Here is a 144,179-nt window from a genome sequence, read left to right as displayed (position 1 = left end):
ACCTTCGACAAAGGAGTCAAGAACATAAAATAGAGAAAGGAAAGTCTCTTCAATAAATGGTGTTGGGAAAACAAGACAGCCATACGAAAAAGAATGAAAGTAGCCCATTGTCTTTCACCATACACAAAAATTAAGTTGAAACAGATTAAAGATTTGAAGGTAAGACGTGAAACCATAAAACTCCTAGAAGAATATATATACGGTACACTCTTTGACATCAGTCTTAGAAGGATCATTTTGAATACTATGTCTACTCAGGGAAGGAAAACAAAAGAAAAAATGCGACAAAATATGTTTTAAGTAGCTTGGTCTACATTTAAATCACTCAGAGATTATTTTATATTTCGAGGTTATCTCAACCAAAAGTATTAATCCATTCAAATTTCTATTATTCCTCAGTTTGGGTAAAATGCTTATATTTGGATTAATTAATTAAACTCCATAGGGTCTTATCTTATTTTGTTGTTCTGCCTCTTTACAGGAAGGTCAATTTCACTGATTGAAGTAAGAGAGTATAAAACACTCAAGTGCCCATTCATAAAAATCCTTTAGAGAACAAATGACTATGTTACCTTTGCATGGTCAGGATACTCCAGCCATTAAACATATGTCACTGAGTAGGCAATGCCTGTAATACTAGAAATGCTGGAGGTGATGTTTTTGGTAAACAGGTGGGGTTTATGCTTGCTGAGTTTCTTTTACTTTTTAAAATCTTAGGTGCATGCCTTTTGGATTAACAACCAACAAGGTTGTTGTTTAATGTAATCTAATGATTATTATTAGATTATTAGATTAAATTTATGTAATCTAATAAACTAGATTAAGTTTATTAGATTAAATTTTTCTAGCATTAGATGAGATTAGTCTATTAATTAGATTAATCACTAGATTAAACTTATCTAATCTAAATTTATTAGATTAAATTTATTTAATTGTTAACTATCAGTGGTTATCTAATCTGACGTATTCTTACAATAGAAGATAATTCTTGTTACCAGTATGGACAGTATTTCTTCTGTTAATTAATAGATTAATCCACTATTTTATTGAGCTAATTTTTATTATTTGAATTAAAATAAAGTTGTTGAGGTTGAATGCTTTCTTAACTCATGGTTGCTTTTAAGCCAACTATGGATTTATTAATATTTACTCTCCCAGGAAGGTTTTTTCCCTATGTCTGAAGAGTCATACCTTTTTAGATTAACATTTAAATTCACATAGGACTTACTATCTTTTTAGGTAAATTTAAAGTTGAACTAAGATTCTGTCCTGGATAGCCGGTTATCACCAGGCTTGGCACGCTTTTCACCTATATTTATAGATCTTCTCACTATTTGCCACATAGACGAGTTTGTCCCTTAAATTGTCTGTAGCTTGTCTGGTTTTGGGGTATTTGACTTAGGTTCTCTTTGTGAAATTATTCTAGTTAATTCATTATGCAAAAGGTAAAAGGAGTAAACTCTGCTTTATTTATTTATTTGGTGAGGAAGATTGGGCCTCAGCTAACGTTTGTGCCAATCTTCTTCTGTTTCATATGTGGGATGCCACCTCAGCATGGCTGACAAATGGTGTAGGTCTGCAACCAGGATCCAAACTCGTGAACCCAGGCTGCTGAAGCAGAGTGTGCAGAACTTAACCAATATGTCATGGGGCTGGGCCCGTGTTCTTTTTAAATACTTATTTCATCATTTCCTTATGGCACTTTCTCTATAACACCCAATAGAATTTCTATCCCCTATACTTTTATTAGTAAATAGATGTTTTATTTAATTTAGACATAATTATTAAGCTTAGCTAAGTTTGGGCTAGCTTTAGTGCAAAGTGGTCACTTTAATGTAAACTAGGTGCTTTATTTAAGCTACACTTTGATTTGTCCAAGCACACTTTCTCTTGAGTTCCCGTCAGTTGCACAGATAACTTCGAGTCACTAGAAAAATCTGCCAGAGCCTTCCTTCCAGAACAGGAGACCTAGGGAATAAGGAAGATCACTTGCATGGCTCGTTAGGAGGAGATTCTTTATTTTGGTGGCTTTCACAATATTTTTGAGCAGAGAGATAAGACAGCCTTTTGGCCCCATTGCATTTCCCTAGATCTTAACCGCTGGAACTGGATTGGTGTACAAGGGTAAAGACAGATTTCCCAGGCTAGTTTTGGATCCAGGAGGAACCGGGACAGGAGTTCAGAGTTCACACCAGAAAAGCTGACCATTTCATTCTTATAGTCCACATACTGCACCTGACAGCAATATGCCAGCTGGAAACATACCTAACAGCAAATAGGAAGAAAAACAGGAATCTTCTTAGCTGATGTTAGCTTGATGCTCATGTCTTTACTTTAAAGCAATAATTTTCAAAGTTTAATTTCCACTTAGAATCACAGAATTTTGAAACTTGAGAGGACTTTAAGGATTAAAATTCTGAATGGCCTTACTATGACATTTTGGGCAAGGCAATTCTTCAATGTGTGGGACTATCCCTTAGGTTGCGGCATATTTAGCTTGCCTGGTACTGAGTCAATGAATGCCAGTGATATCTTGCCACTGACAGCCACTGATAGATCAACCCACTTCTTTTATTATTAGACAACAAAATGTGAAGGATGTCAATTGACTCATTCAAATTGTAGCTGACTAGTTCAACAAATATTTATAACTCTTACCATGTGTCAGGACCTGAGCTAGATGCCGAGGATATTAAGATTTATAAGATGCAGATTTGGTTCAGAGTCTAGCAGAGGAGGCAGACATGTAAATAGTTATCTTCATTATTTATACACATACACACACACCGTCTACTGTGCCAGCGTGGGTGACACAGTAAATAGGCAAAATAGCAAATACATAAGGTTCGTGGAGCTGGTTGGAATTTATAACCAAGGAGAATGCACATGACCCCTTTAATTTGCATCTTAAACTACATTCACGTGTACTTTTCATTCATTAATCTAGCCAATGGGTGCCTGCTGTGATCCAGGTAGTGTTCTAAGCATGGGGATACATTCCCTCCTGTAGTTTACATTTGAGCCATTTTCTTTCTTGCTACTTTTCCAGTTCTACTCCTAAATGACTCACACGATGGTATATCTTTAAAATTTAGGATACCATCAGTAAGTTTTAAAGTGAGCATTCTTCCCTTTCACTATTCCTTCCCGCCCCAGAATTTCAAGAGGAGATGCATCACTTATTGGCCCATAAGTAACAGAGAAGCCACTAGAAACAAGTTCTTACTTAAAAAAAAAGTTTTGAAATTGCTTTAGTAAAAGGTGAAAGATTTATACAATTTGAAGAGAAACCAGGGTATGAAATTGCTTTAGAAAGTTTAAAGTTTATTAGAATGTTATATGATTACTGCTGATTTTATCTTTGGATTAATCAGGTTGATTTGAAGCTTAGCATGCATTGGTTATATGAAACCTAGTATGTTTGTGAACCAGTTTTGTTGGCTTGACTTCTGAAGTTGTGGGAACAAATTCAAATCTTTCTTTTATCTTTTCATCAGACAACAAAAAGAACCTTGTTTAAGCACCTAACTTAGCATTTTCTGGTGTAATAAAAGTTAAAGTTGTTATATGATCGCGATTTTATAGTTGTTAACCTCAAAAATAAAATAGCCAGTTTTTTTTTTTTTTAACCAGCAAAATGAGTTTATTTGGGATACCAGAGAATTGTAATTTCAGACAAGCAAGCTATGGTGAACCACAGGCAAGTCTGAAGCAACAAAAGTGTGAAAACAAACAGAAACCTCATTAAAAACGGAGTGGACAGGCCAGAAGAGGGAGCTCCGCAAGGATGGCGGACCCAACAGGAAGAAGAAAGACTTCCTCTTCTTGCCCAGCTACAGCTCAGCCAATGAGAGACTGTCACAACTTAGCCAATAAAAAGCCGCTATACTTCCAACTTGCGATTCCTCCAATGCGCTACAATGGCCCTCCCAACTATAAAAGAATTTTTCCTCCCCTGGCGGCCAGGGCTCCGATGTGGCTGGTCATGGCTGCAGACTTTGAATTGGAGTCTATTGCTAATCCCAAATAAAGCCATTTTTTGCTGGAGGGATAACCGCCTCTCCGTGGATGTTCCTGTCCTTTATAGAAAATGGTATAGTGTTTACATAGAACCTACACAATCCTCCCATGTACTTTAAATAATCTCTAGATTACTTATAATACCTAATATAATGTAAATGCAGTGTAAACAGTTGTTACACTGACTTGTTTAGGGAATGACAAGGAAAAAAAGTCTACACATGTTCAGTGCAGACTCAGCCATGGTAGGCCTTTTGATTTGAGATTGGTTGAATCTGTGGATGCCGAACCTGAGGATACGAGGGCCGACTGTACTGTTGCACTGTTCTCCTTCCTCCTCTTGATGATATCAACCATCAGCACATCATTGCTAGGGAGTTTGATCAGACCTGGGAAAAAAAGAGTCCAATAACAGAAATATTTTCTTTTCACTTGGAGACCTTATATACCTAGCAAATAAATCAATCTTGACAATAAAAGGCAAGCATTATAATTTATAATAAGAAATATATATATATATATACATTTTTTTTTTATTTTGCAAAGAAAAATTCATCTTGAGCTAACATTTGTTGCCAATCTTCCTTCTTTTTTTTTCTTCCCAAAGCCCCAGGGCATGGTTGTGTATCCTAGTTGTAAGTCCTTCTATGTGAGCCACCACCACAACTTGGCAACTGACAGACGGGTGGTGTGGTTCCATGACCGTGGAATGAACCTGAGCAGCCGAAGCAGAGAGAGCACTGACGTTTAACCACTAGACCATCAGGGCTGGCTCAAGAAATGTATATTTGATCTTCATCCCCATTTCTGGCACAGAGCTCCCAAAACTATTTGAAATTCCAAAGTGATGAGAATGGTAAAGATGTCTTATGTTGTGTTAATGAAGTGTTTTGGAATGCTCCTAGGTCACCTAAGGATGGAGGCTGGTTGCCAGAGGAACCAACCCCGTTATTAGGGGGTTGGAACTTTCAGAGGAGAAGAAAGGGGGCTGGAGATGGAATCTATTTCCAATGGCCAATGATTTAATCAATCATGCCTATGTAATGAAGCCTCCATTAAAACCTAAAAGGACAGGGTTCAGAGAGCTTCTGAGTTGGTGACCATGGAGGTGGTGGGAGAGTGGTGTGCTCTGAGAGGGCATGGAAGCTCCACACCCCTTCTCCATACCTTGCCCTATGTATCTCTTCCATTTGGGTGTTCCTGAGTTATATCCTTTCATAATACACTGGTAATTTAATAAGTAGAATGTTTCTCTGAGCTTCTCTAGCAAATTAATCAAACCCGAGGAAGGAGTCTTGGGAACCTCCAATATGTAGCCAGTCAAACAGAAGCACAGGTAACACTCTGGACTTGTGAGTGGCAACTGAAGTGAGGCGGGGGGGTGGCAGTGTTGTGGGACAGAACTCTTAACCTGTGGGGCCTGATGCTATCTCCAGGAAGTTAGTGTCAGAACTGAGCTGAATTGTGGGACATGCAGCTGGCATCCAGAGAATTGCTTGGTGGTGTTAGGGAACCCCCTGACACACACGTGGCAATTGGTCTCAGAACTGTAATATTAGATAAGAATGAGGTGAATGAATAAGGAGTAGACAAAATTTATGTATAACCTCCATAATGAAACTTGAGGTCACCAAACAATAATCTTGTTGGTCTTTTTAGTATACATCAAACCAATGAATTATCCAAAAGACTCATATATACGCAGAAGGTCTAGTTAGAAATCTACCTAGCACCAAGGTCGACAACTTCCTCAGTCCTAAAAGCCAGGAATAAGACTAAGATACACTTGTGGGTAATAGTATAGGGCTCAAGACATGGGCAGAGAATATGGCATGAAATAAAATGAAGAAAAAGAGTGAAAGATTGAAGGATGGTGATTTAGAATCAGACAGACCTGGTTTGAAACTCAGCTCCAGGAAGTGTTAACTGCATGACCTTGAGAAAGTTATTTCATTTCTGAATCTTTTTTTTTTTTTAAATCAGTAAAATAGGGATGGGAGACTACTGCAAAGGTATCCACAGGGATAAATTAGCTGATGTACATGAAACAATGGCATATGCTACTTAGTAGGGAGCGTTTTTGCACACATAACTCATTTAGCAGCAAAGTATGATCTTCCTGGAAGAAAGCATAGCTGGTAAGGAAAATAGAAGCACAATAAGTATACTCTTCCGTTTAAGAGAACCTTTCTTAGATTAAGGCAGTGCATTTTCTAGGTCTTAGTAGAAGTAAGCAAACAGCTCTAGAATTCATGTGATGAATCACTAAATGTGCCCTTATTTAATCACTTAAGCCTAAACTAAACATAATCTATTTTGCCCCGAAACATGCATTAGAGTAATGGTTCTTAAACATCAGTGAATATCAAGATAACTTGAATAGATTACAAATCACAATAAAAAAAATTACCATGACCAGACTTTATTCCAAGCCTACTGGATCAGAAAAGAAGGGTGAAGCCCAGAAATTAATCACTTTCCCTGTAATACCTCACCTCATCCACTGGCCCTAAAGGAAAAGAAAGCAAAAAGCTTCCCCAGGCATGAACACTGCTGAGTTTAAGGATCAGGAAAGTCCAGTGTATAAACTAGACCAGACCACACTAGATTTGGTACCCCTGGTCACACAGGCTAGGGGTTCTGGCTACCTTGGCCAGCTCCTTAGTAAGGAGTGTCAGCATCCTGCTTCATGTCTTTTACGTAATGCTACTTATATTTATGCTTAACTTAACAACGGGGAAGGTCATCTGGTTCTTAAACCCAAGTGTGGGTTTGAGATACTCTTAAATTCTTGTGTGACTTGCGTAAAGTCTAGAATTAAGAAAGAATGTTTGACCTTGTATAAATTACTTAATGTTTCTGAGTTTCAATTTTCTTTCATAAAATGGGGTTATTAATAGTAGCAACTTGATAGGATTGTGTTGTAGTGGTAAATTCCGACAATAAATGACTATTTGTATTTTCTATTACAATCAAGATCCTGAAGTCTCAAATAGTCGAAACTCAGGGAAACGCATTAGTTATATAATACTGATTAGCAAAGTTTGTTGCCATCTAGAAATGCGTTAAACTATAAAACCACCCAGTAAAGAACAAGGCATAAGGTACAGTTTTCTTTCTGACTCCCTCTCCCTAACTCCTGGCAACTTTTGATGTTCTGTCTTCTTTGTTATTTTGCACTGTTACTATTATCTCTTGCATTATTATTTAATTTCTTATGCTTGTCTTGTCTTTCCAATTACCCTTTAAACTCTCCGAGGGAAGGGAATACATATCACACTCATGGTAGTATTTCAGGGCCTAGCACAGAACCTTGAAACAGAAAGTGTTCAGTAGAAGATTCAATTGATGTAGGGTAAAGATGCTAAAAAGAGTGATAGGGAGGAGAGACAGGAGTCTGTGGTGAGCAGAGTTAAGTGTGTCAGATGCAGAGCAGCATGGGTGTTAAGGATGCTTAATCTCTCCCAACAGCTGGATTCTGGCTTCTGTAGAGTCCCATCTTCATTACTTAAACTTTGTGTATATGATTATTTAAACTGAATACATATTTGAAAAGCATTTAAACAATGCAAATATTTCCAAAAGGTACATATTTTAAGCTAGAATTACGATGTCATTTTAAATTAAATATAACTAATATGGCTAAACATGATAGATTGGACCCGAGGTGTGTAGACTGGCAGACACACCTACACTTGATATCTCCCCAGCAATTGAGTGGCATGAAAATATTATACGAGGGAGCTGACCAAATGTCTTTTCAGAGAAGAGGAAGAGCAGAGCATGATTCTGATAAAATTTGTTTGTGAAGTTGGATTATGAAGAGTCGGTAGGCTTACTATTAAGAATTTTAATTTCTGAAATGTTCTTTCATTTTCAGTCAGATCACCAAAACAGAGGAAAATTGAAAAGTGAAAGGAGTGTCTTTGAAGGAAAAAAATATTATTTATTCAGTTGTGTTGAAGATCTCTCTTTCATCTCCATTTGAAGAATAAAGAATCTCTTCTATTAAAGTGCCTTTGTGTCAATGCAAATCAGAGTGATGGGAGGTAATTTTAGGACTACACGTTTAGAAAAGACCTACAGAGATAGTGCCATCAAAACCTTCCCGTAGACAGGGAATATGGTGAAACGGCTGTCAACAGGGAGTGAGGGCTGAAATGATAAGGAGGTGAAGGTCCCTAGATGCAAAGAGAGCAAAGCACACAATATAAAGGTAAATAATTTAAAACCAACTTTATGATGTTGCAAGAGACCGAAATTTAACATTGGTGGCAATTGAGGGATCATTTTACAATATGCCTTGTAAATATCTTTTGTAACAAAAATAGTTGTGAGCTAATAAATGTGAAAGTGCGTTTTTATTTCAAGCCATAAAATAAATCTCTGAAGCCAAGTACGCATAAATATAGGCCTCTTAAGAAATAAAAGTTTTCTAGTGCATGCTCTGATTTATCTGCCCTGCAAAAATACTATCTTCTTATAACTTTTCCTCTTCTATAAATTCAATTTAATATGGCAACTAGATTATATGGGTGGAAAGTGCCCAGGGACAGCACAGAGGCAGGCATGCAGCCTGGTGTTTGTTGAACTGGTAGATGGCTCTGGAAAGGGCGAGTCATCCAATTCCTCCTCCTGATGGTGGGCCTCCCAAATTATCTGGACCTCCCAAGATAAACAACCTTAGCAATAACAGGACATTTCCAATCCATGTAGGAGAAGCCTCCAACCTTGCACTTCCCAGTCCCTCTTTGTCACCACTTTCTCAAAGCAGGCAGGCTCAAGTGCTTCTAATTCCAGGAAGAGTAGCTCTCGTAGCCATGATCTCCTGTGGTAGGGAAAAAGTATAGGGCCCCTGTTGTCATTCATCTAGCACCTCGATGTCCTTTTCTGTTTTTGGCCCCTAAGCATGTGCAGACAGAAGAGGCTACGTGGAGCAGCTTGCTCTTGTCCACCTTTCTCCCCCTTCCTGACTTTACTTTTCCCCACAATACCTCCCACCAGCCAAGATGATCTTTTATTTACTTACTTTATTTACTGTCTGTTCCCCTACTGTCTGCTGGGATACAAACTCCATAAAGGCAAGGGTTCCTTTTGATTTTATTCACTGCTGCATCCCCAGCACTTAGCATAGTGCCTGAGACACAGCAGACGCTCAGTAGTAATGTGAAATGAAGACTCTACTAAAATGTGTTCTATTTGCCCCCAACTCTGCCTGAGTCCAGTTTTGACCCATTTACCAGAAGGTTGATTTGGGAGCTGGTTTTTGGATATCTCTGGGGCCTGAGGAAGAGTTACGCCAAGTGAAGCCTTTTGAAATTTTTATAGGGTGACGAGATGCTTGACCCTGCTTGCGTTGAAGCCACAATGCTACTCAAAACTGTTTTCATTTGTGTAGCGTGTTTCCCTACGGTTACCCAAGGACACGTCAGAGCATGTAGCAGGGAATTATAAGGGTCTGTGACAGTGGGTGCGCCACTGCAGTCTGAGTGTTAGTTTCCTCCAATGCAAAATATCAATAATAATACCTATATCCCAGTGATGTCCTGAGAATTAAATGAGGTATATGTGACATTACCTGGTACACTGAAGGCATTTAGCACGGAGCAACAACTTTTGATCCTCCACCATGTGTCAGTGACCATTTTAAATTGTGTACATGCATGGCCTCTAATCCTCACCACAAACCTACAAGATAGATGTCATCTTTTCCATTTTATAGATGAGCGATATAGCTCAAAGGAGGTTAAGTGACTTTGCAAGCCATACAGTTGCTGTTAAATCTCAGCACATTGGGCAGATATTTTACATTAACCAGACTAACCCTATGGGTGCACGAAATACTACTAACCTACAGCTAGGTTATGGATCATTTAAAACCCATTTATTTAAAATGGATCATAGGCTATGCCAGCATATGCATGGTGGATCTGTGGATTCTATGGCTCCCTCCCATAGTCTGATCATTCTAAGCATGATATCCCTTCATCTTCCTCAGGAGAGCATGGCTGAGTTTAAAGAATTTTTCTCCATTGCCTGGTAACTGGTGGCAAGATTATCCAAAAATTCTAGAATTCCTTGGTGAAAGAGCAGAGAATGAATCTCATTATTTTAGCACAGGCTTAGTATCCCTTTGGCCGCCTGGAGCTGTGAACCATGAACGAATGCTGGGCAGCCGTCAGAACCGTTTTTCCTCTCTCAGTTTATTTCTATGTTTGTCTTCCTCCACTAGACTGTGCGGACCATAAAATGCCAAGTATGCCCCCCGGTTTCTGGGGCAGTGCCCAGTGCTAGTAGAAATCTACTTAAATGAATAAAAATGGAATGAGTGAATAAATGAAGATAAGGAGTCTTTCCAAAGTGTGTTTAGTTAAATAGTTGTAAATCTGTGTTCCATACCTGACTTTAACGCTGGTCAGGGTAGAGATTTCCATCCCATCTTATAGAGTCATACAGATCATTTTCTTCTGGGAGTGACACAGTGGTTTGTTTCCTCTCAATAGTTATAGAACCAATTCCCATATGTGCAATGATCAAGCTCTTGCCAAATGTTAGGAGAAGAGCGTGACAAGTTTAGTAGTCATAGTAGCAAACACTCATATTGCATTTACCATCTGCGCTGTTCTGAACACTTTACCTTCATTATCTCATTCAACACAAAAAGCAACCCTGTGAGGAATGTACTATGATCATCTCCATGACCCAAATGAGGAAATCAAGGCACTAAAAACGTAGGCAATCACCCAAGCTCATACAGCTAGTAAGTGGTAGAGCCGGGATTTGAACCCAAGCCATCTGGCTCCAGAGTCTACGTGTTCAGTTACTACTTTGTAAAGCCTCCTTAAATCAAGGAATATACAGTAAATATAAACAACTGTAATAACTATATAGTGGGACAATATCTTGATATATTAACTAATTTTCTTGTTGTTTTCAGTACTTCCTGAACTTTATGATCCTTTCTCTCCTTCAAAGCAGCGCCTTAGTACCCTGAGGGAAGGCATGACAGAATAGAACACAGAACACAGAAAAGATTAAATTGTGAGCTCTGGGCATAAACAAAAGATTTGAAAAATACGATTTTCTCTCATCCTCCAGGCCAGGTGGGCTTGTCTACTCAGTGGACTGGAGAGAACTGGAATATACGATTCTAACCACCCCTCTGGTAAGTTCCATTGATGGGAGGGGGGATAAATGCACTCCAGGGATTTGCATATCTCTGGCAGAGAGGCCCTGAGCCTCCTGCCCATCCTTACAGACTTGAGGAAGCATGTAGAAGCTGGTTGGGCCCCAGAGCTTCCTGGGGCTTGAGTGCGGAGGGTAGAATTAAAGGGCAACAGGCCTTAGGCAGCCCCATCTAGTTTCCCACAGTTGGCGTTTAGCAAAAGGAACTGATGCGTTGTCATGTATCGGGGGGCCTGAGTGATTGGGAGAGCTGAGTGTCATGAGATCTCGAGGTGGGGATGAACGGGGTCCAGTGGTGACTTAATGGATGAATGACGCAACGTCTGACAAACGACAAACATGAAGCAGTCTCAGGGGATGTCATTGTGGTGATGATGACTGAGGACCAACTTCATCATGTGTCTGTCCCCCTCAAGCACCTGACCGTTTGGTGCTGTGTGAGCGACCTCAGGATCCTACCCACAGATGGAAGTGGGACAACAAGCTGAATTAACTGAGTATAAGTTTCTGTCACCAGATAGAAAAAGAGCTTGTGACAAAAATTAAGTTGTTATAGAAAAATGCAGATAATATAGATAATATAGAAAACTAAATGTCTTACATATTAAAATTTGTGCTTGTGAAAAACCTTCAGTACAGTAGGTAACATTTATTGTTTAATGTATACTAAGAACTATGCCAAGTACTTTAAAATAGTCATCTCATTTAGTCTTCATAATAAATTTAGGACGGGGGTTCCATTCATGTTTCCCCATTTTACACATGTGGGAATTGAGGCTTGAGGTAGGTAAGTAAATAGGTAAGTAAATTGCCCAAAGTCACAACTGAATCACTGAGTGAGGAGTCAATTCCCGTCTCACTAGATCCAAAGCTTCTGCTCTTAAACATTCCGTCACTTCCTCAGGCTTTATCTCCATGGAGTTGAAATAATATAATAGAAATTTGGGACTAAAGTTTATTGTCTTGTTTCTCTTATCCCTGATATTCCATTTTCAAGATCTCTGGCATATACACCCAAAATCCACACGGACTCCATCTACTTGTTTTTCTTGTCCCTGGTACCACCAAATTTTACTGTCAAAGCTGCCACGTACAAAGACCAGAGGGAAGCCTGCAGACCATGAAAAGCTGCAAGAACACTGCCTTGACAATCTTCTCAGTGTCTTAAAAGAGGGGACTAGGGAAAGGTACTTACGTGTTTTGGGAGCTGGAGTTATCAAAGGGAGGTTTTAAGACAGAAGAAAGAAAGCAAGGTCCTGGTCAGAATGTGTGAACTTGGCCGAAGATACTGGTTTTTCCTTGGGAATGCCTAAGTCTGTGCAGAGTTCTCTTAGGTCGGTTAGTCTGTGGTCTTCTCTTGGAGCATATGGATCTGAGGGAGCTGGTGGTAAAGCTCTCTGAGCTTAGTTCATGCTACACATCACCTTTTGGTGTGGTTTATCCGTCTTGTGAGTCACCGCACATTTCACCACCACCGCTTCTCTCTTGGCCTCATGCAACAGCCCAACTATTCTGTCATCGTCTTGCTCTTCAATGGCTGCCTTGGACTTGAAATAAAACCCAAAATTCTTGGCACAGCCTACACTTCTGTTAACAATTCCAGTGTCATCCTGTGCCACTCCCCACACACACACTGGTCCGCCAACCCTGGCTGCTTTCATTTCTTCAACACATCAACTTGTTATGGCCTCTGTCCCTTCACACATAATGTTCCTTCTGCCTGAATGATCTTCTCCACTCTTCCACTGCTACATTCTGGTATAACTGCCACATATTAGCTTAAAGAAACCTCTCAAATCCTCATTTTATGCTAGGTGTCTTGAGGACATGATCTCAAAGTGTATTGTATTTCCTTTCATAGCATACATAGAAATTTACAATTGTACAGTTGTTTGTATGCTTCTTTGTTTAATATTGCCTCCCCAGCAGATAGTGAACTCCCTGGGCTTAGTATCACATCCTCAGTACTGCTTGGCAGACAGCACTTGAGAAATATTAACTCAATCACAAATGAAGAATTGTGGGGAGTATACCTGGGGTTGGTTTTGGAAAAGATGCTGGGTGTCCTTCTGATGGCTCAGGCTCACCACTTCATGTATGAACCTGTGGCTAGCTCGGTCTGTAACCAGCTCTTGATTAAGGAAGGTAATAAACCTAAAGTTTTTTTTTGAAAAAACTTAATTAGGAATATATCCTCCTACAATAAGTAAAGTTGTGAAGGTAACAGATGTAAAAGGTTTCTGTAATCAGGATCTTCGTATGAATGGAAGGTCCTGTAACCACAAAGCGCAATGACCTCATGTTATGAGCCTAGTAAGACTGGAAGCCGCAGAGCTTAACAACGAGTGTTGGGCAGGGTATAGTCAAGAAGTCTGGGTTCCAACCCTTGCACCTCCACTTACTAGATGTGTGTCCTTGGCAAATTACTCTCTATCTCTGTGCCTTGGTTTTTTTATCTATAAAAAGGGAATAAAGCGATTGCTTACTTTCAGAGGGTGGTTACGTGGATGAAATCACACAATGTAGATAAAGTGCTTGGCTCTTAGGAAGAGCTTGATGAAAGTTTACTATGCTCAGTTTAGACATGGAAACATGCTTTTGGGAGGAAAGTGGGAAAGCTGTGGGACCTGCAGAGCCAAGCAAGTGTTTGTTATTTTGTAATGTGGCTGAACAAATTAAAAAACTGTGAAGAACTTTCAGAAGTCAACATTAAATCTGTGAAAGGATAGTATTTTAAAAAAATATTTCTTCGTTTAGTAAAGACTTAACCAGTGTTTGAAATACTTTAATATCCTCTGAACGCATGGATTCTGCTTATTTAAACTTTTCTGAAGTAGTTAGAGAACTCTTCATGGTTGGGAATTTTTGCTAGAAAACACATCTGTAAATTGGTAGACATTTTGAGAGCAAGGAATGAACTAAAATACTCCAAAATTCCAAGATGTTATGCAATGATTTATGAAATTCATATTGCATGTATATTAGGCCTTCTTGCTTTCTACCTTCTGTGTCTTCCTGAGGAACACCGTGGAGTACCCTTTCCTAGCTTATTTGTTGCAATGGTCATCATGTTCATTTTAGCCACTGTTGGCCCAAACAACTCCTATTTCTTGGGGGTTTTCCTCCATCCACTCATTCTTCTCTATTAAAATGTCAATTTTTTTTTTTTTTTGCTGTTCTTGGCTACAGTTATAACCCCTTCCTCTGTAGCCGATACTTTGTGAAAGAAAATTTTATCTTGGAACATATTTCATATCTACAGCTGGTGAAAAGAGAGACTAAAAGGAAGGGAGAAAGGCATTAACTGAAATCAAGCTGTAAAGAAACGGGACCCTAAAGTACCAGGAATTAAATTCCCTGCCATTGTGGGATAGTTTAGTGCTTCTGGCCTCATAAATGTATTTCTAAGTAACGATATAATTCCAATCAACATATTATTATAGAATTCTAGTTCCCATGTTCTTTGACAAAGGACCTCCAAAAAGAATGTTTCTTACCATTGTCCTTCTCAGCTGTGGATTCTTGGTTCTACTGGATTTTCTCTCAATGTCACAGTGAGGTGGTGAGGGAAGAGGGCAGGAGAGAAGGTTTCCTTGAAGAGGAATCAGCAGAGTCTGGTGAAACCAGAGCATTAGGAGCAAAACTGCTGACTTCAACTCTTATTCTGCTGGAGCATCTGGTGGCCCGTGGAGGCTGGGTTAACTTTCAGAGGATTCGCGTTTTGCATCTTACCCTATCCTTACTGGGTTTGGAGGATAAAGTGGGATATTGCCTTTCATAAGTGTAATCTTGTATTTTGAAATATTCCAAGTGCAACAAAACCACAAGGTTCCCCATCTCATTCCCCTGGCAGTCTTGACGGAAGCCCTCCTATGACCTCACCTGCAGTACCTTAGTGGCAGCTTGGCTGGATTTCCCAGCTGTACTCTTTCTGCTTCAATCTCTGGCAGATTGCTCAACAAACCAATTTTTCCTGATATTCTACTTTAATTAAATTACAGCCCTGCTGCAAATCACGTTCATGTTCAACGCATCTAGCTTAAATTCCTCTGCAGGACGTGGTTTTATTGTTCCCCGAGTATTTATCTAGTTCCCAATGTGGGCCAGGCATTGCGCAATGTGCTGGGGATTCAATAACAAATATGACATGGCCCTTATCACAATGGAGCTTGTAGATTAATGGTGAGACAGCAGATGACTTCTGTCTTAGTCCATTCGGGCTGTTATAACAAAGTACCACAGCCTGGGCGGCTTATAAACAACAGAAATGTATTTCTCACAGTTTTGGAGGCTGGAAGAGTGGGATCAGGGTGCCAGCATGGTCAGGAAAGGGCCCTCTTCTGGGTCACAACTTCTGGGTATATCTTCACATGGTGGAAGGGGCTAGGGAGCTCTGTGGCATCTCTTTCATAAGGGCAAAAATCCCATTCATGAGGGCTCTGCCCTCATGGCCTAATCAACCTCAAAGACCCCACCTCCTAATACTGTCACATTGGGCATTAGGATTTCAACATACGAATTTTGGGGGGACGCTAACATTCATACCATAGCAATTTCTTTATTTCCTTTTCAATGATATTCACTTATTTAAAAATCATTCATTTGATCAACATATATTTGAGTGCCTGCCAAATGACAGGCACTGTTCTGGTATTTGAGATTATAGTGGTGAATAATATTAAATTTTCCATCCTCATAGTGCTTACATTTTGGCTTAGATTACTCATAAAAGTCATACATCTTTATAATTAAAGAAAACAAAATGTAAAAATCTGCTTTGCTATACTATATCCTTCATTTCTACTTCTCAGAGATAATCAGCATTAATGTCTTTTTGGGTACTTTTCCAGCAATTTCTATGTATATGCCAATAGGTATGAGTATTTTATATTTTAAGCAAATGGATCAAACTCTAACTCTACATAATGTATTTAATTGAGTCACCTTTTAACATCTCTGCAATGGTGACTTGTCTTACAATCAATGCCATCTTATAATTTTAATCTGCAGAATGTTTTCTTTTTTCTTTGTGGTACGCAAAATAATGGTGAGTCTTAGAATTGAGCCAACAAAATATGGTATTCAAATAGTAAACAACTTGGTTACAAGTAAAGAAAACAATACTGTACCAGTCAGAAATTACGTTAGACTGCGAGTAACAGAAATTAAAACCAATAGCGTAAAAAAGGAGTGTAATTTTTCTCTTCTAACAAGGAGTCAGGAGTTGGGAAGGCAGGGTTAAGGCTTGACTTTCATGTACCACTAGCGCTCAGGCTCCTTTTATCTCGCTACTCCTCCTGTGGTCCACAAGATGGCTCCTTTTCTTCCCAGTGGTATGACCACATTCCAAGCAAGAAGAAAGGGTGTTATCCACCTTTAACCATTCAAAATATGATACTGGAGAAGGAACATGGTAAATGCAATAAAAACTAGTGTTCAGAAAATGGGAGGATGGGAAACAGTCCACACATACCATCAAATCCTGCTGGACAGAGACAGTGAGGACTCCGGGCCCTAGCATGGGAGTAAGCTCATTGGTTGGACATTTTGGCAACTCCTGGTCCTGCTTTCTGAGAGAATCTCCCTTGTCCATTGTCCTCTGTGACCTGGATCTTTCCTCTTCAAGGTGGAGATTATGATGGATGCATTTCTAGGAGTTTGTCTGGCTTTTGAAGCTCAGGTTTTTTTGGTGTGACTTTGGGTGCACTGAGATTATTCTAGTAATCAAAAACTGTTGTAATCCAGGCTTGGGGTTTCTTTGACCAATCTATTCCATCAAAATAAGCAGGCTTGCTGTCTGTTTGCTTGCAGTCATTTTCACACACAAGAAACAACAGCCAAGGAGCTTGTAAAGACGTACTTTTTATATATGAAAATTCTGATCTTTTACTTACTGGCTTCTGTGCTGCCTCTTTAGATGGCTCCTGCTGTGAGAAAATTTGAGAAAATGGAAAATGACAATACCCTTAATCCCATTTACAATAGAGACTTTTGCATAATAAAATTTTACAAATTTATATTTTTGCAAATACAAATTTTGCAGTCACACTAATTTTACCGCCTAAACTTCTGCTTGTAATGTCTTCCGCTTGGAGTTGGCTTTCTTAACTCTGTACATCTACAGGCTATGGGACTGTGGCAGATAGTATTCCCCCTAAATGTGTGCAACTTTATTTCCAATCCTCCACACTCTTCTTACAATCTTACTGTGACATTCCTCCTATTGGATGATGGGGTCTATGTTCCTTTCTCAAGCATCTTGGCAGACTTGTGGCTACAGCAGAAGTGACACAATGTGACTTCCAAGCATAGGTCATAAAAAGCAATACAGGTTCCTTTGGGTTCTTTTGGGATGCTCGCTCTTGGAGCTCTAGGAAGCCCAGGTCACATGGAGAGGCCACGGGTTCTGGCCGACAGACCCAGGTGAGTTCCAGTAACTGCCCCCTCAACCTCCATTCACGTGAATGTTTGGGACCATTCCATCAAACAAAATAAAAGTAAAAAGGGTCATTTTCACATAATGCTGAAAGTAGACACGCTGATGACATGCGAGATGATATAGAGACACTAGTCTGGACGATGATTAAATAAAAATGCTTTAATTGCAGATTGATGCATTAAAGACATAAATAATTGCCATCAGTTAGAACCTCTGAAGAGAGATACTTGGAGGACTATTATTTACTCTGTAAAACACGGAAGTTTTTCTTTGCTCAAAGCAAGAGTTTTATCAAGATAACTGACAAGCAATTTTTTTTAAGTTTGAGAATTCTCACTTTGCACACTTTTTTGAAAGATAGTTACTGATTTCTTAAAGGGGATTAAATATTCAAAATGGTAAATGAATAATTTGAAAGACATGAGACTTTAAGGAAACACAGTGAGTGAGTATATTGAAGGTACAATGCAATGATAGGGAAATATAAAAATTTTATATCAAAAAGTTCATTTTGAAAAGCCTATCTCTCAAATAATTCATTGTTTGACTCATAGAGAAGCTATTATATGTATATATTTGCCAATATGTCTGAATTCCACATAAGACATTATATTAGCCAAGATATTTAAGCTACGCTTTGGGAATACAAAGAAGCTGAAATCCAACGGCTTAACATTAAAAGTGTATTTTTTGCTCATATGACAGTCTAACATGGGTTGGGCACCTTTTCTGGGAAATTGTCCTTCAAGTAATAACTCAGAGATTCAAGCACCTGTCATCTTGTGAAGCCATCCTCTTTAACAAATGGCCTCTGATACAGAAGAGAAAGAGCGAGTTTAATACTTAACCACTCAGAGACAGAAGTGACACCCATCACTGTCACTCACATGTGACTGGCCAGAACTAGTCACTCGGCCAACCTAACTGCAAGGGAGTCTGGGAAATCTCCTCTTCCTATGTACTAGAAGGGGAAAAAATAGCAAAGGATCTAGCTACTCTGTGTCACAAATTCTGTCATTAAACTGATTATACCAATAAAATCCAAGCACTATAGAGTCGTCCATTTTCACTGCTGTACAAAAACACTGGCTCTGACTACAACTCTACTCTTGTCAGTCCAATGGAAGAATTTTGCCGTTGTATACCAGGCCAGACCTAGGGAAGCCACACCTGGCTAAGGAGCCAGCGTGTTACCCAGAGGACACAGCACTGGAGCTGAAAGCAGGAACTAAGTGAGAGTATTGTCTTCTTCTGGGAAGGGGGACGTTTTGGTGGTATGAAGAGTTGTGTTATGTTCTTCATTCTCCTCCAGAAAGGATCCTTTAGACTCATTTATTTGAAGACACAATTGATGAATACTTCTCCATTATGCTAATCCTTCCTGAGATACAGTGTTTGCATTTTAACAGAGGTGTTTTTATGGCAAAGGGTAAACAATTAAAACTGTAACTTCAGGCTTTGGGGAGGCTGGGTGCTTGGAGAGGGGCTGTATTAGTGAGTGAAGACTCAATCACTGCAATAAAGAGATCTGTAAATGAAAGGTTAAAACAGACAATTCTTTATGTTTCTTTAATGTAAAAGCCCAGAATGGATCAGGCTTGCTCTGAGAAGCCATCTGGATATCCAGGCTGGTGGGGGCTCTGCCATATTCCAAAGGGAATATTATTGTCTGCAAGGTTGAAGCTGAGTTCCACATCCGCATTCATACAGCAGGAAGGATAGAGCAGATGTTTAGGGTATAAGATTTCCTCCTTAAGCAGCTAAAGTGATACACTTTGCTTTGTGTACAAAGTTGGTGAGAACTCTGGCCTCCCCTAGTCCCAAAGGGGCTGGTCTCTGGCTGAGGAGCCATGTGCCCACGTGGGGGCAATCAGCAGACTCCACCGTGGAGTGCTTTCCTTTGCCTTGAATTCGCTTCTTCAGACCTGCCTCATATGCTCCACTGCCATGGAACTCCACGTTCAGAAGTTATACTTTCTTTCTCTTATTTGAAAAAGAGGGACCGGCCCCGTGGCCGAGTGGTTAAGTTTGCATACTCTGCTTCAGTGGCCCAGGGTTTCACTGGTTTGGATCCTGGGTGCAGACATGGCACTGGTCCTCAGGCCACGCTGAGACGGCATCCCACATGGCACAACTAGAAGGACTCACAACTAAAATATACAACTATGTACTCGGGGGATTTGGGGAGAAAACGCAGAAAAAACAAAGGAAAAATAAAGGAGATTGGCAACAGCTGTTAGCTCAGATGCCAATCTTTAAAAGGAAAAAAAAAAAATTAAAAAAAAAGAAAAGGAAAGAAGATATCTCAGTTGTTATGATGGTCGCAGCTTGACTAGGCAAACCGTTCCTTACAGTGTGTTGACAACCCTGGCAAGTAGCTTGTCCATGGGTTTGGACTATAATACCTTCACTGACTTACAGACTGATGCTATTCACCAAATACATTCGCTGGCTGATCTTCGGGCCTCATAAGGATACACTGAGCAGACAGGCCCTGATGACCGAACCTTGCCCTTTAGTCTAAGTGCACCTGAGGTTGTGTAACAGGAGCTCAAGGGAGATTCCCCTGGGGTCATGCTGTCTCAGGCAGGGTGGGAGTGACGCACGTTCCAGCAGAGGCTAAAGCCATCACCACTCCCCAGGATCCTGGTACAGGGAGGGTAGTGGGTTTGCTCAGGAAGTCAAGTCAGTGTGCTCAAGGAGAGTGGGACTGTTTCCTATCATTCTTTCTTTTTCTTTTTTTTTTTAAATTGAGGTATCACAGAAATAAAAGAAATAAACCTAAAATTTGCATGGAATTGCAAAAGACCCCAAATAACCAAATCAATTTTGAGAAAGAAGAACAAAACTGGAGGCATCGTGCTCCCTAATTTCAAACTATATTACAAAACTATAGCAACCAAAACAATATGGTACTGGCATAAAAACAGATAGATCAATGGAACAGATAAACCCATGCATATACGGTCAATTAATTTATGACAAGGGAGCCAAGAATATACGATGGGGAAAGGACAGTCTCTTAAATAAATGGTTTTGGAAAAACTGGACAGCCACATGCAAAAGAATGAAACTGGACCACTATCTTACACCATACACAAAAATTAACTCAAAATGAATTAAAGACTTGAACATAAGACCTGAAACCATAAAATTCCTAGAAGAAAACATAGGCGGTAAGCTCCTTGATACTGCTCTTGGCAATGATTGTTTTGAATCCGGCACCAAAAATGAAAGCAACAAAAGTGAAAATAAACAAATGAGACTACATCAAACTAAAAAGCTTCTGCACAGCAATGGAAATCATCAACAAAATAAAAAGGCAACCTACTGAATGGCAGAAAATATTTGCAAATCATATATCTGATAAGGGGTTAATATCAAAAATATATGAAGAGCTCATATAACTCAATAAGAAAAAACCAAAAAATCTGGTTAAAAAATGGGCAGAAGATCTGAATAGACATTTTGCCAAAGAAGACATACAAAAGGCCAGCAGATACATGAAAAGATGCTCAACATCACTAATCATCAGGGAAATGCAAATCAAAACTACAATGAGATGTCACCTCACACCTATTAGAATGGCTATCATCAAAAAGACAAGTAATCACAAGTGTTATTACTTGTGATGTGTGAGGATGTGGCGAGGATAGGTGAGGATGTGGAGACACGGGAACTCTTGGGCACCGTTGGTGGTAATGTAAATTGCTGCAGCCACTGTGGAAAACAGTGTGGAGGTTCCTCAGGAAATTGGAAATAGAGCTACCATATGATCCAGAAGTTCCACTTGTGGGTATTCATCTGAAGAAAATGAAAACACTAACTCAAAGAGGTATCTGCGCCCCACGTTCATTGCAGCATTATTTATAACAGCCAAGACATAGAAACAGCCTAAGTGTCCATCAGTGCATGAACAGATAAAGAAGATATATATATATACACACACAATGAAATATTAGTCAGCCATAAAAACGATGAAGTGTTGCCATTTGCTACAACATGGACAGAACTTGAGGGTATTATGCTAAGTGAAATAAGTCAGAGAAAGACAAATATTGTATGATCTCTCTTATATGTGGAATCTAAAAAGCAAAAAAAAAACGAAAACAAAACAACACAAAACCAAAGTCTCAGATACAGAGAACAGATTGGCGGCTGCCAGATGTGGGGCAACGGGGGTGGAAGAAATGGGTAAAAAAGAAAAAAAGTTGAACTTCTGAATGGAAATAAGCATCTCTAACAAAAGTAAACAGCAAATGAATGAGAAAATGAAGGCAAGTGTGCCCCCGACCTTGGCGCTGGCACCAAGGGTTCCATTTCAAATGCTGCTCAACCATTTCCCGGAGAAGCCACCCAGGAAAGTCACTTTACCTTTCTCATCCGATGGTTTCCTCATCGGTGAAACAGGGAGGGTACCGCCATGGCTCAGATGAGATGCTGCCCGGGGTCTTTATTTCTGTCTGACTGCCAACATCCTCTGAGTCCGAGGAGCCCTTCCCCAGAGAGCCAGTGAGCTGCCAACTCCATCCTCCTGCCTTTGCTGCACAATCTGGGCTGTGGTCCAGTCTGCCACTGCCCTCTCTTGTTCTTGCCCCTTCCCAAGGTGCTGCTTCATCACTTCCAAACTCTGTAAGTTGCCCCGTTAAAAAAAATTGAGGTAAAATTCATATAACCTAATAGCAATCATTTAAAAGTAATTTAGTGACATTTAGTACATTCATAATGTTGTGCAGCCATCATCTCTGTCTAATTCTAGAACATTTTCATCACCCCACAAGGAAATCCCATATCTCTTAAGTAGTTACTCCCCATTGCTCCCTGGTCCAAGCGCCTGGAAACTGCTAATCTCCTTTCTGTCTCTGTGGATTTACCTATTCCAGATATTTCATATAAATGGAACCATATAGTATGCGGACTTTTTGTCTGGCTATTTTCACTTAGCACAATGTTTTAAAGATTCATCCATGTTGTAACATGTATCAGTACTTCATTCTTTTTTATGGCTGGATAATATTCTACTGTGTAGATATACTGCATATTGTTTATCCATCCACGTGTTGATGGGCATTTGGTTTATTTCCGCCTTTTTTTCTATCACTTTTGACATAGACACTGTTAGGTAATTTTGTTCCTGAGAAGTTCGGTGTTCAGCTATCATTGACTTGGTAATTTAACACACTAGATACTTTTGCATTTTAGGTCTTGGCTAAAATACATCACACTGCTGGAGGAAGAGGCTAGAGAGAGCCCAGCCACGTTCTGGGAGGAGCTGGCTCTGTGGCTCCTGCAGAGCTGTGTGTCAATCCCGTGCTCCTGGCAGTACCTCCCTAACCTTAGGCACTTAGAGAGCCTTTCTTCATCTGCAAGTCTGGGATGGTAAGGTTTGCCTTAAAGTGTTACCGTGAAGATTGCAGGAGGTAACATTTATGCAGGGTAACTTGCACGGTGACTAGAGTACCTTGCACTTGTCAGTTTCCCTTCAAACGTATAAAGCCTTTAGGGTATGTTTCAGAGAAGACTGGCTGCCAAGATGGAAGATGTGTTGGGATTACCCCAATATGCCTTTCTGATCCTAGGTGTCAATTGCAAGCTCCAAGGCTTAGCCCAGTTGGGTCTGGTTGGCAAGCTACAAATTCCTTTTGATTTCAGGGTGGCACCAACTACTTAAAATTTCCTATTCCTTTAATTGCACCCTTTCCTCAGACCTGTTAGTTCACTCTTTCATTGGACCAAACCCAAAAAACTCCACTTGGAGCAAAAAAAAATGAATGGGAAAGAATGCTTTTCTCAAATAACTCTCATCAGTTGGAGAAAACAGACCTGAAAACAGGCATTTAAAATCTGCTGTAATAAATATTCTGACTCTGTATGGAATCATAAAAGGAGGACACTCCAGCTAGTCTTAAGAAGCCAGGGAAGAGTGCCAGGAAGAGATGAAGAACTGGCTGAATCTCCAAATCAAGTGCGAATTGGTGATTCACTATTTATCAACCTGGCATCAATGTCTATTTAGATATTGCAAAAAAAAAAAAAAAGCAAGCTATACTGGAAAGTAGACTAATACAAGTGTATTAAAATTCTAATTTTTAATTTGCCAGATGCTTAGAATCCTGACTGTGCCTGTCTAAAGAGCAACTCTTTTAGAATTTAGATATCTTTATTTAGATCTTGAAAAAAATATTTTTTTAAAATAGTGAAACAGTCTCTCTTCCCCTGCTGCCTCACTCTATTGTGGAAGAACTCAGTGGTAATATCTTCTCAGAATCAGGCATCTGGAAATGCTTAATTTGTATCCTTATTTCCCAGTACAGTGCCTTGCTTACATTAGACACTACATAAATGTTTATGTGTACATGATTGCTTCCTAATTGGTTCCTATTAGCAGGCAAATCATATATACATTTTATGGAGTTTTTCTCCACACGTCAGACACAGCGCTGAATGCTGGGGATACAGAAATATCTAGATCCCACCTCAAGGAGCAACTAACACATTGACTCAGAATACTGTCTTTCCTCTAGACTCACCAGGACTCTTAACAAACGCTGATGCCCAGGCCTCAGGCCTAAAGATTCTGATGAAAATGGTCTGGATTGAAGTCTGCTTATTGGTATTTTTTTTTAAACTGTCCAAGTGATTACAAGGCACAACCTGGGTTTATACCCGGCAGGAAAAACACATCCATAAAAAGGCAAAAACATGGTATAATGATGAAGAGCCCTGGGTCTGGAGTCCTTGAGTTCAGATGTACTGCTCTCCTCTCCCTAAGTTGCGTGATGATTTACCCAATCTCTCTAAGACTCAGATTCCTTATCCATAAATGAAAGCGGTAATAACACTCAACTGCTAAGATTTTTGGGAAGAATAAATTAGATAATGCAAGTAAAGCACTTTGTACAGTATCTGTCATATAGTAGCCATTCAGATTTTATCAATTATTATTGTTCTTTTGTTTGAGGGTGTAGGCAGAGTGTGCTACGGGAATACATTGAGGACTAGAGAAGGTCTCTCGGTGGGAGGGTATTTTCTTCTCTGCCAGGTGCCACCATAATTTTGTTGCACAAAATGGAGGCCAACTGTCATTCCTGAAATAGTGACTTCATCAGGGACCACTTGCATCCCCTCCGCCTACATGGATATCAAAGGCAATGGAGTGTATGCCAGTGCCTCATCTGAACAACGGGGCAAAAATATCTCTTTTTCAGGGTTATGGTGAAGATGAAATAAAGCAATTACATGAAAAGTGCCTATCACATAGTAGGTCTGTAGCAAATGTCAGCCCCTTTCCCTATACCAGGGCCACAGCAATGTGTCCAATCAAGCTCAGGATTATTCTTCCCTTAAGCATAGTTACTGACACATCTGACCACCCAATATCAGAAAACCTGGTCATGGGTTTGTTCATTCATTCATTCATCCATCCATCCATCCATGTGAAAAATATATATTAAATACTACTACATGTATGGCACTGTGACAGCCCCCGTGGATACAGGTGTGACCAAACAGACACAATTTATGATATTATGTTTTAGCAATGGGATCAGAGTACAGGCAACTACTTGTAAAATGCATTACTTTTTTCATTTAATTTGTTCCATAACTAATTATCCTAGTTATTTTTATTGCGGTAAGGCTACAAAAGTATATAGGGGTTCAGAGAAGCTTCCTGTTGGAATAACTTGTGGATTGGAATTTGAAAGATGGGTAGGAACTGACTGGGTAGTAAGAAAGGAAGAGTGTCTCAGGTATAAGAAGAGCATGAGTGAGGGCCCTAATGCATGGGTGACATGAGGAGCTGAGAAGGCTGGTACCTGTAGAGCAGAGTAAGGAGGTGGGTGTTGCATGGAGTTGGCAAATCATGCAGGGCCAGATCCCACAGGGCATCAAAGGTCATATTAACTATTTCCATCTTACCTCTACAAACAATGGGGAAGCTTGCAAGGATTATTATAATTTTTAAAAAATGAGAGTGGCATCATCATGTGCTAAGGGGAAATGTGTAATTCAAAAACCACAACTGTCTACTCAAGAAAGTAGAATCTATGGAAGAGATGCATTTATGTCTTCAGAGCAAGTGGAAGATCTGGGTATCCAGGTTGGAGTTGGAACCTGTGGAGAGCCAAGTGTTTTAGAAAATAAAGTGAAAATATCTCAGAGTTCCTGGGGGAATCAGGAAATTATGGGGTGAAGAGAAGTGATGGGAGGGAGAAAGAGAAGAGCACTAGGAGAAGACAAAATAGGTTACTGTGTAGGTTGAGAGTGAAGGAGAAATCCCTGGTGGTGTGGTGGTCTGACAGACGTTGAAGAACATGTCCACTATAAACATCACAGACCATCAAACCTTTTATATAAACCTTAAAATTTGTATACGGTCCACTATACTCATTTTTTTTGTCAGGGGGAAGAGACAGTTATGATCTGGTTTGATTTGTTTTGTAGAAATCTAGGCATATTAGTTTCCTATTACAGCTCTAACAAATTACCACAAATGTAGTGTCTTAAAACAGCACAGATTTATTATTTTACAGTTCTGAAGGCCAGACATCCAAAATAGGTTTCAATGGGCCGAAATCAAGGTGTTGGCAGGACCATAGTCACTCTGGAGACTGTAGAGAAGAATCCATTTTCTTGCCTTCTTTCAGCTTCTAGAATTGCATTTCTTTCATTTCTTGGCTTATGGCTCCTATCTTCATCTTCAAAGCTAGCATTATAGCATCTTTTAAAAAAATCACCTCCCACCTTCCTCTTGTAAAGACTGTTGTGATTACATTGGGCCCACCTGGATAATCCAGGATAATCTCCCCATTTTGAGGTTCTTAATTTAATCAAATCTGTAAAGACCCTTTTGCCATGTAAGGTAACATATTTGCAGATTCTGGCGATTAGGCATTGGATACCTTCGGGGGGTCATTATTCAGCCCACCACAGCAGACATCCTGCTAGTGTAGAAAATGGGAAAGGAATTTGCCCTGACTTTGAAAAGTGAGGTCTTGGACATCTAAGTAATATGAAATAATACAGATTAAGGAGAAAATAAAGTCATCCATTCTTTCATTATTTCTAATATTAAGTAACACTCATAAATATCTGAAAATTTTTGTTGAAGCACTAGGGCAATATGTCCTGTTCGCGTTTCATTCACTTGGCAAGTGTTCATTGAGTATACATCAGGTACCAGGCACTGTGGGTGACAGAGGACTCAACCAAGTGTAAGATACAACATTTGCTTTCAAGAAGCTTCAATTTTATGGGACAGAAAAAGGAAATTAGTAACTGCACTACAGTCTGATGAATGCAGTGAAAGGTATACAGAGCATTACAACAGTCACCTGCTTGACCCAAGGGGCCTGGAAATTGCATCTCAGTTGTATCAGTCAGGGTTCAATTAGAGATGCAGAACCAGGGATTTGATTGTAAGCAATTGCGGGAGTGCGTTAAGTAGTCTCTGCAAGGCTGCCATCTTCACATTGGATGCTGGAGTTTAAAGTCTGCAGGGTAGACAGTTGGGAAGGGAAGAGAGGATGGGTGTAAAGTGGGAGAGCAAGGTCAAGGTAGAACCCACAAGCTGGGGACTTTGTCAGTCTCTTACTGCCGCCAACATCGATGATGATGATGATGATGCAGGTGTCCTGCAGGAGAAGCTGTTGTCCTTTGTCAACAGAACTAAACCCATCTGGCCCCGAAGTCAGAGAAGCTGGAGGAGGACCCAAGGAAAAGTGGAGCTGCTGGTGCCCCACACCAGCGAGGTGAGCCAGCAGAGAAATGAAAACCTGTGCAAACTGCAAGTCGACACATTACAAGGCCACAGTATGTGCATCAACAGAGGAAAAGGGGCTTTCATCTAACAGCAAGTAGTTTATTGTGGCTGGAATGGTTTATGCTAGGGTGGAAATACAGGATTGGGAGGAGGCTGAGGTGAGAAGAATGAAAGATGAGCCTTCAGTCAAAACAGATCACTGAGGATCAACATTCATACATCAACTCTCTTATAAACCAGGACAAAGTGTCTGGCTGGATCCTGATGGCAGTGGAGAACCACTGACTATGATGGACTATCTCATTTTCATTTTAAAGTGTTTGAGCCAATTAGCACAGCATAATCTTCCCCCGAGTCTCACTTCTCCCCATTTTTCTTTCCTTCTCAGTTGAGAAGTGACAGTTGTATCCACCACAAACTCTCCAGCTTCCCCCAACACTCTTCTTGCCTCAGTGTCTCTACCTGGAATACCTTTCCCTGCTCTCTTTCCCCTTCCCCTGCAAGTTCCATTTCCTGCTTTGTGGACATGGCCCCAGGCAGCATTCATCCAGGCAGGATGGAAATGACCATATTGTCTGTCACTAGACTGTGACCTTCCCGAGCATGGGAACGTTGTCTATATTATCCAAATATGTATGTGTGTGTATATATATATATATATATGTATGTATATATCCTTGTATGTGTTGTCCCCATTGCCTAGCACAGTGTCTGGCACTTTGAAGGTGTTCAGTAGATGCTTATTGATTGAATCAAGTTCCAGGAGCTTCTCATCAAACACTTTGTTTATATGATTTTTCAATTTTATTAGTGGATTTGATGAATTAGGGCTTCTGATTACTGTCAGAAAGAGAGGGCAACAAATTCTCAGCTTTCTGTATTTAAAAAGAGAATTAAGAAGAGACAGTCAAGGCTTCCAGAACCCTTTGAAAAAGCATCTACAAACAGACTTAAGTTATCAAGAGGGAAAGGAGAATCATTCCTCTTCAGAGGCACGAGTGAACCTCTCATCCTTTTCCAAAATCTCTTCAAAATTCTCATCCATAAGGCCTTCTTTGTCATTCTTGGTTTCCTTAATCCCCTCAGGACTGCCTGTCAGGTTGTTGTGCTGTTTATAATTATAAAGAGGCTTCAATTTTTTGGTGTAGATGAACTTAAACAATCTTTGGAGGCTTTGTTTAACATTTGAAGTGTTCAATCCATTGGCTACTTCCTTAAAAATGTTGTGGGTTATTTTCGCCAACTCCCTAATCACAGGGTCTTCATCCCAAAGCACTCGGTCAACAGCTATAACAGCAGAAGGGTCTTTTAGTTCAAGGCATCTCTCTGAGAGTCTGCAAGTCCTAAACTTGAATAGCCCCACCACCTTTCACAGAGTCCTCCTCCTTCCCTCCCCACTCTTAGTTTTCATTACTTTGACAAATAGCACCCAGGAAGTTTTATCTGCTATCACACCAGATTTTATTAACAGGAAAACAGAAATATTCACTAAACATTGACTGAGTGGCTATCATGTGCTGGGTATTTCTGATAGATGAGCAAAAATATATATTCATGAAGAGGTTCAATATTGCTCATAATAATGAAAAAAGTTGGAGTCAGTCAAATGTTCATCAATAGGGAACTACTTAAAAATTAGGAATATCAGAGGCTGGCCCAGTGGCATAGTGATTTAGTTCATGCTCTCTGCTTTGGTGGTCCAGGGTTTGCGGGTTTGGATCCTGGGTGTGGACCTACATACTGCTCATCAAGCCATGCTGTGGCAGCATCCCACATATAAAGTAGAGGAAGATTGGCAAGGATATTAGCTCAGGGACAATCTTCCTCACCATAAAATGAACTAGCACATACATGGACATGATGATGTAGATCCATATGTCTTGGCATGAAAAGATGTTTATGATACATGAATAAGTGAAAAATGTTATAAACAGTTATGATAGTCTTAAAAATAAATATGTAATAGTTTATATTCTTAAAAATATCTGGAATAATATATATACTAAAATGTTAATATCATTATACCAAGACACTGGGCTTGTGGGAAACTATTATTTTCTTTCCTAATGAAAAGAAATAGAGAGGGAAAAACAGGATAGATTTATAAAAGAGAGAGAGGGGAAAGAGCAGGAGGAAGAAGAGAGAAAGAAGAAAAGGATTCTGAGAGACATGGAGGGAGAATTACAGTGCTTAGCATTTCGAAGGCAGTAAGTAAATAGACGTCGAATAAACAAGTGAATGAATGAATAAATGCATGAAGAAGGAAGGAAGATAAAGATGTGTAAATGTAAGTTCATCACCTGTAACAAACGAATCCTTCTGGTGGGGGATGCAGGTAATGGGGGAGGTCACACATGTGTAGGGGCAGAGAGTACATGGGAAATCTCTGTAACTTCCTTTTAATTTTGCTGTAAATCTAAAACTGCTCTAAAAAATAAAGTCTATTACAACACCCCCTCCAAAACAGAAGGAAGGCAGCCACCCTATTGTCTACCTCGACTGTTATAATTCTGATCCTGATGGGGAAATAGACGGAGGCTAAGAGAGAGATGCCGAAGATGCAAACATTTTGATAGAATAAACATTACCTTTCTTAAATTCCCTTTGGGGCAAATGTACATTGCGTTCCTCTAAAGTGTAAATTCTTGGAGGAAAGGGACTTTGCTTTGTTTGCTGAAGATACACCTCAGCAGCTAGAATAGTGCTGTCACATAGTAGATGCTGGAAAAATATTTGTTGGATGAATGAGTGAATAAATCCTCAACTCTCTGTAGTTCCCAAGAGCTCTAGGATGATAGCTAGGTCTCAGGTAATGAGTGGGATAGATGGAGAAGTTGAAACAGATTGAGAGAGACAGAGAAAGGAAGAATGGAAAAGAAAAAAAGATGTCCCTTAACCCAGTCCGTCAATTGATTCCCTCAACTACCACCCACCACTCCCACTCTCCTCCCATCATCCCTGGCACCATTATAGAACTCAGATGTTAATCAAATCACAATGGTGAATTTATTTAGACCTATGCATAAAGATTTCACTATAGCCTCAACACTTACCCTCAAGCATGACTTCAATTTCATCTCTGAGTAGCAAATGGCCACCCAATTTTGCCAAGTACCCTATGCACAAAGTAAAATTAAAGTTACCCCAAAACACATCATGAAAATACATTCTCCCATATTATCTGGCTACCTTTATTGCTTTCTTCAAAGCAAAGCATCTCTAGATTATCCTTGAATCACCTTTTAGTGCTTTCAAGTAATTAGTATTTAGTAAAACTTGTATTGAGTTATATGTATGTGTATAAATGTGCACAAATCGTAATGGCACGGTTCAGTGAATGACCACAAAGTGAACACTTCTAGCTACCACCTGGGTCATTAAATAGTATATTACTAGCATCCCAGAAGCCTCCCTCATGCCCTTCCCAATCTGCAACTCCACCCTTCAGAATACATTATTTCTTGTCTGCCTCCTTTTGTTCAACATTATGTTGTAAGATTAATCCATGTTCTCTAATATAGCAATAGTTCATATATTTCTATTTGCTACATGGCAGAGGTTGGCAAACAGTTTTCTTGAGCCATAACCATACTCATTGGCTCATTTGTTTACATATTATCTCTGGCTACTTTCACCCTACAATAGCAGAGTTGAGTAGTTGTGACAGAAACCATATAGTACTTGAAGCCTAAAATATTTGCTATTATTCCTTTTACAGAAAGAGTTTGCTGAACGCTGCTATATGATATTCCATGCTATGAATGAAGCATTTTTTTATTCATTCTGTTGATGAGGGGCAATGTGTTGTTTCCAATTGGTGGCTATTATGGATATGATGTTATTATGGGCATTCTTGCACATAAATTTTGGTATGCATTTGTATGCACTGATGTTTGGTATATAGCTAGGAGTGGATTTATTGGCTAATAGATATGCTTTTATTCACCTTTAATTGTTACTGTCAAACAGCTTCCAAAGTGGTTGTACCAACTTTTACTCCCACCAGTAGTGCACGAACATTTTCATTGCTCTACATCCTCTCTAACACCTGATTTTATTAGTCTTTTTCCTTTTAGTCCTTCTCATGGGTTTGGTGGTAGTATCACACAGTGATTTTAATTTGCTTCATTTGTGCAGATTCATAAGAGTTTTGTATATTTATTGGCCATTTGGACATGTTTTTTGTGAAATGCCTATTCAAGTGACCTTCCTGTTTTCATATTGAGTTGTCTGGCCTTTTCTTATTTATTTGTAGGCATTTTATATTCTGGATACTGATCTTTTTAAATGTTACCCACCTTACAAATATCTTCCTACTCCAAGGCTAAACTTTTCCATTTGTATTGTTTTTTTGATGAACAGAAGTCCCCAGTTTTAATGTAAGCCAATCCATCATCTTTTTATTTATGGTTATTGATGGTTGGCATTTTTTTAACTCAATTGTTTAGTTGTTTATTGATAGTGTGTAGAAACCCAGCTGATCTTTGTCTATTGATGTTGGACCTAGAAAACTTGATAAATTAACTGATTCAAATAGCTTTTCTGAATTCTTTGCATTGTTTTAAATATGCAATTATTTGTCTGCAAATTTTGAAAGTTTTACTTTCTTTTATCCAAACTTATACATTTTATTTCTTGTTATTACTTTATTTCAGTTTTGGAAAATTTTTGTTTCCAAAATTCAGTTTTGTTCCTCCAGCTCAGTGAGATAGTTAAAATTTCTGCACAGTTTCTCAGCCTCCCAATTACCATTTTTGCATTTAGAATTGGCAAAATCTAAAAAGCAAAATAATCCAAATATCAGGCCTATTTCTTTTGTTTTTTCTATGCTTCTGTTCTGGATCACTGCCTTTAGAAGGCCCTCCAATGTCTTCAGATAGGTTTTAAAAGTCTTTTTGAGGATGTTTTTATTATCCTCATTTTACAGACAATAAAACCAAAGCTCATAGAGATTAAAAGTAACTTGGCAAAGGGGCTGGCCCCGCGGCCAAGTGGTTAAGTTCGCGCGCTCCACTGCAGGCGGCCCAGTGTTTCGTTGGTTCGAATCCTGGGTGCGGACATGGCACTGCTCATCAAACCACGCTGAGGCAGCGTCCCACATGCCACAACTAGAAGGACCCACAACGAAGAATATACAACTATGTACTGGGAGGCTTTGGGGAGAAAAAGGAAAAAAATTTAAAAAAAAATCTAAAAAAAAAAAGATTTCTTAAAAAAAAAAAGTAACTTGGCAAAGGTCACATAGCTAGGGGTGTTCATTCTGAGATTTGAATGCAAGCTTATCTGACTCATACTAATATTTGGTATTGTTTCTGCTTCAGTCAAAATACTGACCACAAAAATCACAACAATCAATCGATCATTTTTATAATACAATCTACGGTCAAGTTCAAGATACTCGGGGGGTGGAGCATGGGCTTAAAAGTTTCAAAATAATACTTGAAACACAAACCTGTGTTGTAAAGGTATCCTTAATTGGCATGCTCTTCTATCTGTTTAATTTTGTAATGCAATGCAATTCCTTTTAGAATTAGATTGAAGATACGAATAAATGAACGAAAATTTCCTATGTTGGAGAGTATTAATTTCCCCTACTATCAAATTACCTTTTTTTCCCTTTAGTTCTCTTACTAAAACTATTGAGTTTTGACTGGACACATGGCCACCCAACAGATGACTAGATTTTCAAAACTTCTTTGCTGCTAGGAGTGGCAACACACCTATCTTCTGGGCTAATGATCATTTAGCAGAAGTGATATTTGCTCTTTAAAGAGATGGCTGTGTGGGGGCCAGCCCCATGGCCTATTAGTTAAGTTCAGCACACTCTACTTGGCAGCCCAGGCCCGGTTCCCGGACATGGACCTACAGCACTTGTTCGCCATTTGTCGAGGCCATGCTGTGATGGCATCCCACATACAAAACAGAGGAAGATTGGCACAGATGTCAGCTCAGGGTGAATCTTCCCCAGCAAAATGAGGAGGACTGGCAACAGATGTTAGCTCAAGGCCAATCTTCCTGAAGAAAGAAAAAAGATAGAGAAAGAGATGGATGTGACTGAAGTGGTTGCAGGAGCTGGAGCATTTTGGACCTGATGTAGGAAACTGTTTGATGGGAATTCTAGAGCAACAAAAAGCTGGCACTAGTCTAATCAGACTGTTAGATGAGAGAGAAATAAACTATTATGTTGTTTAAGCCTTAGTTATATTTGGGTCTTTCTTATACCGCAGGAACTTATTTCATAAATACAATATTACCACCAAAGGAACAAAACAGGTGGCAAAATTAAGCAAAAACACCTAAAAATTAAATGGCCCTATTGAAAGTCACAAATAACGTTCAAACAGAATTTGATGTATTGAAGAACTTGGCAGATTAACTAAAATGCAGACCAGGCTCACCCGGCTGTGATCGCAGCTGGGTGGAGAGAGCAATGGGTGGTGGTGTGCAGGCGGGCGAACAGGAAGCACACCTCCGTCCACAAGTGGGGTTGACAGCTCCGCTCAGTTGCTACCACGCAGAAACGTGGTTCAGGGTAGCCTTATCTTCCCTTTCTCCCCCCAAAATAATTAGAAATCCAGATACTTATGTAAAAACTCAAATTTTAAATGTTGACAGTTGTGACACACTTCTAGCTGCCAATCCAATTTCATTGTCCCCTTCTTGCCTATTTAAAAACTCATAATTCCAAGCATCTCGTGGAATTAATGGTGGCACTGTGACAGTTATGATCCTAGGGGAGTCTAAGATAAATCACTGGCTGGGACTTTGAAGAAAGCTTTTTAAAATTGGGTTGACCTAGCTACACCTTCTGCCCTTTACTTTCTTGTTTTTCCCCTTGGTGTAACACTTGAAATGCTGAAGGTAATCAGAAAACACAAATGAGAATAGAAGCCACATGCTAATGATAGATGGCATTGTAAGGCCAATGATGCTGTGAATGTCTGTGTACACACATCATTTCTCACGTGTGAGTATATCAGAGGATAAATTTTCTTAAGAGGAGATTACAGAGTCAAAAGAATATGCATTTCACATTTTGATGGATGTTACCACACTGTTCTTCTTAGAAATTGTAGCAATTCACACTCTCACCAGTAATGGGATTGCCTACTTCCTGTAACCCGGCCAAAACCGTGTAGTATGAAACTTTTTGATCTTTGTCAGTTTGATGGATGGAAACATTTCGTCATTTCAATTTGCATCACTTTTTGGATGAAGTTGTGAAAATTTTATTTTATGAGCCAAATAATTTTTTTTCATGTTCTTTGTCCGGTTTTCTAGTGGGTTGTCTTTTCCTATGGATTTCTAAGGATTCTTTAGACAGTAAGAACTCACCCTTTCTATGTGATAAATGTCAAAAGTATTTTATCCCAATTTGGCTTTTGACTCTGTTTATAGTCATTTTTCCTGGCAGAAATATGTACTTTTTATATAGTCTATCAGTCTTTTCTTTATGGTTTCTGGATTTTGACTTTTACTTAGAAAGATACTACTCACCTCATGATTGTAAAACAAATTCTTCCATACTATTTTATCTAATTTTATTTATTATTATGGTTTCATTTTTCTTATTTGAGCTTTTGACCATCTGGAACTTATTTAGTGTAAGAAATGAGATAGGAACAAAATAATTTTTAAAATTCCAGATGGCTCACCAGGTGTCCCTAAATCATTTAAGGAATATTCTATATTTTCATCACTGTTAGTTAAAGCTAATGATTCACTTTCTAAAATACCACATGCTTTGGGGCTTATTTCTGGATCACATTTTGTTCCACTTGTCTGTGTATTCGTTCCACGTGATTTTGATTACTGTAGCTATATTAATATCTGATAGAGCTAGTCCTCTCTCTCTCTCTCTTTTTTTGGGTTAGAATTTCCTGGAGGTTCTTGCATGCTAACTTTTCCACATTAATTTTTTTCTACATTAATTTTAGAATCAGCATGTCAATTCTCTTAAAAAAGAGCCCTGTTGATATTTTAATTGGTATCTCATTCTGTGTACAGATTCATTTCGGAAAGAATTGGCACATTTTAAATTTTGACTCTTTCCTTTCCAAAATATGGTTTATACCTTTCTATTTACTCAAATCTTCTTTGTGTCTTTCAGTAAGGTTTGCAAGTTTTCTTCAAAGAAACATTGCACACGTTTTAAAATTTCTTTTTAGATCTCCCTTCCGCCTCCCGTCTGTCCATTTTTCCTTCCTTCCTTCCTCCCTCCTCTGCTCCCCGTCTCGTCTCCCTCCTTCCCTCTGGGACTCTCCCCACCTTCCTCCCTCCCTCTTTCCTTTCTTCCTTCTTCCTGGCTTCTCCTCTTCCTCATTCTTTCCTTCCTTCTTTATTTTTCACCTATTGTAAATGAAATCTTTTCTTCCACTGTATTTTCCAACAAGTTAGTTGTTTTTGTACAGGAAAGTTATTGATTTTTAAGATGAGCATAATTTAAAAGCATATATTTTTAAATTAAAAATATAATACATACAAAAAGGTATATATAATGGATGTACTATTAAAGAATTATAATAAATTGAACATTCACGTGCCCTGCTACAGGCTTAAGAAATAGAAAATACCAGTGCTTTTCAAGCGTCCTCTAAGTCCTTCCACAAATAGATTTCCTTCCCTCTCCTTCCTAGTAAACCATTATGCCGAATTTTGCATGGACTATTTCTTTGGTTTTCCATACAGTTTTCTAGCAAATTAGTATGGATTCCCAAATAATGTACTTCTACTTGTGTGTGCTTTGCCCTTTATACAAATGGTATATATTCTTTTTTTTCCATGCAATGTTAGGTTTTTGGCGTTCTTCTATTTTGGTGAGTGGAATTATGTTTTTTTTTTTTAAATTTCCTTGTTATCTAATGTTTCATTTATTATTATACAACAATTATTTACCTACCCTACTTGTCATGGACGTTTGGATCATTTCCAGCTTTTCTGCTATTACAAATAGTACTGCAGTGAACTTTCGTTCATCTGTCTCCGAGTACACTTATGCAAGAGTTTCTCTAAGGCGTACAATACCTAAGATTGGTATTTGTGGCTCATAGGGACATTATGTTCAACTTCAGCTTGCAAGACAATGTCTAATTATTTTCCAAGTGTTTGTATCAATTACTACTCCCAGTATTGCCAACAAAAATTCCCATTGCTCCACATCTTTTTCAACCCCATGATATATGTGTGTGTGTATAATTCTAATTTTTTCATTTAAGTATAACATACATATCAAAAACTGCATATGTCATAAATGTACAGCATGTGGAATATTCACATGCTAATCATATGTAAGGTCAAGACACAGGACATTATCAGTAACCCAGAAATCCCCTCTTAGGCTTCCTTTCACTGTCCACAGCATAAACATTATCCCAATTGCTAATACCACTGGTTACTTCTAGCTGTTTTTGTATTTTACACCAATGGAATCATACAGTATGTACTCTTTTTGTGACTGGCTCTTCTTTCTCAACCCTGTAAAGTTTATCCACATCGCTGTGTGTAGTTGGAGATTTTTTATTTTTCTTTGCTGTGTAGCATTTCATTGTGTGAATCTACCACAATTTATTCATCTAAATATTGACTCATAGGATTGAGTTATAACTAATAGTGCTTCTTTGAATATTCTAGTGAATATTTTTTTGTGAAAACATGTATGTATTTCTGTTAGTATTTACAGAATTCCTGAGTTATAGGATATGGGTGTGTTCAGTTTTAACAGGTACAACTGAACAGTTCTCCAAAGCAGTTTGTAAATTTTCACTTCCAACAGCATGTGAGAGAGTTCCGATTGTTCCATATCCTTAACAACACTTGGTATCATCAGTCTTTTCCGTTTTAGACATTCCACTGGATGTATAATGGTATCTTATTGTGGTTATAATTTGCATTTTCCTGATGACTAATGATGTCAAATATCTTTTCACATGTTTGTTGGTCATTCGCTATCCTTTTCTAAGAAATTTCAGTGAAGTCATCATCCATTTTTCTATTAGGTGGTCTTTTTCTTATTGATTTATATAAGTCCTTTATATATTCTGATATTATTTTTTTGTTAGATATCCATATTGTAAACATCTCCTTACATTTGCCTTTCCTTTCTGATAATGGTGTCTTTTGATGAAGAGAAACTCTCAATTTTAACATCCATTTTTCTTTTCCTATATTTAAAAAAATTTTTGCCACTCTGTTGATTGTGAATTGGAATGTTATTGTTGTTTTAGTCTGCATGCCTCTAATTATTAATATCATTGAGCATATCTCACAAGGTTATTTGTATTCATGTTTTCCCTTCTGTGAAATTTCTCTTTTCATGGTCTTTATTTTAATTTATTCGTTGTCCTTTTTATTTTTTCTTCTATTGAATGTTTGTATTTTGCTTAATAGGTTATTATACTTAATATATTTGGGATATTAACATGTTTTGTTACATGTATTGCAAATATTTTCTCCCCATATGTTGCTTGATTTTCATTTTTTTGTCTTTAGAAATATTTTGATTACTTTTGGTTATAAGGATATTTTCCTACATTTTCTTCTAAAAAAATTTAAAGATTTGTGCTTCACATTTACATGGCTTGATACACCTGGAATTAATTTTTATGTAGGGTGTCAGGCAGGAATTCATGTATGTGTGTATTCCCAATTGTCTTAGCACCTTGATTAGACAGCCCATCATTTATCATCTGATATACACTGCCACTTCTGATTTATACATTAGCTCTCTATATGTGTGGATCTGTTTCTAGGCTTTCTATTCTGTTTCATGGGTCTGTTTGTCTTTCCTTGGGTCAGTAACAGACTATCTAAAATTCTATAGCATTATGATAAAGCTTTATAACTGGTTGAATTGGTAGCCCACATTTTTTTCTTTAGGAGTATCTTGGCCTTTTGCTCTTCCGCATACATTTTGAATCAACTTGTCAAGATCTATACAATTATCTGGTTTTTTACTATTGCATTGAACTTGTTGATGAGTGTTTCTCAACAGGTGCTCAGTGGGGTTCTAGATAGGATAGTTTGTTTGCGAATAGCACTGTCACAATTAGTATGCTGAATACTAAGCATACTCTTGTCCACTAAATGCATTATCAATCTGGAAGCAAGCTGGCAAGGGAGCTTGGGAGATGTAGACCATAGCGGTCAGCTTCTTAAGGCATAGAGAAAAGCAAAAGATAGTGGAGAATGGACTGGGAGATGGAAGTCCACAATTAAGTAGCTATTGCACATCCTTTGCAATAGTTGATCCTTTCAATCTTTAGTTGGCTGAATTCCATCCTTCAATGATATCTTCAAGAAGGATTCACAGCAATTATTTACCCTGAGTTCTTCTGTTTTTGAAAATGATTTCCTCTTATCATCATGGTTGGATATAATTTTGCTGATTATAAAATCCTTCAGTTACAATTTTCCGTCCATTTATGATTTTGCAGGCACGATTCTACTTTATTTTAGAATTGAATACTGAAGTGGAGAAATCTAACACCAGATTTATTTATTTTGTAACTTAAAGGTGACTTCTATTTTTTTTTTTTTTTTTGCCTAAATGCTCCAGGCATTCTTTAACTTTAAAGTCCCATAACTGTATTAGGAAATGTCTTAATGTTTCATTCTGTATGAAATATTCCCTGAAAAATTGTTTACCACCTTGGGCCTGCCCAGTGGCACAGTGTTTAAGTTTATGTGCTCTGCTTTGGTGGCCTGGGGTTTGCAGCTTCGGGTCCCGGGTGCAGACCTACACACTGCTCATCAAGCCATGCACAGTAGAGGAAGACTGGCACAGATGTTAGCTCAGTGACAATCTTCCTTAAGCAAAAAGATTTATATTGGCAACAGATGTTAGCTCAGGGCCAATCTTCCTCATCAAAAAAAATATATATTATTTACCACCTCAGTATATTTAATCAGGCCTTTTTCATTTCTTAAATTAAATGTTTGAATACTTTTCTCCCATTATAATTGTATATTTTTCTCCTTTAGTGATATCATTTATGCATATTTACATTTCTTTCATCTCTCTTCTATACCTCTCATTGCTCCCTAATTTTTCAAATCGTTTCTTGTTGCTTTCCATTTCATTTTGCTAGCATTTCTCAACCCTGAACTCCTGTCGCTTACTGGGTTGGATGAACAATATGTATTTTCTCTTCTGCTGGTTGCAATGCAGTTTTTGTAATGGTTATGTATTTTTTTCTTCTACTTTCCCCCCCTACACTTTGAAAGCTTATTTTTCATGTGCTCCTACTATCCTATCATATAGTCTCTGTGTGCTCGTATGTATACTTTAGATCTTTATTTCAAAAAGCTTTGGGTTCACAGAAATATTTATCATGATCTTCATGCTCTGTAGAAACATTTTCTAAATTTGTTTTTCTTTTTTCTTTCCTCTCTTTTGCCCCAGCGAATACCCTGTAGAAAGACAATGCCATTTCCTTTTTGATTACTTGTTTTTGGATCTTGCAATATTATATGCAGAGGACTGTTTGTGGAAAGTTCCAGGGTAGAATTCAGGATAGCAGGAATTCTTTCTAGTTTGAAATAAAGTTCTTATGACACAAGGCTTTCTGTGAGTGTGTGTGTGTCTCCTCTCTGATCGACACAGATCTAGTGCTGATCATTCAGTTTGTCTCCTACCCTGACTAACTGACAGACTCCTGTCTACAAGGACGATGGGACGGTGTATTTCCTTGTTCCGTGGTGGCCCTGCTGCTCCATCATGCCAAATAGCGTCACGGAAAGATCCCACCACCAAGTCAGGAACTCACTTCCTGTTGTTCCAAATAAAGCATTATCAGTTTTGATGTTCGTGGAGAGAATCTAGTGGAAAAACCTAGTCAGGTTTACCAAAGATCAAAAAAAATTTCATTGCCTTCTCTTGGAATCTTCCTGTACTCCCCTCCACCCCTATGTTCTTTAAAAGTTAACTGGATTTGGTCGCTCTTCCTCATCTATTGAAGTTTGCGATTACAGATGTCCCAGCTTTGTTGAAGATGATGTTTATGTTTTTTAATATTCGGATTCTTTGGGCAGCAATTTTTAAGTGGTGAAGGGGAATAATTGGTAGTGATATGCCACCATCTTAAATTTCAAAATTCACCTGTTGATTACACTTTATATAATAATCTAATCACACAGCTGTACTCACTGTGAACCATAAAATAGAGCTCTATTCTCATCACACCTATTAACATCTATTCATCATAGACATCACCATGACAGGTGCTGTCCATCACAAAGAAAATTATGATTTCTTCAAGGAAGACTTCCGGCTGCTACCCGATTCTGTACATTTTGAGGCAAATTAGGAAATGAAAATTGAATTTTATTTACCTACTAAGATAACTGATGTTCTCCTCAGATATGCCCGAGAGCTCCTCAAGAATCCTAAGGTATCAGATATCAAATCTGTAATGTAGTTCCCACGAGAAAGAAGCTAGAATAAAAAGTAAAAACAATACTCTCTCAATTGTTGAAAAAGCACATTGACTGCCTCCATAGTGGCTTCCAGAGAAAACAACTTGGTTGCTTATACCAAATCCAGACCAATTTAAAACTTGGGGATTTTTATGTATGAACTTCACCCTTCCGCTTGTGTGTATTATTCAATTTATTATGTGAGTCCCAAGACCGACTTGGTGTTTCCAACCTTTGCTTAGCATTCTTCCATCCCCACTTGTCTATCATTGCAGTTCATGCTGGTTTTCAGAGGACCAGCCCATTGTGTGGTGACAAAGAAATCCCGGTTTTTCTTTTGATGATCTGGAAAGCTGTTCCTACCTTTAAACCCACCCATAGCTCAAAGTAGGTGGGTTGGAGGAAGAAAATAAGATAGATGATCAATGTTGAGGCAAAGGAAGTGGGAAACTTTAATTTTCTCTGGTCCTAAGCCCTGGATGTAATCACTCATTTGTTATCTTTTCTTCACATTCCTTCTCCAAGACCCGCTCTTGTCCCCACAACACTTTTCGCCACTTTGGGTATCCGTTAAAGTCCTGTCTGTAACTCTTATGGCAGTAAACATGAGGAGTCACTTACGAGATTGTTACAGATGTTGAGTACCACCAGCTCAAAATTGTAATACTCGTCTTTGAGCAAGTACGATTTTGACCAATTTAACTCTAAGGCACAGATTTCTAACGTGTATTTACATGCCTGTGAAGTGGAAAAGAGGTCGGTGAGGATCTATTCATCCAGTGTTACGCGAAACACTGTGATTCTCTGCAAAACTAGGAAAAACAAGATCACAGGACTTACTTTAACTACCCTTGTCTCTGTGTCCTCCAAAAACAGGATCAGAGGCACCAAGCCCATAAGGACCACATCATTCAGCATCCATGTGTATTGACTCATGTCTTTGAGCAATTCACCAAAGTGTCGAATGGCCATACTCCGAATGCCTCCGTTATGCTGGAACATGCACATAGAAAAAGGTCTCATTTAAGCATTAGTAGGGCTTCTTTCTTTAAGCATTTCTATAAACATTTTCATATGTATGTTTAAATATATTTATATACTATATGTGTATATATACTACATATGTATACGTACATATACACATATTTATGAAATTATTCCTATCGTTTATTTTTAGAAAAGATTCACCTTGGGTCTAAGTAGTCAGCTCTTCTTTTGATTTTAAAACAAGATTTGTTTACCAAAATCCAAATTCCACTAAAAAAATCCCCTGTGAAAGTAAGTTTCCTAAATTTAGGAAGACAGTATTTAATAAAGTCCTAAAAATATAAACTGGAACAATCTGTATAACTTGGGGATAATTTCTACAAAAACACTTAAAGTAACCACACTGTGTTCAAATGTTGCAGGCCTTTGCAGAGGTGCCGGTGAACACCAACGAGACCTCTTTGCACACTGGCATAGAACCAGGTTTCCAAGGACTTGCTTATGCCAAATAGGAAGGTGATTAGATTATAAATATTCTAGAAGAGAAAAATTGCAATTTCTTCCTCTGAAAAATTGTTAGAGGAAGAGGTTAATTTTTAAAAATATAATATCACCTGCCAGTTTTTAAGACATGTTTATGATCTTTTTTATCTCTTCATTTCTGTTCTCAGGAATATATCAGATACATTCCCCTAAAAATATAAATGGCTAATACGGCTTCATATGTTCCTTCCCAGATGTATTTATGGGGAGCGAAGTCTAAACCTAAAGCAGTGGTAGTCAAATCATAAGTTGCAGGGGCCGGACGGGGGATGTGGATGAGCAAAGCAGGTGGCATTTAAGGAAGGCAGGGAGACCGGGACAAAAGAGAACCTGGCCTGTGTCAGAGAGGACACCCAGCTCCGGCAGACTGTTGACAAGTGGGTTTGTGGGTTCCAGTATTCCCTGACATTTCATTCACGATTCAGATTTTTGTGAGAAATCTTTCAGCTTAAGAATATTGGATTTATACTGTTTTGGGGCTAAACTTAACACACCTGCATGTTGCATTCATCTATGGGCCACTTGTTTGTGTCCATGGATGCCAGGAAGACATGCAAACCATTGAAAGGCCATGTGGACCAGTGGAAAGAGCTCTGGAGTGCCCACACTTGTTGAAATCTCAGTTTTGTCCCCCAGAGATTCAGTAAACTTGAGGAAGTTAATTTCTTTTTCTTTTAATATAGAGAAACATAGTAACATAGGCTCATTGATATCCTAACATTTTTCAAATACTCTGCCTTCAGGGAATGACATAGGGTAAACTGATACTTGATAGTTTTCTATTTTCTCTAATTTTCTTCTTTTCATTTGGCTTGGTTTGATTAGTTTAGTCGGGGTTTTCTCCAAAATGATTTCCTTTTGAAAATAGTTTTTTACTTGCACACTCTAACTACTTACTAGCATATGAACTTGGCCAAATATTCACTTCTCTTTGCCTCAGTTTCCTTATATGTAAACTGGATAATAGCAAACGAATTGTTTAGAGAATTATATGAGATAGTGCATGTAAATCCCTTAGAATAGTGCCTTGTACGTAGTAAATGCTCAATAAATTTTAGCCACTATGACTATTACTATCATTGTTTGGGAAAATAATTTTTGCCACTAAACCCCTTAATTTCTGTAATTTAATAATATTGTGCCCTTCTTCAGTGAAATCTGAATAACTAAGAACATAAATTTTGGCAGGATAATTTACTATGAAATAATTCTCTGGTTCACAAACAACTCATTACAGAAATCTTTAAAAAGAAATAGATTTCCCATGGCATACCAAACTGTTTTTGCTTATTAATATGTATTACTGTCATCCAACTTTTCTGGAACACACTTAACATACAAAATAAGAATTTTCAAAATGCACAACCTTCTGATGAGATACGTTTTAATTAAAGTTTTATATGATAACAACAAACACATTTGAGGCATTACATGTCATTTCTAATCCCCATAACACACCTGGTACTGTCTCTGTTTTACAGATGGGGAGACAGACGCACTAAGAGACTGGATCACTTGCTCAAGATTTCGCAGCTAGTAGGAGGCAGAACGGGGATTTGAATCCAGGCAGTTCAGACCCAGGGTTAACCAATATATAGCCACTAAGCTACAATTCCTCTTTCAACCAAGGACAGAGGCTTTTCCTGGATTCTCCTTTCTTATGGGTAGACGTTTCCAGGTTCTCATAAAAGAAAAAGACAGTACTTATCTGACAAATATTCTCATCTCTGGAAAAGAAATGGTGGCTTTGCCCCAAATGACTATCTTGTGTCGACTTATTCTGTGATGTAATATCATTGCTTCAGCTGGGGCTTCAGCTGAACTGGAAAACTAATGATCTCACACATCTTACTGTGTAACTCACATGATCCATCAGAGGGCAGTAGCTGGAAGCAATTCTGGTACACAAAGAGGAGTAAGTCACCTTGTCCAGTTTGCCTAAAAGTCTTCGAACGGTGACCAACGCCCGAATTACAACAGTCTTGTCTTTGGAAAGGAAGGCATCCAGGATGGATGTTAATAAGCTGCAGACATTTTCTATCTGCATAAAAGGAAGACAACGGTGGGGTTTGGAACTCCAGGGAGACTTGAGCTGGCCTTTGGTATGCAGTGCTGTGCTGGACAGGCTCACAGGAGTCAATTGTCAAATGGTCAAAAATTTTGTAAGTTGATCATTAAAAAAAGTCACTATTAAAATTTAAATTTCACAAATTTAGAAATAAATAAAAACAATGGTAATACATACTTAAAACATATCACTTCCTATTTCTTTGCTATGTTTTACTCTCATATGTCCTTGAGGTTATTTATATGTATCATATGCATATGGTGGGAACATTAGGTAATGATGCGCTACTGTGTATCTGTTCCCAACTCCATGTTCAATGACATCCCCTTGATAGCTTGAAATCAGCCAGGGTGGGAGTATTTACACCAGGGAAATTGGTCTCATTGCCAGAAAACTGATTGGTAAACATTTACCAACACACCACCTGCAGTATGACCTCTAAACTGTGATCTGTTTGGACATGAGAGACACTGAGCTGCTGAGCCAGGTCATAGGAGTAAACTGCAGATCAGAGCCAAACAGAATAGAAAGCAAAGAAAAAAATGAGAAGGAGACAACAAAGAAAAGAAGGAAAGACTGGAAAGACAAGAAGTAAAATAAATAAATAAATACTATTTGCAAAAACAATAGCCAGAAGCCACTTGTGTCCAGCTGGAAAGTTGAGTCTTTACTGATAGTAGGTGAAACCTCAGCTCTGGTTCACAAACAACTAGTTCTCTCACTCTCCACTAGTTTTCTCTCACTCTCTTAGATAACCTTGGTACAGACTCTCCCTTTCAGTTGTTAATAACATCGGGAAAAGTGTTAGTCAAGGCAATAAATAACCTGCTGTATACTAAAAGAACGCACATTGAATCGCATGATTTATTTAAAGCAAATAGACCATGGCTCATTTCATTCTAAATTCAAAATAGGTGTCCAATGACAGGCTTTAAGTTTTCAGAGACTATGCTTAATAGATAAATGAAGATTTGTTATCAAATTTATTATTAAATCAACAATGATTTATGGAGCATCTCCACTCTCAGCAATGTGCAAAGTACTTTGGAATTTATGAGAGAATTACGAAACATTTGGGTATGCTTAGATTCAATCTTCCTAGAAGGCAAGAAGTATTCATGTGACTTGGGAAACAATGTAAGACAGTGGTTCTAAGTTTAACCTGTATTAGAATCACCTGGAGGACTTTTGAGACACAGATTGGTGGGCCCCACCTCCAGGATTTCTGATTCTAGTGACCTGGGGTCAACCCTGACAATTTGCATTTCTGGCAAGTTTCCAGGAGATGCAGATGCTGCTGGTTCAAGAATCGTACGTAGAGAACCAGTGATACAGAATATTATATAGGCAAGTGTTCGTAGTTAGTGTGGCTCTGAGAGGGAGGAGGCTGCTAGAGATCAGAATATTCAGTGAAAATTAACTTGAGCCAATTATTGAAAAAGGAGAAAAATGCAAATATGTAGAAGTGAAGGAATAAAGGGTTATGCGTGGAAGAAAAAGCTTGAGTTCGTGCTCCGAGATAGGAACTAAAATGTATGCATACGTGTATGCTGGAGGGGAAATGCACATATGTGTGTGGTTTAGACTATAAGGAGTGCGCTCGTGTTGGGCAATGCTTACACATTCTGAATTCAGTGAACGATCTTCTGGGAAAAATGCAAATAAGGTGATAAAGCCACTAACCTGGCTTTATCACCTTATTGATAAACATCAGGCTTTGATATTGTTTTGGCTACATAGAAACTGAAAAATATCAATGTTTTATCAGTAAGGATATTGAGCAATATCCAGTCTCAGATCATGACGGTGATGGTGCTGTCAGACACAGATCCCACACACCTTATTGATAACTGGCGCCAGGCTGGCAATTTTCTGAAGGCTCAGCTTGCTGACCACAGGGTTGGAGTCATTGACCCAGTTTCTGAAGAGAACCAAAAATTCTTCTGGGAATGGGTCCTTGAAGAAGTTATTCAGAAGCTGAAAGAACACAGTTAATAAGTTTATAAGTAGAGTAAAGGCCAATGCATCATTTCTGCTTCAGTTATAAAAATCAAGACATTTTTAATAGAACTGGAACACAAGTCACACTAAAACTCCAAATACTTATACGTACTCTTGCGTATATTTCTGTGCTCGTAGAAAGAAGTAGCAGTCATAATGGGAAATAGATGTTTTATACATATATTTATTTATTATTTATATATTAATATGTATGTTTACATATTTTACAAATAATATATTTATATATATGTTCATTTATTTACTTATTTTTCTCTTTTTCTCTCCATTGTTGGAAACCAAGTGACCAAATTTAACTGAAGTCTCTCTCCCAGGTTGTAGTCAGGTGGGTGAGTTCCTTGACAATGACGGTTTATATACGCTAGGAGGTCACGCCTACTACGAGCTAGGCACTGTGCTAGTAAATCGGGCAACAGCAGTGAGCAAAACAGTCTCCATCCATGACCTTGGAGCCTACAGACTAGCTGCAGGGACTGATACTGTACAATGATACTATAGTACACTATAATATACTATTCTAATGAAAACAGAGCTGGTAACTGTGGTGAGTACTGAAAAGAAAAGCTACGAGGTGCCACGAGAACATTTAAAGGAGTGCTGAATCTGGATTGTGTAGTGTAGATTGAATTTAGAATGAAAAGTGATATTTAGATTTGGAGTTGAAAGCAGAGTTGGCATTAGCCAGATAACGTGTTTGGAGAGACATCTCCAAGGAGGGTAACCCACATGCAAGGACCTGAGGTAGATGAAGCAGGGTGTGTTTGAGTACCTGAGAGAGGGCCAGAGTGAGAGGAGGGAAAGGAAAGAAGACTGGAGGCCAGGTTAAGGGTTTTAGTCTTCAATAGCTAATACCCAAAATCAAGGTGCTGTTATCGCGAGCCTTTATGCATCTAATAACTAGTAGCCAAAATATACATATTTGTAAAATCTCTTATAAACACTATCACAGTTTTATAAAAAACTAGTTTTCAGGGAAGAGTTTAAAATATCACCCGGTCAGATCAAGTGCACAGAAAAATAGAGTGAGAGAGAGCAAGAGGAAGAGAAAGTGAGTGAGAGGGGAGCAGAGACCATGCAGTATTCTTCTCGACGTCCCAAAGAACTTTCACAAAAGTTAAATACCAGATCACAAAAACCAATAACTTCCTGAAAGTAAAACATTTAAAAAGCAGGGTTTTTAAAAAAAACATAGCATATATAATAAAAGAAGAAACCAAGAAGAAAGTTTAAATGGAAAAAAAAAGAAAGCCTATAAGCACTCAGAAGTTAAGAGAATACTCCTCCATTTTGTGAATTAAAATTATAAACCACAGAGGAAATCAAACATACAATAAGGATTACTACAAGACACCGAAAACAGTAAAAAATTATATAATACAATAGATATTTACACTGTAATTAGAAGTAAATGCATAACTTGACTTAGAAATATTAAAAATGAACAAATTATTTCCTGAAATTACAAGAAATAAAATGTTACAAAAAATAAAGCTGTGCTAAATAAAATCAGTGTAAGAAAATAATAAAGATAAAAGCAGAGATTATTGAATTGGAAATAGAAAGCCAGTAGAATTAATAAATCTAATGCCTGGTACACACAAAAAATCATTAAAATAGATTTTGACAAATATAATATTAAAAAAGGACAAGTAAAATGAGCAGGAAGGAAAAAAGTGTGAAATAGACTAAAATTTAGAGAGAATACTGTGTATGCTCTGTCGGTGGTTTTTAACCAAGGATGCACACCAGCATCTTCTGGGGAAGCTTTTCTGTATTACACATGTTGGGGCTTTATTTCAGTCATGAAGCAAAGAAAGTTGGATAATTGAAATAAGATTAAGAAATAGAAGAATGATAGTTATCAAATAAGATCAAGTTCAGTTCTTTTCGAGTGATCTCCATGATTCAAAATGTAAAGGCATATTTTTCCTTTATAATTAGTAACTATTCTCTGGGGTGATAATTTGATACTATGTGAATATTCTGTTCTCCAACAACCTTTCCCTTAGTGGTTTTAAAATTCATTGATGATTTTTTCTTCCTTCAGTTATTACACTGGGCCTTGCAAAATGGTGATTTTCTACATCTAGCGTTCCTTCTACGTTTACTGGCTGGCATCCATCTCTGTCTCTGTCTGCCCGTCTGTCTGTCTGTCTCTCTCTTCCAGCTGTCCAATTTTGAGTATCACCAAAGACTCATGGATTTAAAAATTTTTTTCAATATACTACAGTTATTTGCAGTTACTATTTCTTTGATGCCCAAATTTGGCCAGTAGGAGCCCCTCAAGTTGGACTCTTGTGTCCTTTTGACGTGACCCACTTACCTTTGAGCATGTCTTTGCTTGTGAAAAAATTAGATGCCCCAGGCTCATCTTATATGTTCCTTGCCCCCTGACATCAGCCATTTCTTCAAGAAGACAAGTTTCCTTTTTAGTGAGTAATGTTGTTGAGAAACCATTAGACATGGGTACTTGAGTGTACTCACTGCTCTTGGAATATCATGTCTTCTTGGCCTTTACTTGAGCTGGGAAAATACTTTTTTTTAGTCATGAGTTCATTTTGTTAATGTTGATATATTCAACTCAAATCTAATATAACAGAGTTGATGTTAACTTTTCAGTTTTATGTTTTCCCCATTCTTCTCTTCCCCGGAAAACCTTGGTATCTAATAGCATTAATATAGTAACTCATTTGTTTTCTGCTATATAATACACACCATTGTCTTCAAATTATATTATCAACACACAATATCAATAAGCTTCCTGAGTTAAAGTATTTCTTTCTTTCTTTTTTTTTTTTTTGAGGAAGATTAGCCCTGAGCTAACTGCTGCCAGTCCTCCTCTTTTTTGCTGAGGAAGCCTGGCCCTGAGCTAACATCCATGCCCATCTTCCTCTACTTTCTATGTGGGACGCCTACCACAGCACGGTGTGCCAAGGGGTACCATGTCCGCACCCGGGATCCGAACCGGCGAACCCTGGGCCACAGAGAAGCGGAACATGCGCACTTAACCGCTGCGCCCCTGGGCTGGCCCCAAAGTGAGTATTTCCTTACAGATGTTTTTGTCCTTAGAATTTGTCTTGCTAAGGATGTACTGCTAAAGCACTGTGTTCATAAGTTATTTGATGTCCTTCACGAATTTGCGTGTGTGTGCATGAGGGAGGGAGAGACAGAGAGAGAATCATACAATTCATTGAGAAAAACACTACGATCATAAAAGGTAAGTGGGCCAGGAGAGATTATTCACAAAACGGAACTGTAAACTAAAGGCCAAGGCAAAAGACGTGATTCGGGAAAATAAAGGTAACAATTCGAGCAGAGGGAACAATGTCATCCTTGTTTTTCATACATCAGCATCATAGGACTAGAAAACGCAAGAGAATCAACTAAAACATTATTAGAATTACTAAAACAGCACAGAAAAGTAGCTGAATTCAAGTTAATATGGTTTAGTTTTCCTGAACATACAGTAATATTGAGCTCAGAAACCTAATGAAAAAGGCCACATTCTCACTAACAATTTAAAATAGTATAAGCTACTTAGTACTTTCAAAATTAATATGTAAGATTTAGATGATATTGCTAAAATACTGAATAAAGAGAAGTGAAAATACTACAAAAATATCAAACATTCATAAGAAGCTCATAGCTTGTTGTAATTGTAATGACACTTTCAGCAAGAGGATTTTTGTTTTTCATTTAAACCTGGAAAAATTATTTTAAAATTTAACTAGAAGAACAAATATACAGGAAGGACTAAAGAAATTCTGAAAAGAAGAAAGTTGCTTTGCTAGATATTAAAATTTATTTGCAAACTGCTGTAATTCAACAGTGCGCTACCTCCACAAGAATGAAAAAATAAATGGAACCTAACAGAGTAACCTGAGACAGACCCTGAGATGTGTGTGTGTGTGTGGATGCGCATGTGTGTATGTACACGAAATTAACAAAGGTAATATCACCGGTGAGTAGTGCATTTGAGGCATATTAATTAATGATGCTGGGGTAGGTTAATTATTTAGCAAAAACTAAAGTTAGATCCTCACTACATGGTATACGACATAAACTTCATGTGAAAGAAAATTACATGTAAAAAATGTATCAAAAAATATATACATATAAATACATTATAAATAAATATTTATCAACTCTTTGACCAGGGTAGCTTTTTTTAATGCTCAATTTTTTTGGAAAAATGCACATTGCATAAATAAAATTAAAAGGCAAACAACAAACTGAGTACTGACTCTCTACAGGCATTATAACCAAATATATAATAAACAATATTCTTCACAAATCTGTGGATTTGTGTGTGTGAGAGAGAGGGAAAGAGAGAGACAGCGAGAGAATCATAAAGTTCATTGGGAAAAACACAAGGATCATAATAGGTAAATGGGCAAAGGAGAGATCAAATTGTTCAGAATATGGAACTTTAATTTATGAATAATTATATTTTTTAAATGTTTAATCTCTCTAAAAATTTAAAAATTAAGGATAAATCAAATGACCTACAGGACGTCATGTCTACCTCTCAAATTGGAAAGCTCATCATTGTGGCGAGAGTGCAGTGGGTGAGCAGCCCATGAACTGCGTGGGGAGCATTGGTGGGCACCGCCTTCCGGAAATCAGCTTGGCGTTAAAAATCCTAAGGCTTGAGAATGCTTATACCTTTTAGTTATTATTTTAGATTCTTGGAATTTTTTAAAAGAAAAGAATCTAAAATACTAAAAGAAAAAGATTTAAGCACAAAGATATAAACTCTATTGCTATTTACATTAGTAGAAAATTGGAAATAACAAATATATATATATAAATAAATGGCATAAGCATCCATAGTACTATCTTAAGTATTTCTGGCTGATAAAATTAAAATAAAGTAAAATGCACAGATGGTGTGATCAGAACAACTAAAGGCCAAGTGACCTCACAGTGAGCTGGACAGTTGAGGATTGCCCAGAAGTTCCAATTACAGAAAGTGGAGGAAGAATGTGGTCATCGCTGAGTCCTTGGAAAGACATGTATTCCAATCTCCAAAAGCAGTAAGCATGTACTCATGATGAGAGAGAGAATTGGGTTTCATTAAACATCATCTGTCATATTAATGATGCTTATATAAATCTATGTTTGTAAATTTCTTTGAATGTATTATTTTATGGGAGCAATTATGTATGTCATATTTAGATCTATTTAATGTTTGTACATACTTAAATGACAATGCAATAAACATAATGAGAGATTCAAGTGCATTAAGCAAGTTTGAAAATTAGATTCGACTCAGATAATTTCAATTTATAGAACTTTCTACATGTCTTTAGCAAGCAAAAGGACTTCCTCAATTTGCATGGCTCTAGTATGGCATTACTATATATGACGTGATATTAACAGATAAATCGTTCTACATCTTTATTTTACCTAGTTATTTGGCCCATTACTTTTTTTCTTTTAGATGCTCTGAAGCATCATTTAGATCCCAGTACCTAGTATCATTAGTGAACTCAGTTATCCCTTGATATACTTTAACAAGCATGCAAAGATATGTGAACTGGTAGTACAAAAATAATCAGTGTTTGTGCAAATCCATGCCCCCTAGGGCAAAACAAAAGCCAACTTTTGGAGCAGGCTAAGGGACAACCCTCCTATAATCCAGATCTATCTCCACCTCACCCCCTCAACTTCAGATATCTGTCATTGTCTTAACTCTTGGTAAGAATCAGCATTCAGAGAGGGAGATAAAAGGTTGGAGTGTTGATTTAAATTTGTATAAGGAAGGGGAATGGGAATCCGGTTGTTCACAGTCTCCTAATAAAACTCACTTCGGTGAGGAATATTACTGTGATGACACTGTCTTCTGACCCTCTAGGACCTTCTACTGAGAGCTTGTAGAGATAATGCAAAGTCTCTGGAAACTGTGGGAACTTATAGTCACTGAGAGTTCTGTAAAGGAGAATAAGGCACTGAATTAGCAAAGAAGATGAAAACATTTTCTGCATCAGTAAATGCTAATGGTAATAAAGAGAGAATCATTATTCTCAGGTCTTGTACCACCCACATAAAAAGAAAGATATTATGTAATATTCCCTAATCCAAGGTGAACTGCAGCCCCATTATAAATTCTACACATACTCTCGGGAATTATATATACTTGGATCACTGACAACATCTCTTTCCTTAAAGTCATCCCCTTTCCTGTCTCTCCCATCCCGTGCCACAGGACAGAATGTCCTATATTACCAAACGATGCCTGGCCAAAGGGAGAGAAAATAAATAGTTCCAAATAAATGTCTTGGTAATCCAAGACAGGCATGCGGTACACCTTTGTGGTTTTAGACCAAGTCCTTTTTTTGAATGATAGAACAAAGAAGAGAGTTTGGGGTTATCTATCTGGGTTATTCAGAAGAGGTGGTGAGCTCTGATTCACTAAGCCATTCTCCATAACACACTTGGGCGCTGGCCAGGCTCATGTTGGTCTGGATCGGGTCGATAGCAGCAGGATTGCGAAGGATGATGTGACAGTGGTTCCATTTGAAGACTTCAGGTCGGGATTCCAAACCAGTGCTCCTCAAACTTTAATGTGTGTACAAATCACCCAGGTATCTTGCTAAAATGCAGATTCTGATTCAGTAGGTCTGGAGTGGGTCATGAGATTCTGTATTTTTAACTCCCAGATGATGCTGTTGCTCCTTGTCTTTGAGTAAAAAGATACTAGGTACTAGGGACTCTTCATTAGTGGCCACTCGCAGAGCGCAGCTGTACTACGCTTTTACAAAGTAAGATGAGTTCTTGAAATCTATGTGCAAATAAGATGCCATTTTAAAAGCACCAAGAACTCTGAGACCATATAGACTGCATTTCTGGGTCAGTCACAACTTCAAATGGTCTATTATGTTGTCAAGGCCACGTATCTTGATTCTTGATCAGAAAATCTGATCCCTATAATCAGAAGCTTGCTGTTCACTAATGGGCTAAGTAGAAAAAACCCTTTCCAGTACAAGAAAAATAAAAGTCCTCTTTTATTATACTTTCCCAAGTTTATTTGTCTTTCTGAGCACAGGTTTTTGTCAGACCTCTAAAGTGGGAGCACATCTATAACTGATGCTGTCAGAGCAGGAATCAGCTAACGACAGAGGAAGGAGAAAGCAGACTGACCTCTAGCTCTCCCTATCTGAGAGAGGAAACTGTCCTACAGAGGGAGGATTAGTGGGTATCTGTCTCACCAGGCAAGAGGGAAGGAAACGGAAAAGTATCCCAAAGTAAAATTCCCTCAGAACAAGAAAAGAAGTAGAAATCAAACGGCAGTTCAGATCATTAGGAGAGATTTGGAAGTTGGAGTGGATATTGATTGTGTTCCCACGTGGCTTCATGGTAGAAAGACGGAGAAGGTGGGACGGAGACTCAGCGCCTGCTCTTACTTGGCCACAAGGTGGACCCCGTGATGGTGAAACAGCTCTTGGGAAAACTGGTTCCGGCAATTCTTTTTCTTTAGAGCAGTATCCACATGTTGCAGTCCAGAACAATTCAGCAGAACACTCAGGGCATCCCAGGCATACCTAAGGCCCCAGAGAAGAGCAGAGTCATCACCTGACAGCAGCCTTCACATGGCTAAGTACATGTGACCTCCCTTTTCACTACACCTTGGACAGGATGCAGGTTTTGGGAAAGGGGATGTCTCAAAGGAAAGAGACTTCTTAATGCCCTTCATTTCCCCTGATTATCAGTACATGGGATGTGGCGTTAGACTGAAATTGTAGCACGTACGATCCAAGATTAATCACGGAGGAGCTTATTACTTTATTAGCTTATGAAGAGCTTATTAGCAAAAGAAGTTGAAAGATGTGATGACTTGCTAAAGGTGCCTGTTGATTTTCTTCTTTGGATGCTTTAAATAAATAGGACATATCCTCCTCCACTTGGCATGGTTTGAGGCATGCCTGCTTGGAAGACAGAGAGTGATTAAATATCTTAATGGGACTGATTGTGTTTTAGAGTTCTTCCGGGTTTAGAAGTCCACACTAGACAAGAGCAAATAGCAGACAATTGTGTCCAGATTTCCCTGGAGAGCAGCAAAGCTAATTGTACTCTCTTGGGTGAAAGGGAAAGGCTGACCCTCACCTTCTGTGGATGGAATGACTGCAGGCTATCACAAGCCCACATCTCACATCACCAACCGCAAAACAACTTTACAGTCTGCAGAGCACGTTTGTGCACGTTATTTTATCTCACACATACGATTACCGTGAGAGATCACTATCAGAGAGTAAAAAGCAGAGCTGCACTGTGTCTGGCTTTGTGTCTAATGCTCCTCTCGGCTCTCTCTCTTTGGTGGCCTCCCGTTGTGGCAGGAGTGTGGGAGTGGTTCTCCATACACTACACACACACTCAGGGAGGGTCCTAGCTAACTTCTAGCTACTTAGGATAGCTACTTTTCTGAAGCTACCCTTCAGAGGAGAGAAAACTGTAATAAATGAATGCACTGCATATGGGAGTATAAAGAGTTCCACATGCACCCAAAGGAGCGGAAATAATTGATAGCTAGAAGCTTATTTCTTATTCAATCTAAAATAACCACTACTGTCTCACAAAGGCCTGTCCTCTGTCATCAGTTTCAGGTTGCTGCTGTAAGAGAGTTGAAGCATGAGAGCCATCAGGAGCTGAGGGAAAAACTGGGCCACTGCTTTCTTGTAAGGACAAACAGGTAGCAATGTGCACAGGGCCTGTGATGCCTATAAAGGAAGGAAAAAGGAGTCAAGAACGTAACCATCGCTCTCTAAACTCAGTCATCCTTAGTGTGGGGGGTGAAGGAAGGGACTCTGCAACCCCTCCCTCAGCTTTCTTGAAGGAAGCCTGAAGCATGCAAGTGTATTCATTCATTCAATGACAGTTACTAAGTTCGTTCTTAACCAAGAGCTGTGCCAAGCATCGTATGCAAGGGGCTCCCAAAGCACTATCAACATTCCCCTGGCTGCCAAACCAGCAGGAAGTAAGCTGTTACCCAAGGAGGGTGCACATCCCAAGGTCTTCTTCATATGTGGCCATGAAGAATAGTCAAACTAATAACCCAGGTTCTCCCTGTGCTAAACAACACAGGGCAGTGAGATATCTGAGGGGGTGCGTGCCAGGTCACTAACAAATCATTTGATCCACTGCAGTACCCACCACATCAGAGGAACACATCCCACCCCCTCCACGTGTTTTTTCTACTATATCTCTGTAAGACTTGAATTTACTCCCAGGAGAGGTGATTTTGGTCCTTGGGAGATACATAATGATGGACACAAAAGAGATTAGGCCTTCACATGCCTATAAAAGTCTATATGACCTAGCTGGTGGCTACTACCCTGACATCATCTCTTATACGTTCATCCTTGCTCAATTCTCTCCAGACTTTTTGCCTCCTTGCATTCACTGACCTACCAGGTAAGCTTGCATCACTACAGGACTTTTGCCCTTCTCTCTGTCTAGAATGCTCTTGCCCGGATACCTGCAAGGATCACTGTGTCACCTCATTCAGGTCTCTGATTAGCTGTCACCTCAGCATAGAGGCCAGCCCTGAGCAAGCTACCTAAACTCTCCCTGTCACTTTCTTTTCCCCACACCACCTTATGTTTCTTCTAAGCTTTATACCATCTGACATATGATACATTTATTTGTTCATTGTCTGTGTTTCTTACCAGAATATAAGATCCAAAATCAGGATATGGCACATAGTAGGCACTCAATAAATACGTGTTGAATGAATGAAAGAATGAATGAGAGCAGGGCTGTGTCAAGGAAGGATGACTGAGTCCTTGGGCAGATAGGGATTTTCATGATCAGGAAGACAGTGCTGAGAAAAAGAAACACTCATCGTATTATTTACCGCCACTGGCATCATATTGGTAGCATCCAAAGAGAAACGTCTCCTGTCCATTATTTTATCGTGCATTTCCCCAGGCTTTCCTTTTAGTATCAACAAGATCGTCTTCAGCACGTGAGGGGCCACGCTCGACTCAGAACCAGCCGCGTGCCACATCATTATCAAGGTGCTGCAAACACAATCCCACACCCAGAAAGAGAATCGTAAGTTTTCATTGCCTACTTAATACAGTGACATGAATCAGGAAAAGAGTCTTGGTTTGACACCTTTATATAGCAAAGATACTGCAAACAAGTCCAAAACAAACTGATATTCCCATTTCCAAAGGATCTCATTAAGTCTTTTGTCCTTGAAAACCGAGGAAGAATTTCGAAAGGTCTTATGGAAAATACAGCCTGCAAGTCTGCAAGTTCATTTCCTACTACTATTTAAATGTCTGTCCAGCTCACCGTCAAGAGCTGATCAACTTTCTGCACCCCCTACTCTCTCTGTACTTCCCACCTTGTGATCTTGTTTGCCCAGAGATAAAAGAATATTTAAAAACTGATAGGGAAATACAAATTAGCATATAAAGAAACATATCGATTAAAAAACCTAAATAGATTTTAAAAAAACCCATGTAAATTTAAAAATTTAAAAAATCCTTTCACACAGTGGGGGTTTAGTTCCTGAAGAGAAAACATTGAGTCTTATGAAGATTTTCTGTTTTCAGGAATTTCCTAAATAGTGAAATACTTTGTGAGTTTAAATTTCTTAAATAAATACAAGCTTTCATTTGGAAAGAGGTCAATCATATAATTTATTTAGCATTTTGTTGATTTTGATGCCTCTCACAGATGTGAACTCATTTAAACCATACAACAGCTTTATAGATAGAATTTCCTCATTTCACAGATGAAGAAATTGAGGATCAAGAGGTTTATGAAACTTGTACGATATCACACAGAATGTAAGAGTCAAGGCTGGGTTGGGTTTTAGGTTCATTTGTTTCCAAAGCCTGAATCCTTTCCATAATATGACCTCCTGCCTTTTACGCTGTCGATGGTAGAGAAGTAATACCTTCCTTTCCAATGTGTAAACGATAGAAATGGAGTGATAGGATTTACTAAGCTTTTCTAATGTGCTGTTATTCATACTGTCCCATAGGCTCACGGTAACATTCTTTTCTTCTTAAATATTTCTTGTGATCTTGGATCATGAATTTTGGGTGAACAGTTAATGGACAAGGCACTCCCAATTATACCTTGGAATATTTAATGTTTTGTTATTTCATTGGTGGGTGGGAATATCCTACATCGGTACTTCATAATTGAGAAAAACACTCTAAGAATGTTATCACATATGGTTTGGAAAAAAATCTATTACTACTTTGAAAAGAGATTTGTTCCTATGGAATAAGCAGAACATAATTTAAAGCCTAAGGTAAATAATAGCGACAATGATCATTTCTTGATGGTCTCCTGTGTGCCAACTATCGTACAAGGATTTGAATAGCACATATCGTATTTAAGCCTTACAATCATCCTCTGTGATGTGAAAATAGATATTCTCTTTCAGCGAAAAGGAAACCACACCAGACCTGTCCAGTCTGTCTGACTCTGGAGACTGGGAACAAACTCTTGCGGAAGGGACAAGGGGGCCCTTACTTGTCTGCTGGGACCGGGTAGTCCATCATTTGAAAGATGACCTTCTTTGGTGACATGCGTGTCAGCAAGGTGATGACCTGCAACATAGCTTGCTTCATAATGTGAGAAGAATTGCCACGCAATTGCTTATAAATAAAATCCACAATCTTAGACACCTGGAAAAGTAATTTCACAGGTCAACAAGGGTCTCCTGTTTCATGGCTACCTCTAAACCAAGGCATTTCTTAGACAAAAGAATTCAGTCCTTCTCAGAATGACCAAGGCAGCAGTTAACACATAAATAAGCATGAGCAGAAAAAAAATTTATGTGCTTGACTAAACAATGCAAAATATTTATTTGGATGAGGAATAAATCTGTGCATTTATGGATAGCATGAAAATATCCATTTTTTAAAAAAAGTTTATTTTAGGGGGTAGACTTCATTGTATAAGACATACAAGCTCAATGTAGAAAACATATGTATGATTCAAGTCCTTTAAGAAGAAAGTAAAAATAATGGAACAGAATAACAATGGAACTATAAACATCAAAAAAAACTTTCAGAAAATTAAAGATTTGAATCTACATATTGAAGGAGTGGACCGTGTGTTGGAGGAACGGCCCAGAACGGTAAATGTTGAGTCATAATTTTGCAAACTCTAGTCATAGGCTTCATGTTAATTTTATTTTTTCCTCTTCTTATTCATTCTTGAGCAAGGCGAGTTCTAGCTAGACCTGGGATTTGTCTTATATCAATGGCTGTATATTCAGCTTCAAATTTAACCCACCCAGATCACCTCACTTCTTATTTTGAAAATACTCAGAGATCATAAACTGAAAAGTTGTTGATGTAAATTTACATTCCATTGCAATTGCATAACGTGCAATTCAATTATCTGTGCACTGCCTTCTACTCCAAAGAAAAACAAAAACATAAATGAAGTGTTGTTAAATAGCGCAGGACATTCCTCCCACCACATTTGCTCCAAGGGGAACGTGACATGGGAGACAGTAAACCGCTGTTCTTCTCCACTGACCTCTTCACTATCGGGTTTAGAACTTTTCCTTCTCCTCCTCTCCCCCTCCTTAAATGCAGCATGTCTCTAAAACAAGCCCATATGTTACTGGATGCTTGATTATAGAAACAGCGATCTGCTTTAATCCTCAAGGAAAGACTTGCTGTGTTAGATTTATTTAGAGCCTGTAAGCCCACATACTATATGCAATTTAGGGGATTTTCAGGGATGATTTTAACCAAACACAATTTTTCATTATAACTGACTTTAGAAGCTAACTCTGTTTAAGACGAGAATCCACTATATTCAGTAGTTCAATAGTTTGTGGGAGCTGGGATGGGGCAGTAAGTTGCTGAACTCCATTTCTGTTCAGTTTTTTCTCGGTGTTCAATGATTTAACTGTAACAGAGGCTAGTTTTACATATCTAGTTTTCTGTTTGGCTCTTCTTCCTCTCCGGGGATGTGATATGGCTTTATCTAGCCTCCCTTTTGGTGTTCTTTCTCACAGCATGAGAGGAGAACTTTCTTTTGCCAAGGAAATGACTGCTGCCCTCCAGTTTACCCCTTGGCTGTGGCTGCCTTCTAGAATGCTCCTGTCTAGCAGCATTGGAGTTCTGTAAGAAGTGTTGCTTCCTCTTTCCTGCTCTCTGAATTTGAGTATGAGCTCTCGGTTTATTTTCAATCACATAACACAGCTATGTCAGGAGCGGGAACTGGGAGTTTCAGTGAGCTGGCTTCATGGGCAGGTGATCTACGCATTTGCAGAAGGTCCCATACTCAGAAGGTCCCCTCACTTTGTTTAAAGCTCTGCTGCTGCCATCTTGAAATTTTTAACAATTTCATCTTTGAGCTTGTGTTTTTTAAGGGAGGTTCTATTGGACTTCATGCATCAGGAGGCATGTGAGCAGAGATCTGTGCGATATGTGAGTCAGCCGTGGTTCCTTCAGTCCCATTCACATGCAACGTTTATGATAAGTGCACAGAATTCCAGTGGACCCACGATGTATAACAGTTAAGTGGGAAATCAAAGCGAGTGTAACCACAATAAGCATTTATTGAAGCCTCAACCACTTAAGCTGAAAATGATGACATAGAAAGAAAGAGAAAGATGAGGTACCCCGTAAATTCTTTTCCTTCCAGTCTTTCTTTATCGATAAGCTGAAGATAGAGACTGTTAATAGAATGTGTGAGTGACAAGAAGTGAAATAAAGACAACTGAGTTAGTTTTATGTAGTGCTTCTACTCTTCTAGTAAGAATGAGCTACATATGCATGGACAAGCCATGAAATACGAATTACATTATTTTGTTGATTCTGTGTATGACTTAAATGCTGTTATATTTATATCTATAACTGGCATTGCACAATATAAATATAGATGGTAAAATTCATGCTAATAACTTAAAATTTTAATTTTTTGTTTACTTAGAAATAGATTAAATAGAAAATAAAAACACCTTAACAAACTGAGAGAGGGACTGTGGAGGAAAGGAAAAAACTTCATATGCTTGTATATTTAATGGTACTTTTTTCCTACGTTTTGAACAAGAAGCTCCACACTTCATTTTGCAATAGACCCCACAAATTATATAGCCAGACCTACAGCAAGCTGAAGTGCTTTGAAGTTTCCTTAATGATTAAGCAGTGGATTTCAATTATAGCTGTACTATTTTATTGTTATTAATGTATTTCTTTAAAAAATTTGAAGCAAATACCTCAAAATATTATGACTTGGTGTGACTGGTGGTGAAAGGTCATCCCATTATTTTCAAAACTTTTTGGTATACTTGAAACATTTCACAAAAAAATTCCCATGATTAAAGTGACACAATGAGCAATGGCAAGACATATATATGAAAAGAAGTAGGCATATAACAAATTCAGCAAGAGCACTTTGGAGAATAAACTCTGTGCTCGCTGCTCATTGTCAATATCTTACCATGGTGACCTTATGGGCGTGATATTCCAGCGTCAGTTTCAGTATGGTCGATGCCTCCAACGCAGTTGTATAATCAGACGCAGACAGTCGCACGAGGAGACTCCACACAAAGTCAGTCAGCAAGGATGGCATTAAGGTTTCTCCCACATTCTGAAACCAAAAAAGAGAGCCATGACTCCAGCCTTACCTACACAGGCAGAGAAACTTGGACATCCTGAGGGAAACTCCAGGGCCAAGCAGGCCACGTGATTTTCCCGGGCCCTACGCGCTTTTGCTGTTGTGGGCCTTTTTCTATTAAAAAATGTTAAAAAACATATTTTACAACTCTGTTGATATTAAGCTGACTATCATTCAAGCTGAATTATATATACGTATTTTTTCTTCTGATTTTGAAAGCAACTAAAACATTTTCATATGGATATGTCAGCTCTGGAGGCAGACCAGGGAGAAAAGGAAAACCATGGCATTAAAAATAAGAGGAACTATAAAATATTGATTTTACCTAAGTTTAGCTGTTCAAATATTGGAAACTATTATGAACTTCTTCAGCTTTGGAAATGAGTTTGCTCAGATCAGAAACAAGCATGATTAGTAGAAGGTGCAGGAGGGGATGAGATAAGAAAGGCAAGGCGATTCTGCGGTGTGGACTTTTCTCTTTCCCAGAGAAGGATCAAGAAGCAGGAAGAGATAAAAGGCCCATATGTCCATGGTTGAGGTAAAAACTACAGTTCAAACAATCTCTTTCTAAAGTTAGGGGAATATCCATGGACCATAAAATATGAACAAAATTACACGATTATGGATCTCTCAGTTAAGAAAGATGGATGAGCCGCGTTTTCTCCTGTGTCATTCTCCCAAGTACACAAGGTACCCAATCTTGACAATAAAAGCTTTTCTGCATGCCCTGTGAAAGGATGGAGTGTTGCTCTTTTTTCCAGTAGGGTAGGACTGAGGTCTGAAAAAGAATGGATGACCACCAGCCTCCCTCTCACTGGGCAGAGGGGTAAGGGACGGTATTGTTGGAACGCTATGGAGAAAGCCAAAGGAGGGTCACTAAGGCTTGGTTAGGCAGACTGAACATCACTAATAGTTTACCCCTCTTTAAGAAAGCCAGATTTAATTATATAAGATGGTGAATTTTTCAAAAATCATTGGAAGGAGGATTATTCTCTTTTGAATCATTATTTGTTTATTCAACAAACTATTTTATGTTAGTGTCTATTTAAAAGTTGTAGAAGAAGCAATTCCTAGTGAAACTTAGAGCTGGTGTTAGAAGTTTCTGTCATATGAAGGTACAGATATGACAGGGAGTGCATCAAACGATAGGGCTCACTTTGTAACAGGTGATCTACATGCAACTCATCAGAAATATGCCAATCACAGAGAACAGCTGGACTCTCAAGAGACCCCCTTTATCTCCTCCTGTTTCTCACTGTTACACCGTGTTGTTACATATTATGTAATTCTAACTACGTATTACATACTCGTACTATACGAGTACACATCTAATGCGCTACTCATTGTAATAGTTGCATAATATACTGTTAACTTGATATTCCACAATTTGTCATTTATTTATCCATATTTGACACACAGTTTTTAAAAGAAAATCATACATTTGTGAAGGACCTCTTCTAATAAGTAGATATATTATTTTGAGTTATTTCCTTTCTATAAATTCCCATGAGTGAGATTGCTAGGTTATTTGGTATGAATATTTTTTGTTTGTTCAATCTGTGACACTTTCAGTGCCCTCAATAGCTTCTGTAGAAGACAGTGTCCTCTCTTATAAGTGGTCACTATATAAAAAGGAGAGCCTCTTAGTTTGTAAACTCCTTTCTTTCTTTTTTTTTTTTTTTTTCCAATCCAATCATCCTATTTACTGGTGTTTTGCTTCTACCTCTCTTGGCTAAAAACCTTGCTGCTTATACTCCTATTTGTGTCCTTTGAGCTTTTTCTTTGGCTAAGGTCCTCTTGGTCCCCTTCTTACAACCTTAGCTTCTCTCAACCCACCTGTTCCAATCTACCTTTGAAAGGCCCTACCTCAGGGATTTCCAGCTACTGATCTTGCACACAGTGCTAGCACTGGGCCCGCATTGGTCTCACAGTTGGGAACTGAATAACAGGTCCTGAATACAAGGACCCAGGGCACCTCGCTCCAAACCCAAGGATTTCTAAATCTGATGGACATTAAACTCAGGTAAGAGAGGACACCGACCTGAAAGTGGTGATAATACACTTCAAGAAATGCTCGGAAGAGGCTCTGAGAAGGCTGCCAGTCCTAGGCTCACTGGCGCAATTGTGGCATTCAGGATTTCAACTCCAGGACACTGGAGTGGGGGATGGAAGACTGTAGAAGGACTTTCAGTACACCTATACAGGTAAACCCAGTTTCTTCATGTAAATGGACAACTTCATAGTCAACAAGGCTTGTGATTTTTGAGGGATGGTGGATTATGAATAATCCTGATTTTGGAAAGATGCATCATCATGTAGATGCATACTTAAGACATCTATGCAGTATTTTTGACCATATTATGTGAGGTGTATCACTTCTGCATCTCCTCAGGCTCCCACAGTTCTATCTACCTCAGTTGTGGGAGGGAAAGGCACTGCTTCATATATGTAGTTTTAGGAGGAACCATAAGACCTTCCCTACTCAAGAGATGAGATAACCTGAAGGGCCTCTGCAGCAGATTTCCTGAGCTGTCAGCACAATGAGAACAATAGAAGGCTGTTTGTTGGACAGCCCAACCTAGGCTGCCATGCTGGGTGACCTCTCAAGCATGGAGAGAAGCTTGTGTACTTGAAAGAAACTGAGGGAGTATATAGAGCTATAGAGCCTCATGGTTTTCCCTGAGGGTTTGGTTGGTGTAAAAATTATTTACTTGGTCCTGAGGTTTATCACTTAAACAAAAAAAAATTTAATAGCTTTTTAAAACAAAATCTAAAACATATTATTTTGATGTTTGCTAGTAAATTATAATAGTATTGAAGAGCCGTTAATTGGTGACTCCATTAGTTTTGCTAAATAACCAGAACTTCCCCATCTGTATGACCTATTTATTAACCAAACAAAAAGAAGAAATAAAACTAGGAAAGACATCTGTCTCTCATTTGCATTCTATAAGAATCAAGCAAAATAATATAAATTGCTATATTCAGGAATAATAGGCATAAATTATTAGTAATAGAGATGAAAATCGGAAGCCAAATACTCTATACATCATTTACTCTTTGCTTCACTGAATTAAAAAAAATGAGAAAAATTATTAAAAATATAAATTGATGAAACAAGTTACCACTATATGTAAGAACATACATTAAAAAAAGGCATACGATAAAGCAGGGACTAAGTTACCTGAGCGATTTTAGTTTTCTCTCGTTGCAAGGCCTTGGGCAGGAATTCTGCATCAGAAGCAAAAGGCAGTAAGTGCTGGCTTCCAGATTTATCATACTTTGCACTTTTGTTTTTTAAGATATCCGCTGTATTAAGGAAAAGAGTTTAAGATTTTTATTTGATCACTGGTTCCTTCTGTGGCATTGCTATTTCCAATTTCCTCTTCCTGCCAATTCTGGAGATCTAAAGTTTTCTGAATCTTGAACTCTCTGCTGATAGTTTAGTCACACAAAATATTATGACTGCACTGACCCAGAGTTTCGAAAGTGTTTAAGAGAGGTCTCTCTGAAGTAGACATGGAGGACATTGATAATTTTAATAGGTTGACCAGATGTCAAATACATTTAGGCCATCAAACGCACTGTTTAGTGCACTGGAAAAGCTATTGCTAAGTTGGAGAGACTATTGGTAGAAGAACAGACTTGCAGGGGTTTTGCAAAGGGCTGAGGGAGAGGTAAAGCAGGAAAGTGAAAAGCTCTCAATGAAAGCTTCAGGCGCGGGTGTCTTTAGTTCCAGAGAAGGTGGGTTTCAAATGACTTTGTTTGTTAAACAGATTTATAGAGATGTAATCGAATGCAACATATTTAAAGTGTACAATTTGGTAAGTTTTTGTAGATGTATATACCTATGAAATATTAGCACAGTCAAAAAAAAATATTCATCACCTCCAAAAGTTTTCCTTGTGTCCTTTTATAATCCCTCACATCTGCTCCCTGTACCCAAACTCCCCTAAGCCAAAGGTAACCACTGATCTGCTTTCTGTCAAGGTTGCATTTCTGATTTTTATATAAGTGGAGTCTTATATAAAAGTGCTCCTTTGTTGTTTGACATCTTTCACTCAACAAAATTATTTTGCGATCCATCCATGGTGTTGCGTGTATCAATGGTTCATTACTCTTTACTGATGAATACTATTCCATTGTATGTATATACCAACATCTATTTATCCGTTTTCCTGTTGATGGACATTTGGGTTGTTTTCAGTTTTTGGCTATTACAAATAAAAGTGCTATCAACCTTTGTATGCAAGTCTTTGCACAGATATTTGCTTTCGTTTCTCTTAGGTAAATACTAAGTTGTAGAATGACCAGATCATACAACAGACGTGTATTTAACTTTTTAGAATACTGGCGAATTATTTTCCAAAGTAGTTGTACCATTTCACATTCCTTTCAGCAATGTATGTTCCAGTTGCTTCACGTCTTAAATAACATATGGTATGGTCAGTCTTTAAATTTTAGACATTCTTATGGGTGTGTAGTGGTATCTCATTGAAGTTTTAATTTGCATTTCTTTTATGACTATACACTCAACATCTTTTGATATGCTTCCTCGCCCTCTGTGCTTCTTTGGTGAAATGACTATTCAAATCTACCAATGTTTTTTAATTTGTCTGTTTTCTTATTGAGTTTTGAGTGTTCTTTTAAAATTCTCGATGCAAGTCTTTTATCAGACATATAACTTGCAAATATTTTCTCCCAGTCTGTGGCTTACCCATTCTCTTACCAGTGTCTTTCAAAGAGCAGAAATATTTAATTTATCATTTTTTTCATTAATTGGTCATGCTTTGATGTTGTATTTAAGAAATCTTTGCCTAACCCAAGGCACAAAGATTTCTTCTAGTTTCATAGTTTTAGATTTTACATTTAGTCCTATGATCCATTTTGAATTAACTTTTGTATATGTATGAGATATAGATCAAAGTTCTTTTTTTAGGATATAAATAATTTTTCCAGCACTGCTTATTGAAATTTATCCTTTCTCCACTGAATTGCCTTTGAACCTTAGTCAAAAATCATTTGATCATATATGTGTGGATCTATTTCTGGACTCTGTTCTATTATATTCAGTACAATGTTGAGTAGAAGTAATGACAGTGCACATCCTTGTCTTTTTCCTGATCTTTTGGGGAAATCACTGAGCATTTCACTATTAAGTATACTGTTAGCTTTAGATTTTTCAAAGACGTACTTTACCAGGTGGAGGAAGTTCTCTTTCTATTCCTAGTTTTCTGAGAGTATTTACCAGGAATGGATGTTGAATTTCGTCAATGCTTTTTCTGTATCTACTGAAATGATTATACAGTTACCTTTTTCATCTGTTAATATGGTATGTTACATTGATTGGTTTTCAAATGTTAAATTGCTATTACACTCCTGGGATAAATTCTACATGGTCACGAATATTATTCTTTTTATGTATTGTAGTATTTGATTTGCTAAACTTGTTAAAAAATTTTTGCTTCTATGTTCTTGAGGGACATTACTCTGTAGTTTTTGTTTTCGTTTTTATTTTTTGCATAATGCCTTTATGTGATTTTGGTATCCCAATAATGCCAGCCTTATAGAATGAATTGGCAAGTATTCCTTCATCCTCACATTTCTGAAAGACTTTGTGTAGAATTGGTATAATTTCTTCCTTAAATATTTGCTATATCATTTCAGTCTGGAGTTTTCTTTACAAGAAGGATTTAACTGCAAGTTCAATTTCTTTGATAGACTTAGGCTATTTCTCTTATCTATTTCTTCTTGAGTGAACTTTGGTAATTTGTGTCTTTCAATGAATTTGTCTCTTTTATCTAAGTTGTCAAATTTATTGGCATAAAGTTATTCATAATACTCCTTATTATTCTTTTAATATCCATAGAATTGCTAGTGAAGTCATCTCTCTCATTTCTAATATTGATAATTTGTGACTTCTCTCATAATTTTCCCCATATCTTCTCAAAAAATCTGCTTTTGGCTTCATTGCTTTTCTATTATTGTTTTTCTGCTTTCATTTTTATTGTTTTTTGTTCAGATCTTTATTATTTTCTCTCCTCTGCTTACTTTTGACTTTATTTGCTCTTCTTTCTCTACTTAAGGTGGAAGCTGAGGTCATTAGCTTGAGAACTTTTCTAGATTCTTATATAGGCATATAGTACTATGAACTTCCCCCCTGGGAGCTTGTTTAGCTGCATCTCATGAATTTTGAAATTTTGTATTTTCATTTAGTTAAAAATATTTTTAATTTCCCTTTTTATTTCTTTTTTAGACACATGGGTTATTTAGAAGTAGGCTATCTAGTTTCCAAATATTTTGGATTTTTCAGATATCTTTCTGGTTTTGATTTCTAATTTAATTCTATTTTGGTCAGAGAATATATTTATTTGACTTAACTACCTTTTCATTTCTTGACACTTGTTTTATGGCCTAAAATATGGTCTATTTTGATAAATTTTCTTCTTTCCCTGGAAAAGAAGTTTCATTTTCCATGATTGGCGGAGTGTTCTATAAATGTCACTTAGGACAAGTTGATTCAAATCTAAATCCTTACTGAGTTTCTCTGTAAGTATGAATTATTGAGAAAGACGTATTGAATTCTTTGACTGTAATTGTAGATCTGTCTATTTCTTCTTGCAGTTCTATCAGTTTTTGTTTAATGTATTTTGATTTTTTATTTTAATATATTTTTGTTTTCAGGTACATAAGTGTTTAGGATTATTATGTCTTCTTAATTAATTGACTCCTTTATCATGACAAAATCACTATCTTTTTCCCTGGATGCATTCCTTGTTCTGAAATGTATTCTTTTGATATTGGTATAACCATTTCAGTTTTCTTTTGACTAATGTTGACCTGTTATATCATTTTCTAACTTTTAACTTTTATTCTGCTTGTGCCTTTACATTTAAAGTGATTTTCTCATAGGCAGCATATTTATAGTTGAGTCTTGCTTTTTATCCAATCTGATAATCTCTGTCTTTTCACCAGAGGTATATGGAGCATTTACGTTTATTCTGGAGGGGTTAAGTCTTCACCTCACCATTTTCTTTTTACTTTCCCCATCTGTCCTTCTTTCTATTTTTCTTCTTTTTGCTAATTTTTTATGATTCCTTTTTATCTCCATTTTGGCTTACTATATAGAACTCTTTGCTATATAATTTAAGTGATTGCTTTAGGGTTTATATTATACATCTTTAATTTATCACAGTTTACTTTTAAGTGATATTTCATGACTTTATGTATAAGAAACTTAAGCAGTGTTCATATTTGATCCTCTTTCAAGCCTCTGTGCTATTGTTGTCATATATTTAGCTTTTACACTGTTATTATTTTTTGCTTTAAACAATTGATTATCATTTAAAGAGATTTAATAATAAGAAAGAAAATTTTAATATTTACCTACACAATTTTAATCCAGTGTTCTTCATTATTTTATGTTGATCTAGATTTTCACCTCGTATCATTTTTTTAAAGTTATGTGTTTATTTTTATGTATTATGCAGGTATTTTATGTATTTTTATGTATGTATTTTTGTTTGTGTATTTTTTTCTCTTCATCTTTATTGCAGTAACATTGATTTATAACATTATATAAATTTCAGGTGTATATCATTGTATTTCTATTTCTGTGTAGATTACACCCAAAGACTAATTACAATCCACCACCACACACAAGTGCCAGCACCCTTTCACTCTCCTCCCTCCCTTCTTCCCCTCTGGTAACCACCAATCTAATCTCTGTTTCTACATGTTTGTCATTGTTTTTATCTTCTACTTATGAGTGAGCTCATATGGTATTTGACTTTCTCCCGCTGACTCTTTACTTAGCATAATACCCTCAAGGTTCATTCATGCTGTTACAAAAGGCTGGATTTCGTTGTTTCTTATGGCTGAATAGTATTCAGTTGTGTATATATACCACATCTTCTTTATCTGTTTGTCCCTTAATGGACACCTAGGTTGCTTCCAAGTCTTGGCTATTGTGAATAATGCTGCAATGTGCATGTATCTTTATGCATTCATGTTCTTTGGATAAATACCCAGCAGTGGAATAGTGGGATCATATGGCATTTCTATTCTTAATTTTTTGAGGAATCTCCACACTGTTTTTCATCATGGCTGCACCAGTTTGCACTCCCACCAGCAGTGTATGAGAGTTCCCTTTTCTCCACATCCTCTTCAACACTTGTTTCCTGTCTTGTTAATTATAGCCATTCTGATGGGAGTCAGGTGATATCTCATTGTAGTTTTGATTTGCATTTTCCCTGATAGTTAATGATGTTGAACATATTTTCATGTGCTTGTTGGCCATCTGTATATCTTCTTTGGAGAAATATCTGTTCAGATCTTTTGCACACTTGTTAATTGGGTTGTTAGTTTTTTTTGCTGTTGAGATGTAGGAATTCTTTGCGTATTTTGGATATTAACCCCTTATCAGATGTATGGTTTGAAAATATCTTTTCCCAATTGTTAGGTTGTCTTTTCGTTTTGTTGATGGTTTTCTTTGCTGTGCAGAAGCTGCTTAGTTTGATGTGGTCCCATTTGTTTATTTTTTCTATTGTTTCCATTGCCTGGTCAGACATGGTGCTTGAAAATACGCTGCTAAGACTGATGTTGAAGAGTGTACTGCCTATGTTTTCTTCTAGAAGTTTAATGGTTCCAGGTCTTATATTGAAGTCTTTAACCCTTTTTGAGTTAATTTTTGTGTATGGTGTAAGATAATGGTCTACTTTCATTCTTTCGCGTGTGGCTGTCCAGTTTTCCCAACTCCATTTATGGAAGAGACTTCCCTTTCTCCATTGTATGTTCTTGGCTCCTTTGTCGAAAATTAGCTGTCCATAGGTATGTGAGTTTATTTCTGGGCTCTTGATTCTGTTCCATTGATCTGTGTGTCTGTTTTTGTGCCAGTACCATGCTATTTTGGTTACAATCACTTTGTAGTATATTTTGAAATCAGGGAGTATGACATCTCCAGGTTTGTTCTTTTTTTTCAAGATTCCTTGGGATATTTGGGGTCCTTTTTTGCTCCATATAAATTTTGGGATCTTTATTCTGTATCTGTGAAAAATGTTGTTGGAACTTTGATAGAGATTGCATTGAATAAGTAGATTGCTTTAGGAAGTATGTACGTTTTAACTCTATTAATTCTTCCAATCCAAGAGTACAGGATATCTTTCCATTTCTTTGTATGTGCTTCAATTTCTTTCAACACTGTTTTATAGATTTCAGTGTACAGACCTTTCACCTCTTTGATTAAGTTTATTCTTAGGTATTTTATTCTTTTCTTGCAATCGTAAATGTGATTGCATTCCTAATTTCTCTTGATGCTACTTCATTGTTAGTGTATACAAATGCAACTGATGTTTTTTCCCCCATGGAAAACTAGCCATGAGCTAACATCTGCCGCCAATCCTCCTCTTTTTACTGAGGAAGATTGGCCCTGAGATACCATCTGTGCCCATCTTCTTCTATTTTTTATATGTGGGTTGCCTGCCACAGCATGGCTTGATAAGTGATGCATAGGTCTGTACCTGGGATCTGAACCAGTGAACCCTGGGCCGCCAAAGCAGAGTGTGTGATCTTAACTGCTGTGCCACCAGGCAGGCCCCATAAACACAACTGACTTTTGGATGTTGATTTTGTCTCATGCAATTTGACTGTATTCATTTATTATTTCTAAAAGTTTTTCAGTGGATTCTTTAGGGTTTTCTATATATAGAATCATGTCATCTGCAAATAGTGACAGTTTCACTTCTTCCTTTCCAATTTGAATCCCTTTTATTTCTTTTTCTTGCCTGATTGCTCTGCCTAAGACTTCCAACACTATGTTAAATAAGAGTGGTGACAGTGGGCATCCTTGTCTGGTTCCTGTTCTTAGAGGGATAGCTTTCAGTTTTTCTGCATTGAGAATGATATTAGCTGTGGATTTGTCATATATGGCCTTTATTATGTACTTTCCAGCTAAATCCATTTTATTCAGAGTTTTTATCATAAATTGATGCTGTATCTTGTCAAATGCTTTCTCTGCATCTATTGAGATGATCATGATCATGTAATTTTTATTCATCATTTTGTTAATGTGGTGTATCACAATGATTGTTTTGCGGATGTTGAACCATCCTTGCATCCCTGGAATAAATCCCACTCAATCATGGTGTATGATCTTTTTAATGTATTGATGTATTCCATTTGCTAGTATTTCCTTGAGGGTTTTTGCAGGGATGTTCATCAGTGATATTGGCCTGTAATTTTCTTTTTTTGTGTTGTCCTTGTCTGGTTTTGCTGTCAGGGTAATGTTGGCTTCATAGAATGGGTTAGGAAGATTCCCTTCCTCTTCAAGCTTTTGGAAGAGTTTGAGAAGGAGAGGTACTAAGTCTTCTTTGAATGTTTAGCAGAATTCACCAGGGAAGCCATCTGGTCCCGGGCTGTTGTTTTTTGATTACTATTTTGATCTCCTTACTGGTGACTGGTCTATTTAAATTCTGTATTTCTTCTTGATTCAGTTTTGGAAGGTTGTATGATTCTAAGAATTTATCCATTTCTTCTAGGTTATCCAATTTGTTGGCATATAGCTTTTTGTAGTATTCTCTTATAATCTTTTATATCTCTGAGGTGTCCATTGAAATTTCTTCTCTTTCATTTCTGATTTTATTTATTTGAGCCTTCTCTCTTTTTTTCTTGGTGAGTCTAGCTAAAGGTTTGTCCATTTTGTTTACCTTTTCAAAGAACCAACTCTTGGTTTCATTGATTTTTTAAATTGTTTTTTTAGTCTCTATTTCATTCATTTCTACTCTGAGTTTTATTATTTACTTCCTTCTGCTGACTTTGGGTTTTGTTTCTTCTTCTTTTTCCAGTTCCTTTAGGTGCACTGTTAGGTGATTTATTTGAGACGTTTCCGTTTGTTGAGGTAGGCCTGTATTGCTATAAATTTCCTTCTTAGAACCGCTTTTGCTGTATCCTGTAAATTTTCGCATGTTGTATTTTCATTTGCATTTTTCTCAAGGTATTTTTGGATTTCTTCATTGACTCAATCATTGTTCAGTAGAATTTTGTTTTATCTCCACGTATTTGTGGCTTTTCTGATTTTCTTCTTATAGTTTATCTTTAGTTTCATACCACTGTGGGCAGAAAAGATGCTTGGTATTATTTCAGTCTTCTTAAATTTATTGTGACTTATTTCGTGGCCTACTATGAGATCCATCCTAGAGAATGTTCCATGTGCATTTGAAAAGAATGTGTATTCTGCACTTTTTGGATGAAATGTTTTGTATATGTCGACTAAGTCCATCTGATCTGACATGTCATTTAAGGCCAATGTTTCCTTGCTGATCTTCTGCTTGGATGATCTATCACTTGATGTAAATGTAGTGTTAAAGTCCCATACTATTATTCTGTTACTATGTATTTCTCCTTTTATGTTTGTTAATAATTGTTTTATATATTTAGATGTTCCTATGTTGGGAACATAGATATTTACAAGTGTTATATCCTCTTGTTGGATTGTTCCCTTTATTGTTATGGAGTGCTCTTCGTTGTCTATTGTTACAGTTTTTGTTTTAAAGTCTACTTTTTCTGATATAAGCATTGCTTCCCCAGCTTTCTTTTCATTACCACTTGCATGGAGCATCTTTTTCCAGCCCTTCACTTTCAGTTTGTGAGTGTCTTTAGGTCTGAAGTGTGTCTCTTGTATGCGACATATATATGGGTCTGGTTTTTTCATCCAATCAGCCACCTTATGCCTTTTGATTGAAACATTTAGTCCTTTGACATTTAAAGTAGCTATTGATAAGAATGTACTTATTGCCATTTTGTTACTTTTTTTTCTGGGTGTTTTAGTAGTTCTTCTCTGCTACTTTCTTCTCTTTCTTTCTTTGTGGTTTGATGGCTTTCTTTAGTATTATGTTTGGGCTCCTTTCTCTTAATTTTTTGTGTATTAATTATAGGTATCTGGTTTGTGATTACCATGAGGTTCATATATAATAACCTACATGTATAGCAGTCTATGTTAAGTTGATGGTCTCTTTAGTTTGACCTCTTGCTAAAAGCTTTACTCTTTAAACTCCTCCTCCCACATTTTATGTTTTTGATATTGTATCTAACCTCTTTGTGTGTGTGTGTTTACCCATTACTGTCCTGTCATGGAAATAGATAATTTTAGTACTTGTGTCCTTTGTCCTTCATATTATCTTCATAGGTGATTGATCTACCTTTACTGTATTTTTGCCTTTACCAATGAGTATTGCCTTTTCTTTGGCTAATTTTCTTATTCCTAGTTGTTGTCTCCTCTTTCCCACTTAAATAAGCCCCTTTAGCATTTCTTGTAAGACTGATTTCTTTGTGATAAACATCTTTAATTTTTGCTTGTCTGGGAAATTCTTTATCTCTCCTTCCATTCTGAATGATAACCTTGCTGGGTAGAGTATTCTTGGCTGTAGGTTTTTTCTTTCAGTGCTTTAGATATATTGTGCCACTCCCTTCTAACCAGTAAGGTTTCTGCCGAGAAGTCAGTTGATAGCCTTATGGGTTTCCCTTTGTATGTAACTTGTAGCCTTTCTCTTGTGGCTTTTAGGATTCTCTCTTTATCTTTAATTCTTGACATTTTATTTATAATGTGTCTTGGTGTGGGCCTCTTTTGGTTTAGGTTGTTCAATGCTCTCTGTGCTTCCTGTGTCTGGATGTCTGTTTCCTTGCCTAGATTAGAAAAGCTTCAAGCTATTATTTCTTCAAATACATTCTCTGCTCCTTTGTCTCTCTTTTCTCCTTCTGGGATGCCTATAATATGAATGTTAGTGCACTTGATGTTGTTACTGAGGTCCCTTAGACTGTTCTCGTTCTTTTTAATTCTTTTTGCTTTTATCTGTTCAGCTTGGGTGATTTCCTCTAGTCTTTCTTCCTGCTCGCTGATCTGTTCTTCTGTATCATCTACTCTGCTATTGAATCCCTCTAGTGAATTCTTCATTTGCACTATTGTATTCTTCATTTCTGGTTGGTTCTTTTTTATATTTTCCAATTCTTTGTTGAAGTTCTCACTGAATTCCTCCATTCTTCTTCCAAGATCAGTGAGCATCTTTATGACTTTTTTGTTTGAACTCTTTGTCAGGTAGGTTGTTTATTTCTGTTTCATTTAGTTCTTTACCTGGGATTTTGTCCTGTTCTTTTACTTCGAATGTATTCCTTTGACTCCTCAATTTGCCTCTTTCTCTATGCTTATATCTACATACTAGGTAGGTCAGCTATATCTCCTGATCTTGGAAAGGTGGCCTTATGTAAGAGATGCCTTATGAAGCCCAGCAGTATGCTTCCTTCTTGTCACCCATTCCAAATGTTCCAGGGGTGTCTCCTGTGTGGGCTGTGTGTGTCCTTCTGCTGTGGCAGGGTTGCTCTTGCTGCAGGTGCACAGGGAGTCCAGGCTCTCCCCTGACCAGCTTGTTGTAATTCTCAGCTGCATGTGGCTACTATGGACCCTTCAGTCATTCTGTTGGGCATGGGGAGCTGCAGCACAGTTGGCTGCAAGGTCTAGTAGCACATTCCTGTTGCAGTTTTTCTGTTAAATGAGTAGACCCCTTGTGTGGCTGGTTGCTAGGCTCAGGGGATTACACTTGCTCTGGCCTGCAAGGCTCTTGTCAGCTCTCTCAGGGTTGCTGCTGAGTGGGGCTGGCCCCAGCTGGGCACAGGAGCACCCAATTATTTCACGCTTTGGAAGGTGGGGCTGATCCCCTATGTAGCTGTTTGAGAAGCACAAGTCTCCTGTAGGTGACAAGCCCCACTGCCCCCAGGGCCACACACACTGTCAACACAGTCCTGCCCCGCATTTGTGCCCTGAGCCACTGAAGCAGATCTAGTTGCCAAACAGCAGAGGCCCCACACACTCCATCAATGCCCCACACACTCCACTTGCTTGTTGTGCACACCCTGCCCCACAGAGGCAGACCCAATCACCTGGCTGCAGAGGATCCAGGCACCCCATCTATGCCAGCCCACAAGTTGCTCAAGGGCTTGCTGTTGGGTGTAGCCAATTGCTAGGGTAGGCTTCTAGCTCTGGCTGAGCTGGGTTAAATTGGGCACTCTAGTGGGGAGGGCAGACTCTGGGCTAACAGGCCAGTGGGAGAACTTCAATGGTGTCTGCCAGCATCTGTGTCAGCACAGCTGTACTAGTTCACAGTAATGGCTGCTGTCAATAAGTCAGTCCCTGGAGAGGTCTCACCTCTCACTGAGATGCACCAAGAGCCTATCAGGTGAGTTTCTTTTCAAGAAGGGACTGTGCACCTTTCCTTCTGGTGATTTTAGATTGCTTTCTGAAATGGGTGAATTTGTGCATGGGCCCTATAAGATCTGGCTTTTTTCCACTTATATCTGATAGCTTTCCTGGGGAGTATTCTCCATTGTAGTTAATAGCTAGCAAAGCTAGATATTACTACGCTTGTCTCAGTTGTGCTCAATCCAAAGGATGCTTATAGCAGTAACACTCCCCCACTCAGATCCCCTGCTCCTTTAGGGAGGGCTGTGTACCTTTGGATTGCTCCCCATCAGCCATAAAGTGCCGCAGCTCATGGAGGTGGCTGTTTTTCCTCTTCAGAAAGGAATTTCTGCCTCTTCCACTTCAGTCAGGACTGCCCCTTGTTGCAGGGGTTCTTTTTACCCAATTTTCAGTTCTCTCTCAGGGTAATTTTCCCAAGAGTAGATGTAGATTGGTTGTGTCTGTGGGAGGAGGTGAGTTCAGAGTCCACCTATGCCACCATCTTGACACCAAGTCTCATTTTTTAATCTTGAAGGATTTCTTTTAATATTTCTTGTAGAGCAGATCTGCTAGTGATGAATTCTACCAAACCTTCTATATCTAAAAATGTCTTTGCTTTTGTTTTTGAAAGATATTTTTCCTAGCTAAAGAATTCTGGATTGACAGTTTTTTCATTCAATACATTATGAGGTTGCTCCATTGCCTATGGCTTGCATTGTTTCTGATGAGAAATTTGATGTCATCTTTACCTTTGCTTCTCTGAGTGAAATGAATATTTTTCCTCTGGCTTTCTTTAAGATTACCCTGTTAATCCTTGCCAGAGTGTTTTTCATCTCAGATAGTAGTTTTCATCTCCAGAGGTTCAATTTATGTCTTTCAGAAATTTTTCTATGTCTCTACTTAACATGTTCATCCTTTCCTCTAACTCCTTAAATAAATGGGACATAGTTAGAATAATTGTTTTAATATCCCCTTCTTTTTTTTTTAAGATTTTATTTTTTCCTTTTTCTCCCCAAAGCCCCCTGGTACATAGATGTATATTCTTTGTTGTGGGTCCTTCTAGTTGTGGCATGTGGGACACTGCCTCAGCGTGGCTTGATGAGTAGCACCATGTCCGTGCCCAGGATATGAACCAATGAAACACTGGCCGCCTGCAGCGGAGCGTGTGAGCTTAACCACTCAGCCATGGGGCCAGGCCCCCTTTCTACTAATTCTATCATGTGTTTTCTTTCTGGGTCAGTTTTGATTCACTTTTCTCTTCATTATGGGCTGTATTCTACTTCTTTGCATGCCTAATAATTTTTTTTGAGGAAGATCAGCACTGAGCTAACATCAGCTGCCAACCCTCCTCTTTTTTTTGCTGAGGAAGATTGGCCCTGAGCTAACATCTGTGCCCATCTTCCTCTATTTTATATGTGGGAAGCCTGCCACATCATGGCTTGATAAGCAGTGCATAACTCCATGCTCAGGATCTGAACCAGTGAACCCCAGGCCACCAAAGCAGAGAGCACAAACTTAATGACTGCACCACTGGTCCAGCTCCATGCCTAATCATTTTTTTATTGGATTTCAGGTGTTGTTAATTTTAACATGTTGAGTGCTGGAATTTTTGTATTCCTAGAAGTAGTCCTGAGCTTTGTTCTGATGAGCAATTAAAGTATTTGGAGATCATGTGATCCCTTTAGGTCTTGTTTTTAAGCTTTGTTAAGTGGCACTAAAACAATTAATCTAGGGGTAAGTTTTTCCTTCTAATGAGACAAAATCCCCTTGAGTAGTCTGCCTCATTACTTGTGAATTATGAAGTTTTAAATTCTAGCTTATAGGCACAGGCACTATTTCCAGTCTTTGTGAATTCATTGGATTTTTCTCTCTAATCATTTTTGGTGTCCCTCCCTGCAGCTTTTGGCAGTTTCCTTACATCGTGTTCTGATCTCTACATAGCCAAATAGTTAAAGGGGACCCTCTGCAGATCTCTGGAGTTCTCTCTTTGGGCATGCCTCTCTGGTACTCTACTCTGTGAACTCTAGCTATCTTGGCCTCTCTGGATTCCCAATTCTGTCACTTCAATTCGGTGAGACCATTCAGCTACTCCTTTCTGTGCTGCAGCCTAGAAACTTACTCCAGGTGACAAATTCAGGCAGTTGTAGACCCCACTTCATTTGTCCATTTGTTCCCATCTCTCAGGAATCATTGTCCTCTGTTATCTGATGTCCAATGACTTGAGAACTATTATTTTATATATTAAAAAAATATATAATTTTTAATAGTTTATTACAGGAGGGTAAATTTATTTATGTTATTTATTTATGTTAAAGTTACTTGGAAATAGTTTGACATTTTCAAGTCTCACTCTTATGCTTTGTTAGGCAGGCCAGAGGAGCATTTATTTTAGTCTTGGGCTGATTTTTCCCCAGCATGAAGGGAGAACCTGAGTGTTCTATTTGATACCCCATTAGAGGGGAAAAAAAATATGCCTCTTTTTAAAAAGTCCCATTGGTAGTGTTTCTTTTTCTCCTTCTTCCCTGCCTCCACCCAGCATTCCTGTCCCCACCATTAACATCCAACATTAATAATGTAAGTGCAGTATCTTGAAGAACCAACCACATCACCACTAGAATTTTTTGATAATTCTAAAAGGGTTAAAAAATACATTTTAGAAAGTGGTGCTATAGATCCTGGGGCAGGATTTAAAAATCCATAGACATAAAGCCTTCTTGGGACCCACAAGTAGAATAATTAGGGACAGATTCCTAATAACCCCTGGAACAGCTGGTGACTCTTTCTTACCATTCTGATGCTTTGCAATACAGAGGAGGTGATACATTCCCACGGATGCTTGTTGTGTGATTGAGGAATCAGCATGGGAACACAAAAGAGATAGTTCTGCTGCCAGGACACCCAAACATGGAGCATCAAAACTTGCCTAAAGAAAAACAAAAGAGAAAAATGCATTTGCTACGCATAGTCAGTATTAAATGTCTGCATCTGATCCTCTAATATCTATACCAGACTGGGATGCATTTCAGAGGATGAGTTTCAGAGTTTGCAAAATCTGTATTCAAATCTTGGCCCTGTTACTGAGCTTCAATTTCCTTATCCATGAAATGTGGATAACAAACTCTACCTGTGACAGTTATGGGGACTGAGGGAGTAACATTTATGACAAAAAAGCAAGTTCCTATAAAAGTGCTCAGAAATGATAATGACTCAACTAATGTTAGTTTCTATTCCATGAATCAGGTAGCAATATGCAGGTAGCAAATTCCCAGGATACCAGGTTAGGGAGTGGGTATCAAACAACTTTCATGCTTCCTTCTCCATATATGAAACACTTCAGATGACTCCGAAAGTTACTGGAGAAAAGTGACTTTTCCTCCTGGAATTGCTGATTCTTCCCAAGGAAATTAATTTTTTAAAACTCAGAGCGTTTATTACTGATGTCAAAGCTACGGCCACAACATTTATTTATCTTCCTCCTTGGCTGCTCAAATGTTTGGATTTTCATCTTGACTGATTTATTTGACTAGATCAAATGTGTAAAGAGAAGGGAGTGAAGAGGTAAAAGAAGAGAGGAGAGGTGGAAGAAACATTTTGCTTTTGTGAAGGTATGAATACCATTACCTGTGGTACTTGCGAATACTATTACCTGTGGGTTCAACCCACAGGTAGGCTTGGAAAACTAGTGGGCCAGCAGAGTCTTCTTGTCTCTAAGACAAATTATTACTTTTCCTCAATAGATGCTTTGATGTTTGGAGCAAATGTAGGTGGTAAAAGTTAGAGTCCAAGTCAACCCTCTAGGGAGATGCCAAGGCCTGTTTCTTCTTTCTACTTCTCTCATGCCCCTTATCTCCACCTCTCATGTTGCTTGACCCACCCACCTCACTTTCTCCTCGGATTCTTTCTGCCTATACTTCCTTGTAAGACTGGATTTGGGCTCCCCTATTTTAGGAGTCCTATGATTTAGGGTTGCCTCTACTCTAGGCCCCAGGGAGAAATGCTTTCTTTCCCTGGGTGTTCTTTTCTTTGGATTTGCATTTCAGATTTTTTCTTTCATCTAATGGCAAGATTTTAAAACCACCATTGCACTATGGGCCTAAGGAAAAAGGCGAGGAATTGTCGTTCTGTATTGGGCATGATGGAAGAAGGAGTACTTCTCACAGCTTAGCTCACTGAAGCTGAGGACCATTTACAGGAATTGGCCCTCAAGTCTTATTGTAGCATAGTTTTTGTCTCAAATGTCCTCTCTGATTATTCTTTCTTGTGAACTTGTGAATGTGTAGTTCTTAGCAAGCATTTCTGTAAATGAAGCTACTAGTGGTCTATCTATTCTGTTTGACAGACAGGGTCTGTCTAGATGTGTGTTTAGCAGAGCAATGTGACCATATTTAGATTACAAGGCCTGTGTGAGGGGGAGGGGTAACATGACCTAGGGTAGGCTAAGAGAGGAGTAAGGCTGTGTGGCCTGTGGAGTACACTGATTGTGCCCTCACAGTCCCTTCACAAGTGTGCCCCCACAAATACAAGATTTTGGGAACTTTTGATGCAATATGGCTCTACTTTTATAGAAAATTCATCCAAGTGCTGAAAGAAGGAGAGAGTTAAGACCTGGAGAAAAGCAGTTTCTCAGTGTTCATTCTGAAGCCTGAGTACTCCTGCTTGGTTTTCTGACCCTTTCTTACTGGAAAGCTTCTTCTTTGTAGATCTGGCCTCTCCAGTTTCTTGTGTGAAGAATAATTATAGTTTTAAGTGCTAAATTCCAGAGGCAACCACTTCTAAGTTCTTAGCTGCTTCTTCTGGAAGTCACCTCTATATCTCTAAATGTTGGGCTTCCACATCTGTTCTGACATCACTTTGGAACATTGCCTGTCTGTTTCTACTATGATAAATTAGGGTTTGGCTCAGTTACATCTTTCTGCTTTGCCACAATCCTCTCAATATAGCATATTACCCATTATAGTATGTTACTATTTTTAGCTCTTCCACTTTTGTGTTTTCATAATACGGTAAGACTTTTATTTCTAGTTTCATAATTATACAGATATCTTGTCGATCCTCCACTTTATAAAGTAAGTATTCTGGAGCATTCTTATTTCCCTTCAACTTCCTTCTATCGCTTCCATTTTCCTACTTTTGTTGCCTACACTTTATTTTGCACTTTTTTATTGTGGTAAAAAATATACATAACTTACGATTTACCGTTCTAACCATTTAAAGTGTATAATTCAGTGGCATGAAGTATATTCACAATGTTGAGCAACCGTCACCACTATTTTGTTCCAGAACTTTTTCATCACCTCAAACGAAAACCACACACCCATTAAGCAGTCATTCCTTCTTCCTCCCTCTCCCCAGCCCCAGGCAACCACAAGCCTGCTTTCTGGCTCTATGGATTTGCCTATTCTGTCATTTCATATGAAAGGACTCATACAACCTTTAGCCTTTTGAGTCTCATTTCTTTCACTTGGTATAATATTTTCAAGTTGGTACGATGTTTCATTGTATGATACAACATTGGTACAATGTTTCATTGATGTTGGAGTATCTATCAGTTTTCATTTCTTTTTATTGCTGAGTAATATTCTTGCATAACTATACGACATTTTATTTGTCCATTCATTTGTTGACGGACATTTGGGTTGTTTCCACTTCTTGGCTATTGTGAATTGTGCTGTGAACATTTGTGTACAAGTTTTTGTTTGAAGACTTGTTTAAAATTCTTCCCGGTACATACCTGGGATTGCTGGATCGTATGGTAATTCTATGTCTAACTTGTTGAAGAACCACTAAAGTATTCCCTGCACTTTTATGTTTTGCATTTTTGAGTTATAACATTTACATTATATTCAGTAACTTATTTAAGTTTTTTTGTGATTGGTCTATAGATTGGTCCCAATGGTTGAAATCAATAATGTGGTCTCATTCTTGTGACTAAGTAAAATTGTTCAAGGCACGGGCCATGGTCATTTTAGTTATATTTCTTTTTGAGACTAAATTCTCATCTACATCCTGAGTTATTTCTTTATTTTTGACAATCATTTTTTTTCTCTTTATTTATCTTGAGGTGTCTCTTGTATTTGGAGAGTTTTCTCAAATGTCTGGCAAACCTTGGTGGTTTAGTCATTGTAAAGAGTGTGATGCCTCTTCGTGGGGTTTTGTATGTGAGTAAGGGGTTTTGTCAAAGGGGTGGGCTTTGTTTTAGAGTGGTTATTCGGGGAGACTGGAGTCTTGCTGGAGTGTCTCTAAACAACAGAATCAAGATGACTGAAGTGGGGAACTTACAATTGTTTTGAGAAAAAATTTCCTCAGATTTTGCCTGCCAATGGACTCATGTCCCTGTGGAATGTAGAGTGTGTGTAAGGGGATAGGAGGCAACATAGATCCTTCTTTATAAACTTCCAATGAGTATTATGTATAATACATATGTTTTCATATAATACTTAATGTGTACGTTTTCATATAATACTTTCAGTTGATACATGTGTTTTCAGCCTTACTTTCCCTCCCACCTTTCAACATTATTTGGGCTTCCATAGCTCCAGCCTCTCCAGGGTTCTACAGGGCAAAGTGCCTCCCTTTTCAGCTGGCCCCCAACCTAATATTCATGAGCCTTTGCCTTTCAGCTTCCCTTGCCTGGCTTTGTCACTTACCATCTTCTGTCTATTCTATCATCCAGAAGTTTGTTCACATTCCTAGCCCATTGAAAACCCTTCACTGCTTTAGCAAATTTCATTACTATCATTTTGTGAGGACTCTAGAGGGAGAGGAGAGAAAAGCATGTGGACAAGCTGTTAGCTTTGACTGGAAATCCTCCACCTATCCTTTAAATGCTGATGTGCCAAAGGAACAAACTTGGGAAAAATCTCTCTCTGTTAACACTCTAAGATGAAATGTTTCGCTGACATTTCTTTGCCTGTTGGAAAATTGAATAGTTTAATAGAAGGGAAAATATTCTTTGAGTGTAGGAGTTTCTTCACCCTGATGGGGACATGGGACACATAAGTGGAATTACCACTGATAGAATACAAATGATAGTCGGGACTGCTCAATAGGACAAGGGCCTCTGAGACCCAGGAAGACAGGGGCTAGGTTAACTTATGAAGAAAAAGTTCTTATCCAGTGAATGGACAGTCCCTGAGAATAGAATAGGTAGCTACATTTAGTTAGAGGAGGGCAGAACAAATCTTCACTGATTATTTACAATGTGTCAGATATAGAGATACACAGACTTAGGCCTGTGGGAAGCTCAGCTTTTAATTTGTTAATAATATTTTTGATTGTTTTGTTTTATATATTTGTCTCCCAACCTCATCAATTTCACTGATGTAACCATATTTAGAAGACATTATTTTAAAGAGAAAGCTAACTAAGTTAGTAAAGTCTTAGGCTCCCATAACTATGCTGAGCTGGTGAGGCTGGCTCTTAGTTTCCACCTTCTGGAAAACGCTGGTGTGCTTCCACCTGGTGGTATTTAGCGAACATTGCAGAACACAAGTAATAGGTTATTCCATGAGGCTTCTCAGTCAAGCCTCAGTTATTGCTAGGAACTCTCAACAATTTATGAGAGCCTTCTGTGGCGCATGTGAATTTACACATTTATTCTTTCGGTTGAGGGGTGGGCTGTGTGCAGGGGAGAATGAACTTTACAACTGTGATTGAAAGAGAGGAGAAGTGATAGAAGAAGACCAAATCCCAAAATGTTTACCTGCTACCTCAGTGTCAAATGCAGAGAAGCATGCAAGTAGACCCTACTCAGACAGTCGCCATCGAATACTTGCTGAGTGTGTAAAACGTCTTAGGAACTATGCTGAAAACAGGCTGAAGTGGTGAACTCTGCTTAATCTCAAGCCTCACTTGCAAAATTTTCTATAATGAACCTTTTAGACATTTGAATGGACAGCTCAAACCCTTTTAGAAACAGAGGGAGGCTGCCTTCCCAGGCCAGAGAATCAGAAGATTTAAACAAGCCACTCCATTTCTTTTTTCGACACCGAAATAGGGAATCAGCATGATGCAAAGAATGTCATGGCCTGGATTTCCCCATATTATGTTCCAAAGCTGATTTTAAATAAAATAGTAAAAATTCAGATATGTTATAATGTTCATCCAGGCTTTCTGTCCCAATACGCCTGGAGCCTCTACGAGTAGTAGAAAATAGATACATGAAGATGGCAACACGAATGCCTGTTTCCAACTCCCTTTATTCTGAACCCCTGAAATGATTCAAGCAATCAGGCAAGCAATTAGTGGCGTATATTTAAAAATCACAGTGAAGGATGTGTTGCAAAACAGAGGCTGAATAGGCAGTATCCATAAGAGATGGGAGAGACGTTCATAGATAGTATGAGGTTTCTCAGAAGGCAGGCAATGATGTCATTCGAAATATAGAAAACCCCAGTAAACGCTGGCAGCTAGGAGATAGTTATTTGTTCTCCATCTGAAAGGCAACAACTAAAAAGTCTGATAATATCCCAGTGTTTGTGAAGGTGTGGGGAAATGGACACCCTGATATTCACAGGGGTGTAAAATGGAGTGCAATTGTGTGTTTCAAAACTTTCACCTATTCATACTTTTTGACCTGATTATTATCTTTCCAAGCATTTCTACATACATACATACCTCCACAAAGAAGACCATTTTTATACTATTTGAAGTAGAATAAACTAAAATATACCTCAAAGTCTGTCTATCAAAGAATAATTGAGTAAATTATAATACATCAAAACTATGGAATATATACTTCGGATAAAAGAAGGAGATCAAAGTACATATATTGTCAAGAAAAATACCTGTAGGATGTACTGCTCAGTGAAAAAAGCAAATTGTAGAACCATATGTAAATATGATGTAACTTGAATAAAGAAAGTCTAAGTAACAAAGCCACATGTCTCAGTATGTGCATGTATGTATGTGGGTGTGTACATCAAAGATGTTTGGCAGGACACATCCCACTGACATGGCTGGGGAGGGGCTTATGGTGGAAAGGACAGTAAAGGAAGACTTCTCTATCTCTAGCGTGTTTTACAATGATGGTACTCAAGAATTACTTGTATAAATTTAAAATAAGTAAATAATGGTTTAAAAATACTTTAGAAGAAGGAGAAATAAGAAGGAAAGTAAGGATGGAAGAATTTACAAGCTTACAGACAACATCGTGGTCCACAGAGGAGAATCCAGAGAGTCACTTGGTTTTGACACACTGATACTGTTTGTATAAAGCATGAAACATCTTAATCAATTATTTGAGAAACTCTGCTCTGATTGACATAAAGTCTTGTAAAATGTTGACTCCTTTCCCAATAATACCCACAGTAATACCAAGCAGGCATCTAGCTCTCTCAAGACCCAAGACTTGGAAAGCACCACTGTAGAAATAGAGTCTTCAGAAGCAGGTGGCTTGATTACACTCTGTGACTTACATATCCCCTGGCTTTCCTGGATGCAAAGCTTAGCACCCTGCTGATGATCACCATGGCTCTCTCCTGCAGGTACGAACGATCTTCATTCATCCACATGACCATTTCCTGTTGAAAACACAAGAATCATCCTAAAACCACTGTGTTTCCGTCTTCACAAGTCCCTTCCTTCTAGTCTCCAACTTCAGCAAGTCAAGGATCCCCATGGTCTCCTGATTATTTCACATCTAACCTATATTTATTTCAAAAATACAACAACAAGCTAGTATATTACTATCTTGTTATTACTTCTTCTACTATAGTAACTATACCTGGGTTTTATTTTATATACGTCTATCCAACAAATATTTACTAACATCCACTATAACAGTCACTTTGCCAGGCATCGTGAAAGATTTAACACAACGCTATGATGGCATTATCAGCTGCTTCTCTTTTCTTTCAAAATATATCTTCTCTCATTTTCTTTAAATCATAAGATCTGGTTTGCGGTTTAGAAAAATAATTGAAATGTTATCTGATTCTTAAATGTCATCTTATCCCAGAATTTCCTCTGCAAAATCACCGCCCAGGTATTTGCTGGCTCATGGTTAGAGAGTATATTCCTGGAAGCACTCAGTTAAAAGTTCTTGAAAATTTTGATTCAAATCTGTCTTTTTGTAACTTCTATCTATTTGTTCTAAATCCTCAGATGCAGGGACGTATTTACAACCTTGGGAAGAAAAGGCGATGGCATATGCCTCAGACGCCAACCACTGTGAACAGACATCCTGAGACAGTCTGTTGGAGTCCATACTGTTTAAGCCAATGGTTGGCCAAATCCCTTCCTCCTCACTTGCTCCCATTGTGTAAACTGTTCTGATGTCTGTTTCCTAGGGCAGAAGAGTCTCTAAATCTCAGGGGTCAGCCTCTGCCTTTCCCAGGAGTAAGGTTCAGCTCTTTTTGAGGATCAGGAGAGTTTCTAGATATGGTAGGTATAAGAACAAGGTGGTTAAGTAACAGGCTCCCGAGTGAGAGCAGCTCCTCCACTGATAGCGTGCACATATTATTGCTTCTATTTCCTTACCTGTGAAATGGGAGAAATAATACTAACTCCTCATAGAGTTATTTTAAGAATTAAATGAGATAATCCGTATAGTAAGTATTCAGCTTAGTGCCTGACATATAGTAAATGCTCACTAAGCAGCATGGGCTGGTTGAAAGAGCATGCTTGGGAAGAGGGTTGTAATAATGGGGTAAGAATAACTACTTTAAAGGGTTGTGAGGTTCAAATTTTAAAAATGCAAAGAAAACATTTGCCTCAAGTTAGGCACAAATTAGGTCAATATATTTTATTTTCCCTCACTTTCCTTCTTGTCTTCATAGATACCAATTCTGCTTACTAGCTTGAATGTATTTTATGATTTGCACAAACCATGGATGCTCCTGGCAGAGTGAGTCAATCTAGTTTCCCAGCATGTCCAGATAGCTGCCCCCTGATACCATCATGTTAGGAATGCAAAGTTAAAGACTTGGAGAGCTCCAGAGCAATCTTCTGTCTCTGGGTGGGGCATTAAAAACACGATGAAGTCATGGGTGTGCGAAGTGGGTTTTGGATCAGTTGTTTGGCCTTCCTCTGATACTGTGGTATCTATGAAGATAGGATGCTCATGGGATTCCCTAGCCCCAGAGATGTTGGGGAAGAACATGCTTATAGACACTATCAAAGCATGGTTCATTGTTACGTGGACTTGAAGGTCCCGTAGGCCAATCATCTTATTCTCTGCTGCCCCATGTTGTGTCACTCTTAAGTTGCCACATAACACTTGGCTTCCCAAGTGTCAGTTGATACCATCCTCCCAAAATTGAATTCTTAAAATCATATCTCTGTAATTCACCCACTAAAGGGAAGTGATTTCGTTTGGGGGATAATCACACATACTGGGAGGTAAAGAAAAATTTTCAGCCACAAAATACTTGTAGGAGATGTAAGTATGGCAAATGGTAAATAATAAGTGAAATACAGTGTGCTGTTTAGATTTATGACAACAAAAGAAAACTGCTTATTTTCCTTTTACTTTACCTTTAAGACTTGTAGTTTGTAGAGATCTTTAGATACTAAGATCAGAAGAGTATCCTCAAATATGTTTAAAATATTTCGGTATAAATTCTGAAAAACAAAAATGTTTCACAATCAGCCAGCAGGGTAGCCTTAGATGAAATTTTACCCAACGTCTATAGTTTTGTGTCCTGGTGTCCTGAGCTCTCCCCACAAACTGAAGGTAAGAAAGGAGAGAGGTAGCCGTGGAGATGAGACCTCGCCCAATACTGTATGCCATAAATTACTTCTACACCTTAAAGGGTAAGTGCACTGTGTAGCATGCCGAGGAAATAGGGACAACAGATGTTGCTAATCTTCCTATAGGACTCTTCCTACCTCCACCTTTCTCTGCTCACATTTCCTTAATTGCAGCCCTTGCTAGTAAACTCCCTGTCCTTGCTAAACCAATTAACCAAAAATCTATTCACCCATTTGTTCCTATAAATCTTGTATAATCCATTACATCCGATAGGTTGTAGAATTCACAAAGAGTCCAGGGGTATAGATTAGTGCTCCAATGTAGTATTTATCTATTATATCTAAAAGGAGTGAAGGAGAAGACAACAAAGATTCTAACCTGCAGAGAGAGATTCTGCAGGATTGGTGTGGTGTCGGATGTTGTCTCATCATGATCAAAGGAAGCAAAGTCTTACCTCCAGGTCCTCTTTGTCATCTTCACAGTCCCCCATTTCTTTCACTTCTTCAAGGCTTGGTATAGCAAATACCCTTTTAAAGGATGACTCTATTATCTTCAATTGAGATTCAAATTGCAATAAGGGATCCACAAAGCTGACAAGAAAAAGACGTAACTATTAAGTTCAGAGAACAAATGTAGTGTAACTTTAGTGGTTTTTTCTTAGTGATGAGAGAGTGTACTAGAAAAGGAGGCCCAGCTATTGGCTTTATATAACACACAGGTTTCAAATATTCTTGTAAAAATGACAATTGTACTTTAAATACAAAGGAATGAATTTCTTTGTAAAAATCACCTGTAATCAGTTATTTAGAAATCAGAAAATATTTCTCCATAGACATAATAATATAAAGAGTGATTACATTCCAGCCAAGCCCACAAAGCCATGCAGAGCTTTAGTCAGTTGAACTATGTTACTGCCACATTTTCTCTAATCCCTGATACTATATTTCTCACATTTTAATATTTCTGATATTAGAATGAATCTTCTAATTGACAGCAAAAGAAACCGGGCCGTCAGCAACTAGAAAGACAAGTTGTGACACAGATGTTATTGCTTGGTGTGTGTGATCTGGATAAGTGCCCTTCCTGAATATTTTTTTTTTTTTTGATGAGGAATATTCACCCTGAGCTAACATCTGTTGCCAATCTTCCTCCACTTTGTATGTGGGTCACTGTCATGGCATGACTGACAAGTGGTGTAGGTCCATGCCCGGGATCCAAACACGTGAACCCGGGCCACCAAAGCAGAGCAGGCTGAACTTAACCACTAGGCCATGGGGCTAGCCCCAAGTCCCTCCTGATTTTTTTGAGGTGAAAATAATTCTTTATGTTTTGAAAACATAGTGATATAGATGGTAAGTGGGAAATCTTGTGTTGGAGTCGGAATCTCTTTGGTCCACTGGACAAGAAAATCTAAATATCTGAGATCCACTGTTTGAAATGGAATCTCTTTGAATATATTAGGTAATTTTTAAGTCTTTACCTAATTTTTAAATTAGGTAAATTTCAAATTTTAAATCAGGGAAGACTGATTTGACTTATTCATGGGCTCTAATAGATTATCAGACTCTGAACAGCTATCTATTAAAAGCTTCCAGGAGAATTTTCAGTGGAAGGTATTTATCTTCTAGGGATATATGATTTGATTTAGGAAAATGCAAAATTAAGGTTTTGCTGAAATAGAAAATAGTGTCCTTCAATGTACTTGGAAATCATATTGCCAGTCCTAAAAATGCTAAAATGGTCCAGGTCATAAACAAGGATCAGGAAAGTAGCATGATACTCTGATGCCATGGATAACTGCTGATGGACAAAGGGTCTTCAAATTTTAAATGGGAAGAAGGCTGAGAGTCAGACATTGGCAATACCAAAGAAAAAGTCACATGCAAATCTATGGGTCAACATGAGCAATTGTCAGCAAGTATGCATTTTTTTTCTGCCTCCATGTAATTTGTTTTCAAAAGAGCAGTTAGTAAATTCCTAACGTGTTTTACAAGAGATATCCTAGAAGTGAGCGTTGCAGTGTAAATGCTTTCTTATATTCCGGGATGTACGACCAGATGGTATAAAAAGGAACTTAAGAAGAAAGAACAAGCATTCCTCACTAAATTACTAGATGAGTTTGCTTTTGTTAAATTTTTGAGCTGAATGTTTGTTTCAAAGATTGGAGTGAAGTGAGTAGAGGTAGACCAGAAATAGGGAAAACATTACTTGCAAATGTTTTATGTTTTCCTATTATGAAGAAATAAGACCTGTCAGAGAAGTAAGCAAAAGACAATACTTACTTTTTCAAGTATAATTTCAAGAACGACAATTGAATGAAAGAAAGTTTTCTAATAAAAGCATGGGGAAATTATATTAAACATGATCAGAAATAAATCAGGAGGGCCTTATTAATATGACACAAACTTTAAATCAAGTGGAAGAGTATTAAGAGAGATATATACAATTGTTATAAAATAATAAAAGGCATAGTTAATAATAAAAACATAATATGAAATCTCCCAAACCACATAGACACAAAATTGAAAAATTATTGAAAATAATTATTAAAAGGGACAAATTATTAAAATTATTAAAGATACAAGGAGAAATGGAAATTATTAAAGAAAATTATTAAAGATAAAATGAGAAATAGAAACGTAGTTATGGGAGAAGAGTAAACATTCAATTATCAGCATATGGCATGTAAAAATAAAAATTCTGCAAAGGAAGGGATCTTTAATATAATTAATAAGGAGATATAAATAAGTTGTATTAAATGAGATAACAAGGATTATCTTTTTAGATAATCATGGAATGCTGACATATATTTATCATATACTCAGCCATAGAAAGTTTCAAAATATCAAAGGATATATGTTTTATTCTCTAATCACAATGAGAAATCTATCTGGAAAATTAAAAGATTCTCAGTGCTTAAAAATACTTGAGTACTATCAAGAGTTTTTCTCATTTATAATGAGAGAAAAATAACTAAGCATACAACTTAAGATTTTAAAAGGACTAAAACATAGTCAAAGAAATGAAGGACAAGGGCAAAATGAAAATACATTATAAAATGAGGAGAAGGGGAAATAAGTATAATGGCCCTCACTGGGAAATTTAAATAAAGATTTAAAAAAGAAGGAAAAGAGGAAGCAGAAACTGAATAATAATTAAGAAAGACTACATTAGCGGTAAAAAGAAGCAAGCTATTGGGGCCGGCCCCCTGGGTGAGTGGTTAAGTTTGCGCGCTCTGCTTTGGCAGCCCAGGGTTTTGCCAGTTCTGATCCTGGGGGCAGACATGGCATCGCTCGTCAGGCCATGCTGAGGCGGCGTTCCACATAGCACAACTCGAGTCACTCACAACTAGAATATACAACTTCTACTAGGCAGCTTTGGGGAGAAGCAGAAACAACAGAAAAAGAAGACTGGCAACAGATGTTAGCTCTGGTGCCAATCTTTAAAAGAAAAAAACAGGAGAAGGTATTACATAGGTCTAGTAGAAACAAATAGGATTGATTTATGTTACTAAATTGTACAGGTATATATGACGATGTAACATGCGTGAATCCTTATGTACCAAATAATACTTGGCCAAAATATGAAAAGCAAAATCTATGATAAAAACAAAAAAAAATTAAAGAATGACTATTACATGGGAGATTTTTAATGCATTTAGGTAGACCAAAAAATTAAAAACAGAACAGGGTATCCTAATCCAGGGTCTGCCTTTCCATGGACCTTGTAAAATTATATGCCAAATTTTGTTGATATGTGTCTGTGTATTTTTGGGGGAAAAGTCCAAAAGTTTCATCAGATTCCTAAAGGAGTATTAAAATAGGTTAAGAAGCACTGATACTGAGGACTTGAACACTGTGCACCAGGTGATTTACTTGCTCTGCGTTCTTATCTCAATACATCTTTACAGCGACACCAGGAGTAAATATTATTGTCACCCTCAATTTTCAGATAGGGAATCCTAAGCTTAGAGATTAAGCAACTTCATCAAAATCAAAATCTGTGAATGGTGGAGTTGATATCAGAAGCTTGGTCTGTCTGATTCCTAAGTCATCATGCTTAACGACTGTTTCTCTTTGTTTAGTACTATTTTGTAAATTCGAGTTAATTCAGGCAGGCAAGATAGACACACACACACACACACACTCTAAAACAATAACTGAATTTATAAATCCAGAAAAATCACCAATGAATGGAAATCAGGTATCTGATTCAGATTGAGTTGTAATAAAAGACAATCTCAAAAATATTAACTAATTTCACTTCTGAGTATAAATTTTTAGAACAATAATTTAAAAAATATTAAAATAATATAATACCACCAATTATGATTTATCATTGGAATGTAGGGATGGTCCAATATCGTAAAAACTATTAATCAATACATACCTATTAATAGATTAAATAATAAAATAGCCCTTTAATCAATCCCGAAGAAGTATTTAATACACGTCCATGTTATTTTCTAAGAAAAAACTATAAAGCAGTTCCTTAAAAGGTTTTATTTAAACCAAGAACCAATATTTTGCTAATTGATAAGTAGTATAACTGTTGTTATTAAAAACAGGGAAAACATGAGATCAGTTTCCTGTTTTAAAATATTGTGTTAGAGTTTCTCATATTTCTAATAAGACGTGATATAATAAAAAATGTTCAGTAAGTTCAATCAAATACAGAATAAATATAAGCCTGTCCAAAAAAATCCCATTTTCATCCCAGTATATCGGTAATTGCTTTCCAAACAATAAAATGAAAAAGAAACCAAACTACAATATATTGAAGAAATTAATCTAAGAATGTGCAGAATCTATATTAAAAATGCTTCAAAATTTCAGGAGAGACATAAAATAGAACTTAAATAATTAGAAAGCTATAATATAGATAATATAGATAATTATATAATATAATATAGAAAGCTATATTATTAAATAGGAAGATTATTTATAAATGCCAATTATTCTTAAATTATTTTAAAAACTCTAAAATTGCAATTAAAATTTGAGAACATTTTTTAAGCTCAATTAGATATTAGAATCTATTAGAAAACAGCACTAAATAAAAATAGTGTAGTGGTGGCACAATAGAACTCTAACAATGGAATATGATGGAAATACTGGAAAATACCCTAATCTGAGAATAACAAACACATGGATAATATTATATCTTCCTTTCCAGGACAAATGTGGCACTCATTTATTGTGGCAGTATTTCATGTTGGGTCAGAATGCAGTCTCAAAACCCTTTTTTCACTTGAAAATTTTTTGGAGATATTTGTAGATACATATGCTGTTGTAAGAAATATTCCAGAGAGACCCCTTGGACACTTCATCCGGTTTCCCACAATGGTGACATTCTCCAGAAACTATGGTATATCATCACCAGGATATTGACATTGATTCAAGCCACTGATTTTGTTCAGATTTCCCCAGCTTTGCTTGTGCTCGTGTGTGTGTGTGTGTATTTAGTTCTATATAATTTTATCATACATGGAGGCTCATATATCTACCACTACTGTCAAGATACTAAACAGCTTAGAAACCTTTGAAAGCATAGCTATTCCATTATACAGACAAACACAAAGAACATTTAAAGAGTTAAATAAGCCTTTGGAAATGAAGCATTTTAAATAAGTATTATCTGTATCGGGGTCAGGAAACATTTTCTGCGATGGTCCAGTTAATAAATAAGGCTTTGCTGGCCAGACGGTCTCTACTCAACTCTGCCTTTGTAACTCGAAAGCAGCCATAGACAATACATGAAGGAATGAGTGTGGTTCTTCTCCAAAAAAACTTTGTATATGGACCCTAAAATTTGACTTTCACATAATGTTTACATGTTATGAATAATTCTTCTTTTGATTTTTTCCCCCGACTATTTAAAAATGTCAAAGACATTCATATCTCTCAGGATGTACAAAAATAGGCTGCAAAAGTAGCAGGATTTAGCTCAGTGCCCACAGTTTGTCGACTTCTGGTCTGTATAATGGAATTGTGAAGCATAAATTAATTCATAAATAAAAATAAATATCATAGACTAAAGGGTAAAAAACATCAAGTAACAAAAAACTAGGGGAAATTGAACGTAATATTAAAGTGCAATGTAGAATTAACTTTATATCAGATATCATACAAAAAAGTAAAAGAAAAAATATATAGCTATGACTATAAAATCAATTCTAACAAAATAGCATAAAAACATAAAACATCACGTGAAGCTTACTAAACATATACTACCACTAAAATCCTAATAACTGGCAAAGATCATGAGAAAATTCCCACATGATAAAATTTGTAAATACATAAACATATAGAAAATACTGAGTCTTGCTTGTAATGAAAGTAATATAAATTAAAATGACAATGAGGTATAATTTTGAACCTGGTAAATGAGTAAAATAGAAAAAAGCATGTATGTATGTATCTTTGAAGAAACCTTTATTATTAGTGCAGTTCTTCTGGACAACAAATTGACGGTATTTATTAAAAGCTTTTAAAGGTTCATCCCAGCAGCATTAGTTCAGGTTCGGGGGAAGCAAATGCCAAAACAGGGATAAGAGGGGCAGGTGATTTCCAGGAGAAGGTGAGAAGGAAAGAAGGAGGATTAAGGTAGGAAGAATTTTGAACTGTAGCAAGTTCCAGGAAAGGTTTGGCCAGGCTGGTGGGGCTTGTCAAGCCAAAGTCACCCACTTGAGTTGTTTGTCCCATCACACAGCCTGGGTCCTCAGCGGGAGCAGCCTGCCAGATTGAGGCCTCAGCGATAGTGTTTGTGGATCTACGGGGGCAGCAGCTGGGGCAGTCGACCAGTTAGGATCCCTAGCAGTATGGCATCTGTGTGGTTTCCTGTCACCTAAATCAATAACCTCACTCTCAGAAGGGTATTTCAGAGAAGTTTTTCAGAGAAGACATGATCTTTTATGTACAAAGATGGTCATCATAGTATTGGTAACATAATTTAGAAAACTTTGAAATTTAGGAATATTATACTGACACTAAAATGAAAATATGATTATGTAGAAAAGTAAAAACTTAAGACAAAATGCCAGAATGAAAAGAATTACAGAAAGTTGAATGTGCAATCTACTTATGAATCTGCAATAATTAGATTATCTGCCTCCCAATGCAATACAGAAAGATTGGGAAAGAATATGAAAAAGAAGGAAATAATAGTTGCTGAGTTAGGATGGTGGAATTTGGAGTATTTTTTTATTTTTCATAATTGCAATTTTTCTCTATTAAATTTTAAAGATGTTCAATCAGTGAAATAACAGAATTACAGTTTCTTATACCTGGAGTTCATGGCCAGGATCATGGCTTGATCAGTAACAACATTTGAGTACGCATCGCATAGGCTGGTAGCCATGTGCTCCTGTAAGTGTGGGGAAAAAGAAAAGAATCAGTGCTAACAGACCTGTGAGGTTTATAACATCATGTGTAATTCGCTCTTTCACAGAGACTAAAGGGACCATATTGGACTGGGATATAAGCTCAAAAGTTCATAAAAGTGTTGAGATCAGACAAACTGTAATTTAAAGCCACAATACTAAATGCTGGTCATTTACCGCTAAAGATTGTACTTATATAATTAGGATTTCCAGACAACATTGTGTTAGTAATGCTCTTTACCAGGTGCTCTTCTGTACACCACTGTAACTGTTAAGTGCAATCTACTCAGTGTGGAGTCTACCAATAAAAATGCCAGAAGGGTGATTTAAGTCAGGCCTCACTAAAGAATGTCTAAACTCACACTATGGAATGAGAGCCACTTACAGGTCAATGCATAGTTGTCTAATGTAACTATTTAACTGTATACATGATGATAAATGGAATCCATTGAGAATTTCCTGTTCTTTATTCAAGAAACTGGAGAACTGGAGAAAGCCTAATAGAATAGCATCTCTTTTCTTCTGTGCACCCCAGTCTTGTTCATGCAAGCTTCTGTTGCAATGTCACTTTCTTGTATCAGGGCCATTAGTACTGTTTATAGAAATTCTCAGTTTCTACTTCTGAAATAGCTCAAAGTTCTCTTCTGTACTGCTGTATAATCATGATATTTCTTATGGGATTTATTCCCGCTGATGCATAGGCAAATGTCTGCCCCTGATGACTTACCCCCCTACCAAAAGACTTCCCCTGTTTGCTCAATGCTGCGTCTCTGGGCCCAGCATTGAGCACCCTATGGGATCTGTGTCTGCCTCGGTGGGATGTGAGAGCTGTCTTAATGGATAGGGCTAGATGCCTGTCTGTTAAGTCTCTGTTGTGGACTGCATACATGTGTCCCTTCAAAATTCATATGTAGAAACTCTAATCCTCAATGTGATGGTCTTGGGAGGTGAGGCCTTTGGGAGGTAGTTAGGTTCAGATGAGGTCATGAGGGTGGAGCCCCCATGATGGGCTTAGTGCCTTTATAAGGAGAAACATGAGAGAGCTTGCTTTCAGTCTCTCCACCATGTGAGGATGCAAGGAGAATATGGCTGTATGAAATCCAGGAAGAGGAATCTCACCAGACACTGAATCTGCCATACTCTGGTCTTAGACTTCCCAGCCTCCAGGACTATGAGAAATAAATTTCTGTTGTTTTAGCCACCCAGGCTATGGTACCTTGTTAATTGCCCAAATTGACTAAGGTAGTCAGATAAACTTCCTGATTGGGGGTCTGAACTAAACAATGGCAATTTCCCACTAGGCGTAAGCCTCCTGCCATGACCTTCCTGGGAAATAGCACGTGGAACATTTTCTACACCCCGCTCTGGGCTATGCTCAGCCTAAGTGGTGCAGAGGACTTATTCTCCTTTCCCTAAAATGTTTACATTCATCTCTCTCATTGATTCCTAACAACAGCAAACATAATTTTACTTAATCTTGAAAGAATAATTCTTTGCTGTGTTGCTTATTAGCATATTGCATGTTATTATTACTTAGAGAACATAAAACCTTCTCTATGGCAGACAGCTCTCACTATAACGTGGGACTTACTGGTGATTTGTCTATTTTGATCTATAATAATATGGACCTCTGCTTCCATCCGTTAGCTAGCTTCTCTTTTTTTTCATGGAGCCAAATTGTTACTCCGAGTCCATCCCCAGGTTATTGTTCTGTCCGTATACTTTACCATCACATCTTTTGTTGATTCACTGATTTGCAGCATGTCCCTTTCTTGTTGTAAGAATGCTTTCACCTGTGCCGTATTACTGCTGATGTTTGTTTAATGCCAAAAGCCAATGCACACATTGGTAAGCAATGAGGATTGCCTAACAGATAAACTAGTTGTCCCGCGGTGTCAGTCTAGGAAGTTATAGGAAGTAGCCAGGAATTTCACCTGCTTTCCCCAGTTAGGCTTTTTTTTATTGTTCACAATATATAACATGCTCATCAGTGTTCCCGGAAATTCTTCAATGCCTCCTCTGGGGAGGTATGACTATCATTCTGGCTTTAACTTCTATTATATGGCTAAGTTCTCTTTTATCTCATTTTCAATTACTCTCTAATCACTATGGATCTTTATTGGAAACCCACAGTAAATAATAAAATGGTCACAATCCCGAAATCTGTACTTTGTAATATATATCATAATGCTAGGACCAGTCTGGTGGGCTTAAGCGTCCAGACTTATTATTTTGGCTTTCTTCTCTAAGCTGACCATCTGCTTTTTATATATATCTTATATCATTGACATTTTTGTTCAATATCTGCTGTCGTTCTTGGCCAGAAAAATTGGAGACATGCCAATTTGACTAGTTCCTGAAATCTCAGATGTTTCAAATCACATACATATAATGTGTGCTTCTGATGCCACCTTAGCCTGGGAGAAAATGGGATTATCATAATCATTATTCTGAGGGAATTTGAACTCCCCTCGAGTAATTCCCAAACAATTCTGGGAATGCTCACAAGGAGCCATGGACTCGGTTGTCTAGAATACTATGCGAGTCAGCACCTTTTCCTTCATCTCTAGATCACTAGAATGTCTTTCTCTGAAAATATCAAAAGTGTGGAGAGATGAGTCATCTGAATTGAGAGCATGAATATCCAATGGCCTTACCTCTTAGGCTTCCTGTCTGTGCTGCTGCCTTACTGAAGATGGTGACGCTGTCGCTGATGCAGTCACGTGTCTACCACCTTTGCCAAGGCCAGATATTGACAGAGCTGAAGGCTACACTCAGAATAAATTCACCCACTACTCCCAAAGCTAGTTAAATTATTTCCCAATACTGCAGAAGCCACCAGAACCAGTGTAACTACACTGTGCACTCTCAGTATTGTAGTTCTTTCAGTTTCTACTTGTTTTTATATTCGTTGCCTTATGACTTAAACGCTGGGGTAAATCCCTGAAAGACAGTTACTGTGTTGTATACAGAATTGTCCCAATATTTTTTCATGGTCCTTCTCTTCTAACTGATTTTGTGCCTCAACTGTCTTTCCTTAGAAAGTTGCTTTCCAGGAAGGTGTGAGGCCCTCAGCTCCACACACTATTGGAAGGCCTACCTCACCAATTCGCCAAACATTTTAGACTCTTAGGATCTACATGGCCTAGGCTCAAGATGGGACCCCAAATACACACTTCCCTCATCAAAAAGTCTTTGCCATACTTAAAAATCTCCCCCCTTCACCAAGTATCTTGTTATGAAAAGGTGGAGAACTAAATAGTTCTTTAATATCTCTCCAAGGTTGAATTCCCAGGACACAGACATTTTCAATGGACCATCAGAGATTTATTGTCTATTTTGTACTAGTCACTGTGTTAGGCAATGGGGCCAGAGCAGCAGCAAGACAGTTTTTGCCTATAGTCTGGTAGGAAAGCAAACTTGAAACAAATGACAGAAATTATGATAAGTGTTTCAAAAAAGAAATTACAGGAATTATTAAGAGAAGCTAAACTAGCAGAGGATATAAAAGAAAATTTGGTTTTTGAAGATGTTTTAAGCCCAAACTTAGAGATTATGGAGGTGGGGGGAGCAAAGAAAGAGTCTTTCAAACAGAGGGACAGTATGCACTAAGGACTTGAGTTGAGAAAGTGTTTGATGCATAGAGAAGTTGTTCTTAACCCTGGCTGAGCCTTAAAATCTCTTCGGATACCTTTTGAAAATACAAATGCCTATACCTCATCCCACACCAGTGAATCAAAATCTCCAGAGGTGTGGCCCTCACAACAGTATTTTTTTTAAAACTCCATACACCGTTCTAACATGAAGCCAGAATTGAGAAGCGCTGTATTAGAGGACACGAAAGGAGACCATGAGGCTGGAGCAAAGAGAGTAAGGAGAGTGGTTAGTCATACAGCCAGAGAGGTCAGATCACAGCTAGTCCTTTTGTAAGCCCTAGATAAAGATTTACTACACATCTCTGAGGACAATGGGAAGCCATTTAATGGGAGGCAGAAGATCACAGGGCTGCTTTGTAGAGACTTGAAGTAGGTGCAAGGAGATCGATTAAGGCTAATGTTACCCAAGAGAGAGATTGTAACAGACTAGGGTTCGGGTATGGGCAGCGGAAATAGAGAGAAGAGATTTAACAGCTGTATAGTGGTGGATAGCAGTGTCAAAAGCTACTTAAAGGTCACACAATGAAAAGACAGAAAATTACTCTTTGGATGTGGAGACATGAAGGCCATTGGAGACCTGGGGAGGCATAGTTCATTAGACGGTTGCTGTAGATGCCCAGACTGGCAGGTCATCATGCTGAACATTCAGCTTAAGTCTTACATTAGGATCTAAAGTCCTCAGGTACCTTCAGACACAAATGAATCTATAAACAAATAAACAATGAAAAAGACTCTACCAGCCAAAGGTTGCTTTTCCTTTCTACATGACCAAAGTCAAGTGAGGCTCTCAAAAAAGCAGGATTACGGGGCCGGCTCCTGGGCGCGGACATGGCACTGCTCGTCAGGCCGCGTTGAGGCAGTGTCCCACATCCCACAACTAGAAGGACCTGCAACTAGGATATACAACTGTGTACGGGGGTGGTTTGGGGAGATAAAGCAGAAAAAATAAATAAAAAATAAATAAATAAAAAAAAGCAGGATTGCATTATTGTGGCAAAATCATTTGTTACCATTTCAGAACCACGTGGACTTGGTGCAAAACCTGCTATTGTACTGATTCTGGTGTAAAATATTAATACTCATTGAAGGGACCTTGACATTCTGCACCTGGAGAACTTAGGCCTTCCTCTTTGTCGTTTTTCTCAGCTGGACTTCTGCCCTTGTGCTTTCTTTGATTCCTCTACGCCAAACAGAGCAGTGAGCATTTCTGGTGAATTGCATTGTTGATGGCCACTATAGTGTGCTCTCTTGGGATTACTCAAAAGTCATAGCATGACTGTGAGAGCAGAGAACCACCACAAACGCAGAGACCCAAATATCCCTGACTTCCTTAATGGGGAGGATTTCCACTCTCTTTGAGTGGGGCCAGCAAAAAGACCTTTGTTTTTAAGCTTAAGTATACATGGACATCATCAGTTAGTGCACCCAATATCAGTGCCCAGTAATATCTAACTTGGTACCAGTTAGTCAAAGTGTTGTTTTAAGTTCAAGCCTCAATGTGACTTCATACATGCATTCCAAAACTTGTTGGTGACCGCTCACTTTGGAACCCTATGTTCAATACATCTGTCTCAATATCTAATAAAATTCTGCTGATAAAAATTACCGGTTTCTTTCTCTCTCATATTTTTAATATAATCTTATAAACCCTAAGAACTAGTAATACATGGTATTATTAGTGTGTAAAATATAAAAAGAGAACCTCAGAAAAACAGATCATGAAAACCATCATGTTCATATCAATTCCAACAGTTCAAGAGGATGAGGATCCCTGATTACTATCTTATTTTTTGAAGGCTCCTCATGACTCCTTTCTACAGCATACCTCTAGTTTAGACCTGGATTAGGCCCCAGGTTGGGTGAGCAAGAATTATTATAATAACAGAAAATTCTTCACAACTCACCTATGATATCTATTGAAGCAGAAAATTTTAACTCCAAATAATTGATAAGATTTAGCCAGCTGGTGATTGCAGACCCTGTTTCTTTATTCTCACATTTTAAAAAGTCCTATAGAACTGGCATTTGCTTTGGAACAATTTCAAGTCAGCTTTACCCAGTCCAGCTAGGACTTTCATTTGCCATCCCTTATGCCTTTTGTTATCTGCTTTGACGATATTAACGTTATCTATGAACACTAATACTTCTAGGTAGATCATATTACCAAACTACTTCTCAATTCAGTATAAAGGGTTCCCCTTTAAACTAATAAATATCTACTGGGCAGAAAAAGTCTTTGTTAGTATCCTTATCAGTCAATGTTATCTAGTCAAGTTGGAAGTGGTAATACTAACTTAGCAATCTAACTGGTGGAGAACCACAGACATGCCGGCAAGGAGTCTAGTGACCCTTGAAGGCAAGATCGTGTGAACTGATTCAGTGATTATGCTAATATGCACACATTGAAAAAACTTCCAGATTTCTTTTTACTATTACTATTGGTCAGACATTTAACAATAGCAGTTAGAATGAACCGCAAAACTACATTTTAATTATATTAATACTCAAGCCATTAATCTCTCTTCCAAACTCCTAGAGCATTATTGAAATTATCTTGTCAGCTAGCATTCTGATGTGCCCGTTCACTAATACACACACCTCAATCCATACACATGGAGAAACTCTTGGGCTCTGTCCTGAGTTGATTCTTCAGTATGTTTTCATGCGTCTCAGATAGCGGGGAGTCCCAAAATTCAGACCCATGAGATCTTGGGATTTCTTAGAGTGTTTCAATGCAATATCTAACTAACAGGAGTCCCAGAAAGAAGGAACGCAGAAACGTAAGGAAGGAACTTGTCCAATCAATAACGCAAGGTAATTTCTTGGAGATAAATGGCTGGAGTCTTTAGATTGAAACATGAGTGTGTGCCTAGTATATTTGAATAAAAAATACACCTAGACACATTGTTATTAAGTTTCAGTTTACTCAAGATAAAGATAAATCTTAAAGGCTTCTCTAGAGAAAACAAGTGACAAAGAATCCAACTGTGATCAGATTTTCCATTGATAATACTGGATACCAGAAAAAAATGTAAGTTATGCCTTCAAATTTTTTTTAGAGAAATGACTTGCAACCTAGAGAAATCACTAGAACAACAATTGATGTTGGTTGCTTTTATGGTGGTAAGATTTTATTTACTCATCTTTACTGCATGGATTCTTAAAAATGAGAACATGCCATATGACCCAGCAATCCCACTATTGGGTATCTATCCAAAGAACTTGAAATCAGCAATTCCAAAAGTCCCATGCACCCCTATGTTCACTGCAGCATTATTTACACTAGCCAAGACGTGGAAACAACCTAAGCACTCATCAACTAATGGTTGGATAAAGAAGATATGGTAAGTATATACAATGGAATACTACTCAGCCATAAAAAAGGATAAAATCATCCCATTCACAACAACATGGATGGATCTTGAGGGTATGATGTTAAGTGAAATAAGCCAGATAGAGAAAGACAATCTCTGCCTGACTCCACTCATATGCGGAAGTTAAACATGTAGACAGAGAGAACAGATTAGTGGTTACCAGGGGAAAGGGGGGGGGGGGTAGGAGTGGGCACAAAGGGTGAAGAGGTGCACCTACAAGACGACTGACAAGCAATAATGTACAACTGAAATTTCACAAGATTGTAAACTGTCATAATCTCAATAAAAAGTTAAAAAAAATGAGAACATGCCACTTTCATAAGACTATAAAAGCATTTAAAATTGATCATACATCCTCTACACAAGGAAAGTCTCTTCACATTCCCAGAGACAGAAATTGTACAGGTCATAATGTCTTGCAACAAAGCTATGAGATTATACATTAAAAATAAAAGAATGAGTTAATGGATATCTATATGCAAAAAGATGAATTTATATTCCTATCTCACACCTATTCAAAAATAACTCAAAATGGATGATCGATCTAAAAGTATGAGCTAAAACTATAAAACCTTTAGAAGAAAACATAGGAGAAAAATTGTTTTCACTTTTGGTTTAGGCAAAGTTTTCTTAGATACAGCCCCTAAAGAACAGTCAACAAAAGAAAAAATTAATAAATTGGACTTGGTCAGTACTAAAATCTTTTGGTCTTCAAAAGATTCCATTAAAGAAAAGACAAGCAATGTACTAGGAGAAAATATCTGCAAGTCATGTGTTCTCACCAATAACTATGCAATCTATAAGGTGCCCCTAGATAAATGATCAAGAATTAGATAAGTTCTACATGAAGAAGAAAACTTTACTGAAGATTTAAGTAACTGGAAAGAAAAAAAGTTGCTGATGACAAGACAATAATTTAAATAAGTAAATTCTCCATAAATTAGTCTATAAATTTAGTGTGATTCCAATCAAAATGGCAAAAGAAATTCTGGGAGAAATTTGACAAGTATATTCCAAAGTTCATCTGAAAGTTTAAATGAGTAAAATTAGCCAATACATTTTTGAAAAAGAAGTAATCAGATAGACTTCTTGTTGTTAGTGCCATTGAGTCAACTCTGACTCCTAGTGACCCTGTGTGCAGCAAAGTGGAACCCTGCCCGGTCTTTTTGCACCAACCTCTCACCATCCAGTGCTATATCGGGCAATGTTCCACTGCTATTCACAGGGTTTTCATGGCCAATTTTTTCAGAAGTGGGTGACCAGGTCCTTATTCCTAGTCTGTCTTAGTCTGGAAGCTCTGCTGAAACCTATCCGCCCTGGGTGCCCCTGCTGCTGTTTGAAATACTGGTGGCAGAGTTTTCAGCATCACAGCAACACGCAGCAGCCGCAGTGTGACAACCGACGTGTGGGGTGCTTCCCTGACCAGGAAGAACCTGGGCCATGGTGGTGACAGTGCCGAATCTTAACCACTAGATCACCTGGGCTGACTATAGACTTGCTGAATTAGATATAAAAAGATTTTGTGTCATATATCTGAGCTATCCACAGTGGTTTAAAAGTGCGATAGCTCCTTTACTGCTACTGCCTGCCATGATGACACTGCCTATCACTGCTGAAGCCAAAAGATCTGCTGAGGCTGCTGTTGCCATCTGTCAAAGGCGCTGATCCTGATGCTATTGCTCACTGATAAAGTCCCATGGCTGCTGACGCTCATTATCAAGAGAACTGGTTTGCATAAAAGTGCTCTCACTTTATAGCAAAAGCCACAGGCAACCTCATTCACTCTCACCATTTCCAGCTGCTAACTGTTTTCTCTCCTTTACTGCAGCCCCATCTTTCTAGGACTCAGCAGTTGGGACTATGCTGTAGTAAGACCCATTCTTCCCCCTCTTCTACCAGCCTGTCCTCCTTGAATCACATCTTGATCGTCTCTTCACCTAAGATGTGTTCTTTTCTTCACTCTTTCGTCCTGCTAGTCCTGCCTCCTCCTGGGTGGTCCAGACACACCTGAATCCTAGTGAGAACTTGATGTAGGCTCAAACCCTGCCCTTGACATCGAACAAGCTTCTGTTTTATTTTCTATGAGCCATTTGACTATCTCTTTTTTTCTATATATAACTATTTTCAACCCAAGTCTATGTTCTTGAATATAATTTGGTTTCTGGGCTTGATCTTTTCCAAGATGACTGAAATATAGACCCTGCTTCTGAACAACAAATTAAGACCTGAAATTGTAGTGCAGCTTTAACCTTTTTAGGATCACGTTTTACTCCGGAGGCTTAGCACTGGCTCACTAATTCCTGCTCTGGCTCCACAGACAAATTGGTGGATCTGACAAACTTGTTTCTGTAACTGGAACACCACAAATTAACTCTTTAGGTTTTCTAAATATTATGTACACTTTATCTTGTCAATAAAACTCCTCATCAACCTTTTGGCAATCAGTGTGTTTGGACTATTTTATTTCTCTAACAGTATCTAAATCCCACTAGATCAAAATTTAGTATGGCCATCTCACAGATGGAAAATCTCCACTTTACAATCCCTACTAGCAAAAGAAAAGAAAAGAAAATCTCACATCCACATAGGAGGATATCATCTTGCTCTCTACTAATTTACTTTATTAAGAACCACTATCCCCCTGGTGAAATAAAGAGGGATTTCAGGTAGCATAGAGAAAAAGCAAGAAAACCCCAATGATATAAAAATAAAGGCTAAAAGAAAATAACAGTAAAAATTAAGATCATTTGAGGGTGAGGGACATTCACAGACATAAATAATAAACAGCCCTTTTACTGAAGCAGGAGATGGATTGAAAATTTAGATACCAATACACAGTTTTGATCCAGCGATGAAGCTTAGATGATCTATGGAAGCGTCTCTTTGAATAAACTTTTAAAGCATTATAGCCTATTTATTTAAACATTTAACAAAGTGATGCATGCACATGTGCAGTACAGTACAAAAGGGTAAAGGGTGGACTAAGCCTCCGAGTCTTCTCGCCGCGTCAGGATCCCATCCCCAGAGTGTACAATTGTTGCTGGTTTCCTGTGCATCCTTCCAGAGACAGCATATGCAGGTATAGGAATGTTAATAATCTCTTTGGGCTGAGAAGACTCAGCCTGTAAAGTATGCCTAGGAATTGGTTCCATTTTTTCCTATGATTGCTGCCCATGTGCTCTGTCCCTCTTCTCTGCCAGTCCCCAGCTCTAGATTCCCTCCGAGATAGCTGTCTCCCTTATTGACCTCTAAGTGTGATGCCATGAATTTTCTACTACTTTTGTTTATTAAAACAGCTTCACCATTATTAATACTGAATCCTGTTTACTTAAAATCTTCAACATCCTAATTTATTTACAGGTCTTCCTCGATCCCCAAGACAGGCAAGATTCTCGATTTTAGGTTCAACACAGTATAGCCTGGTGCTTAGATCAGTGACTCTGGAACCAGATTCCATGGGCTTGCATCCTGGTTCTGTCACTTGGTAGTTATGAGACCACGGGCAGGTCACCTTCTGCCTCAGTTTCCTCATTTGCCAAATGGGAATAACAGTAGTACTTGCCCCGTGGGGCTGTTGTGACGATTAGATGAGTTATTCACGGAAAGCTCTCAGCACATGCCTGACATTATAAATGCAATATGTGTCGGCCATTTTTACTATTATTGGAGTAAGGAAGAGGGTTCCCCTCTCACAGCTCCCTCATGTCCCCTGTCTTAATTTCTCTGGAGTTCTGGCTGTGAACTGGGAAAAATATTTTTCTTTTTTGGTCTGCCCATGGTGTGACTTCTTGTCCTCTTCCTGTTGGTCATTTTTTCTGACCCAGTTTGGTGAGAAGGATTTCCACAGTGGTGATGGAAGGAAGGATATGAAAAGTCAGGAGATGGTGGGTGGGTGGGAAAAACAGTGGGATGGGTCAAAATCTATATTGTTTTGAATTAGTGTTGAAGGTCATTTCTAGGGGCACACAAGGATGAGCAAGAACACGTCTCTGCAGGGAAGAAAAAGCTAAAAACAGTTTTCAACAAAACTTTTCTTTTTCCGTTCCGTACACACACATGTATTTTAAACATTAATTATGACAGCCTCATAATGGAGACAGGGAACAAATTATTTTTTCCCAAGAGATTTCAGTTACATTAATATCTTTATTGAATATCACTTACCATGTGATGCCATTTCACACTGGACTGCAGAATCTGGAGACTACTTGCTAGTTAGAGAGAAGAGGAGACTAATTAAAGGGAATAAATTTAACCTTTTGTCACCTGAGTGGGACATATCCCCAAATCTGAAGCTAGTATGACCTTGATGGCAAAGCCCCACACATACACATGCACTAAAACCTCAGACAAACTTATTATGAATATTACTGAAGAACACTTAGCAAAAAGATTAGCAAACAGAACACAGAACCACATTAAAAGAAAGATGCACTATAGCCAAGTGGTATTTACTCCAAAAATATAAAGATGGGTCAATAAACGAGAATCTATAAAACAATTCTCAACACTAATTGCTAAAAGAAAAGAAAATTTGCGTGATAATTTTTATCAAGACAAAAAATTCTGATAAAATTTTAAATCTATTCTTAATAACAATTCTTAATAAAATAAATATGTAGTTAATTTCTTAATGTGGCATATAAATACAAAGCCAGAACCAGATGCAAAGAAATAATTAGAAGCATTCTCATTAAAGAACAAGACAAAGATGAGTATTATTACTACTTTATTTGCCATTACGGGACATACCTTCTAGTATTATTAGAAAATAGAAACAAAATTTGGGGGAAAAAGACTATTATTGTTGAATTATTTACTTCATGGAAAAGAATATAAGTGACTTTTATATTTCTCTTTGCTATCAGAATGATTTAATTAGAATTTGAGTTTTTAGTTACTGAAATGCTTGGCAAAATTCCCTTACAGAAACTTTAGGAACTGGAAAGTCTCTGTTTGACGTGGTAGCCCTTTGATAATTATTTTTATTTCTTTCATTTTAACTGCTCTGTTTAGATTTTCTAGGTCTTCTGTAATTTTTCCCAATAAATTGTTTATTTTGGAGTAATTTTAGATTTACAGAAAAGTTGCAAAGATAGTACAGAGTTCTCATATCCCCTCACCCAGTTTCCCCTAATGTCAACATCTTACATAACCGTGGCACATTTTATAAAACTAAGGGATTAATATTGGTACAATTTTATTAAGTAAACTATAGATTTTATTTGGATTTCACCCATCTTCCCATCAATGTCCTTCTCCTGTTCCGTGATCCAATCCAGAACCCCACATTGCATTTAGTCATCATGTCTCCTTAATTTCCTCTGATCTGTAACTGTTTTCTAATATTTCCTTGACAGTTTCGAAGAGTACTGATGAGGTATTTTGTAGAATGTCCCTGAATTTGCATTTATCTGCTTTTCTCATGATGAGGCTGGGAATATAGGATTTTGAAAAGAATATCACAGAAGGGAAGTGCCCTTATCAGGAGAAAGTATCAGATTTTGAATTTATTCATTAGTCCTACTATTTTTCTCCTATCAAATTTAGGAATTCACCTGCATCTTTCTGTATGCCTTGTTTTCTTCTGCCTTCTTTGGATTTATTTTGTTTTCCTCTTTCTAACTTCTTATTTTGGATAATTGATTCAATTATTTTCATTCTTTCTGGTCTATTATTCTAGGTATTTAAGGTTATGTATTTTTCTCTGTGCATCATTTTGGCTGTAAGCTATAGGTTCTGATATGTAGTGTTGTCAATATTCTGTATTTTTAAAATTAATTTCCTCTTTGACTCAAGCATTATTTAAAATAAGAGAGATGGCAAATGATAGGTTGTTTTTTATTTGTTCCATAAGTTCATTATTACTTTCTAATTCTTTTGAATTGAATATGTCTCTCTCACACACACACATACACCTATATACACACACTTACCTTTGTCCTTACTTTGTCTTAAAGTCTTACATCTTTTATGACTCCTTGATTTCATGTTGACAGAGATGAATTAAAGTCTTGTAGTACTAATGCTGCAAAAAAGTATTTTTTATTAGTACATAAACCAGTAACTTTCCTATAGTTTTGCTTTGCTTTATCAGTTTTGATGCTACTATGTTTATGCGGTATGTAGATCATATTAATTTTCTATTGCTGTGTAACAAATTACCACAAACTCAATGGCTTAAAAAAACCATCCACTTATAATTTGACAGTTTCTAGGTCAGAAGGTCAGGCTCTGCTTAGGGGCTCACATGGCTGGAATTGAGATATCAGCCGGGATGGACTCTCAATTGAGGTTTGGGATACTCTTCCAAGGTCATTTAGGTTGTTGGCAGAATTCAGTTCCTTGAAGCTCCAAGACTGAGGGCTCTGTTCTCCTGCTGGCTGTGCCTGAGGGAATCTCTCAGCTCCTAGCACCTGTCTGCAGTTCATTATCACATGGCCCCTCCACAGGCCTTCTCACACTGCTGGTATCTGACTCCCTCCCGTCTGCGACCTCAAGACCCAGACTGCAAGGGCTTGAGTGATTACAGCAGGCCCACTTCGATAGCATCCCTTTTGATTAACTCAAAGTCAGCTGACTGGTAACCTTAATTACATCCATGAAATCCCTGTTGCCATATTATGCAAAGTAATCACATCCCAGGATATTCGGAGCTTCAGCCCATCTCCTCCCGTAAATTTTCAGCTTCAAGGGGAGGGATTTATACTGAGACAGAAATATCGAGGGACATCTTACAATTCTTCTTACCACGTAGATTTTTATAATTATTTTGTCTTCATTATGGATTATAAACTTTCTCATTATGTGATGCTTTAAAAAAATCATATTTAAAGCTTTAAAGCTTAATTCAAAGGCTGGATTCAAGGTTGTCTGAATGAAGATCCTAACTCTTCATTTGTTATTACTGTTGTTGTCTACATTTTCCTGGTCTGCTTTTTTTCCATCTTTTCATTTACAACCATTTTGAGATATTTTGTTTTATAAATATCTCTAGTATGTAGCATATTGCTGGGTTTTCTTGGTAATTTAACCAGACTCTTTTCTCCTTATAGGTGAGTTCAACCCATTTTGACTTATTGACTTAGATTTTGGTTTCAGTTTTGTCTTATATTTTATGTTATGCTTTTGTTGTTGTTGTTGCTATTTTTAAATCTTTTAGTCTTTGGTATTTTTTCCCCTTACCTTTTCTGTGTGTGTGATGTGGTGTGTTTGTGTGTTTCTTCAATGTGGAAGTTTTATATTCCTGTCATGATTATGGTTAAGACTACTATACCTGTTTGTAATATATTTATTCCGCAAAACATTAGATTGATCTGTTGATTCCCAGCTGTAAGCAAAGATGGAATTTCTTATTTCTGTTTCCTCCCGTTCCTTGTTCCCGTATGATTTTAGTTGATTAAATTACTTAGTGGAACCTTTATGTATTTTCGTTTATATTACTTATTAACTCAAGTTTTAATAATGAAGAAATCGATTTATTTATATTACTTTCCCCTTTATTTCTTAATTTTTTAGTGCTATTAGTTATATAATTTCTATACTTTCAAGGGTTATAATATTTCCATTCAGTTCTGTAACAATAATCTCCACTTTCTGTGAGGTCTTAGCCCTTCATTTAAATAGATTTCAAGCACACTGCCGTGCCTTCTGCATTCATCCCTCATGGGGCTAAAGTTCATTTTCTATTAGTCTATTTAGGAAGGAAATCACATTCCTTGAGTTCTTTCATATTGAAAAATGTTTGTTACACACACTCATATTGAGTTAAAGTTTGGCTAGGGATAACATTCTTGGGCACAATGTTTTCCTCAAGGATTTTATAGGCACTGCTCCATTGTCACCTAGCGTTGCTGTGGAAAAGGCTAAGCTGGGCTGGAGTTTTTCTTCTCCTATGTAGGTTAATTGAACATTTTTCCTTTTCCTGGATTTTGAAAGCATTCCCTGTTTCTCTTTGAGAATCAGTAACTTTACTGGGATACAGCTCACCATTGATTGTCCTGAGTCAAATATTCTGGGGACATAGTCTGCTTTTCAGTCTATATGTTCACGAAAAGTCGTATTAAAATGTTTATCTAAATATTTTCTTCTCTTCTATGATTTTGGTTCTCTTCTCTGATGATACTAATTATGCTTATATTTTCTAGCTTACCTCAATCTTGTCCTTCATGCTCCTTATCATCTTTTCAGTAAAGTTTATTTTCTTTGTGCTGCTTCCAACATGGTCCCTGTTATTGTGAGAATAGTTTTTATCCTCCACTTCTTTCCTGAGCTGCACTCTTTTTCCCTAAATTCTTATATCTGTATTTTGAGATCACATTTTATAGATAAAATGGCTTCATTAAATTATAAATTTTTTTCATCTGCTCTGTGATGATATTTTTCTAGAAGTATTTAACTTCACTGATTTTTATGTTACTTTCCTGCTTTCTTTCTTGTAAAGTCTTTGTTTACGTCCTCTATTGATTCCGTTTTAATTATTATTCAGTATTGAATGAAATGAGGTACTCTCGGATCAAATGTTTGCTAAGCTTTCACTTGAAGGAATTCTCCTCTTGACCCAGAATTGTGGTGTAAATTTGCTCTCTTAGCCTTATTTTCCCCCAGCTCTTTGATCCTGCAGCTTCAGAGCCACTGTGGAATTTATCTCCTCATCCTCACCCACCTGCAACAATGGCTTGTCTTTGTGATTTCTTGTTCAGTTCAACCTCACTAGCGTATCCTTGGTCCAAAACCAAAACCAAAGAAGATGCTTCAGTGTACACGTTCCATTCCTATTTCTCTGTCTAAGCCTTTCACTTTGTTTTCCTCATGCTTCCATCACACAAGAAAAACATCAGTCAGCTACTCAGGGAGGAAGCTCTGGATCCAAATATATGATCAATAGCTTCCTTTCAAAGATGTCATATTTACTCACAATTCAGTTCTGATTTGATTACTGGAGTATTTTCAAACATTCCATATTTTACTAAATGTATAGTACTAGTCTACCCTATCAAAGGCTTTGCTTTAGTAAATATTTGCTCTTTAAAAATCTCACAGGATTAGATATATACATAAGGAAATTTTAGAACAGATCTAGAATTTTCCCCATGGCACAATTTTTGCTATTCTATGTTTTTATGTGTGTATGATTTATTTTAATAAATAATTGAGACCTACATTTATAAACTGATGTTTAAACTATTTGGTCTCACGAACTTTTCACCACCTCCTAAAGTTTTCTATTTCCTGACTCCTTGAAACCCAGCTTCACTGAGAAAAATGAAATGTTTTCTGGAGGGGAGTTCAGTTTTAGAGCTTGAGTGCTTGGGGTGAGACCAAACTTTTGTGGTGCCAACTTATGTGTAGTTTACACTGCCATAAGTTATCACACCTGTAAGGCAGGAGAGATGTGGTCAGATGGCGGAAAAGAAGACAGGAAGTTAGGAGATCCATTAACGAAGATGGACTCTGCCAACTGGAAAATTTGGTGAGAAATTTAAAAGAGGGTCTGTGGTAAGGTAAATTCTAATATATGCATAATTCTTTTAACAGAGCAAAAACAAAGAAAAGTAGTCAAAGTTAGAAAGAAGACAGGCTTTTGACTGACTGAAGAATTAATAGGAGAAAAAAAATCACTTACTTGGGTGTAACTTCTTTGTAATTGTTGATGAGGCGGGGTAGTGAAGAGAAACTCAAGTATTTTACCTCTTAGCCAAAGAAAAAATACTCTATCTACCAAAGGAATCCTTTGAGATGTTGTCACTTGTCATGGCAACCACATATTTCAAAGATTCCATTCTGGAATGAAGGTGATTCCTGCCCAGAAAGTACTGACATACCCAAAGGGCTGCTGCTAATGCTCGCCTGTCACTACCGAGGGGGGAAGCTTCTGGTTCCTACCTTACCAACACTGAAAGGTAGTTCTGCAAACCAACCGTCCCGTAGAAGGTGGGCAAAGGGTATGAACAGAAAACTCACAGAACAGGAAAACTGAATGGACAAGAAATATTAAAAGATGCTTACTCTCCCTTGAAGTCTTGGAAATGCAAATCAATGAAATATAATTTCACAATAAATAAGTAAAAATAAAATAACTAAAAATGAGTAAAAATTTAAAAATGGATAAGTTCAAATATTGGTGAAGATAAAAAGAAACTGGAACTTCCTCTTGTCACTGAAGGAAGTATAAATGGATACAGCTACTTTGTAGAGCAATTTGTCAAATTCTAGCAAAATTAAAAACCTACAACCCAGAATTTTCAGTTGTAGGTTGATAGCCTATAGAAACATTTGTAAAATTTGTGCACTAGGAGACATGGAGGACGATGTTCATTGTAGCCTTCTTTTTAATAATAGATTTATTAAGATATAGTTCATGTTCCACAAAATTCTTCCTTTTAAAGGGTATATAGTTCAGTAGTTTTAAGCATACTTACATAGTTGTACAACTATCAGCAATATCTGAGTTTAGGACATTTTCATTAACCCCCAAAGAAACCCTGTGCTCATTAGCAGTCACTCTCTGTCTCCCTCTTCTCCTAGCACCTGGAGGCCACTGATCTACTTTCTGTCTCCATGGATTTGCTTATTCTGAACGTTTCCTATAAATGCAATCATGCAATATATGGCCTTTTGTGATTGGCTTTATTCACTTTTCATAATGTTTTCAAAATGCATCCATGTCCCAGCGTGTATCAGTCCTTCATTCCTTTCTATGGCTGAATAATGCTCCATCGTGTGGATATGCCACTTTTTGTTTATCCCTTCATCAGTTGTACATTTGCATTGTTTCCTGCTTTTGACTATTCTGAATGATGCTGCTGTGAACATCTATGTACAAAGTTTTGTGTGAACACATGTTTTTATTTTTCTTGGGTGTATACCTAGGAGCGGAATTGCTGGTTCATACGGCAACTTTATTTTTAACTTTTTGGGGACTACCAAACCACCTTCTAAAGTGGTTACACCATTTCACGATTTCATCAGAAGTGTATGAGGGTTCCACTTTCCCCACATGTTTGTCAACACTTGATATTGTCTTTTTAAATTGTTTTTTTATAGCCGTCCGAGTGGATGTGAAGTGGTATCTCATTGTAATTTTGATTAGTATTTCCCTAATGACTAATAATGTTGAGCATGTTTTTATCTAATAATTAGCCATTTGTATATCTTCTTTGGAGAAACGTCTATTTAAGGTCCTTTGTCCATTTTTAAGTTGGATTATTTGTCTTTTTATTGAGTTGTAAGTAATTTTTTCTATCTTCTGGATACTAGACCCTTATCAGATATATGATTTGCGAATATTTTCTCCCATTCCTTGGAGTCTTAATAATGTCTCTTGAAGCTCAAAAGTTTGTAATTTTAACGAATTCCAATTTATCTATTTTTTCTTTTGTTGTGTGTGCTTTTAATGTAATATCTAAGAAATGATTACCTAAACCAACTTCACAAAGACTTAAACCTGTGTTTTCTTCCAAGAATTTTATAGTTTTAGGTCTTTGATGCAATTTGAGTTAGTATGGGTATATGGTTTGAAGTAGGAGTCTAACTTTATTCTTTTGCATGTGGATATCTAGTTGTCTCAGTACTATTTGTAAAAAGACTATTATTTCCCCCATTGTATTGTCTTGGTATCCTTGTGGAATATATTGACTAAAATAGTAAGGGTGTATTTTTGGATACAGTTCTATCCCATTGCTCTTGGTTATCCTACCGTCTTGGTTATTGTAGTTTTGTAGTAAGTTTTGAAATCATGAAGTGTGAGTCCTCCAACTTTGGTATCTTTTTTCAAGATTGTCTCGGGCATTCTGGGTCCCTTCCATTTCTTACATGCATTTTCAGATCAGCTGGTCAATTTCTACAATAAATACAGCTCAGATTTTGGTAGGAATCTGGATGCCTTTTATTTCTTTTTTTACCTAATTGCCCTGGCTGGAACCTCCATTATAATGTTGACACTTTAGACATAGATAGCAAATTGAGAGAGTTCAGTCTTTTACCACAGTATGCTATCAGCCATGGGCTTTTGGTAGATTCTCTTTATGATGTTGAGGAAGTTCTTTTCTACTCTTAGTTACATGTTTTTATCATGAAAATGTGTTGTAATGTATCCAGAATTTGAAATATGAGGTACATCCAAAAAAAATAAAAATTAAAAAAAATTGAATTAAAAAAAAGAAAAGGTGTTGAGTTTTGTCAGATTTTTTTCTATGTTTATTAAGGCACTCATAAGATTTTTAAAAATTCTATTAAGATGGTGTTTTGCATTAATTGATTTTTAGATGAAAAGCCAACATTGCATTCATGCAACAAAGTCCACTTGGTCGTGGTTATATAATCCTTTTTATACGTTGCTGGATTCATAATCCTTTTTATATGTTGCTGGATTCAGTTTGCTACTATTTTGCTGAGGATATTTCTGTCTATATTCATAAGAGATATTGGTCTGTAGTTTTCTTTTCTTGTGATATCTTTGTCTGGTTTTGGTATCAGGGTAATGCTGGCCTCATAGAATCCTCTTCCATTTTGTTGGGAGAGTTTGTAAAGGATTGGTGTTGATTCGTCTTTAAACATTTGGTAGAATTCACCAGTAAAGCTATCTGGTCCTGGGATTTTCTTTATAGGAAGGTTTTTGGTTACTAATTTAATCTCTTAACTTGTTAGAGTTCTGTTCAAATGTTTTCTACTTCTTGAGCCACTTTTGATAGTTTGTGTCTCTCTAGAAATCTGTATTTCTTCTATGCTGATTTGTTGACATACAATTGTTCAGAGCATTCTCTTATAATCCTTTCTATTTCTGTAAGATTGGTTGTAATGTTCTCTCATTCCTGATTTTAGTCATTTGAGTCTTCTCCCTTTTTTCTTGGACATTATAACAGAAGGTTTGTCAATTTTGCTATTTTTTCAAAGAACGAAACTTTGGTCTCCATTAATTTCTCTTTTTTTCCTAATCTCTATTTCATCCACGTTCACACTAATCTTTATTGTTTCTTTTTTTCTGCTAGCTTTGGATTAGTTTGCTTTTCTTTTTCTAATTTTTAAAGTGAAAAGTTTGGTTATTGATTTGAGATCTCTCTCCTTTCTTTTTTTTTTAAAAATTGGCACCTGAGCTAACATTTGTTGCCAGTCTTCTTTTTTTTTCCCCTTCTTCTTTTCCCCAAAGCACCCCAGTACACAGTTGTATATTCTAGTTGTGACTGCCTCTGGTTGTGCTGTGGGGCCACCACCTCAACATGGCTCAATGAGTGGTGCTACGTCTGCGCCTAGGCAGAGAACTGGTAAAACCCTGAGCTCCTGAGACGGACTGTGCGAACTTAACCACTCTGCCACAGCGCCAGCTCCTCTTCTTTCTTAACATTGATATTTACTGCTATAAATTTAGCTGCATCCTATAACTTTTGCTCTATGCTATGTTTTTGTTTTTATTCATCTCAAAGTATTTTCTAATTTCCTTTTTGATTTCTTCTTTGACCTATTAGTTACCTAGGAACGTACTGTTTAATTTTTGTATGTTTGTGCATTTTCCAAATTTCCTTCTGTTAATCTTATTCCATCATAAATGGATAAACTAGTTTGCATTCTTTCAATTCTTTTAAATATATTCTAGCTTGTTTTATGGCTTTATGTGGTCTATCTTGGAGAAAGTTCCGTGTGCTCTTGAGAAGAATGTGAATTCTGCTTTGTTAGGTGAGTGTCCTATAGCTGTCTCTTAGGTCCAGTTGGTGTGTAGTGTCATTGAAGTCTTTTATTTTCTAGTTAATTTTCTGACATTGTCCTATCAATTGTTCTGACAATTGTTAATTATAAAAAGTGGATTATGGAAGTCTCCAACAATTGTTGTTGAATTTTATTTCTCCCTCCTATTCTGTCAGCTTTTGTTTCATGTATTTCCAGGCTCTTTGGTTAGGTGCATGCATGTATATAATTGTTATGTCTTCCTGATGGATTGACTCTTTTATCATTATAAAATATCCTTCTTGTCTCTGGTAATAATTTTAGTCTTAAAGTTTATTTTTGTCTGATATTATTAGAGCCACTTCATCTCTCTTTTGGTTATGCCATTTGAACGACATATCTTTTCTCATCCTTTTACTTTTAATTTATTTGTATGTTTAAATTTAAAGTATATCCCAGCAAATATTTGGATCATTTTTCTTACCCGTTCTGCCTGTTTCTAACTTTTGATTGAAGTGCTTGTTCCATTTATGTTTGATTATTGATGTGGCAGGAGTTACATCTACCATTTTGCTATTTGTTTTATATATGTCTCATGCTTTTTTTGTTTCTCTGTTTCTCTATTTCTGCTAAAATTGTTAATCATGTAGAAATTTTCTAGTGTATCATTTTAATTTTCTTTTTGTTTCTTTTACTATATATTTTTAAATTATTTTGTTAATGCAGTCTTAGAGATTATAATTAAAGCTTTAGCCTAAAACAATGTAGTTTGAAGAAATATTAGTTTAACTTCAATAGTATACAAAAACTTTGTTCCAATATAGCTCATTCCCTCCCTTTTCCTATGTGCTATTATTGTCATAGATATTATACATGTACGTATAACGATATATATACATAGACACATTTTTACATTATCATCTCATCAACTCAGTTTTATAATTATTGCCGTTGCAGTCGCCTTTTAAATCTTCTAGGCAAATACAACAAAAATACATTTCTATTGCCTTTTATATTTAGTTACATAGTTAACATTACTGGTGTTCTCTCTTTGTATAGATTTTACTGTCTAATACCCTATTATTTCAGCCTGAAGCAATATTTTTAGTAGTTACTGTAGGGCAGATATGCTAGCAAAAAATTCCCTCATTTTTGTTTATCTTGGAATATCTATGATTTAATTTTTCCTTAATTTTTTAAGCATAGTTTTGCCAGATGCAGAAAACTTGGTTGACAATCTTTTTTTTCTCCCAGCCCTTTGAATATTTCATCCCACTACTTTCTGGCCTCCATGGTTTCTGATGATGAATCAGCTGTTAATCTTACTGACAATATCTCGTACACAGTAAGTTGCTTTTCACCTGCCACTTTTAAGATTTTCTTTGTTGTTTTGGCTTTAGACATACTACTGAAGTAGTTTAGCTTTTTGGATGTGTAGGTGAATTTTTCTAATCAAATTTTGGAAGTTTTTGGCCACTATTTCTGTAAATATTATTTCTACTCTTTCTCTCCTCTCCTTCTGTGACTCCTAGGAGGCATATGTTGGTATACTTGATCCCATCTGACAAATCCTTGAGGCTCTGGGGTTTTTTCTTCATTCTTTCTTATTTCTATTCTTTAGACTGGATAACATCAATTGACCTGTGGTTAAGTTTTCTGATTTTTCCTTCTGCTAATCAAATCTGCTGTTAATCTCCTTTAGTAAATTTTTTATTTCATTTATTCTTTTACTCCAGAATTTCTAATTGGTTATGTCATATAATTATCTTTTTTTATATTCTCTATTTGATGATGGAGATATTGTTTTTGTGCTTTCCTTTAGTTCTTTAAAGACATGGTTTCCTTTAGTTCTTTGACTGTATTTATAATAGTTCATTAAAAATCTTTGTCTAGTGAGTCCAGCATCTGGTTTCCTCAGGGAGAGTTTCTATTCATTGTTTTATCTTCCTGTATATGGGTTATATTTTTCTTTTTCTTTGGGTATGTCATAATTTTCATTAAAATCTGGATATTTTAAATAATATAATCTGGTAGCTCTGGAGAAATATTCCCCCTTTTCTCAGAGTTTGTTTTATGCTTCTTGTTGCTGTAGTTGCAGTTTTTATTTTTTGAATGTAGTGACTTTCCTGGACTAAATCTGTAAAATCTGTATTCTTTGTCATATGTGGCCCCTGAATTTTCTGCTCAGTTAGCTTAGAAGTCAATTAATGATTGTATAGATTTTCTTAAAGGCTTTGAACCAATAAGTCTGCCAGCCTTTGCCAATGGGCTTTGTGTGTCTGTGTTTTGGAATGCCTTGGACACTCCTAGCAGTTTACAACACTAACTTAGCCTTTGCTTCCTAATTGAAAAGAGCCTACGGTTGGCCAGAGGTGAGAGATTAGAGCCTTTTTAGGTCTTTCCTTGGTGTGTGCAGATCCCTGCACATGTACATGCCTTCTAGATTTCCAGGAATATGTCTCAGCTTTCAAGGCCCCCTATGGACATCTCATTCCACAAATTTCTCTTTTATGTTTTTTGGTCAGCTTCTTGTTTACCCCAAATGGTATTGCCACCACAGGCAGATTGCAGTGTTAAACAATCGCCACCAATTGGTTTTGACTAATGCTTTAGGAATAAGAGTGTTTGCACTGAAAGACCTCTGAGTCAGGTAAAATAAAGACAAATCTTGTGAATGGTACTTTTCCAGGGAGATAACAAATAAGGCAAATGGTGATGGTTCCCTGGAGGATATTGAGGAAACTACAAACCTATTCTGCCCTCTGTAGCAGCGGGTAGGCTGCTGGTTTTCACAGCTACAATGGTTTTAAAGTTGTTGTTTTCTGCCATTTTTCTTGAATAAACACTTCGTAGATGATTGCAATCTTTTGATTAATTCCTCGACTTCTGAAAAAGTTGACTTTGACAATTTTGCCAGTGCTATTGCTTTTATAGAGGAACAGATTTTTAGGGGTCCTTACTTCACCATTACAAGTACTCATGCACTATTGTTTTTGATAGGAAAAAAAATCAGAAAAAATTTTCTTAAAGTAAGAAAATGGACAAATAAATTGTAATCTCTTCATTCAGTGGAACTCAGCAGTTAAAATAACGGACTAAGATTATATATCTAAACATGGATAACTATAAAAAACCAAATTGTAGAATGATACCTACAGTAGAATATTTATATAATTAAAACGCACACTGAATAATATTTGTGATGGACACGTATATGGAGAGCAAGTTATTTTTATAAAACATGGGCTGGAGGATAAATACCATATGCATGATAGTGATAGAGAATAGGATTGGAATGAAGGAAAAAATAAGGTCAATTTTTTCCATGATATTTTCTTTATTTTGTTAAGGAAAATCTGGACACACGAGTATTTGCTATATTATTTTGTGTGCTTCTCTTTATTTAAAACTTAGGAAGAAAGAAGAAGAAAATCACAGTAGATTAGATTCTTCTGTTCTCTGGGAATTCACTTGACTCTGTCCAATTTTTCATAATCTATGGGTGGTGAGAAAACAAAAGAGTAAGATAAACAACCACCGAACCACAACTGGGTCTGTTATAAAATGATTTTGAAATGGCTTTCAAATCTGGAATGTCGAATTCTGGTTTTCATTTTCCTTTTAAATAATCACAAGTTCAAACCAGACAGAAAAATGTGAACCATTGGCTTCCTCCTATCTAAAATCTCCACAGTATGTCTCTGCTGCAGCCAGGGAAAAGAAACTTTTGACATTGTTTCTCTCCTTTTTCCTGCAGCGTTGGTTTGTAAAACTTGCACAGCTTCCAAAGGAGGGGAAGAGAGTTGCTTTACAATTACAACCATTTGAAAAAACAGAGCACCTGTCTTCCAGAGGTATTTGACATCCTATCAATGATGTGGAAGCACAAATATCAGTTCTTCTTTACAAATAGGAAGTGGGAGAATCTGAATCACCACGGCACAAAGTCATTTTTCTCACATGACTATTTGACAAGCATACAGATGAAAAACAAACCCAAGCCTGGCCCCTCTTGGTCTGTTCCTCAGCCAGAGAAAGTTTCAAAGCCCAACAGCGTTCTCATTATAACATGGAACCACTAGATGTCACTAAAGATAAAAATTTGAAGGTATTAGCGCTTATAAATAGGAAGCAGAAAAGGAGAGTGAAATTCACCATGTTGATGGAAAGAACTGAAATTTCTACCTTTAGGTCACACAATGGAAAGTGACCTCCCTTCAGCCCAATACCCCCCAAAAATGGTTTCAGACCCTGTATGCCATATCTGTATAGTATGGACCCATTTGGGTTGACATCAGGTTTCAACAGAAAAATAACAAAATGAGCTCACAAAACTCGAGAAGTATGTTATAGTGATGACTTTGTTAATCAAATACGGTTAAAATTCTCGGCCTCAAGTGGTGGAGTCCTTCCTAGGAATTTTGTCTAAAATTTCTGCAGCTGACCCCGGGTGGTAGTGAGACAGATAATTTAAGTTCTCTTTAGAAAGGAGAATTGAGATAAGTCTTTTTTCAAAACCGTTTCTACTGTTTGCTGTGATTTCTTTCCCCTTTCTATGTCTTTATTCTGAACACCATAACTGGCAAATAGCATGAATTCAATGTGTATTTGTTTAATGAACAGTATGAATCAAGGAAAGGAAACCAACATTTATTTAGTGCCTCTCTATGCCTTGCTCTCTACTGCTTTCTTACACTCCTTTTTTACATAATCTTCACAAAAAACCCTGTGAAGTAGTTATTGTAATCATTGCTTTCTACAAGTAATACTCATGAGATATAATCGCAAGTGATCTTTGCTTTTATTTCTCATTATCCGTTTGAACTTCATTCAGTAGGAAAGCTCTTTCCCCGCTCCTGGATAAAGACCTCAGGTACACCCATGACATTGCCGATCTCTTGATGCTGCTAAAAAGTCCTATAATCACTTTAAGTAGCAGAATGATCACAATTTAATCATTAAACCCATTGAATTTCATATAATACCACAACCTAATTCACTCAAAACTACAATTTCTCCTCTTCCAAGCTAGAGCTGCTCTCCAGAAGGAGGTAAAGTATATTTCTTCTCTTTTTTCTTACTCAGCTCCTCCCCAACTCCCTAACTTGGGTTGAAGAGGATGGGAAGGAAGGAGAGATGAGGAAGGCGGTAAAGTTTCTTTCTGTAAATGGTGCTTTTGAGATATTCAGATGTCCCTATGGAAACATTTGACTGCACTTCCCAAGATGCAAGCTAAGAATTTTCTTCTGGCTGGCCATTTCCCCTCAGTTTTTCATATATTTTTATTTTCTCTAACGTACTATTAAAATTTTCTTTCATATACTTTATTTTCTTTAATATGCTTTTTTCAATTTATTAAATAAACTGTGGCATGTTCTCCATCATCTATGATAATAGAATTCCCAATTTTTAGCTGAGTACATGGCTGCACTTCCAGCCTCCCTTACCATGGTCCACGTGCAAATTCTTGGAAGCGTCCTTCAAGGGAGAGGCTTGTTTTGCTTTCTCTTTCCTCTTTTCTGTTGCCTGCTGCAAGGACATAATTGCAGACTGGACTAGGAGGTGGAAGCCCTGTGCTGCGGGCCTTGATAACCACAGAACTGACTTGCCAGCCTTGAACAGCCTGCCTCTGGCCTTGAGCATAAACAAAGATAAATAAACTTCTTATCTACTCTGTTAAGCTTTTATTACTTGCAGACAAACATAATCCTAACTGATGGAAACATGCAATTAAATGTGATTTAATTTTAGGGAGGCTTTTGCAATAAATAAAGTTAAGATTAGAAAAATAGTCTTTACTCCTGCATCCTGATGTTTATCACCTTGCATATACAATACTGGATGAGGTTCCGGAAGAGAAGAGCACCAAGGTGAAATAGGGAGGTCCTGCACACAAGAGGTCGCTCGCATCCCCTTCTTGTCCTCCCGGCACAGTCCATTGGATCTACATCCTGTGGCTGATTCCCTCTCTAGCGTTTCACAGCCGCTGCTTCCCTATTCTCTGAGGTTGCAAACTGTTTTGTTCTTATTAAGTTCCAAGAATATCTATTGACATAAGGGAAAATAAATAAATAAACGAATAAACTTACCACCGTTTCCTCATGCTTAACTGCCTAGAATTCTATTTCTCTTAGATAAATTGACTTTATTGTAACGTGTTATGAAAAGTTGTAAGAGGAAATCAGGGTTTTCTTTTTTTTCCCCCTGGAACAGTCAATTCTCTGTCACTTTCTGAGGCGATTAATGAACATTTCCCTGTGTGACTTCCAGTTTAACCCTATGTGCTCCATGAACCAAAGATTGCATAGTCCCTGCCTTCTTTTGCAAATTCACGTTGCGCATTCTTCACCCCGAGGTGAAGAAATGTATTTAACTTTCTTTAACTTAACATTTTCCCATCTCATTTGATTATGGGACCCTTTTATCCTATAGCACCTATTAACATGTGTGAGCAGAGCACCCTCTGCATCGTGGGGTGTCACAGTGAGCTCCTTGTAATTCCTGTGGCAATGACCTATGAGTTTGATCACTGATATTGAATAATGACAGTCTTTTCTTAATTTGCAGATAAAAGTTAGGCTTTTGGAGAGAATTTCCTTAATTTAAAGTTATTGTCATAAATTTTGCTTAAATCTTCAGTGCCAGTTATTATCTGCTTTACAAAATAAATTAGCAAGTAACAAGCATTAATACCGGAAAAAAATTTAAAACACCAATAATACTTAGATTTATGGCTTATTTTTCTAAAGTAACAGTTTCCATGGCTGTGATTTCACGTTACCCATATATGGCATCATCAATTTGCTAGAAAATTGTCTATCTTACAATAAAATACATTCTGACAGTATTTCATGGTTAGTCTCAAGAGTAGAGCTGAGGAACTAAGACCCATCACTTTCTGGATTCAATAGTGGACGCTTGAAGGAGGCGGAAGGCATGGTGGAGGGCCTGGGGAGGGAAATGAGGAGAGGGAGAGGAGACATTGCTTTCTTTCTAATGAAAACTTGAAGAAGCCCACATTTCCCATGTTACAAGCCATCCCAAAGAAACTTTCTTGTTTTCTCCTCCTGTGTTCCCCCTTTCTCTCTTTATTTTCCTCTTTTCATAATGTATCAAAATGGAAAGGATTTGGTTAGGATGAGCAGAAACCATTCTGAGTCTTCTATTACCTAACATTTAATTATAGAAATGGTAAATATATGGAGCTAAAAACAATCCCAAATGGTAAACAATATCTAACGGAAAAACCAACTGGAAAGCAGGATGTTGGCTCCATCCCCGGCATGTGCGTTATAGTTTAGTTCCATTGTATTTGATTTTTCATTTACTTATCTTTAAACTTTCCTTTTATTTAGTAGGGAAATTTCTTTAAAACTACAGCTATAATTAACTATGCCTAGTTTAAAAAGAAAATTTCCCACCTTCACAGTAAAGAAAATCCCCCAAACGATAAGCCTTAATTTTTTACGGTTCCTTTCTGGAGATGTGGAAATTTGGCAGGGGGGTGTGGGGAGGCTGGTTATATTGCACTTTTATTTAGACATGGTAATTCTTAGGACAGATTACTGAATTCAGGATGAAATTTTTATGATGGGAAATGGGGAAAAAAAGATGGCCATATACAATTATAATACACAATCTACTACATTCTATTTTATGGTAAATTTGAGAATTGTTGCAAGAGACTCAAGATTCTCCCTTGGCAGCATTTATGAAAAATCTCTAATAATCTTAGGACTCTACCACCCAGTTTTTATTTTTAAAATAGTCTCATATAACACATAGAGCACAAGAACATTGTATACTAGCTTCTCTGGCCTTTCATACTACCAAATTGCCGAAGTAGAGAGAAAACACAGAAAAGCATCTACATTCAATAAAAGCAAGCAAACAAAAAACTCTCAAAAATTATGATCTAGTCAAACACCTAGAATTCTTTTTCAAAGCATTTAATAGAATGAAAACATTAAAGAATACTTGATGGGATTATGACGTATAAAAACTGAGAGACTGAAGATTCATCAGTGAAAAAAAGAACAGCATTCTTGCCCTCACAGTTACCCGCTGGTGTGGGGAGACAGACAATAAACAAGTAAATAAATACAAACTGTAGTATGTCTTATGTTTGTAAGTGCTACAAAGAAAAACAAGGTAGAGAAAGGGAAAGAGATTTAGGGCATAAGAGAGATGTGAGCGTAGTCTGCAATTTTAAATAGCATGGATATCAAATGCTTCAGCAAGATCATAACATTTAGTCAAAGAACTAAAGAAAGTGAGAACGAGAGCTATGTGTCTACCTGGGGGGAGGCCGTTCCAAGTAGAGGGAACAGCAGGTGTACAGGCTCTGAGGCCAGGGCGTGCTTGGACTTCTCAAAGGAACACTGTAATTGGACATAAGTGAGACAGGGGTCGAGGATTAGGAGAGGAGGTGAGAAGGGGACCTCAAAGACTGGTATGGGCAGCTCACTGTTACTATGCATGAGAAGGGAAGCCATTGGAGGCTTTGGGCAGGGGAAGGACCAGAGCTGACATATCATTCTGATGCTTTTTTGAGAATAGTCTGAAACTGACCTAATGCAGAAGTACACAGACCAGTTAAGAGGTGGTGGTAATAATTCAAGCAAGAGGTGATGGTGCTGGACTAGAGTGGCAGCAGTGCAGGTAGGAGCAGCAGTCAGATTCTGACTCTTTTCAAAGTGGGGCTTCTGGATTAGGTAATGGATTGGATGTGGAGATGTGAGAGAAAGAGAGAAGTCATGAACAAACAGAAGGGTGGGCACTCCGTTCTGCAAGACAGGAAAGCCTGTGGGGGGAGCAGGGATGGCGTAGAAGACAAGGAGTTTAATTTTTATATGTTAATTATGCAGATGTTCCAGCAGAGATACTGAGCAGACAATTAGATATGAGAAAGCAGTTTATCAGATAAGATGGATCACAGGGCCCTGGAGAAGGTACGGGTTGGTCAACAAAGAGTGCAGACAAAACAAGTAATTCGTAGGGGAGAATCAGTTTAGAGCTTAAACTCACACTGTACAGCAAAAGTAACTCAAGTTGGAATGAAAAAGTAAATGTTAAAAAAAATAACAGTAGAAAATATAAGTAAATTTCTGACCTCTGAATGGAAGAAGATCTTTCTGAGTATAAAAATAATTGAAAAATCACAAGGGAAGATATGGGCGGATTTAGACACCTACAAATTTGAGATACCATCGAAAACACTTAATGTGAATAATAAACTAGGGAAATATACTGCAGATATGACAAACATGGGTCAATAGTCTTACATTAAGAGGTTTTACAAGTTAGCGATAAAAAGACTAAAATCCAATATAAAAAAAGTCAAAGTTCATGAAGATACAATTTATGGAAAAAGAAAAGGCCAATAAATATATTTTAAGTGTTCAAACTGGCCAATAATCAACATTTAAACAAAGTACTCCTGCCTCTTTCTTTGCTTATCAAAAGGCATGTTCCCAGCAGCACTGCAGGGGAGCACTACTGGCTGTGCTCAGACTGTCACCAGTGTTCCTGGGAGCACACGTCTGGACCTTCCTGCCCCGTGATTCGGAAACATAAGTCAAGAGCCTTGGAAGAGTTCACGCCGTGACACAGCACTCACACTTCAGGAGATCTAAAAGAGATAGAGATTCATTCAAAATTTTGTTTACGGACATTTATCACAGTATTCTTCATCCTGTGAAACATAGGAATAATGCAAGTATCCATAAAAGAAAAATGATTACCTTGCTTATGAGGATCCCCCAAAGTAAAGAATACTATGCAGCTATGAAAATTATGTTTTGGAGAATTTTTAAAGATGAAAACTCTAACAATGTAATTTTTAAATAAAATCAGAATGCAAAACTACATATATCATGAAACTCATTGCATAAATGTTAAAGAAAAATATATGAGACAAAAAAATAGCACCCCATATACAAAAAAAATTAATGGATGCTTTATTTATATAATTTAAATGCATAGGAATGGAAAAATAAGACAATAGAGATAACCTACAAGCTAGAGTTGTGAGGCCATCCTAGACCATCAAGCCCCAGCTGAGTCAACCCGGACCCTCAGAACCTCCCAGGAAACCTGTAAGATATGAGGAAATAATAAATCATTGTTTTAAGCTACTAAGTTTTGTTACAATTTCTTACATCACAAAGCTAATGATATGCTTAGTTACTCAAACCCATGGAGCGATTTTTCCTCTCTCATTGTTAAAGTATCTGGGGAAGGAAGGATCCGACTTCAATAAGAGAAATGGTACAAGTGAACCAGCAGACAAAGAGCACATCTCATGTTGCCCCCACCCCATCGCCCACACTTTTACCTCCAGAAAAGCAAGGTTTGTCATGGATGGAACTTTCTCCCTGTTAACTCGGAGTGGTAACATAATCCCACACGGGCCCTGTGAGAAGCCTGTGAGCAAAGGCTCATTAGAGCTTCAGCACCTCGTGAGTGCTGCCTGCTTCCACGGCTTCATGAACTATTCTTGCAAGACTCTGGGTGCCCCTTCAGTTTGTGTAATAGGAACAAAGCCTGGACCTTAGTTAACAGAATTAATAAAGTCACACTTCAGAGTGGAAGAAAGCAACTGAGTATTAAATATTTTTTGTCATGTGCCTGAAAAGGCAAGGCAAGGAATTCGAATGACATTTGAGTGTTGGAAAACAGGTTTTCATTTCTTGGCAACACATTCTAATTCTTCCTTAAAGATCTTGGGTGGAAATGTTTCCCTCCCTTGACTTTTCAGCCCATGTGTATTTCCAGGGAAATCCAATCCTTATATTTCTGATTCATTTACACTTAACTCATCACAGTGTTCTTCAAGAACTACATCTAGTGGGCCTTTAAAACATGATTCCATTTACTCGGAGAATGACTTCTGAATCCTGCCTATCCCAGATAGCACACACACAAAGAGGAAGTGCCAGTCCCTAGGAAAATTACTGGAAGGCAGTTTCATGGAGGAAATAGGACTCAATTGAATAATTTGCTTTAATGCTCCCCATGCTCCGTAGAACTAAATGGAGGAAACCAGAATGTCCTGGTGGCTTCAAGCAACCAGCAATTAGTTTGGTGGAGAGGGACCTGCCAGAACCATCCTGGAAATGATGACAGACTCTAGGCCTAGTGGGATGCATAGATCACCTCATCTGACTGAGTGGGCCGTCAGTAACGACTACAGTAACTGACTGGGAGCTACCCACGTGGACAGGGACTTACGTATGCTCTCCTGAACAGGATTCAGCAATCTATTTAATGACATTGAGTAAATTCAATCTGATGCACACTTCTAGAGAAAAGCACTCAACTATCTTAGAGGAGTGTTGTCCTACCTCCTTTCCTCAATCAATTCATCTACCTGTATCCTATCCTAATGTTCTCTTCAGAGAGGTTGATTCATCAGCTATCTTCCCTCTTCTGTATTCTTTGTCAATTGTTGCCCTCCAATCAGTGTATAAGCAGAGTTCTCCATTTAAAGCCCCTCCCTTAGCTTTCTGTCTCTTTATCATTTTACTTCCTTCCCTTCAACTGGGATTCTAGAAAAATTAACTCATACTCACACTATCCGTACTTTGATTCCTAATTGCTGCTTAACCCCTATAATCTGTCTTTAACATTTACTTAAAATTTTTCTTGCTAAGACTGGCCAAAGATCTTCATAATTAGTATGTCTAATGGAGGGGATGTGTTGCACTGCCCATCACTCTGGATATCTCTGTTGCACTGAGCACTGCAGAAGCATACCCCTTCATTGACGTGTATCACCAACAAGGAAATGTAACTGAGCTTTGGTGTCCAGGGTTTCTGTTGGGGGTCCATTAAGTAGGCATGATTGATTGAATCCTTGGCCATGTGATCTAACTAGATCTCCAGCCCCTATCCACTTCCTGCAACCCTCTACTTACAGAGTTGGTCTTTTTGTATGGCCAGAAGCTATCTAGAGGCCCACCATCAATCACCTGGTTAGCATCAACTCAGTGTAGTCTCCGGGGGTCCACCATGAACAGCAAAGACACCCCTCTTACTAAGGAAATTGTAATGGTTTTAGAGGCTCCCTCCCAGGAACCAGGGACAAAGGCCAGCTCAAATTATTTTTTATATAACACTCAGTGAAAACCATTGCAGCCACATTGAAATTCTATAGGGAAATGGTGATTCACAGAAGGGTGCTATAGGGTTTCAATACACATTGAGTGTGTGCCTGTTTTAAAAAACTCAGATTTCTGAAAACAAATTGAATACAATGATAATGGAGAGTTGTGGAATAATCACATGACAGAGGGCAGAATATGTAGGCATTAAAATTATGCTCAAAGAATTTTTAAAGACATGAGAAAAATGCTTAGATAATATTAACTTGAGAAAGATCAAGCAGGAAGGATAAAAGCACAGTGAAGCAACGTTAGCAAAGACCATAGTCAGGAAGGAGTGGAAAATGGTGAAGGAGGAAAGAAGCTCTGGAGACTGGAAGCTCTCGGTAGACTCCAGATCCACTGCTCCCCCGACAGGACCTGGGGGGCAGGAGGCTCTGAAGTCCACACTGGCTGTGAGATTAAAATGGTAAAGCTTGGTGTCCTCTCCTATATATCAGTATAAGATAGAAAATAAACTTGCAACCTAGCCTACTTGAACACAATGATGAGGAAAAAAATATAACTATTTCATGTTTTTATTCCTACTGAGTTCAGATTTAATTAATTGGTTTAATGAGAGAGAGAATTTTAAAAGTGGTTACCACATTTTTATGAGTCCTACTTTCTTATGCCAACTTTTATTTGTATGTTTCCCAACTTTTTTTTTCACATTGAATCTATATTTTTCTCTAAAAAAAACTCATGAGGTACAAATGCTAACATGGCATTAAGAGTGATTTTCTATTGCCTCCTCCCACCCATTTTCCTCCCCTTTTTTCTTTTAGAAAAAAATATAAAACACTTTCTACATCTTCCACAAGGAAAAGTTTTACTTTTGTGCTTAGAAAGGACAACCAGTAAAATGTTTAAAAAATAGAAAGTGATTACTTACCTGACAAAACTTCAGCTGAGAATTCTTTTCAAAATCAAGTTTTCTTGATGAATATTAAATGTGTCAATGTACAAAAATGTGCTTTCCAGTTGACCCACACACTTATTGTATTAAACTAGGTGCATCTGCACCTAAGTTGGCTTTATTCGTAACATTATTCGTAAATTTTCCCCTAATTCTGAGGTTAGTAATAGAGTTGCTATCCAATGCTGATAAACTAAAGCCACCGATTTTACATTTCTTTGAATGTTAAAGTGCAATTCTAAAATAAGAAATTATCATTCTTGTATACTATACACAAACTTAGAGTCCTTTCCTAAATTTCTCCAGTGAAGTATTTTCAAATGAAGATTATTCCCATGGTAGAAAAAAAATAATAATAGGGAGAAGCCAAATGTATTTTACACATTTCAGATGCAAAATGCTTTTATCATATTTAATTTAATTTCTTATTTTGTGTTAGATATTTTTTAAACATAATAAAAATAAGTTAAATTTTTATAGAGGTAACCTTGGTTTATAATGTTATATAAATTTCAAGTGTACAACGTTATATTTCAACTTCTGTATAGACTACATCATGTTCACCACCAAGTTTTGGTTGACTTCCTTCACTGTACAAATGTGCCCCTTTACCTCCTTTGCCCTCTCCCCATCCCCCTTCCTCTCGCGTAACCACCAATCTATTCTCCGTAACTGTGTGTTTGTTTGTTGTTGTTTTTTTTTTATCCTCCATATAAGAGTGAAATCATACAGTATTTGTCTTTCTCTGTCTGACTTATTTTGCTTAGCATAATATCCCAAAGCCCATCCATGTTGTCACAAATGGCAAGATTTCATCTTTCTTTATGGCTGAGTAATATTCCATTATACATACATACCGCACCTTCTTTATCCATTCATCTGTTGATGGACATTTAGGTTGTTTCCAAGTCTTGGCTATTGGGATTAATGCTGCAATGAACATAGACGTGCATATATCTTTTCAAATTAGTGTTTTCTGTTCTGTAGATAAATATTCAGAAGTGGAATAGCTGGATCATATGGCAGTTCTATTTTTAATTTTTTGAGAACTCTCCCTATTGTTTTGCTTAGTGGCTGCACCAATTTACATTCCCACTAAGAGTAACAAGTATTCCCTTTTCTCCACATCCTCTCCAACACTTGTTATGTCTTGTCTTTTTAATAATAGCCGTTCTGACAGGCATGAAGTGATATCTCATCATGGTTTTGATTTGCATTTCCCTAACAATTAATGATGTTGAACATCTTTTTATGTGCCTGTTGGCCATCTGTATATCTTCTTTGGAAAAATGTCTGTTGAGGTCCTCTGCCCATTTATTAATTGGGTTGATTCTTTTTTGTTTTTGACTTGTATAAATTATTTATATATTTGGATATTAACCCCTTATCAGTTATACGATCTGAAAATATCTTCTCCCAGTTGGTAGGTCATCTTTTCACTTCATTGGTCACTTCGCTTGCCATGTAGAAACTTTTTAGTTTGATGTAGTCCCATTTGCTTATTTTTTATTTTGTTTCCCTTGCCTGAGGAGACATATTCAAAAAGCTACTAGTAAGACAGAGAAAGACAAACACCATATGATTTCACTCATATGTGGAAGATAAACTCACGGACAAAGAGAACAATTCAGTGGTTACCAGGAGGAAGAGGGCTGGGGTATGGCACAAAGAGTGAAAGGGAACACTTATATGGTGACAGACAAATAATAATATACGACTGGAATTTCACAATGTTGTAAACTACCATGACCTCAATTAAAAAAAAGATACTGCCAAGATTCTAGGGGTTTTATGGTTTCAGGTCTTGCATTCAAGTGTTTAATCCATTTTGAGTTAATTTTGGTGTATGATGTAAGGTAGTGGTCCAGTATCACTCTTTTGCATGTGGCTGTCCAGTTTTCCCAATACCATTTATTGAAGAGACTTTCCTTTCTCCATTGTATGTTCTTGGCTCCTTTGTTAAAAATTAGCTGTCCATAGATGTATAGTTTTATTTCTGGGATCTCAGTTCTGTTCCGTTGATCTGTGTGCCTGTTTTCCTGCCAGTACCAGGCTGTTTTGATTACTACAGGTTTGTAGTATACCTTGAAATCAGGGAGTGTGATGCCTCCAGCTTTGTTCTTTTTTCTCAGGATTGCTTTGGCCATTTGGTGTCTTTTGGTGTTCCACATAAATTTTAGGATTCTTTGCTCTATTTCTATCCTGTGAAAAATTTTGTTGGGACTTTGAAATGGTTTGCATTGAATGTATAGATTGCTTTAGGCAGTATGGACATTTTAACTATGTTAATTCTTCCCATCCTTTAGCATGCATATCTTTCCATTACCTTGTGTCTTCCTTGATTTCTTTCCATGATGTCTTATAGTTTTCAGTGTACGGGTCTTTTACTTCCTTGGTTAAATTTATTCCCGTGTATTTTATTCTTTTTGTTGCGATTGTAAATGGGATTGTATCCTTGATTTCTCTTTCTGTTATTTCATTGTTTGTGTAGAGAAATGCAACTAATTTTTGTGTGTTGATTTATACCCTGTAACTTTACTGCATTTGTTTATTATTTCTAGCAGGTTTTTTTTGGTGCATTCTTTAGGGTTTTCTATTTAGAAAATTGTGTCATTTGTAAATAATGACAGTTTTACTTCTTCCTTTCCAATTTGGATCCCTTTTATTCCTTTTTCTTGCCTGATTGCTCTGGCGAGGACTTCTAATACAATGTTGAATAAGAGTGGCAAAAGTGGGCATCCTTGTCTTGTTTCTGTTTTTAGAGGGATACCTTTCATTTTTTCACTGTTGAGTATGATGTTAGCTGTGGGTTTGTCATATATGGCTTTTATTATGTTGAGATACTTTCCTTCTATGCCCATTTTATTCAGATGCTGAATCTTGTCAAATGCTTTCTCTGGATCTGCTGAGATGATCATGTGATTTTTAATCCTCTTTTGTTAATGTGGTCTACCACATTGGTTGATTTGCAAATGTTGACCCATCCTTGCATCCCTGGAATAAATTCCACTTGATCATTATGTATGATCCTTTTAAGGTATTTTTGTACTCAATTTACTAACATTTTGCTGAGGATTTTTGCATCTATGTTCATCAGCGATATTGGCCTGTAATTTTCCTTTTTTTGTTGTCCTTGTCTGGTTTTGGCATCAGGGTAATTTTAGCCTCATAAAATGAGTTAGGAAGTGTTCCCTCCTCTTCAATTTTTTGGAAAAGGCCCAGAAGGATAGGTATTAAATCTTCTTTGAGTTTTTAGTAGAATTCACTGGGGAAGTTGTCTGGTCCTGGACTTTTGTTTTTTGGAGGTTTTTGATCTCTTTATTAGTGATCCATCTATTCAGATTTTGTTTCTTCTTGATTCAGTTTTGGAAGGTTGTATAATTATAAGAATTTATCCATTTCTTCTAGATTGTCCAAGTAATTGTCATATAGCTTTTCATAATATTCTCTTACAGTCTTTTTCGTTTCTGTGGTATCCATTGTAATTTCTCCTCTTTCATTTCTGATTTTATTTACTTGAGCCTTCTCTCTTTTTTTCTTAGTAAGTATAGCTAAAGGTTTGTCAGTTTTGTTTATCTGTACAAAGAACCAACTCTTAGTTTCATTGATCTTTTCTATTGTCTTTTTAGTCTCTATTATTTCAATTATTTCTGCTTTAATTTTTATTATTTCCTTCCTTCTACAAATTTTCGGCTTTGTTTTTTCTTCTTCTTCTAGTTCCTTTACGTGTAATGTTAGATTGTTTGAGATTTTTATTGTTTCTTGAGGTAGGCCTGTATTACTCTAAATTTCCCTCCTAGAACTGCTTTTGCTGTATCCCATAGATTTTGGTATGTCGTATTTTCATTTTCATTTGTCTCTGAGTATTTTTTGATTTCTTTGACTTTTTAATTAACCTAATAGCTGTTCAGTAGCATTTTGTCTAATCTCCACATAATTGTGACTTTTCCAATTGTCTTCTTGTAGTTGATTTCTAGTCTTACACTGTCATTGTCAGAAAAGATGCTTGGTATTATTTCAGTCTTCTTAAGTTTACTGAGCCTTGTTTTGTGGCCTAATATGTGATATATCTTGGAGAACATTCCATGTGCATTTGACAAGAATGTGTATTCTGCAGTTTTTGGATGGAATGTTCTGTACATATCAACTAAGTCCATCTAGTCTAGTGTGTCAATTATGGCCAATGTTCCCTTATTGATCTTCTTTCTGGGTGATGTATCCATTGATGCAAGTGAAGTATTAAAGTGTCTTACTATTATTGTGTTACTGTCAGTTTCTCCTTTTTTGTCTGTTAATATTTGCTTTGTGTTTTTAGGTGCTCCTATGTTGGGCACACAGGTATTTACAAATGTTATATCCTCTTATTGGATTGTTCCCTTTATCATTATGTAATGCCCTTCTTTGCCTCTTGTTAAAGTTTTTGTTTTAAAGTCTATTTTGTCTGATACAAGTATTGCTATCCCAGCTTTATGTTTGTTCCCATTTGCATGAAATATCTTTTTCATCTCTTCACTTTCAGTCTGTGAGTGCCTTTAGATCTGAAATTTGTCTCTGATAGGCAGTATATACATACGAGTCTTGTTTTTTAATCTTTTCAGCCAGTCTATGTCTTTTGACCAGAACATTTATTCCATTTACTTTAAAGTGACTATTGATAATTATGTGCTTATTGCCATCTTGTTACTTTTTTTCTGGATGGTTTTGTAGTTCTTCTCTGTTCCTTTTTTCTTCTCTTGCTCTCTTCCATTATGATTTGATGACTTTTTTTAGTGTCATTTTTTGTATATTTATTATAAGTTTTTGGTTTGCTTTGTTATAGGCTTTTGTTTGTTTTATTACAGGTTTTTGCTTTGTGGTTACCATGAGGTTTATATATAATAACCTATGTATATAATAAGCTATATTAAGTTGATGGTCTCTTAGGTTTGATATCGTACTGAAAGCCTTACACTTTTGCTCTCTGACCATCGCCCCAGTTTTATGTTTTATACATCATATTTTACCTCTTTTAATTTTGTGTATCCCTTAACCTATTATTGTAGTTACAGATGACTTTTGTACTTTTGTCTTTTGGCCTTTGTACGGGCTTTATAGGTGGTTGATCCTCTACCTTTACTATACATTTGCCTTGCTAGTGAAATTTTTTCTTTGATAATTTTCTAATTCCTGTTTGTGGCCTTTTCTTTTTCATTTAAAGAAGTCCCTTTAACATTTCCTGTAAGGCTGGTTTATTGGTGATGAACTTCTTTAGTTTTTGCTTGTCTGGGAAACTCTTTGTCTCTCCTTCCATTCTGAATGATAACCTTGCTGAGTAGAGTATTCTTGTTCATAGGTTTTTTCCTTTCACACTTTGAATATATCATGCCACTACTTTCTAGTCTGTAACAATTCTGCTGAAATGTCAGCTGATAGCCTTATGAGGTTTTCTTGATACATAACTTGCTGCTTTTCTCCTGCAGCTTTTAGGATTCTGTTTATTTTTTAATTCTTGACATTTTAATTATAATGTGTTTTGGTCAGGCCTCTTTGGGTTCATCTTGTTTCATACTCTCTGTGTTTCCTGTACCTGGATATCTGTTTCCTTCCCCACATTAGGGAAATTTTCCGCTATTATTTCTTTAAATATGTTCTTTGTCCCTTTGTCTGTCTCTTCTCCTTCTGGGACACCTATAATGTGGATGTTGGTGCACTTAATGTTGTTCCAGAGGTCTCTTAAACTGTCTTCATTCTTCTAAATTCTCTTTTCCGTTGAACATGAGTGATTTCCTCTACTCTGTCATCCAGTTTGCTGATCTATTCTTCTGTGTCATCTGCTGTACTGTTGATTCCCTCTAGTGAATACTTCCTTTCCGTTATTGTATTCTTCATCTCTGATTGGTTCTTTTTTTACATTTGCTAATTCTTTGAAGTTCTCACTGTGTTCATCTATTCTTCTCACCCATTCAGTGAAAATCTTTATTACCATTAGTTTGTACTTTTTATCAGGTATATTGTTTATCTTTGTTTTGTTTAGTTCTTTTTCTGAAGATTTTCCTCTTCTTTGTTTGGAAGATATTCCTTTGTCTCTTCATTTTGCTTATTTCTCTGTGCTTATTTCTATATATTAGGTAGATTAGCTATGTCTCCTGATCTTAGAAATGTGTCATTATGTAGGAGACGTCTTGTGGGGTCCAGCAGCATGCTCCTCTCTCATCCCCCATGCCAAACATTCCAGGTGTGCCCCTTGTGTGGGCTTCATGTACCCTTCTGTTGTCTCAGGGCTGCTATTGCTGCAGGCACATGGGCAGGCTGGGCTGGCCCCTGGGCCAGCTGGTTGTAAGACCCACCCATGTGAAGCTGTTTTAGGTGTGTTATTGGGTGGTGCAAGCCCCCAGAGTGACTCGCTGGGAGGTCTGGTAGCTCACAACTACTGCGGGTTTGCTGGTGAGCAAGTCAGGCCCCCAGTGTGGCTGACTGCTAGGCCTAGGGGTGCATAACTGCTGCAGGTCCCTAGTGTGACTGACTGCATGGCATCTTCCAAACTCTCTAGATTTTTATTCATTTCATTCCATCATTTTACTGTTGAACTGAAGTGAGCAGGTTTGTAGTCTTCCCCTAAGATACTCTACTTTAAGTGTCATCCATTAAAGGTTACTTTCGATACAACTCAAGGGGAAACTAAGCTCTCCTTTTTAAAGTTTAAGCTAGGATTTTTCCTCCTTGCCTCTCCTGTATTCTTTCTTTATGACATTTTTGTTGCAAATTACATTCGTTCAGAATTAATATACTATAGGGCAGCAGTTTTCTTTTTTCTTTCTTTATTTTTGTTTTATTCAGGTCATTTTGGTTTATAACACTGTGTAATTTCCAGTGTACATTATTATATATCAGTTTCTCTATAGACTGCATCGTGCTCACCACCAATAGTCTAGTTTTTATCCATCACCATACAAATGTGCCCCTTTACCCCTTTCGCCCAACCCCCAACCTCTTCCCCTCTAGTAACCACTAATCTGTTCTCCTTATCCATGTGTTTGTTTATCTTCCACGCACGAGTGAAATCATATGATGTTTGTCTGTCTCTGTCTGGCTTATTTCACTGAACATAATACCCTTGAGGTCCATCCATGTTGTTGCAAATGGGACAATTTTGCCTTTTTTATGGCTGAGTAGTATTCCATTATATATATGCATACACCATATCTTCTTTATCCATTCATCAGTTGATGGGTGCTTGGGTTGCTTCTACATCTTGGCTACTGTAAATAATGAGGGCAGCAGTTTTAAAAGTGTTATCAATAGAGCCTTAGAGGCCTCTGAGATCCTATCAAATCTAAAATAGTCAAAACTATTTTCATAGTAATGCACTTATGGTGTAAAAGCATTGGTGGATAAAACTGCTAGTCTTTTAGCATGAATCAATGCAGTGGTACCAAACTGTGCTGGTGGCCACAACATTCTTCACCACCACACATTCACAGTAAAAACAAAACAGGCAAAGCTACTACATGTCTCTTTAACATTCTGTGTAATGAAATGAGAAGCACACACAAAGCACTTCTGCTACATAATGAAAGACGACTTCTTATTTTTTAGGAAAAGCACTTACACGATTATTTGAGTTGTGAGCTGACTTGCCATTTTATTCATTAAACTTTTTTTACTTGATAGAAGGAATGACACACTATGGTTTTTCAGACTTGGGTATTTGGCAGACAATTTCTCAAAAATGAGTGAAGTGAGTCTGTCACTTCAGGGAAAACAAGTATCTGTTGCCAATATTAAATTAAAGTTTTAAAGAGAAAATTAGAATCTTGGAAAATTTTATCCACCACCACAAGTTTGACAGCTTCCCAATACTTAAGGACTTTTTTGATGAAATTGGTGGTGATATTAATAAATGTGGCGACCTTGGAAGATCTGCATAACTTAGAAAACCAATATGTTTGAAATTACCAATGTATGATGTTACAAAATCAGGCAAGAGTGAAAGATCTCTTCAAAGTGTAAGACAGACAAATGGATTTTCATGTAATAGAGTTTGAAAAGTTTGTTGATATGGTTTCAGATTCCACATTACAACTAACCTTAGTAAATTACTGCTTATCAAATTTTAGTATAGTAGCAAAGAATGGCCACAAATATGTGAAAAAGCATATGGAAAGACATGATGTCAAGGGGACTATAAGTAGTTCAGTAATGTCTAGAACAGTAGTTCTTTTGCAAGCATGTTTGCTATTGAGAAGTGTTTTTAAGACACTGAACTACTTTGTTGAAATTATCGCTTCATTTACAAAAAGCTTCCCTGTGTAAAATGGTCTCTAAGAGCAGTAACTGCTTCATAGTTGTCTCTCCCATCAACAGTTTACATGGTGAGGAGACATAAATTGGGTTGATTGACCTTTGTAAAGGCCCATTTTGATTAGCAGAATATTTTAAAGACAATATTTTGAATAATGGCTTCGATGTTTAATTTCCTTGTGAAAATTTCTTCAATTTAGCTACTGAAATTTCCCAAGAATAGCTGACCTATTAAGAGATAAGTTTGATATGTCTTTGAAATACACATTAGCTCTTAAGTGCCTCACCAATTAAATCTTTGTTCTTGGCAGTGCGAGAAATATACACCCTTCTTGAAAACTGTTTTTGGGAAAGAATATGCTTATTTTGGATGTTCCCCTTGAACAGTTAGGACACTCTCAAATAAAACAAATTTTTCCTTTATTCAAAGAAAATAAATGATATTTTCAGATGCTTCCAAACAGACCTCAAAAATGATCCACGCCACTGTCACTGAGCTCTTGGAGTGACCATTCAGAGGGGTCTTATTAGCTATGAAGGAAACCGGAGCCTGAACGATTATAGGCACCACTGCCCAGGGTTTGACCTAGGAAATGCTTTAGAGACTTGACCCTGCAAATAACGAGATGAGTAGTAGGGAATGATTCAGTTTCCTACTGGCCAGGAGGTGATGCTCGGGCTGTTTGCCCCAGCCCTCCTCAGCCCCACAGCACTGATTCCGTTCTCTGCTTCCCAATCTTTAGGGAAATCCCAAAATAAGACACCTTACAGCTCTATCATAGTTGGTTTAATGGATGAATGGACTTTCCCCACTGGTGCAACACTAGGATATAACACATAACTCGTCTGACCAGAATCGAGATATGGATTTAGGGACTGTTTAGTTGAGTGCTTTGTGATTTTTAGCAAATTACTTGACCTCTCTGGTCCCCAGTTTTCTCCTCAGTAAAAGAAAGGAATAAAGTTGATTCCAGTTACAAAATTCTATAATTTTATGAAAACTGTCCTATCATTGGTTCTAGGGCTCCACAGAAAAGAGTAGGTAAATATTTCCATACACACACTCACTTTCCCCACCCTTGCAGACCTAAGCCCAAGTTATCTTTTGCTGTGCCCACATTTGGTCTCAAAATCATACTCATTTCCAGACTTTAGGAAGCGACTACCAAATGATTAGAGTTGGAAAGTTTTCCAGCTGAGCTTCAAAATTAATTCCTGGTTAGGATGGCTTCTTATTTAAATTTGTTGTTGGTGCAGTAGAATAGATTGCGACTCCTTGCAACCCTGTGTACAGCAGAGCAGAACCCTGCCCAGTCTTTTTGTGCCATCCTCTCGCCTTCCAGTGCTCTATCAGACAATGTTCCACTGCTCTTCATGGGGTCTTCACTGCCAGTTTTTTCAGAAGTGGGTGGCCAGGTCCTTCTTCCTAGTCTGTCTTAGTCTAGAAGCTCTGCTGAAATCTGTCCACCATGGGTGACCCTGCTGGTATTTGAAATACCGATGGCGTAGCTTTCAGCATCACAGCAACACGCAGTCGCCACAGTTTGACAACCAAAAGATGGGTGGTGTGGTTCCCTGACTAGGAAAGAAACCCAGACTGTGGCTGTGAGAGTGCTGAATCTTAACCACTAGACCGCCAGGGCTGGACCTCTTTCAGTAGCTAACCCGTGTTAGCATACGCCACGCATCTGTCACTGTCGTAAGTGCTTTCCCTGTATTAACTCACTGAGTCTTGGAAACTTTTTAGATAAATACCATTATCCCTTATCTTCTCCAACTAGATTATTTTGAAACAAATTCCATGTATCACATCCTTTATCCATAAGTACTTCAGTATGTACCTCTAAAAGATTCCCATTGATATCACTTTCATGCCTAAAATAAACAAATAATTTCTTAATATGATCAAATATTTAGTCAATATTCAAGTGTTCCTGATCATCTCATAACTTTTAAAATTTGTTTTTTTACAGTTCGTTCAAATAAGAACCCAAAAGTGTTTACACATTGCATTTGGCTGAAGTGTCTTTTAAATCTCTTTCAAACCATAGGGTTCCCCTCCCTCTTTTTTTTCCCTTTGCCATGTACTTGTTGGGGGAACTGAGCTGTTCATTCTGTAGAATTTCCTGGTCTGGTTTGCTTATTGCCCTCTACAGTGTCACTAACACGTTCCTCTGTCTCCTGTTGTTCCTGTAAACTGAAAATTTCATCTAGAGGTTTGATAAGACACAGGTTTGATTTTTGGCAAGAATGCTTCACAGATGGTATTTTGAATGTTCTATGCATCACACCAGTAGTCACAAAATATCTGGTTATTTTTCTTTTTGTGATATTAAGATCAGTGGGTTTGGGTGTTGTCGGCCTGAGCCACCCATTACAATGTTCCCCTTCAGCTTTTTGTCTAATGGTTTTAGTACCCACTGATGATCACTGACTACATCTATTAGTTTATTAGGGTTTGAAAAATGATGATTTCTAACTCTGTCATTTCTCTTGCATTTGTTAGCTGGAATTCTGACACAAGAAAGAACCTCTGTTTATGAGCTATTTAGCTCATGTAGAGTTTATACATCTTTCTGCCTATCTTTGACTATGTGGTTGACAATGTACAACTTAAATTAGTTATAGCAAGATGCATTTGTTTAATTTTGGAAAAGGTAAACAATAAAACAGAAAGAATGTTGAAATATTATAATTTACATGCCAGTCTTCTGACAACTCATTAAATGTTATAACACATGAAAGATTGTTAGCTTAGTTTTCATATTAAGTTTTTAATCTTAATTTTTAATTCCAATTTGGACTTTTTAAATTTATTCATTTATATGTTCAAGAAAAGTGTATTGAGACCTCACTATGAGCAAGATATTCTGCTAGTTACTGGCTACACAACACTAAACAAAACAGTCTTTGCTCTCTCTGGTCTCCTAGTCCAGTGGGAAAGAGAAAAATTAAACAATTACACAAATGTGACATGATGCATGAATAGTATATGGTGCTATAAGAGCACATAACAGAGAAACCCCAGAGATCAGTGGCTATTCAAGGAGTCTGTTATAAGTCTTTGTTTCTTTAGAATCTTCATTTCTAAATTCTGAATCGTTTGGGCAGACAACACTAAAGCCTTAGTTGTTCATGGAAGTCATAAAATGACCAACTAGCTAAACTATAATAACTTTACTGAAACCTGCTAAAGAATGCTCTTTATTCCTATCTTTATCATTATTACATTTTCCCAGAGTAGTTAATGCTTAGCAAAATGTCACATGATCTTGACTGACGTATTGAAGGAAGCATCAAAGCATTGAGGAAATGTGATTAAATCACAGTGACTGATATATGTCTTTTCAGCATTCTGTGCAAGAAGATGAGAAGCAATTACACAGCACTGGTCCTACACACTGCAGTGCACTGGCTATCCAAGTTCAAGTTGCCAATTTGACATTCTGAAATGGGTGATGATAAAATTTTCTTATTAACACTGGAAATTCCATTGGGCCAATTTTATAAGTGCCAGCGGCTTGCTCCAGTGACATATTTCAGAAGCCTCGTCAGCATTTCTATAGCCAGAAATTATTAGATTGGGGCCAATATTATCACAGTTTTTATGATTGAAAATGAGATATTAGGACTTTGAAAGGAAGATTGAGCTGGCACTATACTTAGTCACAGAGATCTTGATTCTTCTGCATTTGGGAATTTTCTCTTCTCACTGAAGAAAGAAATTGATGATGTGTTAAGAATTGAGGAAAACAAATCAAAGCAAAACAAAACAGCACACACAAGAGAGAATTAAGAAATGCTTTCCACAGCCAAATGAAAAAAAAAAAACCACAACTGTATTAGGAAACCATTAGTCTTAATCCATTAATGCCTAATCTCTGAGGTTGAAGCATTTTTTTCTTCCACACTTGATGGGAGTGAAACTGGCTGACTTGGCAACTGACACAGCACTGACTTATTCAGTTAGAAACCTTCTCAGTGTTCCTGGGCCCAAGGTTGAATATGAATATCTGGAACTGTTGGATAGTGTCAACAAATGCTTCTATTCCTAACAATCTGTAATTGTGAGTTGATTTTTTTTTCTAATTTTGTAAACTAAAAAAGGAAGAAAAAGAATTGCATGTGATAAAATGATACTTCAAGTTGATGAGTGTGTATTATGTGCCTTGCACTCATCTTGGCACCTGACATACATTCTCTCACTTAATCTTCACAAGCATTTTATGAAATTGATTCTGTATCTTGTAGATGAAAAACTGAAGCACATCTCTAACTACCTTACTCAAGGTCACAGAAGCAATAAGAGGTAGAATTAGATTTTGAAACCAAACATTGTAACCTGGGAACACTACTTTTAATGACTACATTATACTACATCCAGGATGGAATCAAGTGACCTATTAGTCAAGATACCTCCACTGAGCAAGAGGTAAACAGACAGGCTGACAAAATTCATAAACAGTACCACTGGAATAAAGTAATCATTATAACAAATGATCTTTACTACTAGGAGGTTTGACTATTTAAAATTTTGATGATCAAATTTTGAATTGATATAAAATTAGTAGTCTTGTGAACAGAACGTTCAATAAAAAGCCTGCAGAAATGTTGCTTTAGATTATAGCACTGTGATGAAAAATAAAATCTATAAAGACTAGCCTAAGGATAAGGATACCGAGAAAAAGAAGGGAAGAGGAAGAAAGAAGTAGAAGGGGAAGAATACAGGTTTCTCTTTGAGGTTTAGACTAGAATTGCTCACTCTGATCTTGCCTAGGGCTCTCAGGGTACAAGACCTCTGAAGCAGGAAGTAAATTCCAAGAAGGTAAGGACTATACCCATTCTAATCACTAGTGGCTGTCCAAGGGCTTTAGGCACAAATAAAAATTGCTGAAGGAACCAATGAGTGTTTTAAGAATGCTTGACTCCTCAGCAATGAGGCCTAGTGGGTTTGTGGGAAATGAAGAAAGAAAAGCTGTGAACTTCCCTGCAGAGACTGAGACCCAGAGGTTAAAAAGGCATAGCATCTGGGGCTGGCCTCTTAGCCTAGTGGTTGTCTGGCGCTCTCTGCTTTGGCTGCTTGGGTTCGGTTCCCAGGTGTGGACTTACACCACTTGTTGGCAGCCGTGCTGTGGTGGTGTCCCACATACAAAATAGAGGAAGATTGGCACAGATGTTAGCTCAGAGACAATCTTCCTCAAGCAAAAAGAGGAAGATTGGCAACAGATGTTAGCTGAGGGTGAATCTTCCTTAGCAAAAAACCCCCACAAAAAACAAAAACAGAAACAAAACAAAGGTATACTATCCAATAAAGCCAAGTATACTTGTGTGGGAAAAAAAGGTGTACTGATTTACTTTCTAGAGCCAAGGCAATATTTTACAGAGAATTTAGTGCCTTTAGTATCTACTGGGGGCTGTAGCTACATCAATCAGTGCACATGTACCTTTGAGAATAACTTGTCCAATATGGTAGCTGCTCGCCACATGTTGCTATTTAAATTAACAAAACTAAATAAAATTAAAAGTCTAGTTCCTCAGTCACTCTAGCCACATTTCAAATGCTCAAAAGCCACATGAGACTTGACTAGCAAATTGGACAGCTCAGCTCAAGGATATTTTCATCATTATAAAACATTCTATTGAGCAGTGGTGCTGTGAGAAATGAGCAGAACGTGACTGTTCTATTGAAAGAGTCGATCTTGATAGATTGCAAAATAAACAAGCAAGTCAACTACCACCATCAATACTAACACCAACACCAACAGTCTTTATCCTTTACTCACCCATACTAGATAAAATTGTTTTTCTGCGGTTTGCTGCTCCCCAGCTGTCGGGCGAAATCTAGAGCAGATCCTATGACTTTTCTGATCACTGTCAAATGTGATTTTTATTTGTGAAAGTTATTTCAGTAATTATTTTCTTTAATTTCATTTAATAATCACAACTCCAATCTTCACTACTCAGAGTTCCTTTAACAGAGTCAACATTCCCCCTCGCTGGCCAGGTACATCTCCCCTTTGCCCCCAGTTTTCAGCCTTTGTCACATTGCCTTCTTTGAGGTGACTCTAGGCTGATCCTTGGGGAAAAATTTATTGCTGTATTTCCAGGACACACAACTCTGCATGGCACTGGTACTCAATATATGCTTGTAGTTAAATAAAGATGATCACAAATTTTATAAGTAAATGAAGTTTAATTTTTTACTCAAATACTCGTCAGAAGTGGAAAAATATGTGGTAGGCATTTTTGGAGAGAAGATACCAAAGAGAAAAATTATAGTATGCTTTTTTTCATTACAAATTTTTCTTAATATGAAAGAATAATTTACATCAAATGAAATAACGCACAGATTTTAAGGACTGATGAGTTTTCCCAAGTGGATACACCCGTGTAACCTATATTTTTTTCAAGACAGAGAACATTCTAATCACACCAGAGATATCTTTCCTTCCTCTTCACAGTCAATCCCTGCTAACCACACATTGTCCCACCCCAGGGAACCATAGATTTGTTTTAACTGTTACAGAACAGTTGGATGAAAATCAAACACTATTAGATGAAATCAAACATTATGGAGTCTTTTGTCTCTGACTTAACTCAGCATGTTTTTAAAGTTCAGCCATGTTGCATGTAATATTCCATTATATGAATGTACCACACTTTGTTTATTTATTTGTTAATGGGCATTGGGTCATTTTCAGGTTTTTAACTGTTATGAATGAAGTTGCCTTGAACATCCACTTTTTTAAACTTATGGTTTCATTTCTGTTGGGTAAGTGCCTAAAAATAGGATTGCTGAGTCATAGATACATGTATGTTTAACTTTATGAAAGACTCCTAGAATGTTTCCAAAGTGATTTTTACCATATAATATTCCCATCAGCAGTGTATATGAGGTTAGATTATTCCACATCTTTACCAACAATTGGTGTTATCAGCCTTTAAGTTTTACCCGTTCTAGTGAGCGTCAATTCATATCTTGTGATTTTAGTTTGCTTTCCCCTGATGACTAATGATGTAGTGTACTTTGTACTTTTTCATATGCAAGTTGGCCATTTGTATATTGTCCTCATAAAATACTCATTTAAATCTTTTGTTCATTTAAAAAAATTATATATGTATATATATAATATGTGTAAAATGTTTTCTCCCAGTCTGTGGCATGCCTTTGGATTGTCTTAATAGAATCTTTCAAAATTTTAATTTTGATGAAGTTGATTTGACCTTTTTTTCTTTTACGGTCAGTGTTTCCCAAGTCATATGTAGGAAAGTATTGCCTATACCCACATCATGAAGATATTTTCCTTTGTTTTCTTCTAGAAACTATATATGTTTGACTTTTACATTTAGGTCTATGATCCATCTCAAAATAATTGTTTCTGTGTCATGTGAGGTGTAGATTGAGTCTCACTGATTTTCATATAGGTAGCCAGTTGACCTGGCATCATTTGTTGAAAAGATTTTCTTTCCCCCATTAAATTGCCTTGTACTCTTAGTTAAAAAAAATCAATTGACTGTAAAATTCATCGTCAGTTATTTCTGAACTTTATTTTGTTTCATTGACCTATTTGCCTTTCTTTACACTAATATCCCTCTCTTGATTACTGCAACTTTATGTCATCTTGAAATCAGCAGTGTGTGTCCTTCAAGTTTATTATTTTTCAAGATTGTTTTGACTATTCTTATCCTTTGCATTTTTCTATAGCTATTATAAACAGATTGCCAGTTTCATTAAAAATCCTGGTGATTTCGGTTGATATTGTTTTGAATTCATAGATTAATTTCAAGAGGATTGACATCATAACAA

General features: G+C 37.4%; 1 protein-coding gene across 1 annotated transcript; it reads right to left on the bottom strand.

Annotated features, from left to right (window-relative positions):
* Positions 1–28,383: 28,383 nt before the first annotated feature.
* On the bottom strand, positions 28,384–94,319 carry MROH9 (maestro heat like repeat family member 9). The gene is made up of 20 exons (XM_046680665.1): positions 94,246–94,319; positions 87,415–87,550; positions 86,744–86,830; positions 84,685–84,789; positions 78,056–78,191; positions 65,285–65,298; positions 64,229–64,324; positions 60,868–61,017; positions 57,934–58,088; positions 56,291–56,456; positions 55,012–55,154; positions 53,844–53,981; positions 52,248–52,368; positions 46,258–46,395; positions 44,215–44,391; positions 41,661–41,813; positions 41,442–41,558; positions 40,737–40,839; positions 30,461–30,523; positions 28,384–28,694 (listed from the first exon to the last, which is right to left on the bottom strand). The coding sequence occupies exons 1-20, from the start codon at positions 94,317–94,319 to the stop codon at positions 28,384–28,386; spliced, it is 2,583 nt and encodes an 860-aa protein (XP_046536621.1).
* Positions 94,320–144,179: the final 49,860 nt, after the last annotated feature.

This window comes from Equus quagga, chromosome 13, assembly GCF_021613505.1.
Source record: "Equus quagga isolate Etosha38 chromosome 13, UCLA_HA_Equagga_1.0, whole genome shotgun sequence".
Lineage (NCBI taxonomy): Eukaryota > Metazoa > Chordata > Mammalia > Perissodactyla > Equidae > Equus > Equus quagga.
The sequence above is the reverse complement of the archived record's forward strand: the minus strand, read 5'-3'. Positions and strand labels throughout refer to the sequence as shown.

Bases quoted from the DNA above. Each gene is read 5' to 3' on its own strand.
- MROH9 (XM_046680665.1), bottom strand. From the start codon at position 94,319: ATGGCTACCAGCCTATGCGATGCGTACTCAAATGTTGTTACTGATCAA. The intron at 61,018-64,228 runs GTAACTTAGTCC...TTTTGGTTTCAG, and splicing joins AGAAAACTAAAATCGCTCAG to AATGTGGGAGAAACCTTAAT. The intron at 56,457-57,933 runs GTAAGGGCCCCC...TTGTGTTTGCAG, and splicing joins TACCCGGTCCCAGCAGACAA to CACCTTGATAATGATGTGGC.